The sequence below is a fragment of the Pygocentrus nattereri genome, chromosome 8, assembly GCF_015220715.1.
Source record: "Pygocentrus nattereri isolate fPygNat1 chromosome 8, fPygNat1.pri, whole genome shotgun sequence".
NCBI lineage: Eukaryota > Metazoa > Chordata > Actinopteri > Characiformes > Serrasalmidae > Pygocentrus > Pygocentrus nattereri.
This window is the reverse complement of record NC_051218.1, coordinates 16,766,983-16,911,161: the sequence shown is the minus strand read 5'-3', so window position 1 is coordinate 16,911,161 and position 144,179 is coordinate 16,766,983. Positions and strand designations below refer to the sequence as shown.

At 39.3% G+C, this 144,179-nt stretch overlaps 3 protein-coding genes and 1 long non-coding RNA gene across 7 annotated transcripts in view; 1 reads left to right on the top strand and 3 right to left on the bottom strand.

Moving 5' to 3' along the window:
* The window catches only part of gnpda2 (glucosamine-6-phosphate deaminase 2), an 8,448-nt gene extending 5,114 nt beyond the window's left edge, over positions 1 to 3,334 (top strand). Inside the window, exons 5-7 of the mRNA XM_017704058.2 lie at positions 252 to 436; positions 758 to 932; positions 1,504 to 3,334. Coding sequence (XP_017559547.1) covers positions 252 to 436; positions 758 to 932; positions 1,504 to 1,568 — 425 coding nt within the window. The 3' untranslated portion in view covers positions 1,569 to 3,334. The remainder of the gene's footprint in view (positions 1 to 251; positions 437 to 757; positions 933 to 1,503) is intronic.
* Positions 3,335 to 4,420: 1,086 nt separating this feature from the next.
* guf1 (GTP binding elongation factor GUF1) lies at positions 4,421 to 14,006 on the bottom strand. Of its 2 annotated transcripts, none has more exons than XM_017704057.2 (17): positions 13,524 to 14,006; positions 13,090 to 13,198; positions 12,833 to 12,981; positions 11,959 to 12,039; positions 11,265 to 11,342; positions 11,087 to 11,170; positions 10,816 to 10,880; positions 10,517 to 10,720; positions 9,927 to 10,066; positions 9,061 to 9,184; positions 8,814 to 8,946; positions 7,773 to 7,916; positions 6,964 to 7,097; positions 6,750 to 6,851; positions 6,514 to 6,633; positions 6,367 to 6,403; positions 4,421 to 4,858 (listed from the first exon to the last, which is right to left on the bottom strand). In XM_017704057.2, the coding sequence occupies exons 1-17, from the start codon at positions 13,722 to 13,724 to the stop codon at positions 4,730 to 4,732; spliced, it is 2,034 nt and encodes a 677-aa protein (XP_017559546.1). In that variant the 5' UTR covers positions 13,725 to 14,006; the 3' UTR covers positions 4,421 to 4,729. The 2 variants fall into 2 exon arrangements, with proteins under 2 accessions (XP_017559546.1, XP_017559545.1); XM_017704056.2 differs by having other exon boundaries at positions 13,090 to 13,201; positions 13,524 to 14,003.
* Positions 14,007 to 18,560: 4,554 nt separating this feature from the next.
* LOC119263811 lies at positions 18,561 to 38,889 on the bottom strand. The gene is made up of 3 exons (XR_005130539.1): positions 38,799 to 38,889; positions 26,282 to 26,380; positions 18,561 to 19,677 (listed from the first exon to the last, which is right to left on the bottom strand). It is a non-coding gene; the product is annotated as an uncharacterized LOC119263811 (long non-coding RNA).
* A 37,095-nt stretch (positions 38,890 to 75,984) lies between these two features.
* LOC108431103 (gamma-aminobutyric acid receptor subunit alpha-2) lies at positions 75,985 to 133,101 on the bottom strand. 3 transcript variants are annotated; one of them, XM_017704037.2, is made up of 10 exons: positions 132,795 to 133,101; positions 132,335 to 132,421; positions 129,446 to 129,561; positions 116,937 to 117,004; positions 98,854 to 99,074; positions 97,152 to 97,234; positions 96,433 to 96,576; positions 87,498 to 87,650; positions 80,392 to 80,594; positions 75,985 to 77,153 (listed from the first exon to the last, which is right to left on the bottom strand). In XM_017704037.2, exons 2-10 carry the CDS (start codon positions 132,403 to 132,405, stop codon positions 76,845 to 76,847), a joined length of 1,368 nt encoding a protein of 455 aa, XP_017559526.1. In that variant the 5' UTR covers positions 132,406 to 132,421; positions 132,795 to 133,101; the 3' UTR covers positions 75,985 to 76,844. The 3 variants fall into 3 exon arrangements, with proteins under 3 accessions (XP_017559526.1, XP_037396189.1, XP_017559527.1); XM_037540292.1 differs by lacking the exon at positions 132,795 to 133,101 and adding an exon at positions 132,560 to 132,597; XM_017704038.2 differs by lacking the exon at positions 132,795 to 133,101 and adding an exon at positions 132,522 to 132,556.
* Positions 133,102 to 144,179: the final 11,078 nt, after the last annotated feature.

Genomic DNA, 144,179 nt, shown 5'->3' with positions numbered 1-144,179 from the left:
TCCCCAAATTGTTCAGCCCTATGATTGACAAGCAAAGAGACTTAGCTGTGCCCCCTTAATTTAGTGTTCCCCAGTACAGCCAGCAGTCTGGGAGCACCTCTGGTCTAAAGAAACGTGTAATTAACCCTAAGCCGAAGTAATATGCACTGTTTGTTCTACAGTGTTTTGCTCAAGTTTAACATGATGTACAGTTTGAATTCATGGTAATAATTGGAATATGTTTCCATCACTCTCTCCTCTTATTTTGGCAGGTATTGGGCCAGACGGCCACATTGCCTTTAATGAGCCTGGTTCCAGTTTGGTGTCGAGGACGCGAGTGAAGACTCTGGCTAAGGACACTATAGTAGCCAATGCTCGTTTCTTTGGGAATGACTTGTCTAAAGTCCCCACCATGACTCTTACTGTTGGCGTGGGGACGGTTATGGATGCTAGAGAGGTAAAAGCCACTCACACCTGCTAAACTAAATGATTAACAGATGAGTCAAATCAGGTGTATTTGAGCAGGAAAACTATCAGACCATGCTGGACACTGGCTCTACATTTTCTAGTGTCATTGTCCAGCTGATACACTACATACACTATCAAATGCAGCAACCGTCCATTAGTGCATGAATTGCTGTTCATCTTTATTCTGCAAACCAAATATCACCTGATTTTTGCAATCAACCTGTTACCTGCCTCATATTATATGTCTGGTTCTAAGAACATCATCATGGCTGTATTGTAAAGAATTCTGTGATCTGTGTTGCACTTGCAGGTTATGATCCTGATCACTGGTGCACACAAAGCCTTTGCCCTGTATAAGGCCATAGAGGAGGGGGTGAACCACATGTGGACAGTATCTGCCTTCCAGCAGCATCCTCGCACCATATTTGTCTGTGATGAGGATGCAACACTCGAGCTCAGGGTCAAGACGGTGAAGTATTTCAAAGGTATGTGAGCACAATTGCATTTTAGCTCATGTAGAGTAGACTGGGGCTGAATTTTGCCTAAGAGCCTTTTTACATAAAGTTTGTTGTTGTATGCCTTTTCAAAGACAGCTTTGTAGAGCAGTTTGTCCGTGCCCTATGAGCTCATATGACTAAAACCGGCATTTTAGCTGTCGATGATGTAAAAGAACCCCTTTACTTTCTCTCTCAGTAAACACAATGCAGTGTTTGTTTACTACTTCCTGATTCCACAGTATTTGCTGCATTTTTTATTAGTTGCATTTCCTAATAGTTCTAATGCTTTTCCCCCTTAATACAGCTTCTTGCTGTTTCCTGGTTCCACAAGATTTAGCTGAATAGCTGAATTTCTTCTTCATTACCCCTGTACCGTAATGCTTTTATTTCCTTACAGCAGGTTAGGTTTCAAGAGGGGCATAAAATGTTTTAGAATATTTACCAGTATGATCAGTATAAGCACAGTGTTCGAATAACAATCGCTAATCCCCTGAGTATGTTAATCATTCCTCGCTGCCACTGATTTGCCCCTCATTTAGGCATGTGTTCTTTATTACAGGGCTAATGCATGTTCACAATCAACTGGTGGAGCCCATGCACAGCGTGAAGAACTATAAGGATTAAGGATGGGGACATGCAATTTTATGTCTTAAGGGAGTGAAACAAAATATTTGCACCAGTTTACAGTAGAAGAAAATGGTTTCAGAGACCGCAGCAACCTCCGAATGTAACAAAGGTGGCTGAAAAAAAACAGTGAGAATGGCATGTCCCACTGATCTATGTAGACGCCTTTGCATTTGAACTGTTGACTTCTATCCATAGGCTTGATCTTCAGTGGTTTCCTAATGCACTCCAGAAAAGCACACTTCTTCTCTGCCAACTTGAAACAACAGGGTAGAAAAACAATAATGTGGTCTGAGTTTTATGGAAAGTTCAGTTTAAGGGAAATCAGTTTTGGCATTTGATTGTTACTAAGGTTTAACTCTTGTATGAAAACACTGACTTCACTCTCGTCAACTCTAACGCCCATTTCATTTTTCAATTAACATGCCATTTAATTTTGTACTGTTATTTCACATGACTGGAACGTGTTACTTGTAAAACAAAAAAGTCATGATGTTTGTTATTCCTAATAATCCAGTTCAGCATAAAACTAACTTTGCATATCTGTCTTGGGTTACAAGAGGTACTTTACACGGTTGACTCCTTTTGTTCTTTCAAAGCTGGAAATTTATATATCCTACAACACTCCAGCCTTTTATTATTTTGTTATGGACTGGATCTCAGAGCCTTTACATATGCTTACTGTAACATTTCTTGCTGGAATGTAATTACTCACGTTTAGTCTTCAGTGATTGGTCTCCATTTCTTCAGGTTCTTCCAGAAGTCCTAGTCCTGGAGAAATCCTGCCTTCTACTGCTCTTACATTGCTCTGATTCAACCCATTAACAAATTAATAAGGCCTTTAAATGATGAATCGGTTATGCAAGAACATGGAAAAACTCTTTAACTAGGGCGATTTAGCTCACTCCATCCAGAACTGTAGTACAGTAGTGGTTGTTTCAACCATGTACCATAAAAACAGTTATTTCAGTGAGCTTTTTACTTCATGTTAGAGAGCTCATTACAAGTGACTGTACTGTCATTGTTCCCATGAAATTCATGGGGTATTCCCTCTATTGAAAGTGTCTAAAACACTCCAGTGATAGAATTGGAAAGCACTGCTCTGGATTGCCTCTTAAATTCAACAGTAAAAGGAGTTGGCGTTCAGTGCTAGAGACTTGAGTGACTTGCGTGTTTATTTGGGACCAGTATTACCTGCTTTGTCGTCCTTTTTCTGACACTTATTATCTGGACACTTTGTTGGGATCAGAAAGAATCTGTTATATGATAGTTGCTGAGTGACCTTGGTCTTCTGTTTTGGAAAATAAACACTTAAAACATCAGTGCCATTTATTAAATAGTACTGAGCCTCATTAACATGAGCATGTTCTGTATACTTTTCCAGATCTGTGTATCAATTAATATTATTTCTGTTCTGTTCTCTGCTCTTTTACTTTTATAAGAGGTCATGGCAACCGGCACATTTTAATTGTACTCTGTATAAACAGGTCTGTGCTTGGTATGTTAAAGCTTGTAACCTGTAGTTACTTCTAAAAATCTGATTGTATTTCTTTTATACTTCAGTATTTTGAGTAATCTGATGAAAATGCCCCTGTGAATAGTGATGTCAACAGGAATATTAACATCTTTTTTTTCTGTTTATAAAAATGTTTCCATTCACCTCTTTATTCAACATGAAAATGCTACCAGATTTGCACTTATGCCAAATCTGCCTTTCATATCTTATTTTACATGGTTGTAGGGATAATAAACTTTTTGGGTTGAGATGTTTTTGTCTTAATGATATAAATGAATTATTTGCTTGTTTAAGTGGTCATACTGTCAACTACTGGAGTTATATACAATCACTGTACACTTTCCTTTACAGTCCTCCAAGTTCTAGGTATTAACTTTAAAAGAATATGGTGCAAGGGTCTAAGTAACATGATGGTACGTTCCAAGAAAGTTAAACTAATGTTATAGTGATACACCAACTGGGTTCTGTGTATTAAAAAGGTAAGTTTGAAATACAGACTCTAAAGTACTGTGTAACTACACTGAGTAAAATAATGCCATTAAGCAGTCAGTCTAACTAAATTACGCCAAAGTGCATCCACTGCCAAAAAGAACACCAAACTTTTGCCTATTTGTTCTATTAATTTCCTAAGTGAAAATATGTTGACATCCTCTACAGAGACCTTAACTACACCACTGTACTCAGAATTATTTCTTTTATCTATATGGCCCTTTTTATAGCTTGTTTTGTCCAATATGTTAAAACTCAGAAAATAAACTGTAATTGTACACTAAAATGCAGGGTGTGCCATTTATATGGATACACCCAAATAAAATGGGAATGTTGGTGATATTAACTTCCTGTTTATGGCACATTAGTATATGGGAGGGAACTTTTCAAGATGGGTGGTGACCATGATGGCCATTTTGGATCCAACTTTAGTTTTTTTTCAATGGGAAGAGGGTCATGTGACACATCAAACTTATTGAGACTTTCACAAGAAAAACAATGGTGTGCCTGGTTTTAACGTAACTTTATTTTCATGAGTTATTTACAAGTTTCTGACGATTATAAAATATGTTCAAAGTGCTGCCCATTGTGTTGGATTGTCAATGCAACCCTCTTCTCCCGCTCTTCACACACTGATAGCAACACCGCAGAAGAAATGCTAACACAGGCTTCCAGTATCCGTAGTTTCAGGTGCTGTACATCTCGTATCTTCACAGCATAGACAATTGCCTTCAATGATCAATCCACTTTGGAAGCTGACACGTTCCCTGAGTTTTTCCAGCGCGATGGTGCACCACCACATTTTGGGTGTCAGGTCTGAGCATTCCTAGATGAACAGTTTCCTGGAAAGTGGATTGGTCGTCGTGGGCCAGTTGAATTTCCCCCAAGGTCTCCCGATCTGACCCCCTTAGACTTTTATCTTTGGGGTCATCTGAAGGCAATCATCTATGCTGTGAAGATACATCGGAAGATTCCAACCGATGTATTAAAATACTCCTCAAATAGTTGTTACATAATTACAGTCCATTCTTAAATTATACAAGTCAGTAGCAGTGTTTTAAAACAAACACATAATTCATGTTTCAAGGTGTCCTCATTTCATCACTCTGAGATAAATATACTAGCAGGGTTGTTAAAACTCATTGCAATGTAACTTCTACTTCTTTTTCAGTACGTTAATGAAAGCATCTTTTGGGACCTCCACATTTCCGATGCGCCTCATTTTCTTCTTGCCCTCAGCTTGCTTCTTCAACAGTTTCATTTTTCGAGTAATATCTCCTCCATACTGTTGGAAACAGTAGATTCATAACAATACAAGAGTTAAATAAGTACAGTACTGTGTAAAAGTCAGAGATGGCCCTTTTGTTTATTTCCCAGCCAAAACAAGAAAAACAAATACAAATTACTTATTTTTCAGCATCAAGAAAAAAGCTGAAAAAATACATTTAAAAGAAAATTAAACTAAAGCCTCCAACTCTATCACACCTATCTTTATTCAATTTGTCCACTCTACGTTTGTGCACTCTACTGCCACTTTAAATCTTAAAACCAGTTACAGCTGTGTCCTCCCAACAAAAGCTGTTCCCAAAGAAGTCTCTGAAGTTATGTTCCCCTTCAAAGAGACACCAACATTCACACAGGCAACTATCCAAACACACAGTACATTAACTGCCTCACAGATTTCTTTCTCTTGTGCATCTAAAATGGCTAAAGGAGATGTTTCTGAGGACATTAAATAGAACATAACCCATATGTCCTTGCCTAGAGAAGAGGAATGTCAAAGGAAAACAAGTGAAAAAAGGAGTTTTCAAAATTGGAGTAAAAAAAATGATTAAAATATAGAGAAAATGAGATTCCATGCAAGACGTGGCAGACCACCAAAACTTTTACTATCAGATATTCGACAGTAAAGCTTATCAAACACTAAAGCTTTCATCAAGAGAGAGGAGAAAATAAAACTCTACTTTTGCTTGAGATACGAAAAAATCCATAGGTCTTTCTGTCCATCCTTTCACCATGAGAAGACAACACTATGATTCTGAAAGGATGTGTAGCTGTTAAGATTACTGAAAAAAGGAAATGGGCAAAAAGTGGAAATGGACATTTAAGATGTATAATTAGGTTTTATGAACCAACGACTAAACCGCCAATGACTTTAGGAACGGGCATTACTTGAATTGTCCATCCATCCATCCATTTTCCAAGCCGCTTCTCCGTCAGGGTCGCGGGAGGTGCTGGAGCCTATCCCAGGACACCCTGGACAGGTCGCCAGTCCATCGCAGGACAGACAGACACAGACAGTCACTCACACACTCACACCTAGGGGCAATTTAGCACGTCCAATCAACCTGACTGCATGTCTTGGACTGCGGAGGAAACCCATGCAGACACGGGGAGAACATGCAAACTCCACACAGAGAGGACCCCGGTCACCCGGCCCGGGGAATTGAACCCAGGCCCCCCTCGCTGTGAGGCAACAGCACTACCCACCACGCCACCGTGCCGCCCTACTGATTACGTGAAAATATAATCAACTTCTCAAAATCTCCCAAAAAGAATGTAAACAGGAAATACTAAAAAAATTAGATGATATTTTAAATTTTGAGGGCTTCTTTGTAATTTTCTGTTGAATATGTTGCTTGCTTTTTTACGATGCAAAAAAGTGAATAACGTATACTTAAAGCCCACTTTGACTGGAAATTAAACAAACAAAATGTGGTCTTTTGCACAGCATTGCACATCAATAAAATTGGAAGCAAATGTATAATAAACAAGAAACAGAAAGACACTTACACATTTTGCAAGAACATTCTTTCTGTATGCTTTGATCCTGAGGAACGACACAGAAATATATAAAAATAAATAAATATTTCAAACCAAACTCTAGGACAATTAGCATTTAAATACAGCCCATGTTAAGAAATGGGCAACAACACTCACGTTTCTCTGGCGATGACTTTGCTCCCAATAGCTGCCTGCACAGCAATTTCAAACATCTGTCTGGGAATAGAGTCCCTCAGCCTCTCACACATGGCTTTCCCCATGCTATACGCTCGGTCTCTGGAAGCAGCAACACAGCAAAGGACTCTCATGAAACTACATACAGTGCTGCCAAGTGCAACTGGACGTTGGTTACTCAGATTACCAGTCATGCATTTACATCTTGCTGCACTTACTTGTGAACAATAGTGGTGAGCTCTTCCACTGGTTTCCCATTCAGCAGGAAATCAATCTTAATGAGTTCAGCTGGTTCATACCCAGCATCCTCATAGTCAAAGCTGGAAAAGAAAACTGCACTATAGTGTCAAAATGCTGAATCAGACTTAAACGATGGCTCAATTCTCAGAAGGCTTACTGAAAAACTGTAGCAAAGCTTATCAGTAATATTACCTCGCGTATCCTGAGGACATGGACTTAAGTTGGTCATAAAAATCCACCACAATCTCATTTAGAGGAAACAGATACTTCATCATTACTCGATGGTCATCAATGTACACCATGTTCTTCTGAATGGCTCTGCGGCTCTGAACAGAAATTGTGTTATGGTAGCTGGAAGTTTGCTACTCTTTGTCAAAAGCAAATTAGTCCTGAATTGAAAAGCAATTAGAAGAGAGGCACTAGAGTCTGAGGATAATCACTCAATAGAATGAGTATGGATGTGAACACAACAACTTGAACAGAAGACAAACTACACTCTTTTTTTTTTCTTATGAAAAAAAGAATCCATGTGACCCATCAAGTGTCATGGTTCTTTGTCTTATTTTGCTCACATTTCAGCACAGTATGTTTACATAAACTTTAAAGCACAATTCAAAATAACTGCATTTATTTTGACCATAGTTCATTATTCTCTTTAATTCAATGTCATGAAAAAACATCTGAACTACCTTTCTAAAACAGCATGCTAGCTTACGCACAGAGCTCCACAATTTACAGTGCAACTCACTGGGCAGAAACTAACCTGATACACAGCAGATTAAAACGCACTAGGACTAAACAAGGTAACTATTTGCAAAAAACATTTTCATGTTTTAAACTTACTTTTACTTGGATTGGCACTTTTTAAAACTTTAAATAGAAATCTGTCTTTCCCCCCCCATTTCTTTTTGAAACACTGCATCAAACAAACCTAACTTTCAACTTCTAAGGCCTAAAAGAGTATAAAACAGAAAAATTTTTAAAGAGTTTTTAAATTTCACCAGGCAGAGGCTCATGATCTTTCCGGTGAAATCATCAGGGGTAATAATAGTTCCTATCACCATTGGCTCCAGGTATTCCACCACCTGAGACTTGTCTGGGAATTGGGCCGGGTTTACAATGGTCACCACCTCCTGCCCATACTCCTGTACAGCACAGTAATATGATCAGTGGCTCAAACAGAGAATCTGTATGTCCTGCCATCCTCAAAATATTACTCTTATGTTAGACACTCTGACATATGTTTGTAGATACTATACGCAGAACATTGCCCTTATGAGGTTGGCAATATGACAGTTTAATTGTTATCAAGATACAATGCCTCATCGTGACAATGCTTTTCTGAGCAAATCCCAGACATCGTCCATAGAAAAAACACAGCATGACTGTTCCACAAAACAAAGAGCATAATTAGTCCTGTTTAATTGGTTTTAGTGCAGAACAGTGTGTGAAATGTTGAATAAAAATCATTGTACTCATAGTTTTTGAGGACTGTGATGCTAAATATGACATTACTGGTGCATTTTTGAATCAGTGTCAAAACATTGTGATCCAGTGTATCATGAAAATGTCTTAAATATTGTGATATGACATTATTGCCATGTCACCCACCACTATCTAAGAGGTTGTATCTTCTGTTATGTATGTATTTCAGTTGAATAACCTTTAAAGGAAAATTACCATTCAGGAGATATCAAAAGCATGGTGCTTTATAATATTAATTATCCAACATTACTGATATACAGCTCCTTCAAACAAGCTGCAAAATTCTGCTGGCATGCAGAATCTAAACTTTCAATTGTTTTGCGGACAGAAAAAAAAACACACTTTACATACACATTTACATTTTTTTGTCATTTAACATGAAAACTAACAGAAAAAAAAAGCACAGATCCAAACCTGTCAATACAGAATGTAATAGAAATGTAATGTGACTACGGATTAAATATGTAATTACACACACACATGAGCAGTATATCAAAATGAAAATCTAACTTTCAGCTTCTGAGGTTTAAAAAAGTACAAAAGAGTACAAGTCATACCTTTATTAGTTTGGGGGAGGACATGACAGCTTTGTATGGCACAGTTGGAGCTGTGACTATTACAGAGGCATTATACTCCTGCTCCAAACGCTGGTTAAACACCTCCATATGCAATAAACCCAGAAATCCCAACCTAAGAAAATGAGAAAGAAAAAAAAAGCATCTGTGTGAGAATATCATCATGTCACAGACTAAGAGATCTGCTATAACATCAGTAGGGCAGTGCGGCCATTTATTTTACTCTGACCTCCACCCAGCCCCCAGGGCCAGACTGCTGTCTCTCTGCACAGTCACACTGGAGTCATTCAGAGTCAGCTTCTCCACAGCACTACGCAGCGTCGTGTACTCTGACTGGTCCATCGGATAGATCCCTACAACATGACAAATTTAATGCCATTCATTTGGAACAATGGCTTGGTCCACTAATACATTCGTGACACACTGAATGTGGCTGTTTTTTTTTGAGGATGTTTAGTCATTTTGTGTAGGAACTAGAAGACACTACAATTTGTCACAGTTTGCATTTTTGCATTTATAACAAAAATCACATTATCAATGACAAGGCAGGTCTCTTCAAGCGAAAGAAAACTAATTTTCATGTTATTTAGAACAGATGATGCATCTGTAATTCAGTGGGAATGCATGGAAAATTCTACAGTTGTATGCAAAGATTTTAACACACTTAAGGTTTTAAGACCCCTGGCCAAATGACATATTTTCTTGATTTTCTAAGTGAAAATAGGTTAACACATCCTCTATAGGAAACAGACTTAAACAAGGCTTTTTCCAGCCAATTTTAACATACAAATTCTGTTTGCTGCTGAGAATAACATTTCAATAAATAAAACATAAAATACGAAATGTAACTTTCATACATGCCACGTTTTATGTTTATTTTCCCACCAATATGTTGAATTCAGCAAATAAACAGTATTTGTGCATTAAAATGTGCAGATGTGTGTTCTCTGTAGAGGATGTGTTAACGTATTTTCACTTAGGAAATCAATAGAACGTGTAATTTGACCAGGGTGCCTAAACTTTTGTACACAATTGTTTGTAATTCAACAAGGTAGAAAAAGACAACATAAGCTATTGTATTTCAAGTAAATATACCTGCAAACACCATGGATTTAGCAGGTTTGAAGCCCGGCAGCGTCTCTACTGGCTGCTTATGGAGATACAGGGTGTCTCCAATCTGAGCCTCTTTCACCTCCTTCATTCCGGCTATCACGTAGCCCACCTGTCCCGCGTAGCTGAGATAAAACCAGTGTTAGGGCACCAGAATGATTCAAACATGAATATGGTAATTACTGTACAGGTATCATTTCTGACAAAAACAAAACTGAATTTTGCGAACTACCACTTTTCCTCCTCATATTCTGATATTAACCAAACAGAAAGACTGGTTCAATTGACTAAAATATTTTTATACTCAAAAATATAACATAGAAAACAAAGCCATAGATTAGGGGTCTCAAACTCTCCTCCTGAAAATCTACTTTCCCAACAGAGTTTAGTTCCAACCTACTGCCTCCCCCTGACTGAAAATGACTGATTTAGAGCCAGACGATCCAGGACTTCTGAAGACTTTAATTAGCTGGAGCAGTTGTGGCTGACTGTGGTTGGAACTACACTCTGCAGGAAGGTAGATCTCCAGGGCCAGGGTTGGTAACCACTGCTGTAGATGTAGAAGAGCTTCTTACAGCTTCTCTGTGGGGTGTTCATCTGGTCTCAGGATTCCCAGTTCATTGACCTCATATGTCTTTCCCATGTGTGCTGAGACAATTCTGTCTCCCTTAGAGACCTGTCCTCCAAATACAGCGATATTGGCTACCACTCCTCTATAGTGGTCGAAAGTGGAGTCAAAGACCAGAGCTTTAAATGGTTCTTCAACTTTAGCTGTAGGACTAAACAGTCAATTTGAAAAACAGAAACAGGTATTAGAGACTACGCAGAGTACATTCATAAAGAGAGGCTCCAAAATCATTGGCCGTAAACTCACGAAGGTATCCTCTTCACCACCTCTTGAAGAACCTGATCCACATTTGTCCCTAGTTTTGCCGAAATCTAAAGACAAAGATTTCCAAAAACTAGTCATAACTAAACGGTAACTAAACAGGTTTGTTGAGTATATCATTTACAATGTGGTGGCATTACAACCGATGCTACAGTGCCAATGCTAGCAATGTACCAGTACAGAAGTGTTGTGAATAAACTAAGTGCAATGTATTTCATAAAGTAAAACAACAGTTTTCATTTCAACCCATACTCACCCTGATACACTCCTCCTTTGGAATATCAAAGATCTTTTCAATTTGCTTCTCCACTCTCTCAGGATCTGCATTTTTCAAATCAATCTGACAGCAAAGTCAAAGAATTTGTTTATATAACCTGAACTGTCTATTTAAGAATAGATTATTTTATGTTTTTAATTTTAATTTATGTGCTTACCTTATTTATAATTGGTATGATGGTGAGCTGAGCTTCAAAAGCCAAGTAGAAGTTGGCCACTGTTTGTGCTTGTATTCCCTTTAAGTGTTACAGAGAAACACATACATTTGAATTTATGAAACACAAGTCACAACTCCCAAAGTAATTTGTTTTTCACATTTGTATTGAGACTATATATCAGCAATTTATATGTATAAATAAATTTATATATAAATTTGTATATTTATATTTTTTTATATATATAATTTATACTTCAGTGCTAAAAGCTGCTGTGGATTTTTATACATATTTTCTAAAAAATGTTATAACAATATTTCTTACTACCCATACATACATACATACATACATACATACATACATACATAATATATATATACATACATACATTATATATATATATAGTAAGAAGTACTGTGTTATAACATTTCATTTTAGAAAATATGTATAAAAATCCACAGCGGCTTTTAGCACTGAAAGAATGCTTTTCAAGCCAGTGCTTTTAATTCTCTTAAAATGAAAATTTCACTTGAAAATGCTAAAAAAAAAATGGTGAAGAAAGTAAGTCAGGATGTGTTAGTAGCAACTTGGCATCAATTAATCCTAAGATGTCTATTCTTGCAGGCTTCATTCACTATTATCAACATTCACATTTTTAAGTGAAGTATTCCTTTGACGGGTAGAAAAAGAGTTCCACCTGATTTGCATCGACTATGAGCAGAACTCCTTGGCAGGCCGATATGGAGCGTGACACCTCATAGCTGAAGTCAACATGACCCTAAACACAGAAAAAAGAAGACTTCAGGGGTGAAGACTTTAAGCAAAGCTCAGGCAAAGCTTGAAAGCATAAATACTTGACAAATACACAAAACTAATATGTTTTATATTATTTGCTCTGATTTTGACAGTTTAAAAATAAGGGAAAACAGTCTTCCATTCATTTTAACTTAAACTGTACCATTTCAAATTTTCAAGGGAAATTACACTGATTTTTCATAACTGGATCAATCAATCACTGAGATGTCAATAAAGTCATTCAGAGTTGTGTGATATGAAATCTACTCTTCTTGCTAAACACATATTTGCCTCACAATGGTGTTATTAGGAACCCAGGGTTGTGAGGTCTACAATGCAAATATAGCCATTGTGTACTATCCACAACAACCAGTGAACCTACACGTGTCTTCTGAGTGTTTATTTGTAAATATGATGGTGGTAAATCTGAGAAGAGAAAAAAACAAAACAATGCAATCAGGACATCAAGTACTATATTAGCAGCCATTACATCTGATATCTTTTTATGAGCTAACTTTAGAGGAAATAAATGCTGCAGGCGCCTGGTTCCTACTGCCACAACAATTTGAACAATTTTAACTCTGCAAGTTTCTCTTGATCACATGCTCTTAACCATTTCACATCAGAGAGCTGGTTTGTGTCGGGCTCTTTATATATTTGAATGACTTTGTTTACATCTTACTGATTTAATTATGCAGAATTGTTAAAAACCTATGCAAATTTCCCTTCAACTATATGATTAGCGTGAACAGTGATTCCCCTCCCCCTCTGCTGACCGGTGTGTCAATAAGGTTGAGTAGGTAAGTCTGCCCTTCATGCTGATAGAACAGAGAGGCAGTCTGGGCCTTTACAGTGATTCCCCTCTCTCTCTCCACCTGGAGCTTATCCAACACCTGCTTATTACACTCAGTCTTTGCAATGGCACCTGCATAAAATGAAGGGCAAAGGATCATAAGGCAAAGTTAACCACACAGACCTACAGACTAGGATTTTACAGTGACTAAGAAAGAGACTTATTGGAGACATAAAACACCTGTCAACTCCAACAGTCGGTCAGCTAGGGTGCTTTTTCCATGGTCAATATGAGCGATGATGCTGAAATTTCTTATTCTGTCCACAGGAAACTCTGACATATCAATATGCTGCTGAAAGAAAGAAAATCAAGATGATTTTGCTACATATTCAATACGTTTCATTGGTTTTAACAGTGTTATTTTTTCCATTATTTAAGTCCATCTTATTAAATATTATTTTATGGCCTTGTTTTTTTTCTATCTTACACCCTGTTATAAAGAAACAACAATAACATCAGCTAAACCAGGACCAGACCGGCTTAGGCCAGCACTGAATTCATGTTGATCTGTACTGTTTTTTGTCCTGCAGGGAGGTCTAACTTACTGCTCAGGCAACTTATTCAATAGACAGACTTATTAATTAGGCATCATACATCATTTACTGATTATTTACCTTCTGAGCTGATGAGCTGTACTGTCTCGCACAGTGAGTGGACAGAGTGGACAGACAGCCTGTCTTCATCCATCTGTGTCTGATCAGAGTGAAGGGCTGAGTGGAGCCCCGACTTCTCCGCTTTATTCTACAGATCTTAACACGAGGGGAGCGGCCAGCGAGCGACAGGACACTGACCACCGCTCTCAGTAACAGCTGCATAGCAAGCGGCTGAACTAGGCTGAGCTAAAGAAGGTAAATCTAGATCTGTTAAGCTCCCCCGTTCGGGTCGGCAACGCAACGTTCGTGTTCAGAATAGAGAAATAAAATAAGCCATCTCCACTCCTTCACAGACTTTCATATACAGACATTCACAGCTTGATCATGGCTTTACTCGTGTGTTACAGGGAGCCGCCATGTCTAGATGAAAAGTCACCTCGTCAATTTGTCTTTTAAAACCTTCAGAAACATACACATGAGCGCCCCCTACTGTAACGGAGAGTGAAATGACCCTTGATGCTCTGCTGCGACACAGTAGGAAAGAGCGGTAGGCCAGTAGAGCTGTGCTGCATTTATTAGTTGGGTTGAATTATTTAAATATTTATTTTAATTCGTTGATTTTGCGCTGCTCTCAGTAGGGTTTCTGTATTCACTGAAAACCATCGTTCAGTAAGAAGCGCAAGTACTGCAGCTGCACAAATACCAAATGATCTCATTTCCACACTTCTTAAAAATGTCTCCACAATGTCAGGAGAAGGGGAAACGTTCCTTTTTTTTATGTAAGTTAATGTGAAAAGATTTTATTCCAAGCAATTTTGGAGCATTTCTATTGGTCAATTAATCATAAAAAAAAACTGTCCAAAATCTAAAAGTCCATACAAATATTGCTGTTAATACAAAACCAAACTATTACATTACTTTTCTGTTCATTATGAAAAGTCCACACAATGTAAAGGTCAGCTGGTGTCTTCAGCTTATGTAAAAAAAAAAAAAGGTAAAAAAACGAAAAAGAAAAACAAAGACAAACGTATTGATAAATGGTAAATAAATATTACATGAGCAAGAATTTTATAGATGTTATAGAAGTATATGTATACCACTATAGAAATACTCTAGAAGGATGATATAGAAATAGTATACTTCCTTATAGTATTTACTAAATATCTTTAATTTGCAAGCGTATATTTTAATATGACACGTTTAACATAAAGCAGAAAATGTGGCTACAGTTTTGAAACATGCCACTAGAGGCAAACCTGAAATAAACTGAAAGTGCAGTAGCTGCAAAGCAGCCATATTTCAATAAAATAATTTTAAACAATAATATTTTTATTCATAGAAAACATTTGATTTTTAAGGAACCAGCTCTCCTCGGCCATACACTGATGTATCTCACACACCCACACCCACACACACACACACACACACACACACACACACACACACACACACACACACACACACACACACACACACAAACTAGAAACACTAGAAAACGTTAGCATTCCAGTTACATATGCATTTCGCCCAAGCCATGTAGCATGTGAATTCTTTCGACGGGGAAACACTGGATGACTGTATTCCAGTTTCAAGAAGGAAAAAAAAGATAAAAGTCACAAAACAACCTGTTTAAATGGAATTAAAATTTAGGACCAGTATTTGCTGGCCATAATCTTTGGGCCCTCAGGCGACACTGCATTAAAAACAGACATAATTCTGTGGGGGAAATCACTGCATGTGCTCCGAAACATTTCTGAAAATCACTGTCTGTGAAAACAGTTCATTCCTGCATCCACAAATGCTAGTTAAAACTCTAAAATGCAAAGATGAAACTGTGTATCACCACTGATAATATTCTGCACATTATGAAATGAAAAATATGACAAAAGAGCCCCGAACTGTAAAGCAGGTCGCCACAGCGGATCATCTGCCTCCATCTTGCCTATCCTATCCACTGCCTCCTCTACTTTCACACCAATCATCTCCATGTCCACCTTCACTACATCCATAAACCTTCTCTGAGGTCTACCTCTTCTCCTTCTACCCGGCAGCTCCATCTCCAACATTCTTTGACCAATATATCCACTATTCCTCCTCCACACATGTCCAAACCATCTCAACCTGGCCTCTCTGGCTTTATCTCCAAACTGCTCCACCTTCACTGTTCCTTTGATCTGCTCATTTCTAATCTTGTCCATCCTTGTCACTCCCAACGAAAATCTCAGCATCTTCATCTCCGCCACCTCCAGCTCAGCCTCCTGTCTTTTAGACAGAGCCACAGTCTCCAAACTATACATCATAGCAGGACGCACTACTGTCTTGTAAACCTTCCCTTTCGCTCTTGCTGCTATCCTTCTGTCACACATCAGCCCTGACATCCGTCTCCACCCACTCCATCCTGCCTGCACCCTCTTCTTCACCTCTTTTCTACACTGTCCATTGCTCTGGATGGTTGACCCAAGATATTTGAAATCATCCACCCTTACGACCTCTACTCCTTGCATCTTCACCTTTCCACCTGCCTCCTTCTCATTCACACACATGTATTCCGTCTTATCTCTACTGACCTTCATTCCTCTCCTCTCCAGTGCAAACCTCCACCTCTCCAGATTGTCTTCCACATGCTCTCTACTCTCACCACAGATTACAATGTCATCTGCAAAAATCATGGTCCATGGAGCCTCCTGCCTGACCTCATCTGTCAACCTGTCCATCACCATTGCAAACAAGAAGGGGCAAGAAAGAACCATTTGTCACTCCAACTGCACACCTCACCACTGTCTCACTATCCTCATACATGTCCTGCACCACCCTAACATACTTTTCAGCTACACCTGACCTCATACAGTACCACAGTTCCTGTCTTGGCACCCTATCATATGCCTTCTCTAGATCCACAAAGACACAATGTAGCTCCTTCTGACCTTCTCTGTACTTCTCTACCGACACTCTCAACACAAAAATTGCATCTGTGGTACTCTTTCTGGGCATGAAACCAAACTGCTGCTCACTGATCTGGACCTCTCACCTTAGCCTTGCTTCAACAACTCTTTCCCATACCCTCATGGTGTGGCTCATCAACTTTATACCTCTGTAGTTACTGCAGCTCTCCACATCACCCTTGTTCTTAAAAATGGGGACCAGTACACTGCTTCTCCACTCATCAGGCATCCTCTCACTCTCCAGGATTTTGTTAAACAACCTGGTTAAAACGTCCACTGCCTTCTCTCCTAAACATCTCCATACCTCCACAGGTATGTCATCTGGACCAATTGCTTTTCCATTCTTCATCCTTTTTAAAGGTGCCCTCACTTCCACCTTACTAATTCTCTGCACTTCCTGATCCACTATCTCTCCCCCCGTTGTCCTCCTCTCTCTCTCGTTTTCCTCATTCATTAGTTCTTCAAAGTACTCCTTCCATCTACTCAACACTCTCTGTTCACTCACTAGTACATTTTCCTCTCTATCCTTTATCAGTCTAACCTGCTGTACATCCTTTTCCGCTCTATCTCTCTGTTTAGCCAAACGATACAAGTCATTTACTCCTTCTTTACTGTCCAGCCTCTCATACAGCTCATCATAGGCCTGAGCCTTTGCCTTTGCCACCATTCTTTTTGCTATGCGACTAGCCTCACAGTACTCCTGCCTACTTCCTTCATCTCTCTGGTTATCCCACTTTTTCTTAGCTGCCTTCTTCTTCTGAATACTCTCCTGGACTTCCTCATTCCACCACCAACTTTCCTTGTCTTCTTTCCTCTGACCAGACGAAACACCCAACACATTCTTTCCAGTTTCTCTCACCACCTTAGCTGTAGTTTCCCAGTCCTCAGGTAGCTCCTCACTGCCCCCAAGGGCCTGTAGCAATTTTCCCTGAACTGCCTGCAACCATCCTCCTCCTTCAGCTTCCACCATCTAATCTTTGGCTCTGTCTTCACTCTCTTCCTCTTCTTTGTTTCTAATCTCATTCTACAGACAACCACCCTATGCTGCCTTGCTACACTTTCCCCTGCTACCACTTTACAATCTCCAATCTCCTTTAGGTGGCATCTCCTGCTAAGGATATAATTCACCTGTGTGCACCTCCCTCCACTCTTGTATGTCACCCTGCGTTCTTCCCTCTTCTGAAAATACGTGTTCATCTTCCCTCTTCTGAAAATACGTATTCAGAAATCCTATATCAAACATAAATGGGAAAACATTTCACTTTCAAAACTACAGCAGCATCTCCTCAGTTCCCAAACACATACAGAGTGTTGTTAAAAGAAGAGGTGATGAAATACAGTGGTAAAGATGCCCCTGTCCCAACTTTTTTGGAGCATGTTGTTGGCATCAAATTCAAAATAATGAAATTAAAAATAAAAATATGGTTAACATGTCCTGCGCATCACTGCATCTATTTACATTCTGCACAGCTTCAACTTTTTTGGAAATGGGGTATATTTCTATGACTAATAACTCATTTTAATTAAAATTTGTTAAACAAGTAACAGTTCTGGAACATTGAGAACTAATTTTCCCAAATTTTAAAGCATTTTTCCTCAGATGAATCCTAAAGCAAAGAATATATAAGCATTTAACTTTTTACAGTCAGTTTCCTTAAACAGTTTAAAAGGGGAAAACAAATGCACCAGTGAAATCAATACTGGGGTTTCAGGTAGAATGATCACCCTGCTTATTATCGGTAATGCTAGAATCTGCAGACATTTTGAGGAACCTATTCAATTAACCTTTATTGTCATTACACAATTGTAACGAGGAGCGAGGTAGCGGACGCATGTGCGGAGGTAAGGACTTTTATTGAGGGCAAATCCAAAATCAGGGTCATAACGGTCCAGGGTCAAAGAGCCGATACGTACAGATTGAGTATTTGACATGACAAACAGCTGGAAACGGCAAACAACACCAACACGACGAGCACACAACGACCAGCGAAAACAGAGGGCAAACACAGGGCTTAAATACACAGGGGCAACGAGAGACAGGTGAAAACAATCAGGGGCGGAGTTACAAAACCAAAACACGAACACATGGACAGGACTGGGAGGGGCCAATCGTGACAACAATACAGGGTAGTACAATATAACAAAACACTATCGGGCTGCTTTTCCAGTGCAGTAATAAAAGATAAATAGCAACAGTGCAAAGACAAAAGACAGTAAAAGACAAGACAAAATGTGCAGAGTCAGTAAGTACAAGTATAGAACGTAGACAAAATGTGCATAGGCAAAGGTTATACCAGGTGTATTGGACGAATTGACAGTATGTGCATAGTCAGATATTCAAGTGTATCAGATATATAGACAGAAATGTGCATGGTGAATTGCAGTACAGTACAGTAAATGCAGAAGAACTAGTGGTGCGAAAAGAGATGTGAGCCGTGATCTGTATATAAAGTGTACAGTGCAGGTAGAGAGTAGCAGCATAATGTTCAGGTAACACGTCTTAAATAAACAGTTACAGTATAAATATATAAATATACTAGAAATAAGGCTTAGTCAGAGATGAAGTGCACAGCATACAGTCCTCTGAGGTAATGGAGCTCAGTGTGTAGTGTGCTGAGTGATCAGGCTGATCATTAACAGACTGTAGTGTTGCTGTTAAGCTCAGGTCGATGCTGCCACTGTGACCAGTTTGACAGCTCGGGGACAGAAACTGTTCTTGTGCCTGGTGGTTCTGGCTCGGATGTTCCGGTACCTCTTTCTGGATGGCAGAGGTTGGAACAAGGGGTGGCTGGGATGTGAGGGGTCCAAGGATATGTTGGTGGCTTTCCTCTCACATCGCTTGTCATATATGTCCTCTATTGGTGGGAGGACAGCTGTGGTGACGTGTTGAACAGTTTTGACTATCCACTGCAGGGTCTTGCGTTCAGCAGCTGTGGTGCTGCCGTACCAGACGGTGATGCAGCTGGTCAAGATACTCTCCACTGTGGCTCTGTAGAAGTTGCAGAGGAGCTGTTGTGGCAGGTTGACTTCTTTTTAACCTTCTGAGGAAGTGAAGGCGTCGTTATCTTTTCCTGATGATGTGGGATGTGTTGAGTGACCAGGTGAGATCCTCGGATATGTAGACACAAAGAAACTTGAAGCAAGCTGTTCACCCTTTCCGCCATCGCCCCCTCGATGCTCAGTGGTTCATGCTCTCAACTTCCCCTCCTGAAATCTACAATCAGTTCTTTAGCCTAGCCAAAGATTACATAGCAGGTGCTTGAACATGAACACCAAGAGTTCTCATTCTTGCAATGCTAAGCCTACACTCTTAAAAAAGATGGTTCTTCAAGGGTTCTTTAGCAAAGAAAAGGAGAAAAGGATTATATAGAACCATGAACAATCAAAGATCATGTTGCTTGATTAATGGGTTCTTTGCATCATAAAAGAGTTCTTTAGATCAAAAGAGAATGCGAGAATGTAGATGGCTCTATATAGCACCTTTTTGATAAGGATTCTATATAGCACCAAAAAGGGTTCTTCTAATGTTATGATGTTATTGTTATTGATGTTATTAAGCTTTTTACAGTAGAAGAACCCTCTACAGTGCATTCTCCACCAACCTGAAGAACCCTTTCATGACAGAAAGAACCCTTTGTTCATGGAAAGGGTTTTCTGTGTGCTCATGGTTCTATTAAGAGCCATTTTCTTTACAAAAGAACCCTTGAGGAACCATCTTTCAAAGTGTGTTCACATGACCCTGAGTCTACTTTATTTGGCTTTTAGCTTTCCATGCCCTTCTTCTCCACATGGTGTCACTCTACACACAAAGCTTTCAGCAGAAGAGCAGAATAGAGAACATCATTACCATGGCAACATGGCATCCCACTCATAGGCCTACTAAGTAGGTCCCACTGAAAATTGCCTAGATAAGAAATCAAATGCAATATCTCTCTCCAGCTTTGATGCTTGGTGGCTGTTGGGTGGTATGTACACTTGTAAAACCACTCAAAGGCAATGTATGGCTATCAGTTTCCCTCTGGAGTGTAGGTGTGTCACACTCTTATAATTCACACAGAGGATGCCCAAAGGATACTCAGAGCCTATATTTACTTTACATTATGGAGTGATGTAGTTGTTTCCATAGCTAATGGAAGGCTTTGTGTCTGTGTGTGTATAAGTCTATGTGCTACTAATTTTGCTAGATTCTGTGAGGCACTCTAAAAGGTGTTGATCATTAAAAGCCCTCCTTTTCTAACATATTTGTACATTTCATATGAAATAGTTCAATTGTTTGAATGTTAGTTTGCAAATATTCTTTCTGTATTTTCTTTCTGTTTGTGTGTGTGTATGTGTGTGTGTGTGTGTGTGTGTGTGTGTGTGTGTGTGTGTGTGTGGTGTGTGTGTCTTTTGTTCTTCTTCAGTTTCCTGGGAGAGTTGCAAAACAAAGAGGCAGAAAAGCCTTTGGATGACGGTTGTCCCAAGATGGTAATAATAGTTTTGGTACTGATTGTGAGAATTTAACAATTGTCTTGTGCATTTTCTTGGGCCTCTTGTGAAGACCACTGTCAAACTCAACATTTGGGTGCATCCTATCAGAGTACAGTAAGAGGTTGAGGTTTATGGGGTTTATGCTATGTACATAACTACACTCGAATGATTGAGCTTTTTCTGAAGTTGCTTATGAATCATAAGGGATGTTATTTTTGGTGCATTGAATATGATCTTTTTGAGAACTTTCCAAACCAAACATATAATTAAAGCTCTGTAGAATCAAAGCAAATGAAATCTTGACCTCAGAATCGAAACCTTATCAAGCCTAAAAGTTAAGTAATTTGACAATTTTCCAGGAATCTCATTGTCATGTTTCTTTTGTCGTATGATAGTATACCTGGTTGGTGTGTGGAATTATTCTTTAACCTCTCTCTCTGCAGGCTCTCTAGTGGCTGTTCTGCCAGAATGGAAATCAACTCAGATCATTTTAATTAATATAATCTGTAGAAAATATAAACATACTTTTCTGTAACTCTGTTATCAGATTAACTTGGTTGTTTAACCTTTCTGTGTATGAACAACTTTCATCAGAATGGCTCCACCTAAGCTACATTTCACAAATGCACTGCAAATACAGAAAACACATACATGGATTTGCCCCTAATAACTCTCGCTTCTCTCAGCGCGTGTCCACCTCATCATCGCTCCCCGACGTTACAATTCTAAATGGCTCCTTCCTCTTTGAGTGTCTCCCAGAAACATTTCCTTTGTGACTGACTTTGCAGCATGTGTTTCTGTATTTACAACATGTGTGGAAAATGTAGTGCTGGGGAAGTCATTTTGATGGAAGTGTTTTCTAAGTTTGCAGCTGAATTTTTATTTTGCAGTATGTTGAGACTCATCAGCCACCATGAATGAGGGGTAAAATGGGAGGATTGAGAAGCCCCTGCTGTGAAATCAATTCATATATTACTACAAAGACAGCCTGCACACAGTGCAGCTACACACAATGGACAGCACACCTGCAGCTTTCTTTATAACAAAAAATGTGACACAATAAAAAAGCTACATAATCATATATATAAAGGTGCATAGTGCAGAAACTGAGGGACCGTCAAGACAGATGGCATTTTATGACTACTAAGAAAAAAAGTGTTATTTAGAATTCTAATAATTTTTACATCCATTTAATACTTTTTAACATCACATAATATGGTATTTTTTTCTTTTAATTGTTTATCTGTATGTAGAAGCAGGACTTCCATTGCACGTCCACAGTGCTGAATTTTAAATCTTATAGTTATTAGTATACTAAAATGAGGCTTGTTCTGCATTGCTTTTCTCATTATAACCGTATACCTCAGCTGTTATTATTGGAAGTTGGCGCCAGACTGGACCTACACAAATTTCTCAGAGTGATGGAGGCACTCACATTTAGCTCAGCATCCTGTTTAATTTCTCTGAGAGATCAGAGGCAGGTTTGGAAGAAGAGATGCAGAGTCAGATGCATACATCAGACTTCAGCTGACAGACCAGATTGAATTCTCAAATGAATCACCATCAGCTGCGCACTTGGATGTTATTAAATCTGGTCTCACGATTTCAATCACGGGATATGGTGTGGAATAGACAGTAAGGCCGCTTGATTAGTAATTCCACAGTCTCTAGATTGACAGATGAAAAGAAATGGCTCATATCATAAAAGTTTTAATGAAAGAGAAATGTATTAAATAAATATTATTAACATATCAGCATATACCATTTTCTCCCCAGTCCATATACAGAAACTAAGCAAGAGCAGCCCATATTGATGATACTGATATGACAAAAGTCACGGGTTATAAGTATGTAAATTTATCATAAAGTGCCATTACCTCAGGGGACGGCTTGGGGACGCCTGCACCTGTATAAGTTGTGAGGTGTGATCTTACGAGTGAGGCTGAACACTGGCCAGCGTGCTCACGGCAAGGTGACTTGAATTATCGTAGTTTGAACTAGCATAGTGGGTGCCAGACAGATAGACGGATGGCACATTCCATGCCCGAAGTTATGCGGGCAATTTTAACACTTGCTCTACGGTGTTATGTGTATACTGGGATACATCATAGAAGGCATTGTCACCCACACTGGACAGCGCAGTGACTGCCAATGGGCGCTTAATGATTGTAACCATTGGCATCTGGCTGGAATTGTCAATGCGAACAGACAAGCAGCACTTGCAGAAATCACTTTCATATAATTTGCAGGAGGCCCACATGCGTATCCTGCAGGTCAGTGCAGTATTCTTCAGCTTTCTTGGTATATGGGACCAAGACACCCACCAGAGTGCCTCTGTTAACACCATGACACCAGAGACAGTGCCTCATCTGGGCTCATGAGGTTGCTAACAGGACCCTAGAGGAGTCTTAACATGTGGTACGGTCTGGTGAGTCACGGTTCCAATTGTTTCAGGCAGATGGTAGGGTTTGCGCGCAGACCCCATGAAGCCATGGATGCCAGTTGTGAATAAGGCACTGTTCAGGCTGGTGGTGGTTCCATACTGTTGTGAGGTGTGTTCTTTGATATGGGTTGGGTCCACTGGTCCACCGAAACATGTCTTTGACCAGTGTTGGCTACATTTTACTGTTTGGTGACCATTCGCAGTCCTTCATGAACTTCATGTACCCCTACAATTACGAAATATTTCAGCAGGATAATGCACCATGCTATCTGGCCCAAGATGTCCAGAAGTCATTTGAGGAGCATTCTGGAGAATGGTGTGGCCTGCATTTTGTCTGACATGAGCCCAATCAAACATTTATAGGTTGTGGTGCAGAGGTCCACTCGCACCTGAGATTTGCACCTACAAATACCACAGAGCTCTGGGTGGTTATCCAGATGGCATGGCTTAACATCCCTCCAGATGTCTTCCGTCTACTTGTGCAAATGATGCCGCATTAAGTTCCACTTAGCCAGGCTGGAGGGGGTCCTATACTATATTAGTTCCTATAGTTCTACTTTTGGCATGTCAGTGTAAATCCTCTTATTCAGGTTACAGCACTTTAGCCCCACCCATTTAATTGAAGTTATAAGGCTGCTTTTTTAGTTAAACTGAATAAAAATACAAGACAGCCATACAGAACAGATGTCATTTACTGGTATTAAGCTGAAAGGCACCATAACAAAAGCAGTCTATTTAAATCTACAGGAAAAGGAGAGATTGGAAAATGATAATGCAAAAGTAAATTATGACTGTTTTTGGCACATAAAAATATACATGGCTCCTTTAAGGCCAATGACTTCTGCCAAGCCTCTTTAGGAGCAGAGGTGCACAGAGGTACAGTAAGCACAAAACTGGGGTTCCAGCATGAAAAGCCCTTTGCGGCTCTTTAACTCTGAATGATGGAAAAGGGACGAGTTGTGCCAGGCACATGAACGCAGATGATTGGAGCTTGGGGAGCGAATCAGAAGAGGTGTAATAATCAGTGTGCCATTCAGAGCTTCATGTGGTAGAGTACAGAAACCGTCTCTGAGACATCTCAGGCAGGCTTTGTGTGAAACTAGAACAGGGACACACTTTTCCGCCGCAGCTTTAGTATAGGGTCTATTTGTGCTGGGTCACTCCTGCTGCTGGGTAATTTGAAGAAAAGCCCAAAATGAAAGAAGGAGAAATGTTCCAAGGGTGTTTTTGTTGCTGCCTGGGGCCTGAATTGTCAGCAAATAGATAGATAGCTATAAAAACGTGTCTTGTTTGATAGGTACCCTGGTGTAAAACTGTCTAAAGAGGTTGGCTTGAAACAAAAGGTATTCACCCAGTGCTCCAAACTTCACTTTTTGTGGAGAAATTTTAAGATTTTAAGAGCTAATATTTTTTAAGCTGTCATTTTAACATTCTTTAAGTGCTAGAACTCTTCTCTGATCTGAGATCAGCCTAATACCCAGGATTCTTCTAATTATGGTAGGTAAGATCAGACAGGAGGAGCCAATCAGCCAGATTGTTGTAAACAGTCAGAAGTCAGAGAAAAATGAGTGATACCTGAAGAATTCATGATATAAGCTTCTTTTCTTTGTTCAGTCAGTTAATTATATCCTATAAATCTGCTCTTCCTTGAGAACATCTACATTATATTCTACATTGACAGAGTGATTTTTACTAGCAGATCAGATTAAATTCCCACATCCCCTCAATTCCCACAATATGCCTTAGTCGTATCAGAATCTTGTAAAGCTGTTTTTTAATAGGTTAAAAAAAATACACCAACATTAAAAGTGTCACCTTAAGTTAAGTTAAGTTTGTAGAACAGTTTTGGTTCCAGATTTCTCCATCACATTGACCAGCCATCACATAGATTACTGCATAGATAACTGCATAAAAATATATATCTACACTCATTGAGTGTGTGCACTCAATAATCTGATCATAATTGGGTTTCCACAGTTGTCAGATTATGAAGTGCATGTAAATGCACTCATTGTCTATTTCATCAACTCCATTTACAATTCAGGTAAATTACAGACTGTGGTCCATCTGTTTTTCTAAATGATTTGTTTTACCCTTTTCTTCAAAGGTCAGAACACCCACAGGACTACCACAGAGCAGGTATTTTTTGGGTGGCGGATCACTGTCACTGCAGTGACACTAATGCAGTTGTCGTGTGTCAGTGTGTGTTGAGCTGGTACGAGTAAACCTGGTTGGTTGTTGTTGAGCAATTGTAGAAGCGCACCTGTGTGGTAAATGGACCTGATAAAATGGACTAAGAGTGTAGATACAAAGAAGTGGACTTAATGAAGAGGCCAATCAGTGTGTATGAACATATTAAAAATTGACACCAGCAATCTGCACACATGTGCATATATATTCAGATATAATAAATAAATGTAATGTTTCTCTGATAACAAATTACAATTTGATTTTCAAATACACTTGGTACACAATGACGCACATGTATTTTGGATATGAAAACTGAATCTCTTGCATTTTAAAAATAAAAGAGTTTGAGGTAATACGCAAATATTGTTGAAGTTTCAAAACGTTTCATCCACTCCCCAAAACAATTAGTCTATATAATGAAATTAAACTGCAAAAAACAATCTGTTTGAATTCAGTTTTTCTGTTATGTCACAAGAATGAGCTCATTTAGACATACCCAACTATTCAGCCTACAGATGTTTAGCTCCACATATTCATATTGAAGTTTTGAGCTTTTTGGGTGGGGCAGAAAATGGTCATGCAAAAATGAATTATGACTATAGTTGGTACACAAAGCCATGCGAATTTATAAGTTGACCTCAAGTGAAAAAATAGAAGGCAGGAAAAATGTGGGATATGGACCCTTTTTAAATGATAATGCTTTTTTTTTTTTCAAAAAGCATTATCTCCTCTACCTCAGTCTTTCCTTTCCATTTGACTTCAGCCTGGCACCTCTCCCCCTTAATGGATCTACTTTTTGGACCTCCACCAGACTCACTTTCACATAGACACATCTGGAGTAAAGAGGAAGAGTGAGTTCATAGCTCCAGTTAATGTACTGCTGAATCTCTGAAGTGCGCATGAACAATGAGTAAAAGAATCACGTGGGAGGAAAGAAAGCATTAGAAATATAGAACAGAGATATAGGTTCCTCAGAGATGTATGTGAAACCCACAGCAGGTTTTTTTCAGACAGTTAGTGAACAAAGCAGAATACACCGGCAATCGATTATTTACTGACTGAACAGTTCTGTGACTGCAAAAAACATGAGTTTAGTAGTGACACCAAGCAATTGAATATTTAAATATGAACAAAGCTATTCTCAGAGACAGCACTAAACCAGCATCTTATAGGCCCACTGTTGCTATGTGTTTATCTAAAAAAAGACTTCATTCCCCCTTTTTGAAATAGAGATGTTGATGGGGCGTCTGAAGTTCGGCTTCTCTCCAAGGATGACATGGGTAATGATTTGAATGTCGGTTTGCAAACATTCATTCCCTTTGCTAGTATGAAAAAAAGTGCTAAATAAAAAAAAATCCCTGTCTCTCTCTGACTTTGTGGTTCTTCATCTATCCAGAAAAGACAGGATGGGCCTTGTCTTTAATTCGATCAGTTAAATGTTCTTGTCTTCTTGGGAAAAATCAGCATGTGTTGCTTTTACTCCCAATTATTTTACCAGCATTCTCCATTCTGCAGTGTACAACAGTAATGGGTTGCAAAGTGATCCTTCAGTATAGAGTAGTTCCTGAGGATGCACACACAAACACACAGTGCAGCCAAGCATGGCCGCAAATGCGCACAAGCATGCATAAGTGAAAGCATCTCTCTCTGTGTCTCTCTGCCAAAAGTGCTATTGCAAGGCTTGCACTGTAATACAATCAAGTAAACTGGCCAACATTGGCAATGTTCTCTGATTACCATCCAGCATTTTCCATTTTCTAACTGATTATCCACCTTGACATTCATGGGGGAAAAAACAAAACCCTCATGTTTTTTCATCTTGACATATTGCTCTCTGGTGCTTTTTTCTTCCTCCTTTTTTTAAGATCTGTTTTAGCAGCAGATGATGCTCAGCTAGACCCTGCCATTCCATGCTGGGCAAATAAAGAGCTAAGTCTCATTTGACACGGCAGGCTCCTGCAGTGCAGGGGCTTTTCTCTGATCTGAGAACAGTCTTATGCCTGGCAGATGTTGACCTACAGTTCTGGGATTGTTCTATTTATAGCAGGTAAGATCAAGAACGAGGAACCATTCTAAACAGCAGGGGTGGGAAAGTAAAAGTATTTTTCTATAAAACAATTTCAGTAGAATTTCTGTGATAATGGTAGATAGCAGGTAAAAAGACAACTTAAAAATACATAAGTCAAAACTAAAGATACACAACCTAGTAGTTAAACAGGAGAGGCTACATCAATGCTGACAAAAAATGTTTTACTCTTTGGATCCGCCTCACATTCCTGCCAATCAGCCCATAAAATCAACAGCCTGATCGCAAACAGTCATTAAATCCATGTTAAATGAACTTTGAAGCATTGAAGCATTATATTAATTTAATCAAAGTTCTGATCTAATGTCTAATCTAATCACCCTCAATCAATACTGAAACAACATGTATTCAAGAAAAACATCAATGATATCTCAATCATTACTCTAAGAAGATTTAATACATCCTGCTTTATCTACAGCAAAAGATCATAAAAAAAGCCAACTGGCCTAAAAAAAACAACAAAACCCACCTTGCATGGGAGGCATGTCCATGTATAGTGGCCATGCAGAATGGCCATACACACAGGCTCATAGGGAGCGCCCCTCCTGCAGTAGGAGAGACTTAAATCTTGTAAATAGTTGTTAGTCTGCTGTGTTTTTGTATTGTTTTTATGTTACTGCGTCAGGCTGTGGGGATGATATGTTGTCTGTGCTTCTTATATGGATTGACAATGCGTGGCTATTGTGACGCCTGCATCCCAGTCATATTAACTAACACTGAACAGCAGTTCTCCCATGTTGCCTATTTCATAAAAGAGCAATTGCCTTTAAAGCACAATGTTCCCTAGGTCATCTTCTCTGCCATTTGCCTTGTGACTGTTGAAGAACTGTTATTCTTTAGTAACAGGGGAGATAGAGGCACTATCCCAATTTTGACACCACTGTGGCATCAGCAAAGAAGAAGATGCTGGAAGCAGCATTTTAAGCAATTTCTCTTTTATAGGAAGCAAAGGCGATCCATTGCCCAGCAATGCTGAAACAGGCAGGTTACTTCTAGCCAAAAGTTTTCACCTGATGGTAGGCACTAACACTGCACTACACAGCACAGAGTAGCACAGATAGCATGTGCACATCATCAAGCTAACAACAACTCAAATCTCTCCAAGAGGTTTGTGTCATTATGTGTTTGGCCATAACTGGGTGCTACAGTATATTAAATGTCATTATGCCTTAACATCTAACATTAAATGTTAGACGCTGCTGAAACTTTATTGATAGTTTAGTGCAAGAAACTTTATTGATGGTTTAACGTTGAAACAACCCAATTTTTTAAATTCACATACAGTCAATGTCAACTACAGAGTAGTATTACATACATCACTGTAAACATTGTTCATCCAGAATATTACCAAACTCTTTGAGTGATAAACATGTATCTACTTGATTTGGCATTCAAACATTTCAACTGTTCATACAAATCACATTTGCATACCTGTCCAGGGGGGACATTGCTAATTCTGCATCCAGCGTCATGCCCTTCATATGTAATTATTCCATCTTTGAAAATCGCTTCTAATGTTGATTCTTCTTTTAGTATGTAAAACAATGTCATCAACACTAAGAAAGTATTGGAAAAACATTTATAGACTTTTTTTATTAAACAAACTGCCTCTGTTTTTCAAAAACGAAGGGAAAATGGTCAACCTAGCCACATTAAGGTACTTTAGCCTTCTCAATCATGTCAGAGGCATTTGTGTTTTGTAGTGACATGAGTGACAGTGATGTAAGCAAAGTAAAATTATAAACAGTAGTAAGGCACATCACTGAGTCAGAAGTACCTTGTACCTCTCATTGGGGGCAGTCATGGGCTGAAGGTTAGGGAACCAGCCTCGTGACTGGAAGGTCGCCAGTTCGAGTCGACAGCACATGACTGAGGTGTCCTTGAGCAAGACGCCTAACCCCCAATTGCTCCCCGGGCGCTGCGGATTGGGCTGCCCATCGCTCCGGGCAAGTGTGCTCACTGCCCCCTAGTGTGTGTGTGCTCACTAGAGTGTATGTGGTGTTTCACTTCACGGATGGGTTAAATGCAGAGGTGGAATTTCCCCATAATGGGACTAATAAGGGTCTCTTAATCTATATTATCTTTTAAACCTAAATGTCGACTAAAATAGCATGTTGCTAGGCTAATTGTGAAGAAATAACTATAGTACTGCATTATAAATAATTCTATAGGGACTTTTTTAAACATCATCTTTTAACATAAGTTTTACATGGGAGAAGTTGACCTAAATTGAAAAGAAATAAGTATATATAAGTGTATTTATGAAATACATTTGAAAATTATTTGTGCTTAGTGTACTTTAGTGTTTAAAACACACTTTGAAAAGAATCAATATATTTGAAATGTATTTCACATGTGAGCAAATATATGCCTATATGGGTGACCCTGAGAGAATCTTATGTCAGCTTCAAATATTTTCATTACATCGTATTTGGATTGCACCATGTTTCTGTGCTGAACAGAGATAGTGAGGAGTCATGTTGTATGAGGACAGGTCTTATAAAATGATTGACAAGAGATCAGTGTAAACATGGACAAGCCCTCTGCTCCGCCCTGCAGTTCAACAAACAGGGTTTTTTAAGCACATAAAACATTTGTACTGGTGACATTGCTAAAAAACACTATCACGTTCAACACATTTTCAACTAATGCCCATTTAAGTACTAAGTGATAATAGGATTGCTGTGAAACTTCTTAGTACATCCAGTTCTGTTGGTGCAGTGTAGTTCTTTTCTTTTTGATGTACTTTTGGTGTAAGATAAAATTATGACTCTCAAAAGTCAGAGGATTAATCATTAAGCAACATAGACACTATAACTAATGTGTTATTGAGTTCTCGCTTGAGTCTATTTGAGATGCCTCTTTCTCCCAAAGACTGATTTATTTTCCCTGTTTCTCTTGTCATTGGAAGTAAATGCACGCTGTCATTGAAGCTATATGCATCTCACTGTCATGTTCTTTGTTGTTCCTGTTTGATGTGTTAAAGTTCTATGATTGTAACACATCCTTGACCACGAGAAATAAAAATAATGATAATGATGACGTAACTCATTTGTTCGAGACTGAAGTGGAAATAAAAAAGTGGATTTATTTTCTCACAAACATACTTGAGCAGAAGTATGAGTATTTGAAAAAAATGAAAATATTCAGCAAACTATAAATAAATCAATATTTTAAGTAAGTACATGTAACAGTAAATGTAACTAGTTACCACCCATCTCTGCTAAACTTGGAATACTAACGTAACTCATGCAATGCATGAAGAATTCATGTTGCATGCTTCTCTTTTATGTTCAGTTAGGCTATTTTTATCCTGTGCTATTTGGAAACACATAGCCAAAACAGTATCTTGGCGGAATAAATGCTCTGACTGGATGTATGGAGAGCGATTGAAATGGCTCAGTAAATGGGACAACTTGGGATGTTTATGTTGGAGACAAAAATAGATTGTGGCTCCTTATATTCCCAGGAAAAACATGGGAATGCATAAAAACGAGATACTCACACAGGCATGTCTATGTCGGTGTTAGGCTTACCTTCAAAGAATCAATGCTAATCAAGTAAAATTTACCAAAAGTAAAGCATAAATGTTTGAAAGAATGATTAACTGTATGAAGAACATATTGTTCCTCATCTACAATGCAAGAGAACTGGGGTGATGAAAGATGGGAGATGATATCTGATGCGATTAAAAAAAAAAAAAGCTGCAGGCTTTGTATTTGGTTCTTTTCAGTGAGCTGATCTCCCTGAAATCTGAATAGATATGCATAGATAATTATAAACCAAGCAAAACGCAATGCTGTTATTATTACGCTCCTCTTAAAGCTTTTACAATGCTACAAAATGGCAAATTCATGACCATAAAATCATGATCGTAACAAAGAACGTAAATTATTGATCTTCTAAAATAAATCTGCTTCATTTACACTATTCTTTTGCAACTTTTGTGGTCCACTGGGCTCTGAAGGACATAATTCATGGTTATTAGTTATAGATGCGAGCTTGGAGGTTACATGGCCTAAATGTCCATTTCCTCTACTTTGCTTTCCGGAGAGGAACACCCTGGCTCTATTTGATTCCTGCCAACCAGACCATGAACTAATCTAGCCAATTCCAGACACCGCTGACAGGTGAGGGCAATACCAATCGTGCTTCTGCCCCAGTTAGTTTATCGTGTGTGTGTGTATCTGTGCGTGTGTGTGCATGTGGGTTTGTTTCCATATCGCTGATAATCACACTGGACATGGGCTCTTCCAGTAGCAGTTGGTGTGCAGTTTAGCCTGACACATTAGCTATATTTCATATTATTGCTGTTTGCATAATAAAATCTCATATTTCTGAAATGGAAAAGGGTTTAATGTATATTAATGTATAATTTCCAGGATATTTTGCACAATTTTTATCTGCTAGTTTTCATGAAATGTACACATGTAAAAGAGCGCACTCTTAACAGTGTCAAGAAAGGTTCTTTGGAATGATGCCATTCATTCATAAAAATGGTTCTCAAGGGTTCTTTAGAAAACAGGAATGGTTCTGTTTAGACCATTTAACACTCAAATAACTATTTACATGCTAAAAGGGTTCTTTGCGTCATGAAAACATTCTTCAGATTGATGGAGAATGCAATATATATAGTTCTACATAAAACCTTTTTAAAAAGGGTTCTAAATAACATCAAAATGGATTCTTCTATTTTGCTTGACATTGTAATAATGGAAGAACCCTTTTTGGTGCCATGTGGAACTTCTTCTGCTTCTTCTTCTTCTTTCGGCTGCTCCCTTTAGGGGTCGCCACAGCAGATCATCTGCCTCCATCTTGCCCTATCCTGCCTCCTCTACTTTCACACCAACCATCTTCATGTCCACCTTCACTACATCCATAAACCTTCTCTGAGGTCTACCTCTTCTCCTTCTACCCGGCAGCTCCATCGCCAACATTCTTTGACCAATATATCCACTATTCCTCCTCCACACATGTCCAAACCATCTCAACCTGGCCTCTCTGGCTTTATCTCCAAACTGCTCCACCTTCACTGTCCCTCTGATCTGCTCATTTCTAATCTTGCCCATCCTTGTCACTCCCAACGAAAATCTCAGCATCTTTATCTCCACCGCCTCCAGCTCAGCCTCCTGTCTTTTAGACAGAGCCACAGTCTCCAAACCATACATCATAGCAGGACGCACTACTGTCTTGTAAAGCTTCCCTTTCACTCTTGCTGCTATCCTTCTGTCACACATCAGCCCTGACATCCGTCTCCACCCACTCCATCCTGCCTGCACCCTCTTCCTCACCTCTTTTCTACACTGTCCATTGCTCTGGATGGTTGACCCAAGATATTTGAAGTCATCCACCTTTACAACCTCTACTCCTTGCATCTTCACCTTTCCACCTGCCTCCTTCTCATTCACACACATGTATTCTTATCTCTACTGACCTTCATTCCTCTCCTCTCCAGTGCAAACCTCCACTTCTCCAGATTCTCTTCTACCTACTCTCTACTCTCACCACAGATTACAATGTCATCTGCAAACATCATGGTCCATGGAGCCTCCTGCCTGACCTCATCTGTCAACCTGTCCATCACCATTGCAAACAAGAAGGGGCTCAAAGCTGATCCCTGATGTAACCCTACCTTCACCTTGAAACCATGTGTCACTCCAACTGCACACCTCATCACTGTCTCACTATCATTCATACATCATATTCATACATGTCCTGCACCACCCTAACATACTTTTCAGCTACACCTGACTTCCTCATACAGTACCACAGTTCCTGTCTTGGCACCCTATCATATGCCTTCTCTAGATCCACAAAGACACAATGTAGCTCCTTCTGACCTTCTCTGTACTTCTCTACCAACACTCTCAATGCAAAAATTGCATCTGTGGTACTCTTTCTGGGCATGAAACCTAACTGCTGCTCACTGATCTGGACCTCTCGCCTTAGCCTTGCTTCAACAACTCTTTCCCATAACTTCGTGGTGTGGCTCATCAACTTTATACCTCTGTAGTTACTGCAGCTCTGCACATCACCCTTGTTCTTAAAAATGGGGACCAGTACACTGCTTCTCCACTCATCAGGCATCCTCTCACTCTCCAGGATTTTGTTAAACAACCTGGTTAAAAAGTCCACTGCCTTCTCTCCTAAACATCTCCATACCTCCACAGGCATGTCATCTGGACCAACTGCCTTTCCATTCTTCATCCTTTTTAAAGGTGCCCTCACTTCCACCTTACTAATTCTCTGCACTTCCTGATCCACTATCTCTCCCCCGTTGTCCTCCTCTCTCTCTCGTTTTCCTCATTCTTTAGTTCTTCAAAGTACTCCTTCCATCTACTCAACACTCTCTGTTCACTCACTAGTACATTTCCCTCTCTATCCTTTATCAGCCTAACCTGCTGTACATCCTTTCCAGCTCTATCTCTCTGTTTAGCCAAATGATACAAGTCCTTTACTCCTTCTTTACTGTCCAGCCTCTCATACAGCTCATGATGTCATTATATGATGTTTATTCTAACTACAAAGTGACCATAGACAAATGTTTGAAACGGTCAAGTAGTCAGCCCTCTTCATTTAGTGAGGAGAATGAGGACTCTAGAGCCAAATTAACTGTGTTTCAAAGGTAAAGTGACAACAACATTGAGTTTGGTTTTATTCAGAAGACTGACAGTCAATCAAAATGTATAATCTGTTTGAAGGTGCTAGTGAACAAGGCTGAGCATCCAGTTGCAAAGCATCACAGTTAAATCAGAAAACCAAAAGAAATTTTCAAATATACGAGTCAGGAATGTAATTTTTGACTGGAATCTCAGAGGAAGCGTTCATGGCTACACAGTAGAGTCCTGCAAGCAAAAAGACCCACACATTTGCTCATATTGGCCTAATGCCAAAATTTGAGTAAAACTGTGTTCCTCAAATAAATCTGTAAGGGTTATAATGACATGTTATATTTTTACATGCAGTGCAAAACAGCATTTTCATTAGATACTGAAGGATATATATATATATATATATATATATATATATATATATATATATATATATATCAAAACACTTATACATATATGTATACAAACACATATTAGGAAGTTAAAAAGTTTAGATTTACATATAATTGAAATAATATAATAGTACAGTATAATATAAAATACATAGCAATTTACATATAATTATATAATTAAACCTAAACTTAAATTCATTTTAAAGGGTCAAAAAATGTTAACAAAAGAATTTTTTTTACATGCATATCTTGCAAGCTCCAAAAGTCTTATGTTAGAGCTGCTTAGTTCTGTTTAAACCCAGTATAGGAAAGTGAATGTACACCATCATTAGCTTGGTGCTAACATGATGCTGCAAATATTTTACAGACCGAATCTCATAACTAGCTAAAATTGCTGCAGTGATAATCAGTTGATACCGTATAATCTGCTGGAACTTCCAGATGTCAACATGGAATGCTATAAAACTGTAAAATGCAATTAAAATATATTGGCTTGAGCATGGATTGCAGCAAAATCTTTCCAGGGTGGATTTTGTACTGGATGTAAAAAGCTTGAGAACCATTTCTGTGAATTATATATTTTTTTATGTAAAGGCTTTATACCAAGGAAAGTTTTTCTTCCTAAACTGTCTAAATCAAGAACAATTTAAGAACCTTTATGTTTAAGATGAGGCCTCAAGGCTTCATTTATGAGATATGACAGCAACGAAAGCCTCATCTATTATACAGGGAGATGACAGGTTCCAGTGGGCTATGCCTGTATTATGTGCATTAAATCTCATTAAGTTTTATTTGAATCCTTATTAGCTGTCAGAGGACTCAATGATCCTGAGAACCCTGAAAAGTATGTGTGTTGTTCCCATGTGTGTACAGGTGCATCTGTGCGTGTACGTGTGTGTGTGTGTGTGTGCGTGTGTTCCTCCTCTGCTTTTTCCCTTTTTGGACTGTCGCTCAAGGGAGTCCTTCTGCCATGTTCTGTGGGTGTGACTGACGGCTCTAAAGCTAGAGAGACAGGACTCCCTCAACCATGCTGCAACCAGCTGCTCCCTGCTGCTCTGCACGCCTTCTGCTCAGAGCTGTTCAGCTGGACAGCCCAGCAGCACTACTATCCTCTCCCAGTCCTCACAGCTCACCTGCCCATTGCACTCAGATAAAAGACAAATGCAGCCAGAACTTATAGTACAAAGTGCATCTTCATCTTTACCCTGGGGAGGAGAAGTAGACTGATTATCAGAAGTTTGAGGACACCTATCTTTTCAATCTTTTTATTACAAATAAGCATGTTATCTTGTCAGTTCGCAATGACTTAAATAGAGACTAATCAGGATTCTTTTGAGGATCAATGTCACCATTATACATGTAAATATATTTGTGACAATATTTGTGACAGTACTGCCCTGGGAATAATGCCCAATGCCAGATGTTTTATCCTCTTGTGGTGTTGTAAGCACTCAAAAATTTGAAGTGTTTAAATTACTTTTGTTGTGCTTTTAACAATAAAAAGGAAAGTACCATATCATTATTTAGGCAAAACATCATCTACATACCAAAGAAAACACCTTTAATGAACAAGTAGAGTGTTAGAAAATATACCTTTTTAGCAGGGATTTATTCAAAACACTCTAGCATTGTACATGTACTCAGCTGTAAACAGTATTACATGATAAACAATAGATATCACTCTGCAATAGTAAATGTTAGTCGTTGCAATTTTTTGACAGTTATATCTCTACATAGCCTATTTCATATAACGTAACTCACTGTTGAAGTGTACTGGGCAAATTATTAGTGTGGTCTTAATTCTGTGAAGATTAACAAATCAATACCATTATTAAAAGTTTTACCACATTTTAAAAAACACATTTACTCTGTAAAACTAAAAGTGATGTTATCCTGTCTGCTGCTTTCTTATGCAAATTGAACAAAAATAAAGTTAGGAGTTTGAGCTGCATTCACTAACCTGCAATATACACTGATTACTGAGTGCATCGTCAGGTCATAACTGATTGGTAACTGCCCTGATAGCATTTTCACTGTAAAGTCAACCTTGCAAAGTAACAGAGCTTTTCTTTGGTGACTGGTTTCTTGATGATAGCTGGCTGTCTCACTTTGTTTAAACTGAGGTGGCCAGGAGCATGGGTGTGCTTCATGGAAAGGTGGCATCCTGTTTCTATGCCCCTATTAATGACCACTGTTTTGGAGGTTTTAAATGCGGCACCTGGTTCCTATGACAACCACCATGAATGATTCTGACTCTGACTGAATTCTGACTGAATTTTTGTGAGTTTCTGTAGAACAGAACATTTCTCTGAATGATGCTGTTTACATCTTAGCCATGTAATGTTAGAAAAATTTTGATAAAATTGGTGGAATTCTTCTAAATCTAGCGATAGTGATGTTTCTCTCTTCTGACAGGCAGTGTTTGTTGACTTTTAACCTGAAATAGACCACCTTGAATGCCAGAAGTACTTAAAGAAGAGCACTTACTACTGAATGGAGTGCATAATCTTACCACAACACTATTAATTCACCAGAATATTTTTGAGAAAGCACATTCAAGGGATATAAATGTAATTCATACTAGAGCAGATATTGCCAGTTGGTTGTAAGTTCTTGTTTTTCAGACTTCAGTAAAAATAACAGTTTACTGGATGATTGCTTGCATCAACAAAACACTTGTATAACTGACAATCTAATGAACTGTCCAAATAGTCAAAGCAAATCCAGCATAATCAAATATCAAATAATCCAAACATCGATTATAATGCTTGGTGTAAAGCTGTCAGTTTGGGGTATTCGCAGTGTGACCCCTGTGCATTTCTTTCAGATCTGATGCCTTCCAATATGGAGATGTCACTGCTTGAGTGCAGTTGTTGGCATGGCAACTACCCAGCCTGTCAGGGTGATGACAGGCTTTTTCTTCAAATACTAAGTTTATCAAGTAGTGCTTTTGTATCCTTTCATGATATGATGTACAGCAAAGCAGAAAAAAGTCCCACCATATCCAAAGGGGGTGCTTATTTCAGTAAAAAGGTTTCACCACAGCTGAAAGGTAGACTGTTATGCCAACAAAGTAGTAAAGGCCTTTAAATTATGCTTTTGATTTTAACATACAGCTCTAAAAACCAGCAATCTGCCAATGAGGTAGATACAATTTATTTTGTGTGCTTTGCTGAAATAAGTACTAATACATTTCACATCTCCTTAAATATCTTAAAACTAGTAAGAAGAAATGTAAATATTTATTTTGTATAATAATTTTATTCATTAATTGCATTTAAGTTAGTAATGTTATTTTATATAATATACATTATATGATTCTGAAGATGCTGTTTCCATCCACAATATCAAGATACAGGACTCGGTATAAATGTTTCTTTTATTTAAGTCTCTTGGTAAGACTGTATTGCTATATTGTTGTTATACAAATGTAAAGCTAAATCAAGATTTATTCATATGGTGCTTTTAAAACACTTTACAGAAAAAGCTCTCCAAAGCTTTACAGAAAATCTGGGTACAAGACCCTGATGAGCAAGCTAAGGGCAACAATGGAAAGGTGAATAAAGAATAAGTTGTATGATTAATATACAATATTGAATATGAAAACAAAGAAAAACAGAAAAGAAACCAGCCTTTCATTGGACAGAAGTATTTAACCAATGATAACTGATGACTACTGTTAGAAGTGAAATAAATATAGGGAAAATACAGTGACTATTACAGACTAGTAAGAATGTTACAGTGTTACTCTTACAGTCAGTGTAACTAGCACTGTCTACTGTTAGATGAGAAATAGATATAAGAAAATCAGTGACAACTCTTAGAAGCCCATCACAGTCATTTTCCCTTAATATAAGAATTAACATCTAATTCTCAATGTATTTTTTCAGGTTTTGTACTGCATCTCAAAATTGATTAAATAAAACAATGTAAGAGGTGGTTACTGCTTAAAATAAGTAAAAAGCAGCCCTGATTTAATCGCAAACATACTTATCAAATAAGTTGAAAGCACTAATAAGAATCTATAAATGAAGATTGAATATGTTTCTTAAAAAAATCTCATGCTCACATTGTTTTATATCACAAGTACTCACGTTAAAGAAAACATTCTACTGATTACCGAGATCTGGTTCTACTGGTTATATGAGATCAATTCACTTACCGAGATGGATTTTTGCGATGCAGCACACAAAATGGCTAAGACAGCCATATTTGATGAGACATCTTATACAACACCTTCCTCTGACACAGACAGGGCCAGTGGGCATGGCGACTCCTGTTCCTCCTCGACCCAGAGAGCTGAGCGGAGGCCATCTGGGCTGGCAAGCCACTCTGATAGGGGTCCATATGGTGCCCCCATGCCATACCACACCAGATGCCAGAAGACCAAAGACATGGCAGCCATGCTCCTCTTTAATGCCCTTGCCTATGACAGGCCTATGCAGATGACAGAGAGTGAGAGGAACACATGGCTTTGATGATAAGGATAATGACTATGGAGGTGTAACGACCTGTATGAGTAGATTTAGTGCAGTAGGAAATGCACTCAGACACACTTTAACACACTCAGGCACTTTTGCTGCACTGAAATATAGTGTAGCAATGCACAAGGACAGAACAATAAAATAACATTAACAAATAGGCAAAAAAAAAACCTTCAAAATAAATGTGCTCTTTTTAAATCATTCTCAAATAGGGGAACAGCTCAGCTAAACACTGGAACCTTTTTTAAAAAGTGATACAGAAAAGCATTTAAATCTAAACAACTAAGTTTTTTTTCATAATACAATACCTAATAATATATAAACTATATTAACCCAAGTTCTGCCCTTTAACCTATTGATCAGAATCACTACTGACACACCCTGGGAGGTCACCAGTCCATCGCAGGGCAATACTGATACCTATTGACACTAAACAAATATACTGAGCCTATTGCCTGATAATGATTGACTTTGTATGCAGAATCCTCTTTTCCAGTGCCATATGATTTCTTAAATGTCTGATATCCATATCTGTTTTTCTAGCCACATAACAGTATAACTCATTTTGTGTTTGCCTCAACTATATTAATATGAGTGCCCACCAATTTGAGAAATGGTCTTTAATAAGCTCCTGTCACACAGTGGCATCCAACTGTGCAAAAATCTTTTCTCAGAGTCTCCTGCTTCCCACGCCTGTATTATAATCAAATGCTATTCCTCCAAAGAATGACACTGTTGGGCTCCAAAAAATACGGCACGACCGTACTGTTTGAAAATCAGTTTGCAGTAATGTTTCCTAGCAACAGTAAAGTAGTTTCCACTTTGTCTGTGACTAATTTGCTTTCAAACGCTGCTCTTTGACAACACCTAGTCTCTAGGAGCAGTAATGGCATGGGTGTGCATATACACACATTTACATACTGTACATATAGTTTGGAATAGGTATTGCTTATTAATAACATAATATAACTTACAAACACACACACACACAAACATATCTATCTATCTATCTATCTATCTATCTATCTATCTATCTATATATATATATATATATATATATATATATATATATATATATATATATATATATATATATATATATGCCCCCTGCGACCCTGATGGAGAGGCGGCTTAGAAAATGTGTGTGTGTGTGTGTGTCTCTCTCTCTCTCTCTCTCTCTCTATATATATATATATATATATATATATATAGAGAGAGAGAGAGATGGTATCACCATATATATGGTGATAGTCAGGAAATGTTTACTTACAAAGTGAGGAAAGAAAGAAAAAACACACAAGGAGTGCTTTGTAAGATTGATTTGAATGTCTCCTGCCCTAGTTTTGTAACATATCTGTAATCGAATTATCTTCTTTTTTTCTGTAACTGTAGGGGAACTGTTACCTTTTTTCTACTGATTATATAATGCCATATGTAATATGTTACTACTGATGCCAAAACAAACATGCAGAATTGCAGTTACAACCCAAAACCATGCAAGTTACCTTCATGTTAAACTATCCCAAAGTGTAAAATTGAAAAATGGTTTCACATTTACAGATGAATGCATGAGAATGCTCTTCAAATGCCCTGGCAAGACAGTTGTTTAAACAGAGCTTGCAAATGTGCAGTTAATTGGTATTCACTCAGATGTGTTGCACTATTTAGATAATTACTTAATAAATAATTACAGATGTGCCATTAATGATAAGGTAAAATTGCAGTGAAGCTCAGTATCAGTCAGCCTGTAGGGGGTAGATACTGCTTTGGCAGCAGGTGACTCATTATAAAGCCTAATGGCTGTGGGCAGGAATGACCTCACTTAGCTCTCTTAACACAGGACTGTTGGATCCGTAGCTGGAGGTGCTCCCCTGTTTAGCCAAGAGGATGAGAGGATGGGATGCTTTTCAAAAAATGCTCGTCGCTTCGGTTATTAGCTTTTGTAGCGTCATGGGAAGCTCAGCCGTTCTAGCTGTTCAAACCAGAAAATCCCCTCTTCCTACCGTTGCCAAGGAAACTATTTACAGACTGTTTTTGCCATCAGCTTTCACTTCTGTATGAGGAAAAAAAATTAACCACATTCCTCTGATTTCTAAATGTAAGCATGTACTGCAATTCACGTATGTAACAGACATAAGATAATCTGTGGTCAATGAAAGACCAGTGTCATGACCACTAGACAACCTTATTATGCTGCTCTTTGGCTCCTGAATGGAAACTAATTACTAATGTGCAGTTCCTGTCAAATTTTACCAAGCCAATTTTGTGGTGTATAAAGGTCTGAAGAAGTTCTCAGCACATTTCAGTGGAGGATTGTAAAAAGGGTCATGATCTGACAATGAATGCATTCATTATTTGTCAAGTAACTTGGCTCCATAATGACGAATCAACATTTATGAGCATGCAGGATTTATGGGCTTATCTGGGGCACTATTCAAGTATAGGAAAAATGGGTCAGAAAACATGAAAGAAAAGGAAACTTAGGAGAATAATAACAGAGGGCCTTTTTATCCCAGAGGCTTGGTATAGAGAGTATAAAGAAGTTTTTTATGCTAGCACTGTATAGATTCTAGTGTTCGTTTTGATTGATATCATGACTACAGATTCCTTAAAATCCACATAAAAAATAGTACTTTGAGTAGTTGCAAGTAGTTTGGGCTAAATGTTATCAAAACTAAAATCATTTGGCTAATTCTTCTTAAAAATCAACAGTGCAATAGCTCAAGATAAATTGGACAAACATTGCCAGTTAAAAGTTGGTAACTGCATTTCATTTACCACTGGAGAAATAATCATAATTATGATGATGGCTTGAAGTGGATTTGTTGATCTGGTCAGTTTTCAAGCAATCAATCGCAATTCAGAATTATACTCAAAATAATATTGGAAAAATGGAACTAAAAGCTGTGAGATTGGAAATTCCTTACAGACCTTTGTCAAAGCTCCAATTTATACTGTTGATGTTAATTGAAACTAGAGTTTTCTTATCTTTGCTATTAATTTTTAGCTTGATAAATATTATTAAACTGTACAGCTGAAATGTGTGAAAAAATATCACAAAATATAATATGTAAAGACTCTTTCACATCAGTGGTGAACTATGACTATTACAGCTAGGTCTTCAATTCAAGGCCTTGTATGTCAAAATTTGATGAAAAATTAGAGGAAAAAATATTTCTGCTAGAACCCTTACAGGATCTTAGTGCCATGTCACCGCTAAGTGAATGGCGATTGACATTAAAGTTTTTTGACTGATATTTAAAGCTTGTAAAAGTCTTCTGATGTTTGTGGAAGCTTGTAATGCAAATATTAATGTAGACTGTATACATTATTTGTGTTAGGGTGCAGGTTTATTTAGGGTGTTTTGATCTACCATCAGGGTAAATCCTGTGGCTAGTGTAACATCCCCCATATGGAATGTGAATCTGTAGTTAATTCAGCTTCTGAAGTCCTAACCAATGGGAGAGCTAGCTTGACTATATCTAAATACAACAGCCAGGAGTGAGGATTTCTCTAGCTTGATTAATGATTGATTCAGAAAGTTTGATCTAAATTGTCCTGCATTCAAATTTTGTCAAACATGTGTGTCTGCACAGAACATATTGTAAAGACTGAATTTTTAATTAATAAAATGTTTTTACAGCTGCTAATCTGGGTCCCTCTAAGTTTTCCCTTGTACATGTAGGTTTTCCTACTTCCAACTGTTAGCCCTGGTGAATGATATCGGTCAGCATAAGCTGAAAATTTGACAGACATAGGCAGAGTAATTAAGGGAGGAAGTTTCTTCTCAGAATTTTGCAAACTGTCAATTAAAGGTGAATCAACCATTTCTGTGTATTTGTCATCATCCTAAGTGTGTGTGCATGTGTTTATGTAATAGATCATTTTGTGTGTTTATGCTGATGTTTATTAGCCACATGCACATGTCTGTGTGTGCATGTGTTTGTGTGAAAGTCTCTCTAGCAGAGGTAAATATGCCCAGTGATGTGAAGTGTGAAGTGGAAAAGGACACAGGGCTGCCACAATCCCCTACAGGGCCCCGCATAACACACCTGACATATGGTGCTCTGCACCATCGCTTCAACAGCCTCCAAATATCTAACCCTTAACATCACAGATATCTGCAGCAATGACAAAAGCATTGCAGAATTTGATAAGAATTATTTCTCACTCATAGCTCATTGAAACATGGAGAAACTATGGATTCTATAATTTCTATCAATGTGGTCTTTGTGATGATCAGTACAAGAGGAGTTTTTTGGCAGTCTTGTTTTGCTGAACAAAAAAACACACTTTATGTTTCCTAATTTTAAAAAGTTGGAGTTGTGTGCTCAACTTTGCCATCATGTAACTATGTTATAAATTATGTAATGTGTCATTACTATGAATCTAATGATTCACAAAATCCATAATTCAGGTTCAATATGCCATGGAGCTGCCTCAGTTGAATACATTTCCACACAGCAAAACTAAGAAGTGCCTGAAACTGTGAACAAGGTAATATGAAAGATGTGCTGAAATTTTGGCCACTGGAAATGAAACATTTGGCTTTTTGGCTGAAAAAAAAGAATTACCAAAAAATGTTGACAGAAAGTCATGATAATAAATAATTCTACACGAAAGTGTCAAAATCTAAGACTAAAACAAGTTATAATGGTAATAAAATAAGAACTAGATTAAAATGCTGCTGTTCCTTTCATTGTCCCCCACTGGTGAGCACAGACATGAACATGAACATGAGCAGTGAAAATGTCAGCCACATGGAACTATTACACAGTTTCTACAAGGAACATTAGGTAAGCAAATTATATTCACTGTTCATGTGAAATATCAAGAGGGAAACACAAAACATAGCAAAAGAACATATGCAAGAAGGAAAATCCTTGCTAGCACAACAATGACTCAGTTTTTAAAATTTATTTAAAAAATCAATCTTTTGAAAGGGGGTAGTTTGACATAATCACCTGATGTGTTATCAGTGTTTTGATTGGCTGTTTCAATGAAACTTGTTCCATGAAGTTGAGAGCGCAATGTGAAGGTTATAAGTCTATGATTCTAAGGGCTAAAAAATGTCTGACTGGTTTAGAGTATAATCATAGTGGTCACTGCAGGGCACATGGGTTTGTATTGACCTGACTTGCCATGATTGATACAGTGACCATGAATCAGCATCTGGAATGTGTGGTTTGCTGTGCTGCTCTACTTTGCAAAAAGCATTACAGACTTTACAAAAAATGGCAGCATGAATTCGAAATCAGTCTCTGGCAGCTTGAATCTGCCTGAGATTACACACTTGCTCACACTTTCAGGCCATGTGAGACACCAAACACATATGACCGTCCAGTTATCAGCTCTGTCTCTGCTGAGCATCAATTAAATTCAGACTTTCACAGTTGCAGCTCCCATTGTCTGGCACAATCGCTGTTACTTAGTGAAAGTATTAAAAATATAAAAGCAAAAATAATTCACTTCAATCCCCAGCACTAAATATATTTACCTGTTGAGTAATTGACACAATTCAATTTAAATGTAGACCGTTACAGTTATTACCCAAGTAATAGTCACAGCAATTAAAATATTTTCATATCACCAGCTGGCCTTTACAAAGTCAATTTCAAAACAGTTAATGTTGAATGAACCAATTGAAATGATCCATAATTACAATAAACTATTATTTTTTTCACATTTGCTCAGCTTCTCAACTTGTTAACAAAGTTACCATTATAATATAAGGATCAGTTAGAATAACAATCATAATATTTTCCTACACTTTCCTGGATAGTGGCCTTGTCATGGTGGAAGGGCTTGTGTGGTCTAGGGATCTTCAGAGCTAAATCATTGGGAGCAATATGCTCCTGGTAGGGTCTCCCTGAAGACCCAGACTAACACGAGCCAAAAACCCACCGTGAAAAACGGTGAAGAAAAAAGGCAGAGAAAACAGTGTACCCTGCCTGGGATAGGGTCTCCAGGACCTACCCCTGGAGCCAAGCCTGGGGGTAGTGTCCACCGATGAGCGCCTGGTGGCCGGGCAGCCCACGTAACCCCGGCCGGGCTCAGCCCGAAGAGACAACATGGGGAGACCATGTGGGCCCACCACCCTCAAGGTCCAGCATGGGGGAGTGGTGCATTGCTGCACAGGCAGTGGGAGATTGCAGGGGGGCCCTTGGCGGCCTAGGCCCTTACAGCAGAAACTGGCTCTTGGCACGTGGAATGTAACCTCACTGGGGGGGAAGGAGCTTACGCACCAAACAACAGGTCAGAGTATTCGGCCTTCTTGGAGTGAGATGGGCGGGGTTCTGGAAAGGGTCCTGCCTACAGACTCCATAATCTTACTGGGGGACTTCAATGTTCATGTTGGCAATGACTGGGAGACCTGGAGAGGCGTGGGGAGAATGGCCTGCCCGATCTAAACTCGATTGGTGAATTGTTATTGGACTTCTATGCCAGGCATGGATTGTCCATAACAAACACCAAATTAGAACACAAGATTGCTCATAAGTGTACATGGTACCAGAGCTCCGTGGGTCAGAGGTCAATGACCAACTTTGTTGTCGTTTCATCTGACTTGGGACCATATGTTCTGGACACTCGGGTAAACAGAGGTGCTGACTTGTCAACTGATCACCATCTGGTGGTGAGTTGGATCAGATAGCAAGGAAAACTGATGGTCAGACCCGGGAGGCCCAAGCGAATAGTGAGGGTGTGCTGGGAACGACTGTCGGGGGCCCCTGTTTGGAATGATTTCAACTCCCACCACTAGGAGAGCTTTTCTCATGTCCTGGGGGAGGTAGAGGACATGGAGTCTGAATGGACCCTGTTCAAAACTTCCATTGTGGAAGCTGCTGGGCATAGCTGTAGCCAAAAGCTTGTGGGTGTCTTTTGGGGCGGTAACCCAAGAACCCCCTGGTGGACACCAGTGGTGAGGGAGGCCACGAAGCTAAAGAAAGAGGCCTTTAGGGACTAGATGGCCAGAAGGACTCCTGACTCAGCAGAGAGGTACCGACAGGTGAAAAAGGTGGCAGCTGCAACGGTATCAGAAGCAAAATCCAGGGCGTTGGACTTCCGGTTGGACATGGAGCGTACTGGCTGCGTTTGTGTGTAGCTCCAGGCGGTCGTGACATTTTTTTGTTTAAACTGGCATGCCTCTGTATTTTTTTTTCTAAAACGGACTGTGCAGTAAACTCCTGCTACTTCTAAGCAACTACTACTCCGTTTAAACCCAGCCAATTCGTGCGAAAATGTCAACTACTCGACTGCGAAGAGGGAAATCCCCATCCGAGACCTCTAACCCTGAAACGACGGCTTGCTCAGACCGCGAGCAGCTGAGCCTTGGGGCATTTACGGACGCCATTTCCACCCTCAAGGAGGACATTTGTACAAAAATCGACGCAGTGGCGACAAATCTGAAGGCCGAAATCTCTGCTGTTCGGGAAGAAATGAGGACCAGCGTCGCTTCGTTGCAAGCAGTCTCAGACAAGCATGGCGTCCAGCTGGCGGAGCTGGAGAAAGCCGCCGGTTTTAGCGGTGATATCATACCAGAGCTGCAAGTCAGAGTCAACAAACTGACGGACTTAGTTACAAGCCTTCAAGATAAATGTGAGGACCTAGAATCCAGGTCGCGGAGGAACAACATACGCCTGGTCAATATACCAGAGGGCCTGGAAGGTAACCGGGCGGCTGAGTTCGTCTCCGAACTGCTCAGAGAGTTGCTTCAGCTCGACAAACCGCCCCTGATTGACCGAGCACACCGCACGCTACGAGCTAAACCCAAGGATGAGGAGCCCCCTCGTCCATTTGTGGTTAGACTTCACTACTTCCAGACGAGAGAACGAATTTTACAGCAAGCTGCACGTCTTGGGCCACTATGTTACCGGGAAAAGAGGGTTTCCATATTCCCTGATTTCACCACGGCAGTCTCCAAGAAGCGCGCTGCGTTTGCGGGAGTAAAGCGACTGCTTCGAAACATCCCCGGAGTAAAGTATGGCATGTTTTTCCCAGCGCAGTTGCGAGTAACGCTCTCCGATGGAAAAAGGCACTCGTTTGATAACCCAGATGATGCTACAACATTTATCAAGCGCTATCTTTCTCCGTCAAAGTAACGACTGAACCTGGGTTATGTTCCGTGTTTAAGTGGATCTACCATGTTATGTCGAAATGGATAAACTGTAAGACTGTCTCTTGACTGGGACAGCCTCCTTTACAGCAGCTGGTAGGCTATATCGAACATTCTCTAGTAGTCTTTAGCAACACACTGAGTTGCTGCTCATCTTTAATTCTAGTTAAGTAAGCACAATAATATTTGATTTTCTGCATCTTTTAGTGTCCGTGATGTTTATAACTGTTCACTGCTAACATTGTTGTTAATGTTATGTTCTTCAAATGCTCTGTTCTTATGGAAAATGCCCACTACTGGGTTGGAGTTTATTTGCAGTGAATTCCGTATTTGGTATGCTCTCTCACACTATTTGCCAGTGTCACTTGACCCCGAATGATAGGTCGTAAGTGTTCGTTAGAAGTTTAGTGTAACAAAGGGTGTTATGCACTTATTTTGGGGAAGTGCCTTTGGGGTAAAAACTCTTACTGTTTGTTGTTCTTTTTCTTTTTACTGTGTACTGTATTTGGTGGTTTATCATGTTTGTGTTGGATGTGCAGGAGGCAGAAAAGGTCTTATTATTCTAATGCTGTCGCTGGAAAGTGATTATGGCTAGCCATAGTAGGCCACATGATTCTGGAGGTTCGCTAACATTTACAAGTTGGAATGTAAAAGGTTTGAATGCATCAGTAAAACTAAACAAAGTTCTCAGTCATTTAAAGCAGTTGGATAGCAAAATAGCTTTTCTCCAAGAAACACATCTTACTGTTACTGATCATCGTAAACTTTGTAGGGGATGGGTAGGACAAATGTATCACTCAAGCTTTGGTGGGAGATCCAGGGGGGCAGCTATTCTGATTCACAAATCAGTGCCATTCACAGCCACTAAAACAATTTCTGATCCTTATGGACGTTATATCATTGTTTTGGGGCAAACTCATAATACCTCACTAATTCTGGCTAATGTGTATGGTCCTAATTGGGACAACGACGCTTTTTTTCGCAAGTTTCTGTTCTCTCTGCCAGATTTGGACTCGCATTGTCTTATCTTAGGCGGCGACTTTAACTGTTGTTTGGATCCAGTACTTGATCGCTCCTCCTTAACTGCAGTCCCCTTATCCAAATCTGGCAAGATTATTAAAGTATTTCTTGAACAGTATGCACTGTTAGATCCATGGCGCCTTTTAAACCCCAACAAAAGAGAATACTCCTTTTTCTCACCCGTCCATCAGACATATTCACGTATTGATTATTTTATTATAGATAAGAGGCTTGTGCCCTCTGTTCGTTCCTGCTCATATGCCAGCATCACAATCTCAGATCACGCTCCAGTCAATTTAAGCATCTCTCTGCTAGATACACCTGTGTCTCGAGCTCCCTGGCGTTTCAACTCTCTCCTCTTGTCGGATGAGGAGTTTGTGCAATACCTGTCATCTCAGATAGATTTTTTTGCTGACACTAACGTTACACCTGAGGCCTCGCCCTTACTCATCTGGGAAACCATGAAAGTATATTTAAGGGGGCAAATAATCTCATACAGTGCATATAAAAGAAAGCAGCGTTTATTGCGACTCTCTGAGCTATCAGCTCTTATTAAGGATCTAGATAACAAACACTCATCTTCCCCAAAACCAGACTCCTATAAACAACTACTTGTTCTGAGATCTGAGTTTAATACTCTGTCTACATCCCAGGCTGAGGAAACGTTATTAAAATCTAGATGCCGTTATTACGATATTGGGGACAAGGCAAATAAAATACTGGCATATCAACTCCGTCAATCAGCGACAACTCATTTTATTCCACAGATTATTACAGTAGATGGTGTGACATCTGACCCTTCTAAGATTAATACAGAATTTAAAAAATTTTACTCAACATTATATGAATCTGATACAGTCACTGACTCAGCTCAGTTAAACTCATTTTTTGATACATTACATTTACCCACTCTCGATTCAGAACAGCAAGATCTACTGGAAAGCCCACTAACAGCTGAAGAACTTACTACAGCCATAACTGCCATGCAGAGTGGGAAATGCCCTGGGCCAGACGGATTCCCAATAGAGTTTTATAGAAAATTTTCTTGTAAGATTGTACCTCTTCTCCTTAAAATGCTTAACGCAGCCCTGGCCTCAGATCAGTTACCATACACGTTACGTCAGGCCACCATAACGCTTATCCTTAAAAAAAATAAGGACCCTATGTCCTGTGGTTCTTATCGCCCCATATCTTTGCTTAATACTGATGTCAAATTGTTAGCCAAAGTATTAGCATTGAGATTAGACTCTGTTCTCCCTTCTATTATTTGCCCTGACCAGACAGGCTTTGTTAAAAATAGACAGGCCTTCTCTAATATACGGAGGCTTCTCAATATCATATATAACCCCCCATCCTCACCCCTTTCAGAAATTGTGATTTCATTAGACGCAGAGAAAGCTTTTGACAGGATCGAGTGGAGCTACCTTTTTGAAGCTCTACGCAGATTTGGTTTTGGCAGGAACTTTCTATCTTGGATTAATTTGTTGTACTCATCACCATTGGCATCTGTTCGAACAAATAATAATTATTCAGACCACTTCCCTCTCTATAGAGGTACCAGACAAGGGTGCCCTCTCTCCCCACAGCTTTTTTTAATTGCAATTGAACCACTCGCTGTAGCACTACGGATGGACCAACAGTTTATGGGCATCTTTAGGAGTGGCACAGAGCACAAGGTTTCACTCTTTGCAGATGACCTGTTATTATATATGTCTAATCCTATTCAGTCTCTGCCTTCTGTCCTGGCAATCCTGGATGACTTCAGGAAAATATCAGGTTATAAATTGAACTTGGAAAAAAGTGAACTTTTTCCTATAACTCCTACAGCTTGCCATTCCATCATGTCTGGGCTGCCCTTCAGGATCTCTTACCATGGCTTTACCTATCTAGGGGTATTTATCACAAATAAGTTTGAAAAACTGTTTAGATATAATTTCCTCCCTCTTTTTTCACGTACTAAACAAGACCTCCAACGTTGGACATTGCTACCCCTATCATTAGCAGGGCGCATTAATGTTATCAAAATGAATATACTCCCTAGATTTTTGTACCTCTTCCAATGCATTCCAATTTTCATCACCAAATCTTTTTTTAATAACCTTGACAATATAGTTGCAGAATTTATCTGGAATAGGAAGGTCCCCAGGCTTCGTAAATCGGCTTTGCAAAAACCTAAACCTTTAGGGGGTATGGCGCTACCTAACTTCCTTTTCTATTACTGGGCTGCTAACTTCCAACCTATTGCTTACTGGCTGCACTTAGATGACTCTGCCTCTGTGCCTGCCTGGTTATCTCTTGAATCTTCCTCCTTAGCTCCCACCTCTTTAGCTTCTCTTTTAATCTCCATGATACAGCCATTTAAATCAAATTGTAACAATATTATTGTCAGGTCTACAATTAAGATTTGGACACAGTTCAGGCGTCATTTTGGCATACAGTCACTCCCACTTTTTACACCACTCAGTGCAAACCCACTATTCCCTCCCTCTTTACAAGACCGAGCCTTTAAGATCTGGCATGACCATGGTCTTAAATCTGTCACCGACTTGTATATCGAAGGTGTTTTTGGCTCCTTCCAGCAACTCTCTGATAAATATAAACTACCTCGTTCTCATCTCTTTCGCTACTTGCAGATCCGTGACTTTGTTAAGAAAAAATTCCCTAACTTTCCAGATCCACCGCCTCAGTCACCTCTAGATACACTTTTCTCATCTCTCCCTTCTACTCTCAAGGGGGTTGTATCTATATTTTATACAAGGATTTTTGCTCTCCACCCCTCTGACCATACAATCAAAACTCTATGGGCTCAAGATCTTGGGGAAGATATTTCGGAGGAGACCTGGCAGGCAATATTGTCACGCGTTCATACTTCCTCTGTGAGTGCTAAACACGGGGTAATACAATGTAAACTATTGCATAGGGTATACTGGACCAAAACCAGACTGTCTAGAATTTACAGCAATATTGACCCCAACTGTGACAGATGCCATCAAGGCCCGGCTAATCTATATCACATGTTCTGGACTTGTCCTTTATTACAAACATACTGGAACTCGATATTCAGTTCACTCTCAGGCATTTTGCAAGTGCCTGTTGCTCCCTCTCCAGTTATCGCAATGTTTGGTGTTCTTCCAGCTACTCTCACATTATCTAAACGCAAATCCAATTTGGTAGCTTTTCTGACTCTTTTATCAAGGCGGCTCATTCTGACCCATTGGAAAAAAGCATATCCTCCCTCTCACACACACTGGATAAAAGACGCGCTGTACTTCATGAAACTCGAAAAAATGAACTACACCCTTAAAGGATCTATAGGTAATTACTACAAAGCATGGGGACCCTTCTTAACACATCTAGATGATGTGGAGCTCTTGGATCATCAAGATTCCAATTAGTTATATTCAAAAAGTGACTCCCTCCAATTTTGTCTTGGGCCGTTGCCTCCTGCCTCCTTTTGTGTCTCTGTTTGTATGATTAAGATGCTATCAACCACTGATTTGTGGTGTTCAAATATTTCACTTTTAATGTAACTGTTTTTTGTCTTTTTTTTTTTTTTTTTTTTCCCCATTATTCTAATTTTTTTTTTTTGTTTTATTATTTGTTTCTTTGTCTGTGTAGGTGTGCAAGTGTATGTTTTTGATGCATATCTTAAACCAACAAATAAAACAATGATAAAAAAAAAAATCCAGGGCGTTGGAGGAGTTTGGCGAAGCCACGGAAAAAGACTTTCGGTCGGCTTCAAGGAGGTTCTGGACAACTGTCTGGCGACTCAGGAGTGGTCGGGGTGGCTGCGCCCAAGTTGTATTCGGCAAGGGTGGAGAAACTCTGACTTCAAATGAGCATATTGTTGGTCGGTGGAAGGAGCACTTTGAAGAACTCCTTAATCCGGGAGACATGTCTCCCTCACAGGAGTCAGGGCTGAAGGCCTCTGGCGGGTCAAGCTCCATTTCCCTGGTGGAGGTCACTAAGGTAGTTGGCAAGCTCTTCATTGGCAAGGCACCGGGGGTGGATGAGATTCGTCTGGAAATGCTTAAGGCTCTGGATATTGTGGGGCTGTTGTGGCTGATGTGCCTCTGCAATACTGCATGGATCTCAGGAACAGTACCCTTGGACTGGCAGACCAGGGTGGTGGTCCCCATTTTTAAAAAAGGGGACTGGAGGGTGAGTGTCAACTATCGGGGTATCACACTGCTCAGCCTCACTGGGAATGTCTATGCCAAGGTCCTGGAAAGGAGCCTCTGACAGATAGTTGAACCTCAGATTGAGGAGGAACAATGCGGATTCTGTCCTGGCCATGGAACAATGGACCAGCTTTTCACTCTCTCGCAGATTGTTGAGGGGACATGGGAGTTTGCCAACCCAGGCTACATGTGTTTTGTGGATTTGAAGAAGGCTTGGGTTCCCTGAAATATCTTGTGGGAGGTCCTCTGGGAGTATGGGGTACCAGGGCTACTAATCCAGGCCATTCAATCTCTGTACTCCCAGAGTGAGAGCTGTGTTCGTATCCTCAGCATTAAGTTGGACCCTTTCAGTGTTAGCATTGGGCTCTGGCAGTGTTGTGCCCTGTCTCCACTCCTGTTCATGATATTCATGGACAGGGTGTCAAGGCGTAGCGAAGGTCTGGAGGGCATTATGTGTGGAGGTCGGAGGGTGGCGATGAGCTGTGGGTAATGACCGAAAGAATGAGATTGCAAATACAAGCGGTGGAAAGAGCTTTCTTCAGGCTGGCGGGCTACACTCTATTTGATTGGGTGAGGAGCTCGGCCATCTGGGAGGAGCTCGGAGTAGAGCTGCTACTCTTCTGCATTGAGAGGAGCCAGCTGAGGTGGCATTTGATTCAGGTGCCCCCTGGATGCCTCCCGGTGGGGGTGTACCAGGCATGGCCTACCGGTATAAGACCCCGGGGTCGTCCTAGGACCCGCTGGAGGGATTACATCTCCAAGTTGGCCTGGAAGCGGCTTGGGGTCCCTGGGAATGAGCTGGAAGATTCTCTGCTCTCCCAACTGCTACCACGACCCTATCTGGATTAAGCTGTTAACAATGATGATGATGATGATGAATATTTACCTATGATCAACTGAAACCTTAAAACCCCAGCCTTATTACATATAAATACTTATTATTTAGCAACTACAGGGACCTCAGTGCAAACTGGCTGAACTATTCTTAGAGTTATAGAAGTGTGTAATAAAACTTTGGGCCTGCTGGTGAGCCTTGGACATTTAAGGGGTTCAATTTAATTTAAATGCAATGGCTGCAATGAAAATACTCTAAAATGTTTGAGAGAATTCCACTTCATACTCTTTATTACTAAACACCTTTTCATTGCTCCGAATTTTTACCAGAGGTGGGAACAAGTCACTAAGTTGAAAGTAACAAGTAAGTCTCAAGTCTTGACACTTAAAGTTCCAAGTCAATTCAAGGCTCCAGTCAGTACAGGCAAGACACAAGTCCCAAGTCCTAATCTCCAAGTACTTAACAAGTTAGTTTGTATTCTACAGCTGATTTAAGGCTATATTAACACTGAACATCAAAAAAGGGTGGTAACAGCAATACAGCCTTTTAATGACAGTGTGTTAGTAGTGTGTGGTTGTATATTAATATTTCTTTTTTTTTCACCCTTCCAAGTAAAATACAAAAATCATGGTACACAGATAACCATGGCAGATATACTGGTGAACACAAAGATTGGCACAAACATACATAAAAAGAAATTTCAATGTACTGTGAATGTAAAAAAAAAAAAAAATTCTGTTCTACCTCAAATGATGCAGCAGTTACATTCCGATGCCAAACTGCTGCACCATTAAGGTGGAACAGCAAATTCAAATATGAAGCTGGTAAATAAAAAGTGAGCTTTGTTGTGAATGTTGCCTTAAATGCAAAAGCTGTTAATATCAGTGAAATAAAGACAGCTCTGTTTCTTTTGTTTTATGAGGCTACCATGAGGAAAATGATCAGTTTGTTTGGTAAATTTCTCCTTTAAGAGGGCTTAATGAAGCTTCGCTTGTTTCTAGTTTATGGAAGTGAACTTGAACTCCAACGCTTCACTTGTCTTTCAACATAAAATAAGATGAGCATAAACACAGTAAGAGACATTTGATGATGTTGCTGTCTATCACATTTATGGCAGGAATTTATTCACATGAAAAGTAAATAGATGTGTAGAGTTTCATCTGCAGTCAGACTCATCCCCACGTTTCCTCCACTTTGGGTCTCAAGTCTGCGCATTATATAGCTCAATTCTGAGTTATTCGTTTTCAAGTCAAAGTCGAGTTGCAAGTCTTTTTTAATTTTGTAGAGTTGAGTCTCAAGTCATCAAAATTTTGAGTCCACACCTCTGATTTTTACATGTGTCAATTTAAACTTTAAGTTACAGCTGCCATCCACCGTTGCTGTTGCATAGTCAAAGATCATTATTACGCCCACTTATTTCTTTTCCGCATTTGTAGATTTACCACAGTTTTAGCTTTATTAACACTGCATATGGAAACATCTCCCAGAAGAGAAGTGTCAGTTCACTGGACAAATAAAATGGCTACATTTGCGTTATATACATTGTGATCCCTGGTTCCTATCACCACCACTGTAAAGCAATTTGAAGTTCCTCTATAATGCACCATTCACACCAAACCAGGACTAATGATGTTGTTATCTTAAACCAGTGTTATTGCTATTTAAGGGTGAACAGGAAAATTCAATCAAGAAGCTGGTTAATGAGAAGCTGACCTAAGCCTTGTAAAAAACTGAATGTTGAGAGACATTTTAAAAGAAACTATTCCACTTTGGAGGAAAAGTTTCCTGCCAGAGATGTGAGAAAAACAGCTATAGTTGAGCTAAAGCTTAAAGCAGAGGTTATATTTTTTAGCCTTTACTAGTACATTAGCGTATACTAAGACATATTTACAGCTAAGATGGTAAAATCGACATAAAGTGTTGTGGCTCCCAAAGTGGTTTGATTTTTGTTGAAAGGATAAAATCACTATTTTGTTAATGGCATAACATTTGGGTTGTCTTAGACTATACATGCACAGAGACCAGAAAAAAGTAGAGAAACAGAGAAACAGGCTTGCACAGTCCAGCAGACTAAAGCGCAGGCCACCCTGAGAAGCCTTAAGGCTCAATGTGTAGTGCTGGATCGATCTGATAAAGAGATGTGTGGTGTAACAGCTTTTCGCAGGATTTTATGAAGCTTTAGGGAAAATTGCCCTCACACCGTCTTGCCTCCAGGCAACAATTTTTCCTCATTCGGCACCTCCCTATTTGTTACCTTTTCTACAGCTGGATGTTGTATAAGCTTCCTGACAGGAAGATACCAAATGAAAATGTACAATACACAAATAAATAGCAATGCATTTGTGTCTGTGTCTATTGAGGATAATAGTGTTGAGTTGTCACTCATGTATTCGCATTCCACTGCTAATACAGTAACACTCTGGAATCTTATTTGAAGCTGTCTTTTAGCCCAAAGAGTGCCAAATGAAAAGAGTCTAATAGATGGAGTCCATTTACTGCCTCTAAGAGTATACTGGTAGTAGTGAGTGTATGTCTGAGACTGGCCTTTAATGGAAAACATTAATAGATCTATTTACAGCTTTGATGCTCCCACTATCCATAGGTCTCACACAAACGCAGTGTATCATTCTCGACTAATGTGCTCATATTTACACTTGGGGACGCTAAATCGTGCAATTAGCTGCATGATTGTAATATAGGTGCACCATAGCCGCCCCATAGCACAGCAGAGAGCATGTACAGGATGGATTACCGCCACACAGATGTGCTCTGAATTAGCAGGCTGAGTGATGGGGACAATTTATTTTGCACTACTAAAAATACATTAAAATAATAATGCCACCGAGGAGACATTTCCAGGTGCTTTTAGGAGCCCCAGCAAAAGCTTAGAGCAGTTAGCAGTGTTATTTGCTCATGCCCACATGCACTGAAGCTTGCACATACTGAAAAAGCAATGCGCTGAGTGTATACATCTTTTCCATATGAATAAAACATATACATCAACATCATAATTTTATGTTTTAGGCCATAATTATGTTGATGCTGTATATTTTATTCATGTGGACATTAAGTACACATTTAAATCAAGTAAATTCAATGCATCACTGTTTCAGTGCATTGGGAGAGAGAGAGAGAGAGAGAGCAAGAGAGAGAGAGCAAGAGAGGTAGAGCATGATGAATAATAAGAAAAAGAGACAGACAGAAAGAGAGTAGCAAATGTGCAGCAAACTCAAATGTGTACACTATTGCAGAGAAGAGAACGATGTATATATATATATATATATATATATAGAGAGAGAGAGAGAGAGAGAGAGAGAGAGAGAGAGAGGAAAGAAAGAAAACGAGGAGGAAGGGAGAGACAGAGGGAAAATAGGAGAGAAAGAAAATAGGAGATTCAGAATAAAGACTGAAAAGAGAGGAAGAGACTAAAGAGAGGGAAACTATGTGTGAGGAAGAAAGAGAGCGAAGAGAGGCATTAAGAGAGGTATAAAATAAGAAATGATATGAAAGAGAGACACAAAGAGAATCAAATTATAAGGAGAGAGAGGAAGAGAAACAGGTAAAGAAGGAAATAAAGAAAAAAAGAGGTGAAGAATGGACCACAGAGTGAAGGAGAGAGAGAGAGAGATAGGTAGAGAATGAAAGGAAAGAGATAGAAAATGAGGACTGAGAAGAGGAGGAGACAGACATTGAAAGAGAGAGAAAATTAGAAGACAGAGAGACAGAGAGAGATTCAGAATGAAGACTGTAAAAAAGAAGGGAAGAAACATTTAACTTTTAACTTTTTTATGGAGGCAGAGAGAGACAGATAGATTCACAGAATGATAGAGAAGTAAAGAACGATAAGAGAAAGACAGAGAGGGAAATAAAGAGGCAGAGAGGAAGGAGAGAGGGAATAAGAAGAAAGAGCGAGGGAGAGAAAGAGATGGGTAGGGAATGAGAAGATAGAGAGGCAGAGCAAAAAGAGTGAGTAAAGAGAGGCAGAGAGAAGAATTATGAGACAGAGAGCGATAAAGAGAAAGAGAGAGCAAGATGCAGAGAATGAAGAGAGTGAGGTAGAGAATGATGAGAGAGAGACTAGAGCAAGGCATTCAAAGAGATAAAGAAACAAAGGAGGAGAAAGAGGTCGACGGCAAAAAAAAGTCAATTTCCTGTCAGAGTTGGGCCGAGAGAAGGATCTCTTCAGCACAGAATCTGATGGATTACATGCCTGAGAGGCTGTCAAATAGTCTCTGACACCTTCTCCTCTGCAAGACATCACTAACACTGTAGGCAAATCGTGAGAATGGGACAACTTCTATCGCACCATCACACAGACCGGAACAAAGCTCAGCCAGCCGGCATTTCTCTTCCAGACACACTGCCACAGTTTCCTGGTGAATCACTAAAAACAAATCTCGTTTGTCTCAAAGCCAAACAATAGACTTTGGGGCCTTTGCTCGGCAGTCAAAGTGAGGGATTATCCTTCTGTGAGTGTGTAATTCATCTTGTGGAGCATACATAAAAGGTATTTTGATACAATTGTGGTAGTGGGGATGCTTTGGCATTAGCAGTCCTGGCAGGAGTGTTATGTCATGTTCTTAAGTAGATGGTCTCGATCGAAGAAAAGCAGACATAATCTCATTCTCCTGCTGTCCTGGCCACTGTGTGGGCATGTGGTGTCCCTCATGAAAATAAGTGAGAAGAAATGCAGGAATGAGAGGGGTGTGAAATGTTTTTTGCCCTCTTATCCTTTACCTGTCTGGCTGCGTTTTATTTCCTAGTGTATATTCTCTTGAGGTGGTCTGTGGGCCTGGACTGAGTGGTAAACATCCTCAGGGAGTTGTCCTGGTTGACAGCTCTGTGGACAGATTCAGGCTTGAACGATGGTGAATTTAGATGGGGCTACACTTGAGAGCCATCAGCTCAACGTGGCTGGCGATTTCAATCCAATTTCGGACCTCTTGCTCGCTGTCACGATCACTTTTCATTATACTTCCCGGGTACACACAGCAAGCCAATCTGACCCATGTGGAGGTGTCAGTCTCTATAGCATAGCAAGGCCTTGTAACTGCACACCGCATACCAGTGCTGAAGAATTACACAGTGCACGGTTCCATCCGATTATATCACTTACTGCCAGCAGAATGGAGTAATGCGTCCATTAACCTTCCATAAGGTGTAAGACAGGGTCATATGGATGCTTCTAACGTAGGAAAAAAGAGTGATGGAGTCATGCGGTCTATAAGCTATTAAAAGGAAAATAAGTCCAGATAGAACCTGTTTTTCCCCACTAGTCCCTGTGAGGGAACTCTTTCACCAAGGGTCAGTAAAGGAACATTAATGTATGGGATTAAAGGTACGGTGCTGAAAGGTTCCCTACCCCCTTAATAAAAAAAAAACCTTTCATATCCTTTATTTACAATGTGCAGGCATGCCTCACATAATGGTGCAGTGACACTTAGGGACAAATGCCAACATATCAGTCTCTGGTTGGAAATATTAGAGTTTTAGATTATTTTTTTGGTGTAAAAATGGTGTGACAGCTTGTGGTAATGGATTTGAATAATTTAAAATGTCACTATTATAACCTCATAACTTTATTTTTGCACCATTTGAAAATGCCAGCTGCCCTTTGGATTACATAAATAATTTATGAATAAAGGGACAATAGAAATGGCCCAAAAATACTTTAGTGATTTATTCTCACTCAGAGATACAATTTCCCGCAAGTTGCATGTAGACTGACTCGTGAGATGCACCCAAGTCACATGTTGACTGACTCGTGGCTGGAATCAGACTCACTCTTGAATGACTCGACTTGTGACAAAAAACACAAACAAAACTGATCTAATTAGGGCTAGACTGGTCATCTATAATGCATTGAATCTTATTCAGAGATGGGGGCTTGAGTCAGTGACTCAAACTAGTGTCACACTCAAGTTGCATGCTGACTTGTGACTCCACTCAGGTTTGTCATTAAATTTACTCGCAACTTGGCTTGGACTTGAGAATCATGGCAAAAACATTATCAAAATGAATTTAATTAGGGTTGGGACAGTAGCTATGCTAGCTAATGCAAACGCAATTATAGGTGACGTTTTCAGCTAGTTTAGCTAAAGTTTATATTACAGACCACATTCCTGTCTCTTTCTTTAAAACACTACATTTACAGTGTGTAGCAGTTCATTCTGCAAAGACTGAAGGTTTTTCTATAGTGAGAATCTCGTTATTTGAAGCTGTGTCAAATCTGGCAGGTTTTCTGTAGAGGTTAACTTTTGTGTAATATAGCAATGCCACTAAAATTCTCTTACAGCATGACTTACAGCAAGCAATCTGTGAACATCTGTAATCTCTGTACATTAAACTATACTAAATTTAACTTTTTTCTTCTCCTATAAAGGTTCCATGATATAAAGTTTTCTTATGGTTCAGTTTTCCTGTAATTGCACCTAAAGAACCATTCAAAAAGCACATTTTATTTGTTGAAGTAGATGCAACTCAGTCCACACAGCCCCATAAAGAGCACTTTAAAGATTGATTTCCTTCATACTAAGTGTTTGCTGAAATGATTTAGAGCTGAAATCTTGTATGACTCACACGTTTCCTGCTTTGGGCTTAACTGTTGAGCTAGCTTGTCTAATTTGGCTGTACATTTTCGATCATTGAATTTGGGGCCACAAGAAAAATTCCATTTCATTTAATGAACCTGTTCATTCCAAGTAGCTCTCTTCAAAAGACAGCTGGTGGATTGTTTTTTTTTTCTGAGGCAGTGTTCAGTGCTTGTAGGAATGTTCAAATAAACCCAATGCAGTCTGCATAAACTTTACAACTTAAACCTATATAAATTCATGCTACCATCTTATTTGTACTAAATCTTTGTCATATCTATGTGTACATTACTGAATCTTCCTGTTATCCCATGTTTGTATTCTCTGTTTGTTCAGGAATTCTGCCTGTCTTGGATTTGTTTGCTTAGGCTTTTAGTAGTATATTGTACCTGTACATACATCTTTGCTGTCTTATGCAGTTATACAGTACTTGACATTTTACAGAATCAGCCTTAACCCTCAGAAACCGTGTGGCAAAATTGCAAATACTCTGTTTTTTCTTACCTCTAACTAAATTTTGCCAAAACTACACATCCCTGCTACTACAATCCAAACCCCTTTGTGGAAGTAAGTGCTACACGATTTATGATATACCATTTTTAAACAATTACTACATTTTTAGAAATGGCCTAAGCAGATTTAATAAACTGACAAAACTTAAATGTAGTAAATAGAAACACAAATTTCAAGACTTTTCTGGGGCTCTGTTAGTGCCCAACCTGCAGCCCCCCAGGGAGCCATTGTCCCTAGTTTGAGAAGTCCTGTTTTACACTGAACACACTTCTCAACATGTTAACTCACAATTTGTGTTTAAGTGTTTAAGTGATTAAGTGATTAAGTGATACTTTTTTGATCCCACAAACGGGGAAATTCCACCTCCGCATTTAACCCATCCGTGAAGTGAAACACCACATACACACTAGTGAACACACACACTAGGGGGCAGTGAGCACACTTGCCCGGAGCGGTGGGCAGCCCTATCCACGGCGCCCGGGGAGCAGTTGGGGGTTAGGTGTCTTGCTCAAGGACACCTCAGTCATGGACTGTCCACGACTGCCCATTTTTATTTTTATTTGCTTAATTAAAAAAAAATGACTAACTGTAGCTTGTGCAAAGTTATAGCACACTTTATATTGCATGTTACAACTGTGCATTAAAATGTAGCAGAAAATGTGTAATTATTCTGAAAATCAACAAAACATGTCATTTGCCAGTGGTTTTTTCCTTTTGCATACAATTGTATGGGATAAGGTATCAAACTCTAGCTCTCCTAGAACGTTATCTCTAACTCTAGACCCCCTGCCCTACACATTTTCAGCCATTCCCCTTCCAAACACACCTGATTCAGCTCACCAGGTAACTACCCAACCTTCCCTAAAATCACCTTAAAGGGGAAAATACAAATACAACAAGAAAATCAATGCTTGGGTTTATGAGATATATTTCACAGCAGCTCTTCATCATGAAGCACATCAGTGAAAATTTGTTAACATTAGAAGCATTCTGAGAGATGCTCATTCACACAGAAAAATGCATCAGTGGCTGATGGCTGATGCATACCAGATTTAAGCTTCTGTGAAGCATCTTCCTGTGTTGCAGATGTCCCAGTATTGCGCTTCTCTTCTCGGCTAATCACGAATGAGGAGCAGGCCAAGTTTCGCTTTTCATGAACTGTGTGATTACGTTCTGCGACTTTTTTCCCCTCCCTGAATCACGAACCAGATTTGAAGTGACTCATTTGGACAATCTACATGCAAATTATCTGTCATTTTGGATTTTTATTTCTTGCCTGTGAAATGACAAGCCTTTATTAAAATCTCAACATGAGGAACATAATTTGGAGAGCTGAAACAAGAATAACGATTCTACCAGAGTGGAAAATTGTATCTCATGCATCAGTGTGTGTGTGTTGAGAATGAAGGTGGTGGGGGGCCGAAAGATTAATGTATACAGTAATTATTCCTCCTATTACAATCAAAACCCAATTTTGATCCAAACCTCTCATGTTTCAGTGAGTAAGATTAACAAGTTCCTAATTTTGAATATTTAAGTTGGAATTATATGCGGCTCTGTTGTTGCTAATGCAATTGTTGCCACAGCCACCATTCAGCATTTTAAATCAAAAGTTTGTAAACATAATGTACTCAGAGTGTAATCATGTCAATGCCTTCCGTTCTGTCTATCTGAATGGAATTAGGCAAAGGAGGTCAGGTCAAATAATCTATTAAATTGGAAACTGTCAAGTGTACGACAGCTTCCGCCAGACTAACTGAGTTTAGCAGAGAGCACAGCAATCAAACACAGTGTACAGTGTAGTGTGACTATTATTTGGAGGTAGAAGATGAGCAAACAGCACAACACAATAAAGCAGTTAGAAATGCTTTTTGATATAGAATATTGCTCCAAATTGCAGTACATTTCAAACTAACATGGCAAACACACACACACACACACACACACACGCACACACACACATTTTCTAAACTGCTTATCCTTCTGGGTCACAGGGGGATGCTGAAGTCTAGAAGGCAGGATACATCCTGTACCGGTCACTAGTCCATTACAGGGCAGACACAGAGTCATATACATTCACACCTAGGGGCAATTTTGTATGCCCAGTTGGCCTGACTGCATGTCTTTGGACTGTAGGAGGAAACCAGAGCACCTCACAGACATGGAGAAAACATGCAAACTCCACACAAGGACCCTGGTCGCCCAGCCAGGGAAGCAAACCCAGGCCCTGCTTGCTATGAGGTGACAGCAATACCCAGTGCCCCACCATGCTGCCATGATTGCCACATTAAGCACATAGTTAAGAAGTAATGCTGGGCAAAGTAACAATGTTTCTTCACTGTTGTTCATTGTATATCACAACATCATCAGTGCTTTAAGAACACTGAACTACTGCATATATCATAAACATACTTCATCAGTTTTAGAAAACAAGTAAACGACGGCAACAGCCAGTCTTTAGTAGTTAAACTGCATGTTAATAAGTGGTCTGAATGAAAAAAGTTTGGGACATACAACAGGACAAGCTACAATACTATGTTGAAATTGACCTTCATTTATTTAACTTCCAGACAAAAAGGCCATTACAGACAAGTTATTCATTTTCCAGTATCAGGAAAAAAGCAGAAAACAAACACTAAAAACAAAATTAGACAAAAGCCTTGACAACTAAACATAGGTTGTTTTTTTAGTATTTAGTGTGTCCACCCTTTCCCTTTTCAGCCCCCATTCTTGCAGTTTTACAGTTAAACTGCAAGGATATTTATTTCACACCTCCAAAGTTCAGTGTTAGAAGTTGGTTGCATTTTCTGCTTCTAACAATTCAAGCAATCTCAAACACATTCACTGATGTTGAGGTCTGGATTCTGGTTAGTCAATTGTTCTGAGAAGACCAGCAGCTTCTTTATTTGATCTGGACATTTTCTTCTTTTTATTCCATTTCCTTTTCTCAGTAACAGCTGCTTAACAGCTAGACATCCTTTCAGGCTCGCAGTGCTGAGTTGTCTTCTCCCAGTGGAAGGATGGACAGAAACACGTGTATTTTTTTCAGATCTGAAGCACGAGTGAAGCTTGATTTTCTCCTCTCTGTCACAGATCGTGTAGGTCTAACAGGTCTTGCATGGTTCATAGGAGTCTCTTTTCATGTGTCTTAATAATTTTTCAAAACACCAGGTTTGGAAACTCCTGTTTTTCCGTTTTTTCTTTAATGTATATTTTTATATATGTGTCTTATGTAATCACTTCAGAAATATTCCCTGAAACATGAATAACTTGTATTTTAATAGTCGGTTTAACTGGAAATGATAAATTATGGATGATCTCTGAATTCTGCACAGTACTGTACATGTGTACTATGTCTGATTTTATTGATATATGTAACTTTCTTTTGTCTAGTGCACCTGCAGCTCAGAGAAGCTGTACAGTTATATATAGGCATATTTGTTATGAAGCTGAAACACAGCTGAGTTTAATTAAAGTGAAGACAGTGAAGTCAGAATTTTGACAGGGAAGTCAGAAGGTTTGCATGACAGAGACTGGATCTAATTTAGTGATGGCAACCTGCTGATTCCAAGCACACAGATTGTAAACAATTTTTTTTTAAATTGCATTTGAATATCTATTCTGCTAATTACTTTGACAGTTGCCTAAGCCTGAGTAGACCCAAGCCTGTCAACACTCATTAACATGTCTTTCTGGCATGACTTGACATTGATGGATGTTCACTTAACATTATGGGAAACAGCCTTTTAATATAGGCAGATGCATTAATCCTAATTTTCAGCTGACCTTATCATAGGAAACAGAATGACATAAACTTTGACCTTCAGGCATGAATGGCTTGGTTGGTAATCTATGTCCTTTTGCTTGTTTGATGATCATATTTCTTTCATCAGATTTCCTAAAGCTTCCAAAAAATAAATAATCAACTGACTGGAGCAATTAACATCAGCCGCCGAAGCTTGTCAGCTTAGCGGAGCCTCTGAGAAAAGCCCAGCTCTAATCATACTTTCATTCTCATGGAGTTTAAGCCAAGTAAACTGTGACACATTAATCTAGCTACATTTAATTATCATGCTCGATAGAGCAGCGGCCAGTAGCAGGAGTACCCCACTTTCCATTTCACTTAGCTTTCCATTAAACCAACAAATGAAAATGGATACATGGCTGTGTGGTAGGTAGAATGGCAGTAATCTTATGTATTAACTTGTAAAATGGGATTTTAATGTGCAGCATGCTCTTGCCAGCCCACATGCACTAGCACAATAGGTTAAAACATGGATACTGAAGCACTAGAAACATTACTGAGGAGCAAACATGGATGATTTTCATCCTGCTCTGAAAATAGTTTTGCGCAAAAACACTTGGTGACAAATCTAAACTCATAGAAAGCACAAAAACCACCATAAACAACCATTTACTTGCTACAAATACATCTCTGCTACAAATGCCAAACAATTGCCTTTGAACTGGAAGATAGAGACAACTGGCTGGCAGCAAAGTTTGAGTTGCTTTTGAAGCCAGACTGGGGAATCTGTTATACTGCTGACATCTTAAGAGCTTGGCATCCATCAAATGCATGGAAATAAACTCCCCCATTTCCAGGCACCAGCTGATGCTCCAAACAACAATCTGTTTATTGCAGCCCCAAGCAGACTAACGCTAGGCCTATGCTGAGCCTCTGCTGTGCCTACTCATTGCTGTAATGAAGGAGAGTTTGCAATAATGTGAGAACGCAGTCCTTGCTTTGTCATAGACTGGATGAAGAATGTTAAAAATAGTCCACCTGAAGCAGCCATCTGTGTGTCCCTATGTGCACACCGAGAAAGGACAGTCCACTTTGCATGCTAATAGGCCCAACTAACCCCACTCAGTCTGACGCATATGATAATATCCTGGTAATTGGATGCCTGATTAAAAATTGATCTCCACTGTAACTGCAAGCCACATGTTCATCCTTTACAATATTTATTGAATCTAACATTGGAGATGAGCATGCTAGTTTATGATATCTTAGGCCTATGCAGTCCTTAACAGATAAATCATAGCTTCTTGAACAATATCTGCTTAAACATAATGCTGTTTATCCAAAAGAACCTAACTGCAACTCTGTTAATGACACTCTCAAACTGCACAAAGACATTTCCCTTCAATTATTATCTGAGCACTATGTTCATTATCTGCTGTTTAAGAGCATATGTCACTTCAGTAAACAATGTGGTTAAAGTCATTTCTTATAGCAAAGTATGCTGACATTTTAAAAAATGTCATCCAAGAAAGGCAACAAATGTCATTTATCTCTATACTGGAAACTACAGTCATTCCAGAGCCGAATGAAGACTGACAGTTCCTGCAGATGTTGCTGTGCGTTCTCTGTAGTACAGGTCATCCTTATTGCCACTTCAGTAGCATAATTGCTTTTGGTGACCTAGATGACCCTGAAGGATTCATGATAGTCGCCAGCTTCTATAAGTTCAGGAGACAATACTTTTCCAATTAGCTTCCCACTGCTCATTCACTATACAGGGCCTACATAGCATTGGTGCTACTGATCATAGTTTCATCAAGTGCTGTTGTCTCTGAGGTTATTTAATTGGATGAAGACAATTTTGGATTTACTTGACATTATTCCCAAAACAGTAGCTGTTTTCACAGCCTTGGTGTGCTTTCACACGCAATGTTTTCATCTAGAAACTGAAGGCACATTTTTTAAGCTTATGGCAACAATGCAACAAGGACACTTGCTCTGATGAAGCATCAAAAGCCATTTCACTGTATTTGCACCCCCTTGTGGCGAGTTATTAGCCTGCTAAATGTGAGTGAGTTACAAGCCAGATCCATGACGTGCTTTACATCTAAAAATGTACTTACTGTTATATAAATGTCATAAAATTTGGCTGCCCTTTATATAGCATGAGCATTTCATGACAAATGGACCAATAAAAATGGTAGAACATTAATTGGAGATACTGGTGATTTTTTATTAGGACTGCGACATTATTTATGAAAGAAAAAAAAAATTAACCTATATAGAATTCCATAGTGGATCCTTCACATAGTGACAGGAATCAAGTATTCAGCCACTTTTGTGCTTATTAATGAATATACTTTCATAGATTTACTTCAGATAATATATTTTGATTTTGCTGTAATTCATAGGGGAAACACTATACAGACGCTATATTAAAACTTACAAGCCTAAAACTTGCACAAGAGCAGAGGTGGACGAAGTACACAAGTCATGTACTTGAGTTAAAGTAGAGATACCCAAGGTAAAATATTACTCCAGTAAAAGTAGAAGTCCTTACTCTAGACCTCAACTTGAGTAAAAGTACAAAGGTATTTGCCTTCAAATGTACTTAAGTATCAAAAGTAAAAGTACTAAATGATTAATTATGGCTCTGAAATCCTGTTATCATTTTTATAACAAGACTCGCTTCATGAACTCATTTTAGGTGAAAATCCTCCTGTGTCTCTCTTGGTAAACCAGTCTTTTAATAGAACGTCATTAATTAGTGACGCTGACATCTATTAAAATGATCATAAGCACAAAACACTGAAGGCAAACAGTTTCCATCAAGTAGAACTGAGTGGCACTGAAATCACTTTTACAAACAAGTAAATTTTAAGATTACTTTGTAAATTAGTTACAAGTTGAATAAAAACTTACTTTAAACTCAGGATCACAAATAAGTTTTCCTTTACTGTATTGATCTGTAGGTCTCTGTTCATAAACATAAACTAACAAACTAATTTACTATAAAATGAAAGTGTTTGTATAAATTCAGAAAAAAAGAAACATGCCAGTCACGACTGCATATGTGGACATATTCTACATTGTGACAAAGTTAGGTTAGTTCATCATTTATGTTGAAAAGACTCTCCCAAATTTTTACGCTGCTGCACTGATGTTGAACCGTGTGCTTGCGCTGGGTTGGTATGACCAACAGGTCAAAACAAGCTCAGAACAAAGTGACCGCTGTGCCCTGATTGGTGCTCTTGCTTTGCACTTCTTTTGTTATGACGTTACGTTTTCATACACACAAAAACCAAAAGGAACAACAGATTTCACAAAATGTAGTGGAGTAAAAATCTGATATTTGGCTTTGAAATGTAGTGAAGTGAAAGTAAAAAGTCACCCAAAATGGAAATACTTAAGTAAAATACAGATACAAAACAACTACTTAAGTACAGTAACTAATTACATTTACTTAGTTACCATCCTCCACTGCACAAGAGCAAGACAAATCAGAACTCTTTTAAGTACAATGTGGTCAGACAAAACAAAATAGATAATGGTCCAGCTCGTCATGCTTGGAGAAAGATGGATTATGTGGATGATCCAAGGAACATCATACCTACTCTGAAGGTGGTCTAGTCAGTCTACTGACTTGAGTTCCATTGATAATTTATTTCTTCTTATGAATGCATTCTTTTTTGGTCATATTTTTAAGCTCAACATCAAATGACCTTAAATGTGTAATAGGAAATATACTACGCCTGAATACTTGTTTCCCCCTGTTGTAGTATTTTTATAACATATGGATATGCATTAGTTATTAATGTTCATTTTTATTTAAATACCCAAAAGGCCAGTATTTCATGTTTTTAAAAGGTTTTGATTCTACAGAGCTCTATTTCTATAATACACATACCACAAGTTGGCTTGGCTCTGATAAATGTTCTCAAATAGAACTTTTGAAAGCCTGTTACATTAAACTATAGACTATAGAAAACTATATGTAAACTATAGAAAAGAAGATCTAAAAATCATAACCCCTATTTATAAGTTACTTCAGAAAATAGCACGTGCATAGCATAAGATCCTTCCTCTCCCCTCCCACTTTACTTTTATAGAATACACTCAGATGTTTAGTTTTGAATGCTGTGTTTTTCATGAAATGGGCAAACAAAAGCCCCCCAAGTGTAGGGGGGTGTAGCCAGTTTGAGAAATACCCGCTGGTATTCAGGGTCCTATGTTGGCTGGCTACTCACTCACTCACCACAGTGGCGTTGATGCTTCAATGACCACAAAATGTTAATTAGGGGTTCCCAGAACCCCCTATATTTTGCACCTTGGGTGTAACGGCAATATAGTTTTAGACTTCAGTTTAATGTTTAATGGTTTTTTTTTTTCAGCTTTTCAATATTAAACTAAACTAATATACCCTTTATATGCAATAGGAGGAACAACTAACAAATCAATTGATTAATTAACTGATCTCTAAACTGTTATGCCATCGTGTCACTTGTTTTTGTGATTAGAACAATGTGTTTAAATCAGTCAAAGGCTATTTATTTATGAACAGAAAACTGTCATGTATGAATCAGCGTACTTGTCTAATAGAGTGCAGATACTGTATGACTATAACCCAATGCCCATTTCCCTCCAATCTCCTTGTCTCCTCCAGGAGTGAGACAGTGGGTAGTGGACTTGAAGAGGACACATATTCTGTCATCCACTTCTGCCACCACTGAATGATGAAGTGGAATTTGCTTCCACCCCTGCCATTTTTAGAACTTCATTTTTGGGGTTCCACTTTAATCAGACCACTCCATCAACGATGTGTCAGTCTCACTAGGACCGGCCCAACAAAAGAGCCAGCTCAACACAGTCAGTAGCTCATCTGGACCTCTCTGCCCTCCATCTAAACACTACAGCAGGTTGGGACCTCATAATATCAGTTTGTCCCATGTGTCAGAGAAAAATGTTCATGCGAGCTTGACAAGCAATGCAGAGAAAAAGAGCAGATATGGCTTTTAGTCTCAAACAGTGTTGAGTAGTAACAAACTACACTCTCAAAAATGAAGGTTCTTGAATGTTTCCTGGCTTAGATGAATGATGTCCAGGAAAAAAAAAACTTGACAGACTTGGTAGAGTGTTGGTATAGAACTATTACATGATGTTAAAAAAGTAAAAAAAAAAGTTAAAAAGTCCCTCATGCTCTAATATCACATTTACAAAAGTGTTTATATAAAGAAACATTCATTGAAATGTTCTCATGGGAGACGTTTTTTCTTTCTTTCTTTCTATGGCATCAGGTCAAATAACCTTTTTCGGCACATTCATTTTTGAGGTATTGTTTTGATCATTCTATCATTGTTCTGTTGTAGATATGTCCACCTTCTTTTCTGCTTTAGTTTCTTGATTGACTGAGTCGCTTTTGCTTTTAGAATTTAGTGACATTTAGAGGAATCCATTCTTCCATTTACCTGTGCAGTATTTCCTGTGCCACAAGCTACTACACAACCCCAATGCATAACAGATCCACCCCCATGCTTAACAGTTGACAAGGAGTTCTTTTCATCAAATGTTGCTCTTTTTATTCTCCAAAGATCCCTTTAGTGATTTCAGTAAAAGAGTTCCATTTTCACTTCATCAGTTTACAGCACTTATTTCCTTAATGCCTCTGGCTTATCTAGATAATGCATTCTTCAGACAGTGACACTTTCAGCGAAGTTGCACATAAGGACATGATCATGTTTGTGCAAGCAATGCTTTGTCAGGTTTCTTTCTGATTAGTTTTTCCAGACTTCCATAGTTCCAGTTAAGTGCCATTTCATAATGACATTTTGTACAGAGGAAATTATGATCCCAACATGCACTGATATCTTTTTATAGCCTTTCCTTACTTTGTAAGCATCAATTAAATTCCATCTGCTTAGAGGAGTACATGGTTATTGAGTGTTAGCACAACATGTTATATACTCAAATTATCATCAATTGACAATAATGATAAGATTTTACAAATAAAAAGGTGTCCAAACTTTTGCACATACCATATTACCCTATTTTTTTGTGTTTATATATATATGTGTGTGTGTGTGTGTGTATGTGTGTGTGTGTGTGTGTGTGTGTGTGTGTATACACATTTTTATTTTGTACAACATAAACTATGCTTATTTACATTTTAATGACTACTTTAAATACAGGGCATCAAACTATGCCAGACCATACTCATATGATTTCTACATGAAATGTCACATTGACTGATTTTCATCACAAGGACTCAATTGCTGCCCAAACATTTGCATAGAACTGCAGCACGACTGAGGTCCATGTCCAGATCTGTGCTCAAAAGCCTGAGTCACACTTGAGTAAAGGCTTTATTCAGGATCGAGTCATCAATTTTGAAACTTAACAAGCACTTCCAGTTCCTGAAATTTTGACAGAAATAAATCAAACAGGTCAAAGTCCTTGAATTGCTTATACTCAGCAAACTTGACTCTGATTCTGTCTGTGATAAATAAAATAGCCTTCATGACTGGAGGTGCTGCATCATTCATAGAGACTGCTGTTTTTATTGCATATTTACCTGTATAATATTCTGCGCTCTTAAAAACAACGGTTCCTCAAGGGTTATTCAGTAAAGAAAATGGTTCTCTATAGAACACACCAAAAACCTTTTGAATGATTAAAGGGTTCTTTGCATCATGACAGGGTTCTTCCGATTTATGGAGAATGTGTTGTGGATGGTTCTACATAGAACATTTTTGAAAAGGGTTCTTTTATTGTTACAAGCGTGACATTTGGGTCCTATAGAGAACCCTCTTTCAAAAGCTTATATGTAGAACCTACCTATCTACAGCGCATTCATTCACATATGGTTTAAGTATCAGTGGGCGAAATAACAGCGAACACATCTCTCTCACATCTTTGGCTCATCTTGGACCTCTAGTTGTGATCTTCTTGATGAAAGGCAAAGTGTAACACAGTATGCAAGGCTCCTTAATACTCCTTAGAACTCAGAGTTATGAAGACCATTACTTAGAAATTATGATTGTGCAACTGGTGAATAATCTGCACTTTCTTCACCTGAAGCCAAGTTTCTGAAGGCTTTATTACTTCTGAGAATTATTATTTTTTGCTTTACAACACATTCTGCAATTTTAAAAATGCTGAAAACATGTACAGAGAAAGTAATAATAGTTATGCACATTTACAGTAGCCAACAAGATCCTATGCACAGTACAATCCAAAACCTGACACAGGCACCTTCATTAAAACGACTACACCTCAACTACATTTCAGAAATATACTGCAAACACAGAAAACACATGCAAAAGGATATAGGTTGAAATCACAGCCAGGAGTGGTGGGAGAATTGTGCAGGTCTCAAGAGGCAAATGGCTTTTCATAGTTATCATTTGAAAGTCTGTATTTAAAAATATGTGCAGATGGCTAAAAATACCATGTTTAATGTAGTGAAACAATATTGAAAGTTGTGAGTGGAGCACATGAGATGTTAGACTGTGAATGTAGCCAAGCTGCCGCATTGTTTGTACACATACACACAGACTTGATCATAATGTGGGAACTGTTGTTGGATCAGGACAGCTAGATCCAAAGTCATTCCAATCACACACTCAGTTACACTTGTGTTTTAAATGCGTATACGGAGTACATCCAGATATGTGTCTTAATGCCAAGTGTAAACAGGGCCTCAGTCAGAGACTGACTGATGTGCAGTAGTAAAACACAGGTGTTCTAGCATCTCCCTGGACCAGCAGTTGAATGTACATATTTCTCAGAACATTTTACACACATTTCAGAAAACTACAGAGTCATACACGTCATACACACGACTCTCACAGCCTTACATCAACAGAGAAAAACTCACTTTAGCCTAAAACTAAATAATCCAGTCACAATCACACACAACAGATATAGACATAGATCCACAGCAACCACAGAAATAGAACCTGCTGCAAGACACTTTATCCAAATACACTAGAGAAAAATAGCAACCTTACATTTTACTTTACGAAGTTTGATCTCACATACATTTTGATTACTCACAAAAAAGCACCATTTGATCAAATACAGTTTACTGTAAAGCATACATTAAATTATGTAAAAAGTAGGAAAAACATGCAACGGTACATTGAAGTGAACACAAAAAAATGGAAAGCTTTATTGTGTTATTCATGTGAGTTTGGCCATAAATTCTATAACAGCACAAATACTCACTGACCAAATGTAAAACAGCTCACAGAGTGAGGGGTCCAGCTGTCGAGACCAGGGGCTATCCCCTTCAACCCCAGGCCTCCAACATAATATTATAAATAAAAAAGAAATCTTTTAAATCTTTTAATACTGGCTAAACACACTAATAACTTTGTGGAAGAGGTGTTTCAAGCAACAGTTTACATACTGTTTATCTGGGGTAATTTGAAATCTTCCCACTTCTCAAATTTTTATATTAGCTTATTCTCGTTTATATTAGCTCATCTCTTCGTCTATCAATTTAGCCATCACATGTTGCGCTCCCTCCTAAAATCTGGTTTCAAACGTTTTTTACCAGTCTGCTTTGCCTTGGTAAACGTGTTATCCTGGCCAACTTGTACCTCTTTTCACTGAGTCAGTAAGTACACACAGGCCTGTCTTTGAACCCAATGGCTTTCCAGTGTCTAGAATGTCCTGTGCAGGCCCTTTGTGAGAGAATGAATATTTTCTGTTAGCCAATACAACCTATTTGGTTATTGTGTGTGGATGGGTGGTGAGTCATTTTTGGATGTCATGGAGGCTTTTACTTTATTATAAATATTTCTTTGTCTCTTTGCCTCTGTCTCTTTCCCTCTCTGCTCCTGTTTCAGTGTTTGTTTCAGAGATGTAGTTAGCATCATTCATTAGTATGATGTATATAACTACAGAGTTCCAAACCATTAACATCAGCACAGAAACTATGCATTACATCACCAAGCACAATGCCAAGCGTCTGATGGAGTGATGTAAAGCACTCTGGACCAGTGTGGAGTGACAAATCACTCTTCTCTCTGGCAGTGTGATGGATGAGTCTGGGTTTGCTGAATGCCAGAAAAATGTTACTTGCCTGATAATGCTATGGGGTTGTTTTTCAGGCATTGGTCTAGGACTAGGAGCATTTTGGACATTTATATGCTTCTAACTTTGTGGGAACAGTTTGGATAAGGCCATTTTCTGTTCCAGCATGACTGAGTCCCTGTGCACAAAGCAAGGTCTGTAAAGACATGGCTAGGTGAGTTTGGTGTAGAAGAACTTGACTGGCCAGCACAGAGCCCTGACATCAACCCCACTGAACCCGTTTGAGATGAACTAGAACTGAGATTGTGAGCCAGAATCTCATCCAACATCAGCGTCAGACCTCATAAATGCTCTTATGGATGAATGAGCAAAAATTCCTACACACACACCAAAATCTTGTAGAAAGCTTCCCAGAAGAGTGGAAGCTGTTTTAACTGCAAAAAGATCGACAAACTCCATATCCTATGGATTTAAAATGTGAATGTGTAAAAGCTCCTGTAATATGAAGTGCTCCTGTAATGTAAACTAACAGCCAGTGTTAGTCCAGGAAAAATAAGCTTGCTTAGTGTTGTGGTTGTTGTTACTACTACTACTACTACTACTACTACTACTACTACTACTAATAATAATAATAATAGAAGTAGTATTACAGTAGAATCTTTAGCCACAGGAACGTTTTAAAGTGTTAATCCAACACATAATAGACAATTAAGGCAAAATAATTCAGACAAGTAACAAAGTATATTCTGTTCTTTTATTTAGCAAGAAGCGGTTGAAAGAGGAACAGGAATGAAAGAGCAAATATCACTATTGAGAACATACTGTAAAACCCAGCAGCAGAGAAAGAGGAGTTGAAATTGGTCACCTGTCCAAATTCATTAGATATAAATACTGGCACCAGAAAGAGCTGTGCTGGATCTGAAGAGTCTGCGTTTAAAGGAACGTACAATTAACTGTTGCACCTTTAAGCTCTCAACAGAAAATAATCTTAATCATAATGATAATAATAATACTGAAATATAAGGAGAACAGAAACTTCGTTTCAGCACAAAAAAGCCCAGAGAAAAAAAAAAAACAACAAAAAACAAAAAAAAACAAAACACTTCCATCATCTCTCATTTCTTCGAGAACACCAGTCTACATTAGTACATAAGTAAATGAATGCTTTGTCTATTGGGACAGATTTTACAAGTCTATCTACAGGAAAATGAAACTGTTGAATGAGCCTTTTACAAAGCATTATTACATTCCATACATATGCAGCTGCAACCAGCACTCTGTCACTTTTTATTGCTCAGACATGTTTCTGCATAACAAAAAAGCATGATCCTTTTACACTGTCAAAACTGATCCGCCAAAAGTAAAGCAGTGCTTTATACATGAGAACTGGACTGTGATCCAGATTTAGGCATTTACCATTAAAGACAGACAGATAAGTAACCAGACATAAAGCCAGACATAGATAGGAAGATAGATAACAAACTAACTAAATAAAAATGTCTTCATTTTTAAATAAATACCTATCAGTTTGTACCATTATATGAATGTTTAAATGAAGAGATCACATGCTGAATGCTAAAATGTATACCACTTCAGAGGGATGTGCCATTTCTTCTCATAGCCAAGACAACACTGCATGCTCTGATTACATAAATATTCCCTTAAAAATAACTTATAGGTTAGAAATAAAACAAAAAACAATGCTGACAAAGCTACACAGACACCATGAACTTATGGTGTATCGTGCACAGGGGTACAATGTTTTGTTGTGAAAAACTTTTTAGGATTTCATCATTTATAGAATTCCTGTGTTGATAAGTTTGTTGACTGCCACTGGAACATTTATCAAACACATGACTTCATAGTCCATCAGACATTTATAAAGAAATATAAAAAATATTGAACTTTGTTATAGAGGGTAAACAACTCTGGTAAACATGCAGTATTTGAAGCACTTGTAGGTGTTTTGGTCCACATTAAGCCACTGAAGTAAAATCTAATCACAAAATTAAAATAACAATAGTTTAAAGTCTAAAATTATATGCAAGCAGAGCGACAGCCAAATCCATCAACCTCTCATTTATGAAGGTAAAAACACAACCAGCCATGAGGTAAAATGAAACATTTAGAAAAAAAGAAATAAACAAACACATAGTTAAATAAACAAACACATACGTGTGTGTGTATAATTTAGACACACACACCAACCAACCACTTCATTAAGTACAGCTCCTTGCTCATTGGATCAGACACAGCAATGCCATTGGGAGTTTTTAAACACTTCAGTGTCACTGCTGGACTGAGAATAGTCCACCAACCAAAGAAATCCAGCCAACGGCATCCTGTGGGCAGTGTTCTGTAACCACTGATGAAGGACTAGTCAGTGGCCAATACAAACTGTGCAGCAAAAGATAAACTACTGTCTAACTACTGACTAACAAGGTAGGAGTGTCTACTAGAGTGGACAGTGATTGGAGAAAGCATTTAAAGACTCCAGCAGCTCTGCTGTGTGATTCATTCATACCAGTGCAACACACACTAACACGCCACCACCACGTCAGTGTCACTGCAGTGCTGAGAATGATCCACCACCCAAATAATAACTGCTCTGTCGTGGTCCTGTGGGGGTCCTGATCATTGAAAAAAATATTTTAGAACTACAAAGTGCACATGGAGCTGATAAAGTGGACAATGACTGTACAAGCAGGCGTACTTAAAGTGGCAGCTTGGTAAGTGTATGTATACATACACATATATATATATATATATATATATATATATATATATATATATATATATATATATATATATATATATATATTTAGTGTGTGTGTCTATGTAAAGAACAGTACTGTAAAAATCAACCAAAAGACAAAGATTTTTTTTTTGTCAAAGAAGTTTAAATGGCATGAGCTATAAAAATGCATTTAAGGCTAACTGTGCCCTTAATGTAATAAAAGTCTGATCTAAATCTCATTACTCATTTTGTTCAGTGGACTGGTTGAGGCCTGTTTGAAAGTCAAAGCTTTCACATTCTTAATTTAACAGACTGAAATGAATAAATTAGATCTAATTAATAACTCAAATTAATTGCTTTTTGTAATTAGAATAATTATTAATGTTTATGCAGGCCAATGTCTTACTGATCTTAATCTGAGAAAAGTAGTGATCAAAACAAGCACCATTACAAAAAGGCAACACTTACAACACATAGGTCAAATAACTCATCAAATAAACAGTCAAAATAAATAAACTATATCATATAATTTACACTATACTATTCTAGTCTAGGTCACAGAAAAAGGTCAAAAGTCAGATTTCAGGAGAACCCAAAACACACCGGAAAAAGTTCACACAACAGCAGAATATACAAACACACACGCTAAACCAAACAGGGACAACCAATAAATTAACAAATGAATAAATAAATGATTAAATAAATAAATAGAGACAAGGCATATTATTTGATCCATAAATACATATTTACAAAGGCCAATGTCATTTTGAAAAGCACTGCAGAAAAAGGTGTAGAAAAGAGAGGAAAGAGAAAGAGAGGCGTCTTGCAACGATCCATGGCTCGGCGATCTGTTATGAACTGTTTGCGTACATGAATGAGTGGATGGAGTCCCTGGATGTTTTTTGGCTTTCTCTTTAGTCCTGATCAGTGGATCTTTAGCGCTACTACAGGAAATTACTGATTGGAGGGGACCATATCTTTGATAACGGGTTCTCTGTTTAAATAGGTGGCCCAGTAGACCAGGTTAAAGGTTCCGAAGAGCACGGGGAACATGATGCGGGACATGCGGTCAATCTTGCTCACGCTGTTGAAGGATTTCTTATTCTCGGCTGGTTTGCTCTCGGTTTTGGCCTTGCCTGGGTCCACCACTCCGCCCTTAGCAATGGTGGGCAGGACCGAGTCCTTGGTGATGTTGGGAGCGTAGTTAGCCACAGCCACTGCATAGGCGTTGTTTTTCTTAATCACTGATGCTTTCTCTTTCTTCTGGAAAGCAAAAAAGATATCCTTCTAATAATCCACTTTGCGTAAAAATAAAGAAATGGGGAGGTTAACTGAGTAACAAAACACAATGTTGTAAAGAAGAGTCCCTAAATGTTGTTTCTCTTAATAACTGGAATTTCGAAATGGTAATGGGTGGTTGACTGAATCGTGATAAACAAATGCTGTTGGGCAAAGGTTGTCTAATAAAAGTGACTGCTGTTGGAACGCTTACCAGATACTTAATAGTCATCCAGTAAGTAATGTTATGCATTATTTGTAGCACACAAAAGTGTACACATTAAGTCAATGAAGTAAAATCTAATCACACAATTAAAAAAAAAACATTGCATTTCATTTTACAGTTATAACCAATCAGCCAAAGTGGACATCCTCTCATTTATGAAGGTAAAAGCACAACCAACAAGGAGACATAATAATAAAACAGGACAGGACTCAATACCTTTTTCACTTTTGAATGAGCTAATTTCTTCTAAATCACTCATTTATTATAAAAATAAAGAGCTGAGAGGGTTAATTGGATGGTAAAATACAATATAAATGAGACGTGAAGAAGAGAACACAGATAAAAAGCATTTTAAAATGTTCACTGTTGACGGCTGAGATTGCTTGTGGTTTGTATTGGAGTAAAAAAATGCTGCTGGACAATTGAGGTCCAACATTAACTGCAATGTTTCATGGCAAATATTCTGTCTGTTTGCTCCTCAATCTACATTCTCCAGACAAGCCAGCTAATCATGTTCTCTTTCACATCAGATGAAAGCTTCTTCAAAAACGGCTGCTTCCCTTGCTCCTACCAGCCACATCCATCCATGTCACGCCTGCTGAATGTGCCAATGGGAACAACTTAATAATAAAGTGCAGAGACTGACGGAGAGGGTAATGTTGCAATCTAAATTCACAATGGTTGCTAAGAGAGAGCTAATTTGAGATTTTGCTATGCTGTCAGGTCACAGACCATTAAGAGTTTGTCAGCAATGTAGAGTTAATTACTGACTTTAATTTCATGAATCAAATCAGGTATGTTGCGTTATAAATGCATCGGATGGGGTACTGAATGATGTGTAATATGAAGCTTAATATTCGATCAGAGTCAATTGTGTGTACACCTTAAGCCTGGACTGCTAACTGTTTTCATGGTTAAAAACAAAATGCTACCTTTACAACATTTTCTAAAGAGTTTATAATTCCACATCACTGATGCATGTTATTTGTAAACAGTATATAGATGTTGTATAATATAAACATCAATATACAGATATATTGTAAAAGGGTACTTTGAAACCAATCGCTTATGCATCTTTAAGAGCAAGACTTTGCCATTGCTTTTTATATATGGGCAAGATTTAAAGTCTGTCACTTGCATTTGGCTTTCTGACGTTTACTTAGCATTGATTGTTTACAGCATAAGACATGCTCATAAATAAGCAATGACATTGTATACAGGCCACATAAACTCTGAATGAGACTGATGATGATGTAAATTGATTATATTGGGAAAAAAGTGCTCCTCGCAGGAGGTTTGTACCACCAGGTCTATTGGTTTGTACCATCACTTGCATTAGAGGTCTTTTAAAAGTACAAACTGAATGAATGAATATATTTATACTATAGTAATATAGTATATATACAAGAACTTAGTATGTAGCCAGACAGCATTTCAGTCTAAATGGTGCATGATGCGCAGTAAATTCTATGAGGAAACTGAATTGGATCAGTGCACAGATCTTTCCAAACTCATTTGCTTTATGTAAACCAATTAGGTTTACATAAACAGACTTGGCCCATAGACTTGAGTAGTAACGCTACAATCAGAGTTAATTATAGGTGGTTTAACCTGATTAGTAAACTGACCTGAAGAAATGAATACAGGATAATATTTATGGGAAGGTTGAAGTCACCAGAACTCCATGATAAAATCATAACTGATTAATCCATGATAACATCACAACAGCTCAAACTCTGGCAGAAGCATTTAATACGTTTCCATACAAAATGTGATAAGTTAAAAAAAATATATTACCACATAGATTATGGGAATATGAACCATTCAAAACGAAAAACAGATGAGGTGCAAGAGGGTTGGTAGTGAATCATAACAAAAAAAGTCTATGAAACAAATAATATGTAAATATGGAATTTGTCAGGCTGAAAAAAAGCAAGGCATTGAATTTATTTGCAGATTTTATATGTAGTATGCCAAACTGAAGTTGGATGTGTTGGGGACTGTCAAAGAAAGGGTTACCCTTACTTTTACTTAGAAAATCAACAAAACATGTAATTTGACCAGAGCTGTTCATACTATAGGTCTGTGCTAGACCTGATTTTTAGTCCCTGCTAAATTTCTTCCTGCACCATTTGTCCCACTCCCGCCTACAACCTAAAGGTTTATTCTGCTCCCGTCCACAGTCCCACGTAGCTGGTTTCCATTTGCACTAGTCATGACTGAAAATGATAGCCACATGTCCAACTTGCCTTTAGTCAGATTTATTTTTGTGTATTTGCCTTTATTAAGAGCCCTTTCTACATATGTGGCTATCTGACTGTGTGAAGGCCATCTTTTGTGTAGCTCAGAAGAAAGTAATGGTTGCTTCACAACTACTTAAAATGAGTTTATTAATTTTTGATATTTTCCTGTTATAATTTGTGCATGCTAATTACTAAGTGATTGTTATAATATTAATTTGGGTAATCTATAATTTAGGAGATTTCTCTACATGTTGTCCTGTACCTGCCCACATGACATTAACAATCCGCCCTGTGCTGCATATGACTTTAAATGTTTATTTTTCAGTGAAATTGTTGTTTAATTTATTTTTCAGTGTAGTATTATGTTTCATGTATGAATGGGTAATCTGGACTCAAGACTAATAGTTTTTTGTGCTTACTTCTTTATGTAAACCTTTTTTTTGTTCTAATACTGGTGGAAATGTATGGGCTTCAAATGGAAGTACAGATGAAAATGTAAGACTTTTTGACTTTTTAACTTAGAAAAAAAAAATCAAGTATGTCAAGGACAATAAAAAAACTACAGCTTTACAAATGCTTCTGTAGGTTGTTAAGGCTCTTAATATTGAAACCCTTGACATTACCTGATGACCTGCCTGCTGGCATCACATCGCTCTAAAACATAATGAACTGTCTGGCATGCCAATCAATCAGATCAACAAATTACCCCTCTCATATAGGAGAAAGCCTCTGGGTAATTACTTGTGCTCATTACCTTGTCATTGACCACACTCTTGCCGTCCCAGGCCCAGCCACGCTTGGTGAAGTAGTTGACAGTAGCAAATTCGATGAGGGCGGAGAAGACAAAGGCGTAGCACACTGCAATGAACCAGTCCATAGCCGTAGCATAGGCCACTTTAGGTAAGGAGTTACGGGCACTGATACTCAGAGTGGTCATGGTGAGCACAGTGGTCACACCTGAAGAAGATAAAGACATGGAGAGAGAGAGAAAGATCAAATGTAAATACCAGATTATAACTGAGAAAACCAAGAAGCTGAATCAAAAATCAAAATCTAGATTATTACAATAGAGACGAGTAATGAAATAATTGTAATGTATGAATGAATGGGCGATTCTCCATTATTCAAAAACAATGCTGGATTCTGCAATGCAAATTAGCAGTTCAGTAAACAACAGCAGCATTCTCCGAGATAAAAATGGAAAATATCCTCTGTCCCAGACCTATTGTTTCAGACTTCTAAGCGTCTATAAAAAAGGCAACATAGCGGGCCTTAATGCATCACTGAACCTCATTTCCTCATTCTCTCTAATTTTCCTGTCTCTCTCAGACCCGTAAACCAGCATTTAGCAGCAAAATGTAATGTATATTTAGACTGTGTCTGGAAAACTAGCCAAAGTGTGTTGAATCTCTCTGGCCTACTTTTTGCTCTAGCTGTGAAGAATAATAAATGGAAAAGGCTGTATTTTTAGCAGGGCAAAGACTAAACACAAAGCTTAATGAAGACCCTCTGGCACTTTCACACCTCCCAGCTTGCACTGCGCTGATCAGAAGGCCAGTGACATCATCAAGGGATTCCAAAAAGAAGCATATATGGGGTAAAGGAACACCTCTGGCTTCTGATCCTAGTTTAGAATGACATAAGCTTCTGACACACACATAGAGCCCAAGGTTTTCCTCACTAAGCCTAATAAACAACAACACCTCCCATTAATTTGAAATGGCATCCAGCTCTCTGCAATGCATTGGTAGTGAAGGAGATGGACGCAGCTATAGCTTCCGCTCATTTGGTAGAAATGCAGCAATAACATGAGGGCCATCAAAGGGTCATGCCACTCTGACCCTAAGAATAGCAAACAGTGGCTACAGTTGAGTTGAAGGCCAAAAATGCCATATGGGTGCAGGTAATGAAACAGCACAGCATTAAAATGGATAGGCTGGGAGGGCATGGGGGCTGGCTGTGAATGAGGGAGAGGGCAGTCATAATAAAATGTGATTGCACACACATCAGGTGATTTGTTTGCTGAAGCGCTCAAATGTCTAATCGCCTCATTCATATTGATGATGGGGAACGTACAACACAGTGCTAAGCTTCAGGATCCGGAAGACTCAGGCCAAAAGGGATCTGACACTGTTTAGCTCTAAGCAAGAGACAGCCTTCTGTGACAGAAAAAGAAAAAGACTGGAGTGACTACTAATGAATAAGGGATGGATGTTATCTTCTCATTTTTTTCCAGGTTTTTCTGCCAAGGGTATTCTTTTTAAAGTTTTTTGTCTTTCATGATCATGATGATGGGTCATTAAGAATCATGATGGGTCATTATTTCACACTCTGGGAATCCTTTCTGCAATACTTTATTTTAGTTAAACATTATAGTGCCTTTATAAGGCCAGTACCTGCTACTAAACTGGCTGCTTCTTATGACTTTTTTTAAAGGACTAACTAGGACGTATGAATCATTTTGAGACTCAAACTCAGCCATTTTGAGACGCAAACTCAGCCAATGCTTTCATCAATGTGATTACATATGTGCTTCATCTCACAAATGTGCTGCAAATACAGAAAACACATGCAACTTCAGAAACGCTTCAAAGCCAGTCACAGTACAAACTGAACTGTTTCTGGAAGACTCTCAAAGGGGATGGGATACCTGTGATGGAATATCAGATAAACTCCAAGAAAGGAAACCACAGAGAAAACCATGGAGACTCACATTCTAATAACTTCATGGTTGGTTGGTCAGCTGTCTGACGTGTCAAATCTTTATGTTAGTTGTCAGTCGTATTTCTTATTGCGGTTTCACATTTTACAGTTACACTCTACAGCATTTTGCAGCATTTCTAAAGTTGCATGTGTTATATAGTCATTTTGATGGAAGTTTTATTTTGCAGTGCATTGGGTCTTGTTGGCCACCGTAATACTTGGCTAGTTAGTCTTATCAGATTGTCTCAGCAAAGCACTGGTTGGATGTCATCAAATCAAGAAATGATGTGCAAAAGTCTATGATGTGCAATACACTAATAAAGGTGCTCTGTAAAATGTTTAATTGTAGTGATGTTAGAGATGAGCCAGACAATCTCAAAGGTTCAGATTCTTCCTGAGCAGAATTCCCTTAACAGTTCAAAACGCACGCTCTCTGAGTCATAACATACTGGATTCAGAAGAATTATTTGTGCCTCTGCTTCTTCTGCGTACAATAATAATATTTATGTCCAACTTATTCTATATAAGGAGGCGTCTTCATAGGTGAGCTAACAAGTCATGTGCTATTTTGAAGCACAGCTTTTGACATCAAGAAGGCTGTGGGTGTCCTGTTTGTTTTATCTCAGCATGGCTGTCTTTGTGGAGAATGTGTGAATTGTTTTCACAGCACAATCTGAGAAAAGAAATATAGTATACCTCTTATAGTATACCTCAGTATACCTCTTCTGTCACTGGGGTGGTACTCTTAAGAGTACATCTTTAGTACCTTTAATTAGCCTTTAGTACCTTTAATTAGCAAATAGAATTGCACTACATTCCATTGAAATTGTATTTTTAGCCGTACCGACATCACACATCCCGTCTTCACTCCAGGCTTTTTATTTTATTGTTCTGTTTTAAAACATTAGGTTAGGAAAACAAACAAATGAATACTTTTTTCCTTAGGAAAAACTTATTTAAGGTCCAAACTGGGACCTTAAACTACTGTTGTACATTTGAAGGTACGTTTACATTGTATGTACCTTGATAAACGAAAAATTTACCTGCACAGTATCACCCCTCGTTGCTCACTAGCAGCTCAACACAGTCATAACATTTCACTCAAAGAGCGCCAACAGCGTCCTGGTTAATCTGATGATAGAGTTACAAGTTAAATATTTTATTTCATCATACTACTTAAAATTTCATAGTCAATTTCTATTCTTGTGGCAGAATGGCCATTATCAGTAGTCTGCAGATATTTTGGTTAATATAATTTGGAAAGGGTATATAAGAGAGTATAAAGTATAAAGAGAGAGAATCAGACAGAGAGAGAGAAATATATTGTGTATATGCCTCAACCCTACTGAGGGTTCTCAATAGTCACTGAATGACTAGTAAAGTAGATTTTTTTAGGTGTTTAAGTCCACAGTGCAAATTTATAAAGGATTATATTCTGACATAAACATTTGATATCCAGGGGTGACAAACTCTCAGTTTGCACCAAATACACACACACACACACACACACACACACACACACACACACACACACACACACACACACACACACACACACACACACACACACACACACACACACACACACACACACACACACACACATTCTAAGTTGCTGCTCCCAGGTCGCCAGTCCATCACAGGGCAGTCAGTTTGCACCAAATATATAACATTTCTAATACCATTAGCTAATGCAATGCAAGGTTGACACTTGTACTATCTTTGCTTGAATGGTTCAAATGATTGTACATAATACACCTTAGTTATTGCTTAATGAAGTAGCAACAAGCAGCCAGTGTATAACCAGCTGCTCACTTGCTAAGGCTTAATACGAACATTAAAATAAAGTATTCCCATACTTCATGCTTCTGGGATGCTTCTCCATTATCAGACATTTAAATGTGTTAGAAAGGGGACTGACCTGCAAAAGAAGACTGTCAGGGATGTCAAACAGCAACACATTAACAAATAAGCCATCAAAACACAATAAAGTTCAGCATTACTATAAAATACAGTTTCATGTAACAAGACAGTTCACAGTATTGGCACAACACACACACAAACACACTAAATCCTTTACATGTCTCATTTTCACATGCTACACAAGACACAACAAACATTTCACCAATCCGATTTCTGTCACAGTACTCTAAAAATAATTACCTAAAAGCACTCATCCATACAATTTAAAAGCCTTCTAAAGCAAACATTCTCTCTGTCTCTCTTTCTGTCTCTCTCTCTCTCTCTCTCTCTCTCTCTCTCTCTCTCTCTCACACACACACACACACACACACACACACACACACACACACACACACACACACAGAAAATAACCTGCACCAGACAACATGCATTAGTCACAGTGAACAACTATTTGGCCTTGTACCATATAGCTAAAGGGAGATGGCGTTCTCTCCTGGCTTTCATATGGCCAGTCTGACTCACATCTGAGCTGCTCCACATTTCAAGACCTTTCTAACATATGCACAGACCAGCTGCAACATCATCAAAAATGAAACACTGAGATTCATGATTATCATATAAGATTAACAGCCAGAGGTTCACCAGTTCTGTACTCTAACCACATGTGCACTACCTGCAATGGATATCCTCATACATTAGCAAAACAAAGGTGCTCTCTTCATATCTGCTACATTCAATAATACAAAACAGATTTTCTTGCATATACATAAAGTGTAGGAATTAGTAGGAAGCTGTAGGAAGCTGAAAAAAATAAAGAAATTTGAAATGTGTCCAAAATGACCACCATGGATCATTCCATAATTAATGAGATGAAGCTGTAGAACATCTATAATGAAGTTGGAATAAAATTAAGATCCAGAATGTCTGTTTTGCAAAGTGGTTATCAAAGGGTTCCCAAAAGAAGTCTCAAAGTGTCTAAATGTTGGCCTAATCATCAGGACATTCCATCTTCAATGATCCGAAGTGACACTGCACTGTGTATTGTGTAATAAAACTATATGAATCATGCATATTAATTCTCATTATAAACATATTGTTCCCACAACAACTCGACATATTAAATAAAACATCTGAACCCCTTCTGGTTTCCTGTTTTTGATGTTTAAATCTACGCTGTATACATTGTTCATGAATAAACTAACGATTAATAAGGCAATTGATTCCAAACTTTGCAATGATAGTAAATATCCATATTTGGGATCTATGCCATCACTAGCCATGCTTTACAGATGTTACATGAGAGTTGTAAAACAGGTGAATCACACAAAACGTGACCCAGATTTCAGATGGAAGGCAAGAGTAACAGGCTTGTGGATGGATATTAGTTCCAGAGCCCAACGTGAGGTTTTCACTCCTCTGAAGCTGGCTGCCGTTCACCTAGGCTGGCTGAGCATTAGCTCTGAATAACTGCAGACAGTAAAAATCTGGAGGGGAGTCTATCACTGAAGTGCGGGGACAGCAGATCAGATGAGAGAGAGCGAGAGAGAGAGAGCAAACTGGACAACTGCCAGAACAGCTTTGGGCAGAAAGTGTAGAGACTAGAGTGAAGGAAAAGGCAAAAAAAAGGACAGGTGGAGAAAAAAGAAGAGGGTGAAAGACAGAGAGGCAGGGGAGGGAGGGAGAGAGAGAGCCTCAACTCCTGGACATTACCTGCTTAATAGCATAAAGCTGAGGGAATCTCCATGGTAACCAGATAGAGTTCTTTACCTGAGCCATATAATTCCTTCCAAAATTCTCATTAATTCTGATATTTTCCCAGCTAAAGGCCTCAGCCTGGAGCAAGAGACTTGGGAATACTTGCAAATACTTCAGCAAAAAAGTTGATTAAGTATTTTTGGCTTATTTTTCAGTTTCCATAGTGGTGTAACTGTGATTTTAAGGTGGGTCCCCCAAATATAAACTACTTTTAGTATTTCGAAAAAGCAGTGTTTGCTTTCTTGCTCAGTATTGCTATGTCCCAGCCAAGGTGGCGCTCTAATAAATATTAGATTGATGAATAGAAATGTAAACAATGTTACAGAACACATAATTTTCTTTCTTACTTAAAGATATGACGCCTTAACCAAGTTGGTGCTGTAATGTAGCCTGGTTACAGTATATTATTAAATCTACCCAGGGGTCATGGGGATACAGTTACATAAGTAGCAATGTAAGGGATCTAAAGACCTTACAGGCCTTGGTTGCCATAAGCCCATTCCACGCTATGGGCCCCAGTGCCATCGCCCCGCCCGCATTGCTGGTAATTACACCACTTTATAATGTTTACACCACAAAGATTTCAAATTCAAGGTCTTAAAATTCTTCCTCAGCCAAGCCCCTACATCTACAATTCCTTCCAGTGTCATCAAAGATTAATTGCCATTGATTTTTGTCGTAAGCAGGGATCACAAGCGCGCAGCAGTATATAACCTTCAGCTATAAAAGCCATCATAAATCATAAACCAAGTGTGACACATTTATCAGCGACACATGCCACCTTCTGACAGATTTAGTGAGCCGTTCTGAGGATGCGCTCATTTCCATACTGCCTATTTATTGCGTGGAATGGGCATGCTGGGAAAACAAGAGAACATGATAAAGAATCATGCAATGTTGGTTTAAGTGCATTTTAACCAAGCAATATTAAAATATATCCTCACATGATAAAGAGTGTGGGGTACTGGTGTAGACTAGTGACAAAACAGAGAGCGGTGGAGTTGTTCAGGAATATTGTAATCTGAGAATTAACCTGTGCCAGGTTAATATCAGTGGATTCTTAGCAAATACATGCTTCCTGTTCATATACATTTTAAATTCTAATTTCATCAGGTGCCCAAAACATTTACATAGTTCTGCATATATAAATAAAATGCAAAAATGTGAATATTGTATAAGGCCAAGTGGAATAGACTGCGGCAGATGGTTTAAGTTCTGAAAATAAAAGATATTGCCGCATCTGCAAAATGGTAACTTTAAACGAGAGGGCAAAAATGTTCTTTACTTCAAATGTAAATCATGGTAAACAGATTTTATTCTAAGCAATTGTAGAGCATTTTTATTGGTCCATTCATCATGACATTTTCGCATAATGTAGGGCAGCTGCTGTGTTCAAATGTATAACAATATGTATATGTATAACAACGTATACACAGCTTTGAGAGTTACGCAAGCCTAAGAATAATTTCTAGGACTCACCAAATACAGTCCTGGCAGGCACGGATTCCCGGTTGAGCCAAAAGGACACCTGAGACAGGATGACTGTCATGATGCATGGCAGGTATGTCTGAATCACAAAATAACCAATCTTTCTCTTCAGATGGAAGTGAGCCGTCATCACTGTGTACTCGCCTGGAAGGAGAAGGAGAGAAGGGTCTTAGATAGTAAAGAAGGCTAAGAATACTGTGAATGGTTCCAATCACACATCACTATGACAAAGTAAGCGTGAGAAAAACTGATCAGAATATGCTGCTTTTCTGGTCAGGTATGATATTCCCCATCTTTGGCTATTTATGAAACATTGAATGTAAAAAATGATTTCATTTATTGTGTACTGTAATGACTCTACAAGGGAAATGTCATTTTGCTGATTAACTATGCTCAGGCTTGGAGCAAAACAACATCAAAAGCAGAGCAGCAACCCCTGCGGCAGCAGAGGGTTAAGTGCCTTGCCCAAGAGCATTTCATACCTCCCAGAACTGACTGGGCACAAGCAAGTATACTCAGCCAAACCTGGGGTCTGAACCCATAATCTTCCAGTTGATGGCTCACCTCTCTTACCATTGGGCTAAGTATCAGTGAAGCTACATATTTTAATAAACTTTATTCGTTTGATCATTTTATGCGCAATTTATGTGCACTAAACCATGTTTAGTTAGTTTTGGTTTTATTACTTTTAGTATTTAGTTTACTTGCTGAATTTAACATATTGAGAAAAATAAGACACGAAATGTGGATTGTGCAAAATGTCTGTTAAACTCTTCACTGGAGAAACTCGTGTCATATTTGGGCACAAAAACTTTTTTTTCAGATTGGTTATAATTTCCTCTAGCAGTGCCACTCTACCTCTACCTTTTGTTCTTTTTTCTGTCTTAGCCTAGACATCACCACATTTTCTCTTGTATAAGAAGAACACTCTCCATTAAACCAAATTTCAAAAGCATCAAGTCAGCACAGATTCAGAGCCGGTAACTAAATAGCCTGCGAGGAGACAATGGGGTGAAGTCGGAGAATCAGTGTGACAATGGCATGAAGTGGTTAACACATTAGCCCGGTGTAATTTGCGCGTCTCAATAGCTCTGTGAGCTACAGCAACATGGCACGCTGCCTGGGTTGGAAGAGAGGATCTCTCACAGAAAACTGTCCACAAGACAGAAGGAGAGAGAGTGTGAGCAAGATGTGTGTTGCCCATGGCAACAGAAGAGAGAAATGTATCTGGATTCTTTGCGCTTGGTGGAGGATGCCTTGATGCTGTCACTTGGCAGAGAGGGAAACTCCTCTCTTTCTATGGGGTGAGCAAACAGAAAAGGGATTTTACCCCGATCTAATCCTCTAAGACACACTCTCCCCTCTTTTGTCAGAGTGCACACTCTACACTCACTGCCTCCGTTTGCCCCTCACGGAAGTGTGCAGGGCTGGACTGGCGCGTAAGTTTAGCATGGAAGAATTTGACTCAAATGAGCTCGTGTACTCTTAGTGCCCTGTGGTGCTCTCTATCTCCTTAATTCAATTTGCCATGCCTCTCCCCACGCCTGTGTGCACGGCGGATAAGGAGGAGGATGAAGTGCGAGTGTGTGAGTGAGAGCGAGAGAGATAGAAAGAGTGACACAGAAGAGTGAGAGACAGAAAAGGGAAGGAGAGATCGTGTAGTGTATGTGGAACAGCTTAAGGCCACTGTCTGCGTAGCGTGAAGATTGTAATTATGGCTTGAAGATGAAATTTGAACAGGACGAGGTCACTAGGGCTGGCACCAAACCAGTAAAAGAAAGCATTCGCTCGAATATTGGGACAGAAACAGCCAGCCAGAAACAAAAGCGTTAATATGGCACCAAGCCATGAATATATAGCTAGTTATATTGTGATTCCACTCAACATGACTGTAATACGTGTTGCACTGTTATGTCAGGCCCAGCAGCATTACTGAGGATTCTACACATTGTGCACTCTTTCTGGCTGCTTTATTTGAAATATCTTGTTGTACAGATGTACATTAAGAGATCATAGCTCATATTTTACCCATACACAATTTGTGCTAGTAATCCTTGTCCTTTCTTAGTGGTCGGCTTCAGACCACACAATCACTTTTGGCTGGATATTTTCAGCTGGCAGACTGTTTTCATCTCAGCAGTGACAATGATGTGTTTAAAACAACACAACATCCCCTGACATGCCTCTGTCATGTTGCTGTCCCTGGTGTGCTGAGTATGGTTCACCACATAAATAATAGCTGCTCAGCAATGGTCCTATAACTCTTCCTTTCCCATTCCTGGCAGAGTAGAGGGGGCTGATAAATTGTGGGCTATACATACAAACTGCACCTATATTGTAAACATATTGAACTGGCAATTCTGTTTATATGAACCTTTGTAATGAATTAGTTCAATGGCTCCACAGTAAAAAAAAAAAAAAAAAAAAAATCCAAAAACATATGCATTATTCAGACTATAGATATTTATGATTTATTTAAACCTAATGCATTAATTGTGACAGCAATAAGCTAAATATATACAAAATCATCATTTATAGCATACTTTCTTTTGGGAAGTGGCTGTTCCAAACCCTAAGCACTAGTAATATCATTGTTTTGATAGTGACAAAATGGAAAGTTCAGTCATTTATTTTAATAAAATAAGCATGTGAAGATAAAGATTTACTCAAAGAAAATGATTTTAGTATAAAGTCCAAGCTAGTTAAGTCTGAAATGTGTTTTTAGCTCTGACTTTGAATCAGTTTTGAAGAATGGTCCATGTTAAATGTTAAATACCCTCACAAATGGTTATTTTACACTGTGTACTGGCTTAGTGCCTCTTTTAGTTTCTGTATGTACAGATTTAACTCAATATTTAGTGCTTTATCAAATGTACTGGATTTTATTTTCACAGTTAAGCAATATTTTTTATGCCTACACCACATGTGACTCTCTTTTGCTGCTTACTTTATTTCATTAGTGAACATCCAAATTCACCGAATTGTTTTAGCACATATTTAATTCATTTTATTTAAATGAAAGCCCCGTCTGTCAAATATGTCTCAGTATGTCTGAGGTGTTTATTAAATATTTTTGTGAACTTGTGATTGTCCTTGGTGCACTGGGGCTGCACTGGGAGGTTCAGGGGCTGAAGAGAATCCTAGCACATTAGTTTAACAATCAGCATAATTACAAAATGACAGAGGAATCAAACAATCATGTTTTGATTTCCAATAAGTGGGACCAATGTCATGAAAGAAAATGATCTACACCTTCTGGAAGTCCCAGAAATTTCACTGACTGAATTGAAGTAGCAGCTTAATTAACGGACCAGATCTCTCAACCGACTCACTTTGAAATTGCTAGGTAAAATATATGCTAATATGTCTGTTACAAGCTTCAAGCAAACCATGGACTGTCTTCAAACGTCTGTGTTTAATCTAGAACTTTCCAAGAGGATTTTTGTAATCATTCAAATTTTCCCTTCAATTTCCATTTTAAATGGAAAAGTTACATTCTGGTGCCTAAATGCAATGAATTACAACTGCTTCACCGCTTAATGGAATGGAAAATTCAAATAAGAAGCTTACTTCAGTCTAGTCAGAAGGTGTTTATGCAAATCACTTAGCATGAACAGATTACTACAATCCTGTAGGGACACTAGTAGATGTTAGCATTATCGTTGAGGTGCATTTTTCCTGATTCTTTTACTGAGGTTTTACATTCATGGCCCAATTTGAAGGCCTGGTTGTAATAGTCATGGTTCACCACTGATATATAACATATACACTCACTGGCCACTTTATTAGGTACACCTTGCTAGTAAAAGGTTGGACCCCTTTTTGCCCTCAGAACTGCTTTTTTTCGTGGCATACGTTCAGCAAGGTGAAACATTCCTCAGACATTTTGGTTGGTTATTTGAGTTAATGTTAATGTTGCCTTTCTATCATTTCGAACCAGTCTGCCCATTCTCCTCTGACCTCTTACATCAACAAGGCATTTTCGTCCACACAACTGCCGCTCACTTTTTTTCTGACCTTTCTCTGTAAACCCTAGAGATGGTTGTGTGTGAAAATCCCAGTAGATCAGCAGTTTATGAAATACTCAGACCAGCCCGTCTGGCACTAACATCCACGCCACGTTCAAAGTCACTTATTCACCTTTCTTCTCCATTCTGATGCTCGGTTTGCACTTCAGCAATTTGTCTTGACCACCTCTACATGCCTAAATGCAGTGAGTTGCGGCCGTGTGATTGGCTGATTAGCTATTTGTGTTAACAAGCAATTGAACCAGTGTTGCTCTTTTTTTTGTCTCTATATTTTTTTGTTCATATATAACAAAATGCACTGCTTTTTAAATGAAAAAAGTAAGATTTTGTAAGAATTTGAGCAATTAAACAAAAGCAATTAATAGTGACTAACGACACCAAACAATATGATTAATCATAATGCATTATTCAAATAAGTAAGTGCTATTATTGCAGTTTGACCGGTCTAGTTTGGGAGGCTTTATTTATCTGACTTGCTATGCGACTTGCAATAAACAACAGATGCCTAGGACATCACAGACTTGGGCAACTTTATACAGAGCACACATAAAGCACACCTCTACAAATACACAAACACACCCCCTCTCTCTCTCTGCATGTGTTCCAAACGAGGACAAAGATCTAGCCTCCTAATTGCTATGAGCGATCATGAGCAGCTCTTTTCTCCAACCAACTGCAGGACCATCACCATGGCAATCGTTATTTGAAATGCAGATGTGTCATCGTTGAGCAGGGTGGCACTGCAGAAACGTGGCACACAGTTTCTTTGATAAAAGTATGAGTCAAGCCACCAATTACGCCAAAATGATGAATGCTTCCCCCAAAGCAAGACATGAAGGAGCAACAAGACTCAGAGAGCAAGGAAGGCAGGCACAGGACAAGGGAATTCACAATGAACAAGAACATGTGACTTAGATGCAGTCATGCATTTATTATGGATCCAGTAATCATCTTTCCATGCAATTATGTGAGTGGAGGGTGCTATAAATAAAACATCATCTGGCACACTCCACTATGAACTATAAAACCTGATTAGTTCAGTTTACTCAAACGCTTTCAGGGACAATAATTGCCTTGATTCATTTGCGTTGCCTGTAGTTTTGTGAATATTGTATATCTTCTGTGCATCTGGGTACTATGTGGGTAAACACAGTTGACTAGCTTTTAAAGCCAGACTCATGTTTGCATGTGAAATGCACTTAGAATAATTTCTTCATTCTTCAGATTACTACTTAAATGTAGAAAATATGTCCTTAAGTGTTTTAGAGCCAGTGCCTCCTTAAATAGCCCTCCAGATAAAGTATATGCATTCAAGTGTACCTGATGACCCAGATTTGCTGCTAGACGCCATACTGAGACTGTTATAGTGAATTATTAACCCCTTAAAACCCCAGGCTTAATACATACTAAGACTTATAAGAGATTATTCAGTAACTACATGGACTTCAATGTAAACTGGCCGAACTGTTCTTAGACTATAGAAGTACGTAATAAAACTCTGGGCCTGCCAGTGGGTCCTGGCCATTTAAGGGTTTAATCTAACATCATACAATCTAACATCCCCTGGAAGCAACATCAGCACAAGAACTATGTGTTGGGAGAACCATTAAATAGGATTCCATGGCCAAGCATCTGCACATAAGGCTGAGTGTTTTTCTTTGTTTTTGTTTTTTTAGTGTTTGGAATTTGGGCATGGCTCCTTAGTTGCACTGAAATGTAATGTTAATGCCACAACTTACAACAACATTTTAAACATTTTTAACATTAATATTTTTAACTTTTGCCAAGAGTTTATGGAACGACCTTTCTTGTTCCACTATGACTGTGCCCTGCGAACAAAGCAAGATCTATAAAAAATATGGACTGATGAGTTTGGTGTGGAGGAACAGTACAGAGCCCTGATCTCAACCCCACTCAACATCTTTGGGATGAATCGGTTACCTACAAGCCTTGGGCTGTATTTGGATTTAGACTAAAAATTCCAGACTAGAAAACGCTTTAGTTGTGTGCACACATCCTTACTTTTACTTGGTGGGCTGACAGAACAGTCCTTAAAAGAAGGCATTAATGGCTGATTCCCTTAGGACACCTCCATTACCAGCCTGAGACTTCTGCCCATGGGGACATAAAAGAGCCACACTTATCTTCAGCACCATAGCCTGACAAATTCAGACCCCCACTAGGTCAGCTCATTTCTACGTTACCTTGACAACCACATGATGAAAAAGGCCAGAGGTCACCAGAACTATAGGATCAGGATGACCTTTACAGAGCCTCATCCAGTGGCAGTCAAATTTGTGCTACATTTCAGAAGATGTGTGTATTGAGCGTGTGCTTCACTGTCCCTGGAGGCTCACAGGCTGCTACAGCTCAATCAACTTGATCATCGATCTGCCACTGCTAGACATTTAAGACATCAGCATACACAATGTATTTGTCTCTAAATCACTTACAGCGTTGCGGGATGGTGTTTCACTGTGTACAGAAATTTACAATTTATATTCATTGTTCTCAAAATATCTACTGGCAACACCATCTATTCTTATTATTCTCTTGTCAGAACCCAGAAGAAATAAAACTTCTCTAACTTACTTCAAATCAAAATCCCAAGTGAAACAACAGCAAAAAGAAAATGTGTAAATCCTAGGGCTGTCAAACATTTAAAATAGTAAAACACGTTAAACTGCATTTTTTTGTAGATAATCACAATTAATCAAATTTGTCTTTAGTCCCCAAATTTGACCCTGAAGATAGAACTCTGTTTAAGAAGCAGTTCACTTTGTTTTAGCTTTATGAGTGTAAAAAAATAAGCTTTTTATTACTTTCAGTAATTCAATACCATTCTTTTCCCTCGTGTGAATGCAGGGTTCACATGAATGCAGTTTTCAGTTCTCAGTGAGAGAGCAATTATTACCCAATTATACTAATCAGCTTAGTCGTGTGTAATTGCTAGGTCTACCTGGTATATTTTTTAAACCAGGGTGGGAAGGTAAAGGCTAGCTTTATTTACTTATTTGTTTATTCATACAGAGCTTTTTACAATGGCGATTGTCACAAAGCAGCTTCAGAGAAGATCCAAGCTCAAGCCACAGATGAGTGACAGCGGCAAGGGAAAACTCCCTAAGAAAAGATGAAGCCTTGAAATGAATTAGGACCCAAAAGAGGAATCCTCCTTATATTAATCCTCCAGATATTAAAAATAATAATAGAAGAGCAATATGAATAAAAAACAAAATTTGACTAGTAATATAAAATGATGGATATAAAATAAGTACCAGCAATTAATACTAGCTTTCCACTTTGCTATTCCTTTTGGTAGTTCGCTCCTCATTGACTTATCCATGATTCCCCCTATGAATACTGGCGTAGTCTGCAGTATGGCTAACATGCGAGAGGTGTGTTTGTTTGTAAATGTCACTAGATGTGCTTTGATGAAAAATTAATTCAACATGGTAGAAGCTGGAAATAACGTTGCTGTCAATACAGATCTATCAAAAGAATTTACCATTTAAAACCTGTATTTGAACGAGAAGTAGTCATAGCCCCTCATACAGCGGCTATATTTTATTCCATTTGTGGCTTTAATAATTCATCCTGTTGTCAGCACAAGTAAATATTAAAGATAAAGCTAGGTTTCGAAGGACATTATGTGTGGCCTTACACTGATTGCAAAAACATACAATAAGGTACTGTAAAACGTCTTAAAAATGTATGTATTGCGTTATGTGCTTTGAACAATGGTGCAAGGGGAGCTTTCTGGAGCACTGAGAGGATGTAAGGGAGAAGTACTGATCTACACTGTGATCTGTGCCTAAAATGTGAGGTCTTTGGAATAAAAGCTTAAGCAGCTGTGGACCCTAAGGTTTAATTTCTAAAGTTGATCTACGACGATTTGCATTCATTCTTCTAATAAAGACAACAAAAACACATTTGAACTACCATGCCAAAATACTGCTATTGCTATGACGAATGTCTTGTTGTGGCTATACTATAGTAGCCTATACAGTTATTATTGTGAAACTAAGAATGAATCTGCTTTGTTTTTCTGAGGTTTGAAAACTGCATTAGGTTGTATGCATGTCTGCATACAGTGAAGTGTACATAGTGAACCGTTTCTTCAAACTCCTCTGTCACGCTGCTGTTTTCCAGTCCACAAACTGTCTGAGGCAGAGAGGTATAGACATGTGTAGGTGCTTCCTTCATTGTTGTGTACAGCAGTTCCTTCGACTCATCTCTTCTCATTCAAAAAGAAGAGGGACAGTACAGAGACAGTGAGGAAGAAAGAAGTGGAGGGGAGAGAGAGGAAAAGACAGCCAGAAAGGGAGAGAATCTACAAGCAGGAGAAAGATAGAGACAGAGTGTTCTTTCCCAGTGGAATGCTAGCCATGCTTGTTGGTAATGCCGGTGAGGTGGTGTGCTGGGACTTTTCTGCGCTCAGTAGAAGTGGAATGTCTTTGTTGAGGGTTTTTTGCCTCATGCCATTTCTGTTCACTTTACTGAACCACTAAATGGCAGCGGGCGAGAAATGTGGCTACAGCCTACAGCATGAGGACACCATGCGCAGGGTAGAGGGGGGTGGTGAGGATGTGTTTCTGGCTTCACTACCGAGCTGCGTCCAGAGACGCCGTTAAGAATATTGCAGTGGAGAAAATGACATGTAGTCATCTGTTAAAACATTTCAAACAGCAGCCACAAAGCATGTCCAGACAGCCAGAAAGCACATCTATTCTGCTCACATCTCTTGTCAGACACAGACAAAAGATACCAAGATATAAATAGAAATCAAAGTAGACCAAGTTGGACTTTATCAAAATCAAAAAACTTAAGGATTTTAAGCGCTTGAAAAGATTTCATCTTGTGCTCAATACAAAACTTGTTTTTGGGGGATTGTGACTCACCAGTGCTGGATTTGATGGTCTCATTGCCCACAGTCTGTCCCAATAAGTCATACTGGTTCAATCGGGAGCTCTCCCCTTCCACCACAACTGAGTTTGAAGCATTCTTAGTCCAAGTATACGTCACCTCCGTTATTGTATACGCATCTACGGAGAGAGTTATTATCAGAGAGTGACAGGTTCAGTATCTTCTCAATTTCTCCATTGCTATCCCATGCATCATGAAATTGTGTTCACACAATATAAAGGTCAGGTAGCTTAATGAAGTGATCTACAAACATAAATGAGTTGCAAGGTTTTGAAAAGATTATGTAAGTATCTACAAAGCATTTACTTTGTATCCTCCAAATTTGAGGATACCACTATTTTTAATGAAAAAATGGGGCCCAGCTATCTGCCAATGCAATAAGACAGTGACAAGATATAATTATCCAAAACAAGTTAAAACGTCTAGAAATAGGTTATATTTTATAAAATTCTTACAACAGTCTACTTTTTTGCAATGTATATTGATCTCAATGTCCTTTATATTGGTCACAGTGGTAACCTGCCCTCTTTAGTACTTAACAGCTGCAAAAAGAAGTTGTACATGAACATGAGCATATATTGATTTAATATGTTCACTTCCACACAGTAGCCCTATTCTGCTATGGTGGTCTTAGCTCAGCTCCTGACAGCAATATAAGGACATATTAATGAAGAGCTCTTTCCACAGTACTCACAGCTGCCAAATTTAAGAGGACAAGAGTGGAAATCCATGGGAAAATCCTCAAGATGCATTGGACACTCTGCGTGTACTGTTAACCTGTGACACACACACCACACACACACACACACACACACACACACACACACACACACACACACACCACAGAAAATTAGTACATGAAAATAGTGATGCACTTTAAATTTTCTTGTAATCTCCTCTGTTTTCTCCTTTGCTTTCCACCAGTAATTAAAGGCCTCCCTCCCCCATCCCTATGCTCTCTCATCTCCCCTGCCCCCTCTCTCTTTCTCACATGCACTTGACCACTAAATCACATTCTCATTGATTTTAGCAGCAACACATAGTTGTGCTCTGAGATTCCGGTAATGGGGAAAGTGATTTTGAAAACAAAACAAAAAACAAAGCAAGAAAAACCTGATGGAGTGATGCAGAGCGCCTACTTCAATCTGTCCTGCTTCAGAGCACTGAAGTGTACTGAAGAGGGACTAGGGTCATGTTGTGTCTCTTCCATTAAGAAGCTCATAGGATGTTTAATGTTAACATACAGGTGCTGTTGAAAACACCAGATACACAGCAGTCACTCAGATTTTACCACCCTCAGAACAGTACTTATTTGTAGTTCTTTTGCATGAGAGAGCAGCATGACATGAACACAATATTACTATTGATATTTTATTGCTACATATTGTGATTACTATACAACTTGCAATACGACTTTTGATACAGTTGTATGCAAAGGTTTTGGAGTTTTTGTTTTTTTGCACAGTTACTGATCATTTGCAGAATTTAATATATTACAAAAAAAGACCTAAAATGTTTAAAAGTTAAAAAAAAGAAGAAATTGTGCAGTGAAATTGTCTGTATGCCATATATAATTTGCATTGTAATACCTTATTTTCACTTAGAAAATCTGTGAATAAATAAAAAAAAATTCTCAATGGTTGTTCAAACGTCTGTAAATGACTGCATATATTAAAAACACAAGTAAACTAATCAGAACATGATTAAAGATCAACTTCCTTCCAAAACAATTTACTTTTGTTGGATTACATGAAGACCTTCATTCATCAAAACACCCAGAGAAACTGGAATTGTGATTGGTGAAAATGTCTGATTACAGCATTCTTTTCATACTGTAGCCTTTTGTGACATCAGTACAGCAAAGGCCAATTTCGCAATGATGATTACCATGTCTTGTGTAGCCCTAATAAAAAAAAAAATACTGTTTAGAGGACCTCTGGTCTTGCAAGTTGGTCCCTAATGTGTATTCCAAAATTAAAAATGGAAAATTCATTAATGCTAGTCCATCATGTATAAAGAATAATCTTTGGTATTGCAAATAGCAAGCAGAATGTGGCATGGGACAAAAACCAGCCAGCACAGAAATATTAAAAGAGCAAAGAAAAAATAGAAACAGTGGGGAAAGAGATGAGTTAATGGAATGAGCAATCATGCCTTCAGTAATAAGTTAGCAAGTTATCAGTTAGGCTGCAGCTGTCCTGTATTTCTATTACAATATATTTAACTTCAAAGCTGCATTTACATGAAGAAAAACCCATATGACTGCTACTGTACGGTCTTTCCGACTGAGGGCTACTCACACTAGAATAGAGCATCAGCCTACTTCCAATTGGAAATGAAACATAAAAGTGAATGTTGACCACAGCAAATGATAAAATGAAGAGCACGATAAGTACCTCATAGTGTACAGCAATGTGCCGTCATCCTGAATGCGCAGTAGCTTATTTGGCATGGTCATGTTGTGTGCCACCGATTTCTTCCCGTTATGAAAGAAAGTGTCTGGAGTCCAGATTTTGCTGGCCATCAGGTTGTTCAGACGCAGGATGTTCATTGGTCCCACAAATTTCAATCTCTCGTCCTTCCAGCTCTGTCTGAAGAACACGTCTATTGTGTACTCCTGTTTTAAAAAGGAGAAAACAGAGGCAGGGCTGAAGGTTATTATCAGTGGCTTCCAAGCTCTACAGCTTGCTGCTCTGCATTTTGTCTGATGAAGGTAGAAATTCATTCTATTACTGTGAAATTATGTGTGACATTGTTAAACCTTGGCCTCCTGACCTAAATAATTTACTTAACTGCATGAATTACATGAATATGCATCAAAACAACCAGAGAAAAGCTCATATGACACTGTGATTGGTCAAGACGGACCCAGTAAAAATGTTGTGACTGGACGCAGTGCTCTTTTGCACATTGTAGCCTTCTGAGATATCCATACTGGAAAGGCAAATATTGCTATTAACAAACAATATATTGTGCAGGCTTATTATGAAAGTCACCACTACATCTTTTCAAATTGCTGGCCACCTAGCAGTCTTGAATGTCTCATTGGGCCATTTGATTACACACTAGTGCACCAGAGAGACTCCAGTTTCCACATTCTGTTCATCTCCCTCACCTCATAATGCTAAGAACCTTATTAGTCTTATTAGTTTTTTGCTAAGGTGTGATAGTGTTTCCAACACCATTCTGCTTTCACATGGACGGCTTTGGCAGACTAATTTTAGCTGCAATGTCTCATATTGACCTGGTGGACAAAGGTTTTGTATGAATAGCCATTAGTGGGCAGTGAGGCAAGACACAAAAGAGAAAGAACACACTTTTATACACTGCACTTACAAAAAAGAAAGAGCAAGAAAAAGACCAGAAAAACAGAGAAATATCCAAGTTTTTATGCTTGGATGAGGTGAAAAAGTTGGTTTGTCATTAAAGGAAAAAAGTGAAAATGGGGGTGGAAACACTGTTTCATGTCTCAATAAACATAGTAGCATATAAAAAACATCACGTGTCTCAAACCACATATATTCATGCTAAATAGTATGTGAAAGTAGTACACCACCAATGATGCCATCGCTTTTAAATGTACTATTTAGTACAGTGGTTTGTAAATTTAGACCCAGCTGTCAATGCTACATCTGGACTGATGTTTGCAGGGGTTCTGTAGGTGATAGTTAAGTGGGAGAGTGACTTTAGACCTCATTAAATGGGCCACTAACTGCTCTGCTCAGTCTCTCTAAACTGTTAGGGCTTCAGCTATGTACCACTGACAGGGGGCTGTCAAAACAGTTCAACAAAAGAGCCAAGAGGTTCATATCCCTCCTTGCACAGTGAACAAGACTCCTATATGCTTACATGACACAGGCATGTGATGTTATCTTTGGGAATTAACGCATAAGAACATTTATTGATTCACATATTTTTACCTTATCCCTTAGAATTGATCAGGTTATTGTTTTTACTGTGATATATATAGTTTTGCATGTTCTCCCTGCGTCTGTGTGGGTTTCCTCCGGGTTCTCTGGTTTCCTCCCACAGTCCAAAGACATGCAGTCAGGCCAATTGGACATGCTACATTGCCCCTAGGTGTGAGTGTGTGTGTGACTGTGTATGTCTGTCTGTCTGCCCTGCAATGGACTGACGGAGTGACGACCTGTCCAGCGTGTATCCTGCCTTCCGCCCAATGACTGCTGGGATAGGCTCCAGTCCAATATATATATATATATATATATATATATATATATATATATATATATATATATATATATATATATATACATCCAAACACACACACACACTTGTTACTGATATATGCAAATACAACAGAGCTGATTGGCTGCATCTGCACTGTACTGTAGTTAAAAAAAAGCAGTCTAGGCTCCTTGTAAATTAGGTGTGAATGGCTGAGGCTAAACCATTGTAGGCAGAATAGGTGGCTTCATAACATTACAAAAACAATTCAGACTGGTTTTGCAGCTTAATTTCAACACATGGACCCTTTGAGTTAGTAGTGAAAAACCAGGACAGGATGGAAGGGTGAGGCTTGTGTTTATAATGTTCAGTGAGATGGAAGTGCAAGGCTAGTCTGGAAGTCCAGTCAGAGCAGTGTTGTCCCCAGATGACTTCACCACTGCATGCAATAGCCTCTCAGGGCCAGTGGTGAGGAGGATAGGGGTGTATGCAAGGCCAGATGTGGCAGGGCAAAACTAGGGCTAAACAATGCTGCCAGTTCTCCAGCCAATACTCCTGTGTTCTTTTCCCCTTGTCTTCTCACTCTAATTTCCTCCTTTCTCTCTCATTCACTCTCTTCATCTCCCCGTAGTCTCTCTCTCTCCTGCTTTTTCCTCATGTCTCTCCACTGGAAAACCCACACCAGGAGCTAAGGCTATTAGTAAGCCCTGTGTAGAGCAAATTTATCAGGCCAAAGGGGCTTTGCAGCTTCCCCTCTCATCCATCACAGGCTGGATGTGGCCTGGGAAAGCCTGGCCTGAGGGCCATCTTGCTCTGTATCGCATATACACCCTAAAACCCATACACATAACACTGACTAAATGGATCTAGACCGATCCAGCAGAGATACATCATCTATCACAGTCACCATGGCCACAGGGAGAGTGATGACAACAACTAATGATTGCAGACTAGTGGGCCATGAACAAAAGATAACAAGATGACCACTGCTTCTTCTCAGCACTGTCCAGCTTATCACATGGTAATGATACTCCTGCTTGTTAACACATGGGTCCAAGCAATGCCAACATCACAGACCTTACATTTCCATTTTTTTAACTAAAGGCTTTATTATTTATAACAAAAAGCTTTATCCTGACCCTCATGTTCTAATAGTTAAGAGATTAATCATTACATTTAGCAACTGTACTAAATTACCAAATTCAATGTTTTCCAAATGAAATGATTTGGACACACATGCTGTCCTACGCCTATGCTTGTGTGTAAATCTGGTCGTCAGCAAGAGGCCTGAGAAACAAGGAGGAGGAGATAGGGAAGTCGCGAAGTTTATTAGATGGGAAGGGTATAATCAATTCAGACTTTATATCTCAGAAATATGCAGTAACTCTTTACTTGAACCTTGCTACATAGCATTGACATAACCACACCATGAACATGTCATAACACATTTTGTGCAGTAATATCACAGAGTCATGTTACATTACTGGCCATTGTCATGACAGATGCCATAATGTTTGACGTTATGACAGCTTATGTAAGATGCAAACTGCTAAGTGCCCTCTAGTTAGCCATCATGACATCACACATTTTGGCATCTGTCATGACAATTAATAGTAATGGTGACATGATACATGGCATGGTTATGCCAATATTACATAGCAGGTTTCAAGTGAAGTATTACCAAACTGACAGCGATATTTCTCTAAAAGAGGACAACTTAATTGTTCAAGAGGTGAATTATGCAAATCATCACTGTTCAGAGAAAAACATGTATCTCCAAATAGTAACTATACAGGAGAAGACAAAAACATTCTTAACATTTAATGCAAGTTAACGTAAAGAGGTTTTATTTCAAGTGATTAGGGAGCATTTCTATTGGTCCATTTCTCAAAAATGGAGATGACAAAATGAGACAATTTATTAAAGCTTTAGCACTTACTGAAATCAACCTTTTCATTAGCAAAACATCATAGCACTCTCCTAACTGAAGTTAACAGAGACTTAAGTTATATTGCTGTTTGTTTTCATTAATCGTGATTGCTCATCTTTTCTTGTCTGAGGAATGTTTGATATTTCTCGCAAGTAATTTATTTTAAAGTGGCTAATCAAAAGTTTAAGAGATTAATTATGCAAATTGGAACCTAATTGTTACACAAAGCATTAGTATTAAAAAGCTGCATTCATTCATTTAATTAGTGCAACATCATGCATTGCCTATGCACTCTAACTGACATTAACAGCCACTAGTTGAAGCCTGGTTGTCCATTTCTTTTCATTAATCTCAATTGCTCACATTTCCATATCTGAAAAAAGAAAAGCAATGCTTTTTAAAGATGTTGACTTAACTACAGCCAAAACAGGAAAAACAGTGCAACAATTTGACCAACATGAACATTTAATCTCTTTCCTCACGAATCTTTTCCCTCTGCTGTTTACCTGCACATCAAACACAGTTCACTGCAGGGTTAGCTCTAATGATGAGCTTTCGCATGACCACAGGGCAGAGGCAGGGAGAGGGAGAGGGGGAGAAAGAAAGACTGAGAGGTTTTACTAACAGCTTCAGGTCCTTAGCGACAACAACAGAATCTCACCTCCATAGACAACACTGCTTGAAAACAGGGGATAAAACACTGAGTACATGATAATCCAACTCAAAAGCATTAAAATATTATTTTCTCAGTGGCTGTGGGCAAGGCGATAGAAGCACAACCTTTATGATCTCTGAGAGCCCGTACAGCTGCCTTTAAATCATTTCTTACAGACATGCATAATTCATAACAGGCTACTCCAACAGAATGATCTATGGCATTTTCTTTCCCGACGTGGTTGTCTAATGTTGCAGGTAAATATTTTAAAAGGCACCGCAGATGATGTATTGTCTTGTTTGCTCCATTTAATGTAGAGACTGCCACACTGAGAGAAAGTACTACACTTCTGAAAAAGATTTAAATATGGCATTATCGTTCGTAGTGACTAATGGTAGAAAGCTACATGGGACTCCAAAAAGCTAGAAGACTGAGAGGGAATCCATTTCAAGGAGGAGAAGGGGAAAAAAAAACAAAAAAAAAAACGGCAACTGTCAAAACCCTTGAAATAAAGAAAGAGAGAAAGCGAGGGGAGGGCGAGCAGGGCCGAGAGAAAAGATGAGCTCCAGGGAGCAGTGTGGAGGCAAAGAAATGGAACAATTTGTCTTTGAAAATGAAAAATATATCAATGTAAGGCCTAGACGTGCCTGTGTGAGCTTGACTGTGTCTCTCCTGTGGGAGAGGGTCAGCCCACAAACGAGGAGAAAAAAAAAATTCAGTGAACGTCACACAAAGGAATATGCATGCTTTATCTGCCTATTCCCTGAATGAGAGGAGGAGAACAGTCCACAGACGTCTCTCCTGAGCTACTTCAATCCCAGGATATAGTGGCTGTTGGTTAGAGAATAATTTACCAGCGCTCAGTGTGCAGAACCAAGCGAATGGGATGAGAGACCGATGAGCGAGACCTGTGGAGGAGTAAAGATTGTGAACTACAGAGAAAGCCTGGGCGACGTATTAAATATTTATAATATATTAGCAACCATATTGGGCGGCATGGTGGCGCGGTGGGTAGTGCTGTCGCCTCACAGCGAGGAGGACCTGGGTTCAATTCCCCAGCTGGGTGACCAGGGTCCTCTCTGTGTGGAGTTTGCATGTTATCCCTGTTTCCTCCGGGTTCTCCGGTTTCACAGTTCAAAGACATGCAGTCAGGTCAATTGGACATGCTAAATTGCCCCTAGGTGTGAGTGTATGAGTAACTGTCTGTGTCTGTTTGTCTGCCCTGCGATGGACTGGCGACCTGTCCAGGGTGTATCCTGCCTTCTGCCCGAAGACTGCTGGGATAGGCTCCAGCACCCCCCCGCAACCCTGACGGAGAAGCGGCTTAGAAAATGGATGGATAGCAACCATATTTTGAAAATTTGAAAAACCAGCCAATAGGGGTGTACTTTGTGTACTTCTGGTGCCGGTCCCAAGCCCAGATAAATGGTGAGGGTTGCGCCAGGAAGGTCATCCGGCGTAAAACTTGTGCCAAAACTATCATGCGGATCACAAATATGATTGCCATACCGGATCGGTCGAGGCCCGGATAACAATGACTGCCTCCGTGCTGTTGACCAGCAGGGTGCCAGTGGAAATTGGACTACTGTAGGTCGAAGACCATCAAAGAGGAGAGGAGGAAGGTGGGTTAGAAGGCACCGAGAGAGAAGGAAAGGCAGAAGTGTAGGTTAGAGTGTTAGTGTGGAGGTTAGAGCAGGGACTCTACTGAACATAGGGACAATGACTGGTAAAGGCAGAGAGCTTGCAGACATGATGGAGAGAAGGAAGGTAGATATTCTGTGTGTCCAGGAGACCAGATGGAAAGGAACAGCTTGGGAAAAGTGTTCTGGATGTAAAGAGAGTGTCAGACAGGATCATGAGCCTGAAGTTGGAGGTTGATGGTGTAATTGTGAATGCGGTCAGTTCATATGCACCACAGGTTGGTTGTCAGTTAGAGGAGAAAGAGGAATTTTGGTGTAAGATGGATGAAGTGGTAGATGGTGTCCCTAGAGAGGAAAGATTAGTGATTGGTGCAGACTTCAGTGGACATGTAGGTGAAGGGAACAGAGGGAATGAAGAGGTGCTGGGTATGTATGGTGTGAAAGACAGAAATGCGGCAGGTCAGATGGTTGTAGAATTTGCAAAGAGAATGGAAATGGCTGTGGTGAACACGTATTTTCAGAAGAGGGAAGAACACAGGGTGACATACAAGAGTAGAGGGAGGTGCACACAGGTGGATTATATCCTTAGCAGGAGATGCCACCTAAAGGAGATTGGAGATTGTAAAGTGGTAGCAGGGGAAAGTGTAGCAAGGCAGCATAGGGTGGTTGTCTGTAGAATGAGATTAGAAACAAAGAAGAGGAAGAGAGTGAAGACAGAGCCAAAGATTAGATGGTGGAAGCTGAAGGAGGAGGATGGTTGCAGGCAGTTCAGGGAAAAATTGCAACAGGCCCTTGGGGGCAGTGAGGAGCTACCTGAGGACTGGGAAACTACAGCTAAGGTGATGAGAGAAACTGGCAAGAATGTTTTGGGTGTTTCGTCTGGTCAGAGGAAAGAAGACAAGGAAAGTTGGTGGTGGAATGAGGGAGTCCAGGAGAGTATTCAGAAGAAGAAGGCAGCTAAGAAAAAGTGGGATAACCAGAGAGATGAAGGAAGTAGGCAGGAGTACTGTGAGACTAGTCGCATAGCAAAAAGAATGGTGGCAAATGCAAAGGCTCAGGCCTATGATGAGCTGGATGAGAGGCTGGACAGTAAAGAAGGAGTAAAGGACCTGTATCGCTTGGATAAACAGAGAGATAGAGCTGGAAAGGATGTACAGCAGGTTAGGCTGATAAAGGATAGAGAGGGAAATGTACTAGTGAGTGAACAGAGAGTGTTGAGTAGATGGAAGGAGTATTTTGAAGAACTAATGAATGAGGAAAACGAGAGAGAGAGGAGGACGACGGGGGGAGAGATAGTGGATCAGGAAGTGCAGAGAATTAGTAAGGTGGAAGTGAGGGCAGCTTTAAAAAGGATGAAGAATGGAAAGGCAGTTGGTCCAGATGACATGCCTGTGGAGGTATGGAGATGTTTAGGAGAGAAGGCAGTGGACTTTTTAACCAGGTTGTTTAACAAAATCCTGGAGAGTGAGAGGATGCCTGATGAGTGGAGAAGTAGTGTACTGGTCCCCATTTTTAAGAACAAGGGTGATGTGCAGAGCTGCAGTAACTACAGAGACATAAAGTTGATGAGCCACACCATGAAGGTATGGGAAAGAGTTGTTGAAGCAAGGCTAAGGTGAGAGGTTCAGATCAGTGAGCAGCAGTTTGGTTTCATGCCCAGAAAGAGCACCACAGATGCAATGTTTGCATTGAGAGTGTTGGTAGAGACGTACAGAGAAGGTCAGAAGGAGCTACATTGTGTCTTTGTAGATCTAGAGAAGGCATATGATAGGGTGCCAAGAGAGGAACTGTGGTACTGTATGAGGAAGTCAGGTGTAGCTGAAAAGTATGTTAGGGTGGTGCAGGACATGTATGAGGATAGTGAGACAGAGGTGAGGTGTGCAGTTGGAGTGACAAATGGTTTCAAGGTGAAGGTAGGGTTACATCAGGGATCAGCTTTGAGCCCCTTCTTGTTTGCAATGGTGATGGAAAGGTTGACAGATGAGGTCAGGCAGGAGGCTCCATGGACCATGATGTTTGCAGATGACATTGTAATCTGTGGTGAGAGTAGAGAGCAGGTAGAAGAGAATCTGGAGAGGTGGAGGTTTGCACTGGAGAGGAGAGGAATGAAGGTCAGTAGAGACGAGACGGAATACATGTGTGTGAATGAGAGGGAGGCAGGTGGAAAGGTGAAGATGCAAGGAGTAGAGGTCGTAAAGGTGGATGACTTCAAATATCTTGGGTCAACCATCCAGAGCAATGGACAGTGTAGAAAAGAGGTGAAGAAGAGGGTGCAGGCAGGATGGAGTGGGTGGAAACGGGTGTCAGGCCTGATGTGTGACAGAAGGATAGCAGCAAGAGTGAAAAATTAGGCAACAATGCAAATATTAGAGTGATTTTTCCTGAAGATCAAGACAATTAAGGTCACATGATTTGGACAAAATGCTGCAATTTTCAGTCAAAAGCACATTTTTGTGCCCGCTACTGGATAATGCAGGAGGCATGGCCATACAGAGGGGCCATGCTCAAAGGCTATTGAGAGCAAGAGAGTCTTTAAACTATAAATAAGTTGTTCTTATGAATGTTATTAGTGCCAATGCGTTATTTGTCATTCTGTGCTGGGCTATGGGATTGTTTGTGTAGAGTCAGTATCAACTGCCCAGTATGGTTAGAGGTTACCTGTTTGCTATCCCAGTCATTCCGTTAGCCCTGGGTGGTAGTTCTCCACTGCTGCTCTGTTTAATAAATAACATTTACCTAAAGTGATTTGCTCCTTCTAGCCACAATTTGTTTAACAAAAAACAGCCTAAAATATAAGCATATCAAATGTATTGTTATTTAATTTGTACATTCTTTACTTTTGTGCATTTTACTGCCACTTGTACTTTTCCATCCTTCCAAACTTAATGCTGGCTGTATCCGTCCAATGAAATCTGATTCCAGAGGAGTTACTAACATTATGTTCCCCTTCAAAGAGACACTCACACAAGAAAAGACTCAAGCAAACCTTAGCTGCCTTGCGGTTTTGTTTCTCATGCGCATGTAAAATGGCAAAAGGACTCTGAAAGGATGTGTACTCATCAAGAAGACATTACTGACAAAAAAGAGATTGCCTAAAGAAAAAGAATAAGACATAGATTTGAACTAGAACATTGAACATTGAACTAGAACCTCAACTGATTTGTAATTGGCATTATTTGGATCGTTAGAGGCCGAAAATGCAACCAACTACTAAAATTGAATTTTGATGTATGGAAAATTATCCCTGGAGATTTCTTTTGTCTGCAGAATGGAAGCTTTAATAATAAAAAAAATGTAAACACAGAAGATCCTAGAAAACTAACATTATTTGATGCTTGTGTGCAAATCAACAAATATTTTTAGCTTTTTTTGTTGATGCTCAACATCCATCCATCCATTATCTTCCGCTTCTCCGGGGTTCGGGCCGCGGGGGCAGCATCCTAAGCAATGAGGCCCAGACCTCCCTTTCCCCAGCCACTTTCCGAGGCACTCCCAGGCCAGCTGGGCGATATAGTCACGCCAGTGTGTCCTGGGTCTTCCCTGGGGTCTCCTCCCAGGTGGACTTGCCTGTGACACCTCCCGAGGGAGGCGTCCAGGAGGCATCCTAACCAGATGCCCGAACCACCTCAGCTGGCTCCTCTCGACGTGAAGATGCAGCGGCTCTACTCCGAGTCCCTCCCGGATGACCGAACTTCTCACCCTATCTCTAAGGGAGAGTCCAGACACCCTGCGGAGGAAACTCATTTCGGCCGCTTGTATTCGTGATCTTATTCTTTCGGTCATTACCCAAAGCTCATGACCATAGGTGAGGATGGGAACGTAGATCGACCGGTAAATCAAGAGCCTTGCCTTATGGCTCAGCTCTTTCTTTACCACAACAGACCAGTAAGGAGCCCGCATCACTGCTAACCCAGCACCAATCCGCCTGTCAATCTCCCGCTCCCTTGTACCATCACTCGTGAACAAGACCCCGAGATACTTGAACTCCTCCACTTGCGGCAAGAGCCTATCCCCGACCCAGAGAGGGCTCTCCGCCCTTTTCCGCCTGAGAACCATGGTCTCGGATTTAGAGGTACTGATTCTCATCCCAGCCGCTTCACACTTGGCTGCTGACCGATCCAGCGAAAGCTGAAGTTCGCGGCCTGATGTCCCCAAAAGGACCACATCATCTGCAAACAGCAGCGATGTGACCCTGAGGTCATCAAACTGGACACCCTCCATCCCCTGACTGCGCCTAGAAATTCTATCCATAAAAATTATTAATAGAATCGGTGACAAAGGGCAGCCCTGACGGAGTCCAACTCTCACTGGGAACGAGTCTGACTTACTGCCGGCTATGCAAACCAAACTCCAGTTGTGTTTGTACAGGGCCTGAATGGCTTGTAGCAAAGAGCCATGTACCCCATACTCCCGAAGCACCTCCCACAGAATACCCCGGGGAACACAGTCGAATGCCTTCTACAGATCCACAAAGCACATGTGGACTGGTTGGGCAAACTCCCATGAACCCTCCAGGATCCTGGTGAGGGTGAAGAGTTGGTCCAGTGTTCCACGACAAGGGCAGAACCCGCACTGCTCCTCCTGGATAGGGGTTCGACTATAAGCTGGACTCTCTTCTCCAGTACCCCTGCATAGACTTTACCAGGGAGGCTGAGGAGTGTGATTCCCCTGTAGTTGGAACACACCCTCCGGTCCCCTTTTTTAAAAAGAGTCACCACCCCAGTCTGCCAATCCAGTGGCACCGCCCCCGATGTCCACGCAATGTTGAAAAGGTGTGTCAGCCAAGACGGCCCCACAACATCCAGAGCCTTGAGAAACTCAGGGCGGATCTCATCCAACCCTGGAGCCTTGCCACCAAGGAGCTTTTTAACTACCTTAGCGACTTCGGTCTTAGTAATGGACAAGCCTATTCTCATGTCCCCAGACTCTGCCTCCTCACTGGAGAACGTGTCGGTGGGATTGAGAAGGTCCTCAAAGTATTCCTTTCACCGCCCAATGACGTCTTCAGTCGAAGTCAGCAGCACACCATCTCCACTATATACAGTGCTACTGTCAATGTCCCCCACCTCCCACCGATATCTGGTCAAAGTTCTGATGGAGGTGTGAGTTGAAGATCAAACCGACAGGTTCTTCTGCCAGACGTTCCCAGCAAACCCTCACTATACGTTTGGGCTTGCCTGGTCTGACCGGCATCTTCCCCCACCACCTGATCCAACTCACCACCAGGTGGTGATTAGTTGACAGCTCAGCTCTTCTCTTTACCCGAGTGTCCAAAACACATGGCCGCAAGTCCGATGACACAACTACAAAGTCCATCATTGAACTGTGGCCTAGGGTGTCCTGGTGCCATGTGCACTTATGGACATCCTTGTGATCAAACATGGTGTTCGTGATGGACAAACTGTGGTTTGCACAGAAGTCCAAAAACTGAACACCACTTGGGTTCAGATCAGAGAGGCCATTCGTCCCAATCACACCCCTCTAGGTCTCACTGTCATTGCCCACGTGAGCGTTAAAGTCCCCCAGTAGGACAATAGAGTCTCCAGGAGGAGCACTTTCAAGCACCCTTCCCAAGGACTATAAGAAGGCTGGGTACTTTGAACTGCTGTTCGGTGCATAAGCACAGACAGCAGGTCAGGACCCGTTCCCCAACCCAAAGGCGTAGGGAAGCTACCCTCTCGTCCACCAGAGAAAACCCCAACATACAGGCACCGAGTCCAGGGGCTATGAGAAAGCACATGCCCACTGCCTCTCACCATGGGCAACTCCAGAAAAGAATAAAGTCCAGCCCCTCTCAAGGAGACTGGACCCAGAGCCCAAGCTGTGTGTTGAGGTAAGCCCCACTATATCTAGCCGGTATCTCTCAACCTCGTGCACCAACTCAGGCTCCTTCCCCGCCAGTGAGGTAACGTTCCAAGTTCCAAAAGCCAGTTTCAGCAACCAAGGATCAGAACGCCAAGGCCCACGCCTTCGGACACTGCCCGATCCACAAAGCACCGAACCCATACTACTGCCCCTCCCATTAGTGGTGGGTCGATGGGAGGGGGGACCCATGTAACTCCTTCGGGCTGGGCAAGGCCGGGCACCATGAGTAAATGCCCGGCCACCAGACGCTTGCTGGCGAGCCCCTCCCCCAGGCCTGGCTCCAGGGTGGGGCCCCGGTAACCCTGTTCCAAGCAGGGTACACAAGTCCTGTTTTCATCAACAACAATGCTCAACAATATTTACATAATGATTGTGTTGACTGAAAATGAAATGAATGAGTGGTGTGAGTTTGCACGGTTATAAAAGAATACCTGCATCATTCAGACCAAAAATCTCTTCTGTTTGTTGGGTTGAATGAATGACTTGATTCATCAAAACACCCACAGGACACTCTCTGAGAACTGTCAATGCTCAATGCACACAGTAAAAAAACACTACAATTGTTTAGCGCTCTTATTTGTATATTGTGGCTTTTTAGAACCACGAAGGCTCAATGTCATGATACCTATCCACAAACAATATACTGTGCAGCCCTACTTGTAAATCAAAGAGGGGACACAAGTATTAGAATGTGTTAAACTTCATCAGCAAATCCTGATTCAGGTGACAATGCATAGCATAGTGAAAAATATCATCTGCTGCACATGGAGGACTGCAGGTTTGTTGTACCAATAATAGTCCTTGGGCAAGACTCTTAGGAATTTAAATAGGCAAATATTGTACTAAGTCATTCTGGATTAGAGTATCTGATAATTATGTAAATGTTCGGAAAAAGATGCAGCATCCCTTGCAATATGAGGACTGAGTGCAACCAGTACAAATGGCGCAATGAAAATTGAAATACACCGTTTTATGTTATCGGTCTATTGCAGTATACAAATAGAATAGCTTGTCACTATATTATGTTTTTGTATGAGTGATTCAAAGAAATATGACTGCATATCATTATTACTTTTTACAGCAATGTAATCTCTGTAGACAAACACTGGCCATAGAATGGGTCATACTGAAGAACTGTCAAAGGACGCCACATTTGCCACAAGTCAGTTCATGAAATTTTTACCCGATAGATCTTCCCTAGTCAACTGTAAGTGGTATTATTTTGAATTGGAAGTGTCTAAAAGCAAAAACTCTGCTACGAAGCAGTAGACCATGCAAATTCATAGAGCAAGGCTGCCGAGCAGTGTGCAAATGTATAAAAATCAGTTGCATCACTCACTACAGAATTCCAAACTGCTTCTGGAAGCAACATCAGCACAAGAACTGTGTATGAAGAGCTGCTTACAATGATTTGCCATGGCTGAGCAGCTGCACAGAAGCCTAAGATTACTATGTGCAATGCCAAGTGTCAGCTGGAATGGTGTAAGCACATCAACGCTGGAAGCACGTCACCTCCCTGGAAGAACATCACCACTCTGAAGCACGTTAAGAACAGTTAAGTGGGGAAGGGATAATGGTCTGGGGCTGTTTCTCAGGCTTTCGGCTCCTTAGTTCCAGTGGAGGGTAATGTTAATGCTGCAGCATGCAAAAACATTCTAGGCAATTATATGCTTCTACCTTTGTGGACACATTTCGGGGAAAGCCCTTTCCTGCTCCAGCATGACTGTACACATGTGCACAACACAATTGTCCACAAAGATATGGTTTTTAAGTTTGATGTGGAGTAGCCTGCACAGAGCGCTGACCTCAATCCTACTGAACACCTTTGGGATCCATTGTAACATCAACTGGGACCCAGGCCTTCCCACGCAAAGATCAGTGCCTGACATCACAAATGCTCTTTGACTGAATGGGCACATATTCCCACAGACACACTCCAAAATCCTGTGGAAAACTGTCCCTGAACAAAAGGAGCTTTTTACAGCTGCAAAGAGGGGGGCAACACCATATTATGACCCACTTTTTTTGAAATGGGTTGTCAGTCAGGTGTTCACTTACTTTTGGTCATATAGTATACATTGCAAAAGGTTGAAAAATGTTGAACTATAATTTGCCATACTATGCTGTCCAGCCTTAGCAAGTACTATGGATAGAGAGTGTAAGAAAGAAGAAAGAAAGAAAGAAAGAATGTATCCTGCTGGGTTACGACTCTGTGCTCTTTGAAACAGCAGGAGCAGTTTTTGAGTTTAATCTTTAAGCGACAGAAGGACGATTCTGAGGAGCTCCAGCAGAGAGAGACCGGCAAGAGATCATGCACACAACACACGTAGACACACACACTCACACACACACACACACACACACACACACACACACACACACACACACACACACACAGTCTCAGGAGAAAATCTCACAGCCACTCTATTCAGTCATCCTCAAATAACAAGCCACATTGCTGAACTGCTCCAGAATATTAACATGATATATTTTGCTTTATTTTGGTACACAGTTCTCATGTCAATTCATGATTTGTTCACTTTTCTTAGCTTATTTTCAAGGATATTTATTTTCTACTAAACCTAACAAGCATAAAATTTCCTAATGATATGATTCCATAATGATAAATAGATAGATAGATAGATAGATAGATAGATAGATAGATAGATAGATAGAGATAGCGCAAGAGAGAGAGAGAGATATGACATCATATTCACTGTCGTTGTGTCACTAAATCGAAGATAAGATCTGAGACAGGATGCCACCTGTGTCCAATCGTGAAATTCCCTCGCTATTAAATATGCCACAGTTAACTGTCAGTGGTATTATAACAAAAGGGAAGCAATTGCAAATGACAGCAACTCAGCCACAAAGTGGTAGGCCATGTAAAATGACAGAGCGGGGTCAGCGGATGGTGAGGCGCATAGTGAGCAGAGGTCGCCAACTTTCTGCGGAGTCAATCGCTACAGACCTCCAAACTTCATTTGGCCTTCAGATTAGATCAAGAACAGAGCAGAGCAGCTGCATCCAAGGCTTACACCACCAATGCAGTGTCGAATGCAATGGTGTAAAGTGCCGCCGCTGGACTCTAGAGCAGTGGAGACATGTTCTCTGGAGTGATGAATCACGCTTCTCCATCTGGCAATCTGACGGACGAGTCTGGGTTTGGCGGTTGCCAGCAGAACAGTACTTGTCTGACTGCATTGTGCCAAAGTAAAGTTTGGTGGAGGGTGATTATGGTGTGGGGTTTTTCAGGAGTTGGACTCGGCCCCTTAGTTCCAGTGAAAGGAACTCTTAATGCTTCAGCAAACCAAGAGATCTTGGACAATTTCATGCTCCCAACTTTGTGGGAACGGTTTGGGGACGGCCCCTTTTGAATAGATTATGGCTAAAATAATGGGGAAAGGTAAGTGTCACTGATTACTGTTTTAGCTAAGTTAAGGAATGTGTGCTTACTACTCATCATTTTATGTCTCATTAAATGTCTCTGAACTGTTTCTGGGAGGTCATGCAGTTTGCTGTGGACACTATAGTCCAATTAATCTGACGACCATGACAAGAATGGGAATGTTGGCATAAACTTACAAAAAAATGCAGAACTTAAAAGGACATATGAACATGGCATCATAATCACTGCTTGAAAAAGCCAAAGACTTTGTTGAAATGCGTTCACATAAAATACAACCAGATGAAGAACTGGCAGTTGAACAAACACACAGCCTCAAGTGGTTTATTGCTTTTATAAACAGCAACATAAAATAAAATACATCATTTTCAGTGAATAATTTTGGCTATTATTAATAATTTTCAGCATAAACAAGTATTCCATCAAGAAACGCAGTTCCTTTATGTTGTAATTGCCAAGCAACCATGGATTGCTAAGGGACAAGAACATTTAATCGCTCATCACTGTATACTGCGGTCATTTCATGGATCTTTGAACTTTTTGCCATATAATAATGAACATATGACAATATAGTGTTGTTTACCAAAACCCATTAACGCATTACGTAAATTTTGGTCTTATTTAAGCCGTATTAACCACCAATCCAATTCCGCTTCCTTATGAACTGCTGAATCTCAAAAGGCTAACAAGCATAAAATTTCCTAATGATATGATTCCATAATGATAGACAGATAGATAGATAGATAGATAGATAGATAGATAGATAGATAGATAGATAGATAGATAGATAGATAGATAGATAGATAACTGTAAATTTTGGTCTTATTTAAGACCAAGTAGCAAGAATTTCAAAGTTAACTACACAATATTTAGTGAGGACAGAGGTGTTTGAAATTCAGCCTGGGTTTGATGCTAGTTAAGGCAGATCTGACTGAAAAATTGACATTTGAAGCATGTGAAACATTCAAGTGACATTCTTTAGTCTTTTATGTTGCCATGTTACAGTAAAACATAGCATAAGTTACTTTAATTCAAGCCTGTGATATTAATGATGGAGTTTGCTATAGTTTAGCCTGTTAGCTAGTTGGCCAGCCCTGTTCTAGTTAAGAAAAAAAGAATTTGTCAGTCCCTCAGTTTAAACGAATTCCACCAACAAAGCTTCAACAATTAGTGTCCTCAGTTCCCAAACGCTTATTGAGTGTTATTAAAAGGAAAGGTGATGTAACACAGTGGTAAACACGCCCCTGTCCCAACTTCTTTGGAATGTGTTGCAGGCATCAAATTCAAAATGAGTAAATATTTGCAAAAAACAACGAAGTTTATCCGTTTGAACATTAAATATCTTGTCTTTGTAGTGTATTCAATTGAATATAGGTTGACAAGGATTTGAAAATCATCGTATTCTGTTTTTTATTTATGTTTTACACAACATCCCAACTTCATTGGAATTGGGGTTGTATCTATTAAATTATCGATTAAATTTACCTTCATCTACCCTAAACTGAATCTTGACCTAACTCTAATCTTAACTCTAATCTTACCCCTACATCGGGGGCAGTCGTGGGCTGGAGATTAGGGAGCTGGCCCTGTGACCGGAAAGTTGCCGGTTCGATCCCTAGGGCCGACAGTCCATGACTGAGGTGTCCTTGAGCAAGACACCTAACCCCCCGGGCGCCGTGGATAGGCTCACCGCTGCGGGCAAGTGTGCTCACTGCCCCCTAGTGTGTGTGTTTACTAGTGTGTATGGGGTGTTTCATTTCACGGATGGGTTAAATGCGGAGGTGGAATTTCCCCGGTTGTGGGATCAAAAAAAGTATTACTTACTTACTTAACTCTAATCTTACCCCTAGTGCTAATCCTAACCCTGACCCTAACACAGGTGACAGTAACAGAGCCTTTGTAAATCTATGGAACATCTATGGGAAATCTACTGGGGACTAACCAAACAGTAAGACTCTAAAATTATCTGGCATATGAGTGAATTGTTTGCTGTTGCCAATAAAAACTAGTTGACATGCAAGGTCCAAGGAGACAGGACTTAGGAAAGGCCATTTTCTACCTTAGAAAAAGAGTTTGAAAAGTTTTGTTAACAGCTGTTCACCCACAACTTCAGACTACACCTCTGGATCCTGTCATCTATATGATTAACTTTGTTTCCAGCATGCGCCCCATACTGTGCATAGTTCCATGCTTAGACACTCCGTTGATTAAAACCTGCATTAAAAAGCTCCTTCCTCTCCCTCGGTCGCTATTTGAATTGATAATGGAGACAGCTGTGCTCACAGATCTCTGAGTCATAGCACCACTTCCTCAGCCTTATCGGATGGAGAGAATCTAATTCATAGTGGCACAAGCACAGTCAGGTGCTACTGCTTTTCATTCCCCTTCTCGCACCCTGAGCATGGTGGTACCACCATGGGCCACTATCAATTTACTCCTGTCCCCTACAAAAACATAGCGGGAGGGTGGGATAAAAAGTGGGAGGGTGGCATAAACAATTGTGCTAACGATCTCTCATATTGTTGCTAGTATAAGACAATCTCATCACAGCATATTTTATAACACCACTTAAAGACAAAGACACCAGCTGCTCTTTACATTGCGTGAACATTTCATTGAGGACAGACCAATAAACTGTGTACAAAGCTACATTAATAGATGTTGAATTTTTCTTTTTCTTTTCCTAAGTTAATATTTTTGAGATATAAGATTTTCTTATGACCATAATGACACATCTGCTCATCCAATATTTCTTCTAATCCCTGCGTATCTAATGTGTGAAAACAGTTGAAACTCACCATATCCGTGTCTGACACAGGCCCAAAACTGGTGACATAGATATCAGTCTTCACAGTGGTGACTCGATCTGAGAAAGAGGGTGGAGAAGAGGGGCAAAGGGATAAGATATAAGCAAAGGAAGGAGAACAACAACACTTTAATATTGCCATGAACATTTTATTGAAATGCAGCATATTATTTTGGAAATCCTTAATATCTCTTGCTTTGCTTGCTTTCACATGAAACATTCTGAAAGCACCTTTGTTACCCAAAAGAAGCTGATTTCATTTCTTGCCTACAGCTTGTACTCCTGCGTGAGATGAATGGATGTGTTGGCGTGCTCGTAAGCATACCCCAGTGCTGTCTTTTCCTGCCTCTGCTTTGTGTCTCAGCCATTGAACAGCTTTCTCTCAGTCTCCCTCCTATTTTTGTGTCTGTCACAAAACAGCTCTGTTCCTCTTTCTGTGTGTCTGACTGCGTGCATCCTTCTTTCTATCCCTCTCTCTCTTTTTCTCCTGCTTACGCATGGCTGATTCAGAAAGCTCTTTCTCGCTTTTTGTTCTGTCCATCACTGGTGCTCAGAAACACTCATGGATATTTAAGCGTCACTCATTATGCTACACAAAATGCTAACGAGAAAGACCACTGGGAAGTTGATCTGGCCCACACTCAGCTGAACTGCTGTACCACAGTAAAACCCTGGCACAGAACTGATTTATGCGCAAAGCAGTGTAGATCAAATGTACAGCTATACACATCCACTATAAATAGTGTGTAATACATTTTTCATTGCTTGTTTGTGTATGTGAGACATACAAACTACAAACAAGGATGATGTTTAGTCTAGTTCAAAAAGAGATTTCCTCACTTTTCAGAGACAGTATGTAAACATACTGAAGCATGGATCATGCCTCAATAAATATTACGGAATATTACGGAAAAATACAGAAACTAAGCTGCCAAACAGCACATTTTAAGGTTATTGTTTTTATGATGTCACATGTATCTGTCACCGCACATATTATCTTACAGTCGTTTAGGCCCCGCCCATTAATGCTAAAGGTATAGGGTGTGTTTCAGCCTGGATTGGTTTTTGAAAGAGGAGCAGTACAGGACAGCCAATCAGAACAGAGGTGATTTACAAAAGTCAGTTCATAAAAGGCACAGTAAGAAAATCTCTGTTTAATTGTAAAGGATAGAGAGAGGTTTGAAAATGGACTTGTAAAAATAAATTATGGCCAAAATACCTATAATAAATTTGTCCTAAGTAGACCTCATAATATTGAAAAATGGTTTATCATATTATAACATGGAAAATTCTATCACTTTTTCAAAATTTTTGCATAATTCAATGGCCGACATGCAAAAAAGGCATTCAGAGTGTCTTGATGTGAAATGGTTTATTTTACAAAGGCTTAGTCTGACATTTCATATTGGTGGTGGCAGATACAGCCTTTATATTTACTATCTAAAACCATAAGCAAATGTGTCTTTTTAGATGTCATATGTAGCATAAACAATGGTAAAATAGTGGTAAAACTGAAAAAAGTACAATGTACTCTCCATTGAATGTTTTTTTTTTTAATGTATTTTTAGCCAAAACCTTAATCTCACAACTCTTATAAAGCAATGTCTCGACATCAGGCAGCACATTCATAACCTTTTGATGTAAGAAGCTACATTCTTCAAACTCTGGTTTCTATCAACACTATTTTGAACAATTATGACTTGGAAAGTTTCTCTAGAGAGGAGCATTTAATGGAGCAACCACTCTGAATGACTTTGTTTACATCTAAACCATTAAATTAAGTAGATATGATGTAATCGACTCTGCACAAGCTAAGCTACATTTCAATTGCTTTTTTATCATAGATGAGAGTGTTTTATGGAACATCTTCCATATATCCTTAAAAATAACCAAATTAAAAAGGAAATAATTACATTGCATTCAGTATTGATGAGTATTGTAATGCAGAGCGAGGAGGCGGACGCATGTGCTTAGATAAGCAAGATTTATATGGGGCAAATCCAGGGTCGTGGTTGAAACAGTCCACGGTCAATGAGCCAATACGGACAGATCGTGGGTCAGACATGACAAACAAACTATAAACAGACTCAAGCAAACAAACATAGACCAATACAAAGACTGGTGAACACAAGGGGCAAACACAGGGCTTAAATACACAGGGAAAATGAGGGTCAGGTGAGAGCAATCAGGGCGGAGGTACAAAACCAAAACAAACGCACATGGACAAACCAAAATAAAAAGGCACATGGAGTGGGAGGAGTCAATCGTGACAAGTATATAGAAGCTTAAACACAAAGCAAGTGCCCTGCAGGGATCAGCAGTAATTTACTGTTTAAAATTGAAGAGTGCATTCAAAGCCCCAGGATGCTGGTCTGGTTTATTAATAGATTTGTATTGTAGGTTGGTTTATTCATCTCAGTGGGAGCATTGGAGGCAGCTCTCAAAAACCTTGATGCCTTGATGTTTTTCTCCCTCTTTCCCCCTCTCTCAAGACACTTTTTTCCATTCAAGCACAAAAAACAGTTCAATAGAATCCCTGCTGGAGATTCCAAGGTCAAATTATACATACACAGAGCCTTTCTTCATGCAATGACCACATATATCCTATAAATACTGTACAAAGGAAGAAATTATGAGGAAAAAAATGAAATGCAGCAAATTATATGTCTGATGATATAGTATGCATCTTTGGAGTTAACTTAACCTAAGGGCACTACAGTTCAAAAGATCTACCATTTGTTAGTACTGCCTCTCAGTTAAGTAAACCATTTAGAACATACACAAGTACTTTCTAAACCACTTATCCTTCTGGGTCACGGGGAGAGCTGGAGCCTATCCCAGTGGTCATTGGGTGGAAGGCAGGGTACACCCTGGACACGTCACCAGTCCATTGCAGGGACATATACAATATAGATATTTTTAATTTTTCATTCAGTTTCCCTAACAGGTGGGACTCTTTCCATCACATGATTCCACCAGGGCATTTCTGGGCTCCTAGCATAGAACAGCTGTGCCATTACCAGGGTTTGAACCCACAATCTCCTCTAGCAAGAGGTGAGATGGGTAATCTTATAGGAGCCCCCTAAACATGCAGAAGTGTCCAAAAATGTTTAATACATTGTAAAATAAATGTTTTTTTTGTTAATTTGTTGCTCATTTAAACTGCAGTTAAAGTTCACTGAGCATCAGATAATAAATCTATATAACAATGCACTATTTGATGTTAAATGAACTCAAAATTTTAGGTCACACACTAATACATTTAAGTTAAACCTTGGATATATAAGTAAAACCTTGGATATATAAAGTTGTTTTTTTTTAAACAAAGTAGATGAACTAAAATAAACATTGTACCCCCATATTTTCAGGTATTGTTCAATTAATAATAATAATAATAAAAAAACTAAAGTCAAATAGGTCAAAATTAAGTTAGATTTTCTAGAGTGTACAAAACATCATCAGTACACAAACTATTTTTTTTTCCCCCATTAGTTTTTTGTGTACTGTTGTATTTCTATTTATGTGCACTGGCACCACCAGGACTGTTTTACATTGTTTTATTCTCAATGGAAATGAAAACAGGAATAAGTAAAACATACTTAAAAACCCATATTTTTAAAGTTTTTTTTTACTCATCATTTATTACTTTATAGAGACAGATCTGATTCTGAAAATACTGAATAAGATGCACAGCTCTGATAAGATCTTGTAAAAAATCTGGCCGGAATTGCTAAAGAACTGCATGTAGCACTGCATAATGTAAAGCAAAAATAAGGAGAAAGTGTGACCACAACAGCAGCCGCATGAAGACATTAACATATGAAGTAGCTAACTGTTATACAGGATTGTACAACTAGTAAAATTAATGTATAATAATAATTCCTTCATTTTAAATAGACTAATTCCACTTACATTTGCACTGTAAATGATATTTCTGTTTCTAAATGCTTCTTGCTTCTTGCTGTAGGGCAGCAGAGTGTCTGAGCAGTTTGAGCATGGTACTTTAAGTGAAGCACTTCAATTAAAATAGCTTATTATCATTCAGCTTAGCATTTTAAAGAAAAAAAATGATGGGTATCTTCATGAGCTGAGACTAAAGGTTTCAGTAATAGTAACAGTACTGAAAAAGCAAAAGTGGTATTATACTACCTCTACTGCTTTATTCACTGTCACATACATAACAGTGCAGTGGGACAGAAATGATTAAAGTATAGTCAATTATTCATCAAGACTTACTCAGGAGCATTCATTTCATGTTATAACTAGTTTCTTTATTTTGTTGCAGCAACTTATTTATTTTTTGCTACAATAATTCTTAACTAAAATCACATTCACTGACGAAGCAGCCAAATTGACCATCATCATGTCTGTAAATCATTATGATTGTGAGAGGAAAAACATTAACAGGGTGTGATTGTGGTTCTATTATTTCTTCAATATCACATTCTTCTAAACTGGCAACAAGAACCAACAGAGATATGTTGGGCTATAGAGCTAGGCTGCCCACAGCCATGTCCTCCACCTGCTGCATGCCTGACAGATCCATCCTGTTGTTAGTTGTGGAGTGTGTGTGGCTGAATGTTAAGTGGCTGGGCCCTTTGCAAAGAAAGCCAAAGCGTGGGGGGGGGAGAGAGAGAGAGAGAATATTTTAGACTGAGACTCTTCCCAGGTGCAGCTCGTTCATATGGAGGCTAGTCTCCTGGGAATTCCTCTGCACTGGACCTGCTCTCTTACAGATGAGCTGTGTTCACATATTCAGCAGACAGCTCTGCCAGCCAGCACACTGACTCAGACAGGTTGACACTGGGGGGGCCCCACCTCTCACTTACTCACAATTTTTCTGTTTCTTATTTAACCATCTCTCTCTCTCTCTCTCTCTCTCTTATTTTATATTGATATATTATTTTATGAAATTTTATAGAATGTGCTATATATCACTATGAAAATCTATATATTGAATGGGAAGTTGTGTTTTTTAGTGGTATCAAATCTGTGGTGAGGTGTTTTGAGGTGTTTATGAGGTGTTTACTTCTTGATTCTTGGTCCATTAAAGTCTATTAATTGGAAAACATGAAATAGTTCTGCATGGGTGACATTTTCACTGTTGATTTGCTGATGGTCAAACTGTTTAAATGTGTCCGCACTAACCAGCACAGAAAAGTGAAGGTTTCAATCACTATTTCAAATTTATATCATTTATATTACATGTTTTGACATTTTGTTGTAGACCTAGTTAATCTTTTGTTTTTATGTTCAACCAATGTTTTTGTCACTGTTGACCACTTTATTAAACCTAAAGTGCACCTATATGGTAGGTGTACCAGAATGTGAATGTGTACTGTGAATGTATGGTGCACCAACCATTTAAGTGCACTTTAGTTTTACAATTACTGACTGTAGCCCATCTATTACTGCTCAATTTAACAGCCACACATTAGTGAAAGTTATATATTTGCCAGATGCTCTTCTCCAGGGCAACATATTGTTGCTGTCCAAAAATTCTGAACCTGGCAACTGTTCTTGTTTGAAAATTTTATGATGAACAGACCAGCAGAGATCCTCCAAAATCACTTGGAAGAAAATCTCTTTACATTAACTTTAAAAGTTAAAAACGGCTTTGCCTTCTCCTGTACAGTTAATTTTTGGAGATCTATGTTTTTGTTTGGACAGGGATAATATAGTTTAATCCTATTACATGAGTAGTCCACAGTAGCATAACTAGGGCAGGAGGGCAGCTGCACTGGGGCCTATGGTGTAATGGGGCTCGCGGCGACAGGTCCCCCAGAATCAAGAAAACCAAGAAATTTTCTATATAGTAACTCGACTGGTCGTTTGGACCATCCAAGTCAGATGCACTAAAGATGAACTAAACTAGAGCACTGTGCAGCAGCATCCATTAAGAAACCCTCTCTCTTTCTCCTCAGCCCCCTAATCTCCCAAGCGATTGTGCTATGACTGTTTTGACATTATAAATTCAAGCCTCACGCTGCTAACTTTTTACTGCTCAAGTAGGACTCAAGCGAAGTACCTTTTGTTTGGAAAGGTAATGTTTTGATGGTGAGTCATATAAAACCAGCACAGCAATGCCACTGACATGATATCGACACAGCAGTGCTTTTGGAGGTTTCAAACATTGTGTCCACTTGCTGTTCCCTTATGATTAGACACCCCTGCCCTGTTGGTCCACCCCATCAGTGTGCAGTTAAATGCTGTTGCCCATCTGCTTATGCACAATTTGTGCGAGTCATCCTCTAGTCCTTCGTATGTGGTCAGTTTCCGATCACAGGATGCTTTTGGCTGGATGTTTTTGGTTGGCAGACTCTTTCAACTCAACAGTGATGCAGGCGTGTGTAACAAAAAGCCCAGAAACATTGCTGTGCCTGATATACTCCTGTCAGCACAACATACACTTATACTAACACCACAATGTTTCCACCCTCTCTCTGGCCTGCCACCTGGCCATTTTCCATCCTTGTATGGAAAGTGGAAGTCTTGCTTACAAAAAAAAAAGATCAATTTCTGTATTATCATAACACTGGATGCTCACTGTCTTTTCCATTGGCATCAGCCAGACAAAATGCACTGGGACATGCAACTCTGCAGCTTTGGCTGTCATTGAAATCTCGCCATGCTGAGATGCCAAGTGAGCTATTGTTTATGCATGTGTACATATGCTTGGTCGCATTTGCGTCTGCAAACAGAGTGTCTGTTCCAGTGTTCAGCGGCTTTGTCATCTACGCAAACCTCCCGCTAAGGGCTTATCATGCTGTTCTCCTCTGAGCTATGCTCACCGAAGCAAAGATAACACTACAATTTCACCCTCGGCTCAATCAATAACCCCTTAGGAGGGGCAAAACAATAATCAGAGACTTGCTTATGGTGCACCTGGATGTTCCAGTTATTAGATCATTAAATCCTCAACCCAACGACAATAAAACAGTCCCTTCAGTGGGAAACAGTGAAAAATGGCCTCTTGATAAGTGTATTGAAGTTAACCATGCAGAGCCTTGGACAGGATTAAAATAACACAGCCTCCTTTTGTTCAATGAAGATGGACCATTATTGGGTTGGTGGTTATGGTGCTGAAGGGATGTTGATGACTGGGTAAGAAAACGGCCTTGCTGTATTCTATCTATTAGAGGTTCTTCAAGGTTAAAGATTTAAAATCAGTGGAAAACCTAACACATGCAAAAGCCACACATATAACAATGATACACCAATGTACAGTGCAATAGTTTCTTCACTGGCACGTTGGACTTTTATGCTTGGAGCAGAGAGGCATGTTACAAACTCTTGATATGGCACTTGTCTATGTCATTTAGACAGTTTTCTCCTAGTATGCATAAATATTTAGACCAATTTGTTGAGAAACAAGAAATGATGCCCATAATGATCTTTGAATCTTTGAGGAATGCTGCAATTGGTTTAGATTGGAATAAGGATTGCCGACTAGACTGTCCAGGTGTTTATTTTTTTTGTCCAGGAAAAAAAAAAATCCTATTCTTGGACACAAAATGTCCAGGAATCCAAGCATTTTCATGTCAGGATTTCAAAATTCAATAAATTTATTCAAAAATCAAGCCACTGATCAAATGTCTAGAAATTTTACTGGGCTGTGGTGGCAACACTACTTGAACATGGGAAGTCAGAGCTTGGAATTATTCATTATCTCATGTCCAAGCTTTGGCGTTACAAAGTTGAAAAAAAAAAAAGAAAGAAATATGGCTGCCTCTAAGAAATCAAGCATCGTTAGCAACAAGCTGGCCAGTTAGCACTGAATGTTGGATTAAAGCTTTAGCATTCATGATGTATTTACCTTCTCAAAACAGTAATCTTTATAGTCAGTATAGCTAAATATACTACTAGTATAGAAGTTGGATTTGACCAACTACTCTGCATGTATGCTGATTGATCTGAAGCAGATCTCATTTTGAATTAGAGAAGTGGTACTTTATTACTATTGACTGTGTGAGCAGTAGGGCTGAAACAATTATTCAAATGTTTGAGGCAAATTCTTTGCCTTGAGGCTTTGTTTAATTCATGTCACCAAAGTCCATCTATTTTAAACGTCTCTGCTGTCGTATCACTCCTGCTTTGTAGACTACTGCGCAGCTCCCGTATCATTGTTTTACACAGACTGTTAGAACTGATGCACTTTTCAAAGATTTATAAGGCGGCGCAATTTATTTTGCTCTATATGGCAAAATATGGCAAAAATAAAGATACCAGTAAAAGGCCGAAAATGTCTAAAGTGTGGGACCATTTTACGCTGCGTAAGGCGGACAGTGTAGTGCAGTGTATACACTGTAAAATGGACCTGGTCCACCAGAATTCATCAATGCTGCAGCACCTGAACCCAAAGCGTCCTCACGTGAACTGCACTTCTCCAGGCGGACTCGGAGCCTCTCCAGCGTGTGTTTACAACTGCTAACTGATATGAACACCAGCGCGTGGTAGAACGTACCTACAGTATTTGTGATTATTTGTAGCCTGTGTTATGAGTTGATAGTGACCAGGCCTAATAAGTAGCAAGACAGCAAATTCACCAAGATCTCACTCATGTAATTTATCTCTCACTCACTCACTCACTCACTCACTCACTCACTCACTCACTCACTCACTCATTCACTCACTCACTCACTCACTCACTCACTCACTCACTCACTCACTCACTCACTCACTCACTCACTCACACATTCCTCATACATAAGGTAGTAAGGATAAATGCAACAGAAGGACAAATTCATTTATGACTACATTCACTACACCCCTTTTCCTTTTTTAGAGATAAAACAAATAGGCCAGCCTATGTTTGTGAAGCTGTATTTCATAGTTTTTTTCCATGTACACCATAAAAGTTTCACAGAAAGGTTGAATAAATGGGCTTAGTTCTGGCGAAAATAGGCCAAAGGTTTTAAGCTTTAATGTAGTAAGTGTTGAGTTTGAATAAAAACGTTTAGTGAGGAATAACAGCCAGTTGCTTGGTCATTTTAAGAGACCTTTCATGTTGCACAAGATACTATCGATATAGTTGTTTAAAAACACAAAGGTGTGATTTATCCGATTACTCGATTAATCAATGAAAGAAATCGACAGAATATTCGATTCCAAAAATATTCGATAGTTGCAGCCCTAGTGAACAGCCATGTCGACAAGTCTTCAAAATTGATTTGGAATTGAGAAAACTATCCTCACTTTCCGATAAGGAGGTCTCAGTTGATTTTTCCCAATTGGAGGTCTGAAATGATATGTTATGAGCTCTAATCAAATGTAACATTAGACCAGGGTATCTGTGTCTGGTCTTGGTGAGCTATCATCCAGGAAAGTTTTGGCTGTAAGATTCTCCTGATGCTCTTGAAAGGCATGATTATGCTACTGAAAAAGAGCTAAGCAGGTATATGATGGTCTGGTGCTGTTCTGATGCTGGTTTAGCTGGTCACCCAGCATGGTCATGCTGACTGACCAGCCTATCAGCATTCAAAACACAACATTGACAGGTTTTGCTGGTGATCAGCTGGGCAGGACTATGGTGGCTTTTCTAGCAGGAGAACTGGATCAGGTGTGCCAGATTAGGATCATAACCAAATTCTCTAGGATGGTAGATCACTAAGACTGGACCTGGGCCATATGGTTCATTTTCCTATATCTTCTCATAATGAAAAGCCTTCTATTACGGAAGCCTCTCATCACTGTGACCTCTCATTTTCATCCTGACATTGTAGTGACGACTGAGGGATGCATTAGCATCTTATTAGCATCTGAATAAGTTTCTTTAAATCACAGTTGCTATCTGCTATATAATTTTCTATGTGCCTTTTTTGCGTTCTTGAGAAGGACAGTATTGATTTCAGTTTAACAAGAATCAGTAATTGATTTCATTGTCCTTTTGGGCTTTATTCATCATGACCCCAAGATCAATAACTAAGCTTTAGCAGCTTGGAAAGTGTTTCTTTTTAAAAGTGTTGCAAAGCATACATGCTTTTGTGCAGATGCTTTTGTCTGAGGAATTTCACACTGCATCTGGTTGCAATATGGACTATAATGAAACATAATAACATGAACATAATAATCTCCTCTTGTAAAATTCACGTATAGCGTAAATAAGTTGGTACTGGTAAATAAATGTGCATTACTTACAACGACTTACAATAGACTTACAACGGCCTAAATATGTCAAGTCTCTCTCTTTCTTGTGCTTTAAGACACATTTTTCTGTTTTTCTGCAGTATTCTCTAAGGATTTTTAGGCTTTATGGATTGGCAAACATACCCACCAAATCTCCTCCTGTCTCTCCTCTAGCCTGGGGTCTAGTTCCTCTCTAGGGACTTGGGGTAGATGAGGTATGACGTACACTGCTAAGATCTGCTTCACTTCCTTTAGCATGTTTTATACTGGAATGTCTAGGTGATGCATTATTAAACAGTGAAGCAAATTCATCAACCATTTTATAATTTGCCCAAAGCATTACGTGCATGCTTAGCCAGGCTTTGACGTGAGTTACAGGAAGCCAGTTTTTTAATAAATTATTGATTTTTGTTTTGTGCTTACAGTTATAGGACACAGTAGAAAGCATTATTGACAATGCCCATATATATATATATATATATATATATATATATATATATATACACATATATACATAAATAAAATGTTATCTTCATTTCTGGCATCACAATTTCACCAAACAACTGGGTTCATTTACATTAACTGTTGAATTTACTCATGTGCAGTCATATGCAAAGGTTTCAACACCCCTGGACAAATAATAAAATTGCCCCCCCCCAATAAATAGCTTTGAAATCTTGACAGTTCAATGACAGTATAAAGTTTAAGAAAAGAAAGGTTCAGAAAAACATTAAATATTATGTACAGATTTATTTTCATATCTTACTATGCTGTGGTAATGGGAATTCGTTCACTTACATTGGAAAATATTGCCTTAAATCTATTTTAAATCAATTAAATAATTCAGTTTTATTTTTTATTATTCCACTAGGCATCATTGCTTGCATATGCAGAAAACACTTCATGTTACGTCCTAGTATTTGTCATGTTTGTGAGAATAACTCTTTGAAATATTTTGATTTATATTCATTAGTAATTTGTCAGCAGCTAAACAGTGTTCAGAGAAATTTATTTGAATTTTTTGGGTTGTGCTTACAGCCTATTAACTTATTACTTTGCTCCATTTAACAATGGCATGCATTTCCTTCCATCTACACCACAAGCAAGCCTACAGCTAAATTTATGTTTTTTTTTCTTGCCTCAACAGCACAGAAGGTGAGCACTGGACAGCTTCCCAGTGCTGCGGCCCTCTGATTTCTAATCATGTGCATGAACACATGAAACAACACTATTATTAAAAAGCTTTATATGGACATATAACAAAATGAAAAACACTGAATTTAACCCCAGTACTCTCTGCTCTCAGAGCTCCGACCTCTTTTATACTCATTGTATGTGAATGGTGGCCATGTCTGTTTGAATGGCTTTTCTTAATGTATCCGTAGATGTAATCTAGTTATCAGCATGGCCATTGCCATAGTATGAATGGCAATTATAAGGCAGGTAGTTGTAGAGTACTCTGTAGGACTGTGTCTAATATTGCTAATTGTGACTGGGCTCCCATCAAATACGCTAATCTATTCACAATTAATGGCTGCTGCTCATTAACTCCAACTTCATGAAAGACATTGCAGAGAGACAGCTTGAATGAGAATGATGCAAAGCATCTACTATACTGGCAAAGCTTTGCCAGCAAGCAGGAGAAAAAATAAACTTCAGTCGTGCTTTCAAGATCAGTTATGAAACTAAGTGCATATTAAGTTGTCCCTTTAACATCAGTTGAAAAGGTAAATTAAGGCACAATTACTCATATATAGCTGTTATAATGTGTCTTCCTGACCCCTACCACCTTATAGTGGATGCCAAGCAGATGAATGTACTACAAAAGTCATCTTTTTATGTTATGTAGACTAGCATGAGTGCCTAACTTGCTGATGTGAATTCTGTAAGGAACTGAAAAACGACGCTGGAGTTAAACAGAATAATCTTCTATTTTAACCACATCTCTGCTCAGATAAAGGGGAAATTCATGATCATGTTTTGTCCAAGTTACAGTAACAATTCGACTGAATTTTGACATCATATTGCGTAACAGAATGAAGCCACAACAAGAACAATTACACAAAACCATTATCTAAGTGCAGTGGATCTAAGCGAAATGAAAAAAAGATCAAGATAAAGTTCACAAATGCACTTTATATTTGAAGTAAACACACAGATGAGTTTGTGTTGTTGCTATGATTCTAGTTGCTATGCATCCTACTCAAGACCAAAAAAGAAACAATGAACTATGAACTTCTATAAATTCCACCAATTATACAGCTCTGTAGGTTGGCCTTCTAGACAAAACAGGGCCTAAAGTTTCAACAAGTGGCACTGACCATTAAAAAATAAAAGCCTCGTGAAGACACACAAGCACAGTTTATGACATCTCACCTCCCAGTCCAGGCCTGAGTCGGTTATCATAGCCATCCAGCAGTCGGTCCAGGATACGTGTGAAGAGGGTGATGTTGTTTTTGAAGGCATCTGTTGTTGTATCTGCACATACTGACCTACATGGCGAATGCAAATACAGGAAGATATACATAACAGCAGTCCAAAACAGCCTGACTCATGCTGTAAAAGCTGAAATACATCACAGTTTTCGATGAGGCAGAATGTCCAAACCCTATTCTGCACAAAGTGTTCTTCTCCACACAATAGAGTCTGGGTGACATGTGGCTCGAGAACATCATTAGCATAAACATTCAGGCAAACATTTGGAGAGACTGAGGGGTTTGAATCACTTGCTTAGTGACCACTCATGTCACTTAATTCATGAACAGTCTGCTTTCCACAATACTAGCATGATATTTAAGGAACTTAAAGAGCTTTCTTAGGTGGTAGTTGCTATTGGCAACTTCCCACATTCCTCTGGTTATTATATAAATAGCTTTCAGAAGGTGGAGCTGACAAACAACAATCACTTACTTTATTAAAGAACTGTTGATAGACTTCTAGTTGCCACCAGTCACCTTTTATTGATTTATTTATTTATTTTTGAAAGGGCTATGTTTTCTGGACTTTAAAAATGCTCCATTCATGCAGCATCCGGTACATATTCTCAGGAAAAAGAAGAACAGCACACAGGAATTTCTACAGGATTCCTACAATGAACTTGTGATATATTCTGACAATTACTAGAGACTACTGAATACTAAACAAGTATTATAGAGATCTACAAGACATAGAGGCATATTGCACAGGGCTAAATATATATTAGGGCATTATAGATGACTACACATTATACAGCAGAAATCTTATGTAATTATAACATTATCTCCTCTGTTCTACTGATTTGTTTTTATCCAGTTTATTAGAATCATCTACCATGTACCTACTCTCATTTACCATTTTATCACCTACAACTGATGTACAAATTCTGACAGTAGCCCATCCATTGCTAGTTCTGATATACTCATGCCAGTGCAACATCTGCTCAAGCCACAAACATGTTGGTATCATTAATGGGTTGAGAACGTTCCACCAGCCAAACAGTATATCTTGTCAGCAGTGGTCCCTTTCCATTGATGAATGGGGGGAGGCTGACCAATTGTGCAGCAACACATAGGCTACAGTAACTGTAAACCAACTAAGTGCACCTGCAAATGGTGCTTGGCATGGGTATACGCTTCTAGGAAAGAAATTGGAATTATGCAGAAATTGTTTCAATATTAAAAGGTTATTCAGGAAACCAAGGTTGTTTCTTGTTTATGGAAGGCCGAAAGTTTTACTACACACTTCTATAGTCAGTTTTCAATAAAGTCACTGGAGTTGCTGAACAAGAAGCCAAAAGGCTGGGATTTTGAGGGATTATGAGAGTGTAAATAGTGGTTGTATCTGATTCAATGGCCAAAGACTTTTACTTGCTGCTATGTTAGTCACATCACTAGCAAGACCAACTGATTGTAATTAAAATCTTATCTCGCCAATAAAACAAATGCAGATTCAGATTCTGAGGAACAGTAAATGTGGAGATGTGGTAGCAAACTGCAGTTATAAATCTCATCTCAACTCACCTGTAGAATTCTGAATAGAGTGCTCAGATGAGGTAGGAGCTGGAATAAAATCTAAACGTGGCTTGTCTGAGGAGCCCCAAAGGAGCCGAGAAGCTTTTGTCTAGTGAAATATCTTCCTCAGGGTTGATTCCCTTTGTCTCTCTTGCTCTTGCGCTCTCACTCTCTCTCTCGCTCTTGCTCTCTCGCTCTCACCAGGATGACGAGCCTTCCTCTCTAACCTGCCCAGCTCAACCCACATAGGAGGGAAGCACGTGCGAGCATCTGATGCTTGAGTCAAATCCCAAGTGGGCTCGCTAATGTAGGCGATGATGGAGGAGCATCTTAGCCTTCATGCTGTGTAATCACAGCACGTTTCGTAAATGAAGTTTATGTAACGGGACACAAATACTGAGTCACAGTTTGCTTGTTGCACTTTTTGATAATGATTTATTGGACTGATGTGACGTCAAGATTTTTTTCTTCTTGAGGAACTCACTGGGGACTATGCAGGCCATGTCTTCAGTATCCTAATGACAACATAAGTAAAGATGACAGTAAAGCTTCTGTAGAGCAGTGCCATTGTTGGTTAGCTAACAGCCCTTCCATCACTGATAGGTCTTTCAAGAACCACTGTAAATTAAATATGTGTGAAGATCTGAAACTTTCACATAATTAAAGGTTTTTCCTAGCACCATATGTCCAAGGTAAGAACTATTTAGGGACCTTAATCGTAATATGAAACAGCAAAAAGAAAACAAAACAAAACAAACAAAAAAAAAAAAAAAAAAAACAACAACAACACAGCAACGACTGGATAAGTGCTAGGCTAAAATGGTTAAAACTACACTTCCACCCAGAGGGCTCCACAATTCAGATTCTGTTCCTTCCAGCACCAGCTGGGCTGGTAAGCCCCGCATCGCCCACACCGAGCTGAGCACCCCCATTACCATACGCTCCATATCGCGCCTCACTTGCTTTCCACATAATGAACGCGCACTGAACTCTCGCACTGTTACACACCCCTATCGCCAGGAATCGCTCCTAAATGAAGCAGAACTCGCACAATATACCACTTCAAGTGAAAGGAATCCTCGTGTTCCCCAGACCTGTGAGTGAGAGCGCGTTAAAGGCGCTCCAAAGCCACCGGTTACGCGCAGAGGGGGATGGAGAGGTGCGCCCCTGCCATTAGGAAGGACACTCACAATGGGTTCTATAGATCAGCAGTGCCTTAAACCTAAATAAATCAAGAGAAGAGCAAACAAAACGGAACAAATTTGAGAATTCTTACCTTGTTTGCCAAAACAACGTTACTGATATGCAGACGGCCAAAGAGTGGATTATGAAGAGTCTTGCCCTCATCTCTGATCACTCCCACCTACATGAAAGACAACAGGAAAAGCAGCTGAAACCAACAACGCAAACGCAGTGTAGTGGTGTGTATATGCGCACTGGCCAAATGGAAGAAGGCGAAGTACAATTAGTCAGTGCGTCGCCGTGAACTGGATGGTGCTACCTGGGAAACACGCTGGAAAAGGGAAGAGACGCACACACACACACACACACACACACACACACACACACACACACACACACACACTATTAAAATGCCCACTTGCTCAGTATTGAGCCCGCGCGGACACGCTGAATGGTAATTCGCCCCTGCCTCGCGCTCCATGCTTTGCCGGCACACAACGCTTTGTCAGTCCACGTACGGCCAGTAAACCGCGTGGATTTTTATAAACACCCACCTGACAGTCCAGCCGTGCGTCCGTCGACTGCCCACAGCGGTCAGAACACTGAGGGACGGTGAAGTTAGTCCAGCCTGGATTCACAGAGCCGCTGAAGAATGGAAAAGATGGAAACTGAACGTTAGTAGATTCCCACCGATCAGGTGGCTCGCGCGCTTTCGGTCGCAAACGTGCGTTTAAAAAAAAAGTGCTTCACAAAACGTTCCGTTAACCGAGTGTGGCGATTCGTCACGCGGACAACCGGAGCCACCTGACAACACTACACTACACACACACACACACACACACACACACACACACATACATACACACACTACTCACTTTACATTTTCTGCTCGTGGGAGAAAAAAAAAAACACTACAAAGAAAATCTGAACGGACGACTGCTGGGTCCTAAAGGCACCTCGGTTCCAGCTCAGCTGGTTAGCTCATAAATGCACATAAATATTTAGAAATAGTGTGATTTTATTGGTTGTTAATTACTGCCTATGTAAAAGGTATTGCTGTACCAGAGCAGAGTAGTATTTAGTGACGTATTTCCTAAAATGTAATATCTGAACGGCTGTAATGAGAATAATCATCTCTGATGAATGTACGATTGATTTAGATATTTCACACTTACTTTCATCACTCATGCTCAACTTTGTGTTCTTTCTACATTCAGGTTCTGAAAACACTTTGATGTAACAAATGTTTGTGCACAGTCCATCCATCCATCCATTTTCTAAGCCGCTTCTCCCTCAGGGTCACGGGGGGATGCTGGAGCCTATCCCAGCGGTCATCGGACAGAAGGCAGGATACACCCTGGACAGATCGCCAGTCCACCGCAGGGCAGACAGACAGTCACTCACACCTAGGTGCAATGTAGCATGTCCAATTGGCCTGACTGCATGTCTTTGGACTGTGGGAGGAAACCAGAGGACCCGGAGGAAACCCATGCAGACACAGGGAGAACATGCAAACTCCACTCAGAGAGGACCCCGGTCACCCGGCCGGGGAATCAAATCCAGGCCCTCCTCGCTGTGAGGCGACAGCGCTACCCACCGCGCCACCGTGCATTTGTGCATAGTCTGTTCATCATATCTTATCAGTGAAAGAGAAACAAGTAAAATAAAATGCATGTGAGTAAAAAACAAATATAGTTTAGGAACACATTGATCACTAAGACAAAGTGTCTCAATGTCCATGTCTCAATCTTTGAATTCTGCAGGAAATATTGCTCTGTTCTCAAGCATATTTCATGTGTTTGCCTACCTGCCCCTCCTCCTCTCACATAAAATACTTATTCATTGTCGAGTGTCAGTTGCATAAATAACACGGCACACAATACAAACCTGAATGCTTAATCAAAGACAAGTGACAGACACTGAGCAAAATAAAGCGGCTTCCGTTTACCAGTATCAACCTCCATATTACATTCTGTAAAGGGATTTTAACAAATTTAACAATGCAGATGCTTCTAACTCTGCAATAACAAGCCATGTGTGGAATAGCAAACAGCTCTGTTCACAGGCATCTGCAAACCAACTTTTCCACTTTCATCTGGCACAGAGACTAGCCAGTGTGCAGATTTAACTGAAGACATCCTGTAAATCACATTTGATTCCTCACAGATCAGGCCCTAATGACTGAGGACTAATAGTGGCCCTCTCTCTGCAGCCCTCACTATTAATATTTAAGGCAGGGAGTGCAACCATAATGGCCAGTGGCCCTCAGGAGAAAGACAGCACTGGGAAAATAAATGTCGGAATGCGGTCAGCAATGCAACTAACAGCAACTTTCTATGCTAGTCTAAAAGTGCAGTGGGAGAGTGCTTTAACATGCAGAATAATGCTATTGTTGTGTTTTGTTTAGTGTATTTTTAGCCTCAGAATTTCATTTATTCAAAAATAGTTTCCAAAGAAAGAGCTCTTTTAATACATCTATTAAAAAAATACAGAGAAAACGGGATGCCAAACAACTGTGCAAGACCTGGTAGACCACCACAACTGTCACCATCAGATAAACAGTAGTTAAAGCTTTCATCTTTTAAAGAGAAAATCAAGCCCCACTCTTTCTTCAGATCTGAAAAAAATCACAGGTGTTTTTGTCCATTCTTCGACTGTGAGAAGACAACTCAACAATGAGCTGTTTAGTGGCAAAAAGATGACAGTCAGAAGTTGTGCAAGAATTTCCATAGGTGTTTCTAACAAAGTGACCAGTAAGTAAAACATTGGTATGACTGATACTGATACATCATACTGCTGCAACACACTACATGAAGCATACTCTCAAGCAGTGACACTACTCTCAATGCCACCACCACGTCAGTGTCACTGCTTGAGAATGGTCCACCACTTAAATAAAATCTGCTCTGAAGTGGTCCTGTGGCCACCACTTTCTAATGATTGACAGTATAGAGGGGAGTGGATAAACTGCACAGCAAAAGATACGCTACTACTCAAGAACTGTCAACCTGCAAAATGCAATAATATGGTAAATATTTCTGATAAAATTAAAAGTCTGGACACACACACACACACACACACACACACACACACACACACACACACACACACACACACACACACACACACACACACACAAGTTACCGGCCAGTTGTGAGCAGTCTTTGCTCTTCCCCTCAATACTAACAATGCTATTGTGTGTAGCACACAAGCCATAATTGTGCTCCTTGTTCCTGGGTGATTACTTGATGCATTGCAAGAGTTAGTAAGACCTCAGGTGTTTATTTTTCACACTGATGCACATGTGACTCTACAGCAAGCTAGCAGATTCACACATTACCTGCAACTGCAACTCTCAGTCTGCTGGAGTTTTTCTATAACTGTCCACAACAGCTCTATAACTGGTAAGATTACCCATTAGCATAATTACAAAGTGACAGTGGAACCAATCAACCGACCATGTTTTGATTTATAATGGGTGGGAGCAATTTTGTGAGAAAATATCATTAGGCCTTCAAGAAGTCCTAGATAAATTATCACTGCAAATATGAGTGGGAGGCTGACCGTTTTCATCAGATCTTAAAATTGGAAAACAGCAACAGCTCCGTGTCATAATTCTTCGCCGAGTCACTGCAAAACGTCTACATACAAGACAAACATGTTGCTAACATATTGCTAGAATCCCACAGGGGGTGTTAGTAAGAATGATCATTATCACAGAAGTGTTTCATATGTGTTTTTGACTGAATTTTGACATATATGTCCCAAACTGATTCTATTACAGTCTTACTCTACAATGAATGTGTTATTGGTAAAGATTATTTACATTATGTGCTTTAAACCGTAATAAATGTTTCTTTAAGGACTTCTTTGTTGAAGGGATGCAGGAATGGTGAAATCACGCCAACGATCCCTTTGTGAAATCTTTATTTTTAAGAATATACTGTATACATCAGTATGCAGAGCGAGGGAGTGCCCAAGTTGGCAGCACAGCGGTGTTCAAATGCATTGACTGCTGTTTGCACAGAGTGTATTTGTCACTATAATGAGCAACTTCTGCACCGGAACGTGCCTCATTTCAACAGTGACAGCGTTCACGGGGAGAATGAATAGAGCTGAATGACTACATGTTCCTCTGATGCCAACAGCATCATCTGTCACACATGTCAGCCTAACCAGCAAAACTTACATCCACATTAGCCAGGCTACCACAGGGGTGTTCTGTTATTATGGAGCTTCCCATACACAACTTCACAGAAGAGTAATGGTTTGCATTCCAGCTGGGTGCTCCTCTGTCTGAGCAGGCCAGCAGGAGATGCTGTTTTGAAACTAGTTGGGCTAGAGAGTGATGGAATTCAGTGCACAGGGGGGTGTAGATATACGAATGGAGCGCAAAGGCTCAGGTGAATCCTTCGTTCACCTTCTGAGCTGTACCTGAAAAATGTACAAAAAATGTTGCCAAAGCTGTTTTCTTTAAACTTGGTTTGTCAGTGAGGCTTTATTTTAACACATAAACAGTACTTTACTTTCTGCTATTATTCAGTAACAATTATGAAGTTAACAGTTCAACGGTAGGGAATCCTCAGGGCCTTCTACATGTTCAGAGATGACTTAATAATTTCTGGGAATTTATATGTGTGAAGTTATTATTCATCTTTATTAATAGAATAATCATGCTTGGTGCCAGTATTGCAAATTGTAGTAATACTCTTTATTCTCTATAGAAACAAACAAAATGGTGAAAGTCTAAAAAATTGCTCAATGAACAACAATCAAGATTCCTTTCCCTGTGATATCTGGGTAGACATATATAAAAGCCAGATCTCCCATTAGTTAGGCCTTGAGAAGATGAACAGAAGACCCTACATGTTACACTCACCCTGTAAAATCCCAGGCTTATTACATACTAAGGCTTATTATTCAGCAACTATAGGGACTTCAGTACAAACTGGCTAGGCTATTCTTAGATGTGTATATTAAAACATTGGGCCCACCAGCAGGCCTTGGCCATTTTAAGGGTTAAACTACATAATTAGGAAGTGACAGTGGAATCAACTATGGCTGGGACCAGTTTCATGAGAAAAATGTCACTCTAGACCTTCGTGAAACCATAAAAAAACTCTAAATACAAATGGAAGTCTAACCAAGCTTCAATCAGTTAGAAATAGATTAATTGCTGAAAGAGTAACTATAACATTCCAACAAGGTAAAATATATGTTATTGTTTGTTGCAGTGGCCATGCACACCAATATTAGCTAAGTGCTAACATACTACCTGTAATCCAACAAGTGTGCTAGCATTATCATTGGTGTCTTTTTATTTAAAGATACCTTTTTGTAAGTGAGATATGTGAGTGTTATAAACCCTTTAAAAGTTTTAAGAACCTCCATGTATTGCAAATATTCTGTACCAGTTTAAATTTTTTTCCCAAGAACTGTGCATATAAGTCAGGAACCATTTATAAACTTTTCTTTTTTAAAAGACCCAGTCAGTTTAAAAGAAAGATGGAAGTTCAGTTCAAGATTAAATCATTTTGGTCTTGATTTTCCTTCTTTTTTCTCCCTGATTGTTCACAAGTCACAGTTTGAGCCTGCTGGGATCGCAGTGCCTAAGAGAAAAGTGTGATATAAACATAGGTTCTCTTCATCAGTTGAAGGAAGCGCGTGTTGCTTCTCGGAGGGTAGAGAGTGTGTGTGGGAGTAGAACCATCTCCCACGCCGAAATCTGAGATCATTTTCCCCGCAGACGCAATTTTGATCTCACCCTAATTGCATTTTCTACTCGTCTCCCCATTGCCTCGGCCCAAGGAATGTCATATGTGCGAAAGATCAGATAAACCGTGGCTCCATCATGGATATCTGACCTGACTTTTATCACATTTCTCCCTGCTGCGGTTCATAGAATGAGATGAAGGCTGAGGGTGGAGGGACTGAGATGCTGACTCTCTGTGAAGCCATATGCAAAGTAGACTGAAAGGTTATGTGTGGTGTGCTGATATGTGGGCGCATTATGTGGGCATATGTTTCCGTAAAATATCATGGAGAAACCATAGCAGCATCATAGTTAAATATGTAATGCACAGAGTTACCATGGTTACATAGCACCATAACTGTCCATGATAGTTAAACATATAGTAACTATAGTAACCATGAAGTTCCACATCAAACATACGGTGAATTCTTTTTCAACTATTTTGTTATACAATAAATTATTGTCGCTCTTCACAGCACCATTATTTGTTTGCACTTATTCTAATGTTATATATTGTTTTACTGCATAGTTTTATTGCAGTTTGGTTAGATTCATATCTAAACCTAAGAGACAACCTTTTCATTCATTTAAGCTACACAAGCATCAACAACTAAATGATATCACAACTAAGTGATATCACATATTCAGCAGTTAATGTGTCCCCTCTTTGCCTTATTACAAATTCCACTCTTTTTGGGAGACTTGCTTTCAGTTTGTCAAGGAAAGCTGCAAAGTTCAGTCTTACTGAAAGTTCAGTCTTACTGAAAGTTCAGTCTTACTGAACTTACTGTTGGTTGCATTTTCTACTTCTCATGATGTAAGTAATCCCAAACACATTCAATGATGCATTTAATCTAATGTTGGGATTATCACTCTATAGTTCTGATAACATCATCGTTGTCTTAATTTGATATTTAAAAGTAGAGCTTGTTTTTCTCCTATCTCTCTAAGATGAAAGCTTTAAGTGCTGTTTGTCTGATGCTGACAGTTTTGGTGGTCTACCAGGTCTTGTGTGCTTATTAGGAGTCTCGTTTTCTTTTTATCTTTTGATACTTTTTGAACTTCATTTTCCCACCCTCAGTTGCATTTGACTTTCTCTTTCTCTATGACAGTGAATTTTCTTATTTAGAATAATTTCAGAAATATTGCCTGTATTAATACTGGAGATTAAATAAATGAAGGGTGGTCTCTGACTTTTGCACAATAATATGTACTTTTATTTTTTTAATCCAGAAAGATCCATTGAGAAGCAGTCAGTCTTGAGGAGGAGGCACTGCTGAAGTGTGGTATACATGCAGTACATAATAGGATCAGCTGTGATTTGATTTTTGGATCAGCTGTTGGGATTAACATTAATAAAATCTTCACTTTAATCAATTAATCAATCCTAGTCCTAGATTGAGTTACCCACACACACACACACACACCCACACACCCACACACACACACACACACTCAGGCTTGCTTCGGGCATTATGTCACATAGGTCCCAGATGTTAGCCCCTCCACCTCTGCATGAGGACTGGAACAGTGAATGCTCTCTGTTCCCATAATCTAGCCCTGTAGGAATTATAGTGCATTTTTATCTACAGTTCCATCAGTCGTGCTGTCAGTTTTTCAGTTTCTTAAAAACCAAAACCATGAGATTGGACAAACACGCAGCTAAATTGACTTTTTAAGTATGGCTGCAATGATATATAACTGAGTAAAAAGGGCAAAGTACCAGTTATTATTAATGATGAAACACTACTCGCTTAAATATTTACTGTTCCATCATCTTTAATGTTTTATTGGGTTTTACACACACACTGTCTGAAGAAAACCTCATATCCCATTTTTTGCCATTTTAAAATTGCCTGTAGCCCTTTACATTGTCTGTAAAAAGTCTGGTTGGATTGACTTACATTAAAAGAAAAGTATGTTTTCCTGTAAAGTTACCATTTTGGAGAGGTTTTATATACATTTATATAATATGTATATTTGGTGTATGTGTGTGTGTGTGAGGGTGCATATATTTATATATATATATATATATATATATATATATATATATATATATATATATATATATATATATATATCTCAAATGCTATCCTTAACAAACCATGTAGTGCTTGACCATTTACCCTCAGTGTTTGGAGCTGTGTTATGGAGCTTAGATTGTTCAAGGATCCATATGGCCCCACATCATGACGGGCATTACCATTCTACAACTCATTACAGCTTTGATCTTCCTTTGAGTGCTATTGGAAATTAGGAGTCAGCTATAATGATCTCATCACTATCCTCTGACATCCAGTCATTTACACCTTCAGTGCACTTTCAGCCTGTCTTCTGATTCCTCCAACCACCTTCTGCTACACTGAAACAAGTACAGATCATTACACATCATCTGCATCGGTGCAAGTAAACACAATGAGAAAAAAAATGTCTGGACACATAAACGTTCCAGCTCACCACTGCTTTTATGCATTTTAATAGGTTTTTGTTTTGACCATGTAGACTTAAATCACATAAAGGTCAGCACAATTTTTTTTCAGACAAAAGAGCTCGTAACCTTTTCAAATGCTATGCACTAAATGCCCTGGCAATTTGTTCATACTGATGATTTAAATGATATTGCCGCAGTGCTAATTTTGCAGGCTCTCTGCTGGATGCCAGGTAAGAAATTGCATTTCATGACACCAAAGTGACAAAGTGTCAATACATGTGCACACAGAGGAATAGAAAATATCACTTATGCCATCTAAACGCTTTTATTTACAGTCTGTTGACCATCTTTATTGCATAACTGTACTGTTATGAAACAAATTCACAATTTGAGCATGCTCACCTGAGTTTGGGAACGATGGGTCATACCTGTGTTTATGTAAATGTACCTAATCAAAGCCACTATTAAGCTCAAAACTCTGGCTTGAATGTATCAGGACATGAGAGCAATCTCACGCTGTGGCATTAAGGCCAATATACCGCTTTTGGCCTTGCACTGGATTGCATCACGATCAGGGGGTTGGACCCACCTGCTTTGCATGCAAATGAAAAACAGGTATACGCTTTGAGACAGTCATGGTCAGGTCTGTGGGTCCATTATGATCACCTGACGGGAAAGGACATATTTCAGAATGTCTGGTCTGTTTTTTCTTTTCTTTTTTTTTTTTTTTTTTGTAAACATAGGTTATGGATAAACCTGAGTAAATCAGCATGGTAGCCTTAAGCCTTCTTCACTCTCCGAGGATTAGCAGATAAGTTTTTAGCATATAGTGACCTCTGCTGGTCAAAAGGATAAGTGCTCATTTCCTGTAGGCCAGGCTTTTAGTTATTAGTTATTGGATTGTTTATTTGCACAACAAAGTAGTTTGATATAGCATATAATCACTGTTAATTTTTCAAAACATACTATTTATTTCTCAAGCCATACAGCCCATACGTGGAAACTAAGCTGCAAATCTACCTGTTTTTAATTCATTGTTTCTGTGATGTCACAAAACCAGCACATTTACATAATCCACAGTTTACAGCCTATTTAGCTCCACCTATTCACACTGAAGTTATAAGGAGTGCTTCACCCCAGACTGCTTTTTGACTGAGGCGTGATAGAGGGCAGCCAATCAGAACAGAGTTAATTTTAGTCTTAAAGGCACAGTATCAAAAACATCCAGTTTAATACTGTGAGATAAAGAGGCATTGTTAAAATCTGCTATGACTGCTTTTGGAAGATAAAACCACACTAACATTATAAAAGGCCAATAAAAAAAAAAAAAATTAAATCCAAGAAACATAAGATATGGGGCCTTTGAAATTCTCATTGAACTTCCATATGATTCCATATATCAAAGAGGGGAGATCAGTTGTCTTAGCCTGTATAACTTGATGATTGTTTGTGCTATTCCTTTCCTTTATCTATATAGGATACATATATTTGTCTGTTACAAATAACAGTAGTATAGAATTCAGATAAACTAAAACATGAACTTCTATCAAAATGAATGAAATTTTATCACCTCACAATTTGATTTTGTGCATAAACATGTCACTATTTCACATAAAGTCTTCAAACTTCTCCTATCAGCTCAGAATGAAAGTGGTTGCGCAGAGTATTGATATCACCCCTGTAGCTGACTTCTGATTGGTGAAATTGGAGGTGTTGCAAATTACCATGTGTCAGTCCTCTCTGGTCTCTCCTATTTATATTTTCTCTGATGTATTAAAATATTATAACTCCCATTATGTTAACATTTCATGACAAACAGGCCTACAGAAATGATCAGATATATCAAAGCTTTTCTTTAAAATTCAGTTAGGGCTGTTTGCAGTCTGAACAACTATGCCATACCAAGCCATGTCATATCAAGCAAAGCCTGTCTCATCAAAAACTAAAGTTTCTAAAGAATTCTAGAAGCTCTGCAATCACAAGTGCAAGAGATAAGTGACACATTCCTGCACAGGAACCTTGAGGACCAAGGAAATTAAGCCTGCAAGTTCTCAACCAGCTGCACTTACAATGTGCTTTGTGGTTGCACCTTTGCATAACTTGAGCCCCAAGTTGTCATGAAAACATAATGTTTGTTAGAAGGCCTCTTTAACTCTGAAGCACACCTATGAAAAGATTCCACTTTACACCAAATGGTGTTCTTCTACAAGCTAAAGAACCCATAATTGTTTGCCTCTGACCTCTGACGAATGAACACTTATCACAGGCCTTCTGTTCAATCAGCATCATGTTTTCTCACTCTTATCTAAAGACTTACTTCATCATGTTGTGAGGTACGGAGAGCATCTCAATCAGCTGATCAGCACTACTGATGCTGCATCAGACAGGCTGCTGTCTCTTACTCTGTTGCCTGGGTAACTAGTGTGAGGGATGAGAACAGCAAAGGAAGAGAGAGCAGCAGAGATCTGAAGTCTCACGGCATGGGCAATTAGACAGTAGCCACAAAATCACCACCATTTACTTACTCAAATGTCACAGCATACTTCTCAGCAGGAGTTTTAGCTGAGTTGCAGCCTGGTAGCTATAACACTGTGCCAGAGAATTCAACTATTGAATTATAAATAAAAGATGTATGCAGATTCCACTGTAGTTCCATTTTATGAGAGAGTACAGAGGCCTAACTGGATTTTGGATTGCTAATAGAAGTATAAAACAAAGCACAAGTGTTTATCAGAGGTATAGAGGTAATTTAAGTGTGATGGAGGTGGGTTACATAACAGTTCTTTTCTGTGGTTATTTAGAGAAGATTCTTCTTGCTTTAAAATCATTCTCTATATTTCTTTAACGTGTTTATTTATTATTTTGCGAGCTTGGATGTCTTCAACATAGGGTTTTAATATGAGAACACATTTTATGACAATAAGAGGGGCTTTTACTTTAAGCCAGAAGGTTCATAAACATGAGAGAATGAGAGAGAAGACAGGAAAGGTCAAGATGGATGTTTATAGGGAGTTATTGGGAAGTTGCTTCCGCACCTGCTCACTGGCTTCTGAGCATAATTTCAGTTAATGGATTATTGTTCAGATAAATGTTGACGTTACTTGACTCTACAGATGCAGCAGACAGAATCTGAATGGAAAAACATGTGGAATATTTCTGGAACTAATATCATTTAAGAAGAAAGAGGCTTCGAGGCCTTGAAAGTATTGAAACAGATTTTTGAGAAATGAGGTGTAGTTGAGGTCTGGATTGTTGCCAGCTGGTTTCCAGGTCTAGATAGATTATTCCACATACATGCATAAACCAGAGCGCCATCTACAGGCAGTAGAAGGGCAGGTGCAAGTGGAGGAGGAGAGCTGGATGGAGCTGTGCGCGGGTGTTCCACAGGCATCTTCTACAGTCACACTGATTTGGGTCAGGGGTTTGGGGGTGTGATTACGGAACAGCACATGGAAATATGAAAAACACAAATGTGTTTAGCTAAAAGACATGCTACAGATTAAAAGAGGGAAAAAGTGTGGAACAAAGAAAAAAAGCTGTTTAAAGATTTGTTGCATTAACACACAGTACCAAAAGATTTTTCCATTATTGTTCTATCATAAGGTCTCCTGTTATGGCAAGTTTTAAGGTGTGAAAATGGTCAGCGTCTTAATGAACTCTTGTGTGCCTCTTAAAATATTTCACCCTCTCGTATTAATGCTTAACAAGCTTCCTCTTTCCTCAGGTGTGGGCAGTGTAAGTCATTAACTATTCCCA

Coding starts and splice junctions, on each gene's coding strand:
- guf1 (XM_017704056.2), bottom strand. CDS start 13,724: ATGCAGCTGTTACTGAGAGCGGTGGTCAGTGTCCTGTCGCTCGCTGGC. Junction 10,721..10,815: donor GTGGTGAAGAGGATACCTTC/GTGAGTTTACGG, acceptor TTGACTGTTTAG/TCCTACAGCTAAAGTTGAAG. Junction 6,634..6,749: donor CTCACCACTATTGTTCACAA/GTAAGTGCAGCA, acceptor TGCTGCTTCCAG/AGACCGAGCGTATAGCATGG.
- LOC108431103 (XM_017704037.2), bottom strand. CDS start 132,405: ATGAGGGCAAGACTCTTCATAATCCACTCTTTGGCCGTCTGCATATCA. Junction 129,562..132,334: donor ACGTTGTTTTGGCAAACAAG/GTAAGAATTCTC, acceptor TTCGCCATGTAG/GTCAGTATGTGCAGATACAA. Junction 77,154..80,391: donor AGAGTGTGGTCAATGACAAG/GTAATGAGCACA, acceptor TTTGCTTTCCAG/AAGAAAGAGAAAGCATCAGT.